Raw genomic sequence first — 136,160 nt, 5'->3', positions numbered from 1 at the left:
AGCCGTCTCTTCTCCAAGCTGAAAAGTCCTAACCTCTTTAGTCTTTCCTCATAGGGGAGCTGTTCCATCCCCTTTATCATTTTGGTTGCCCTTCTCTGTACCTTCTCCATCGCAACTATATCTTTCTTGAAATGCGGTGACCAGAATTGTACACAGTATTCAAGGTGAGGTCTCACCATGGAGCGATACAGAGGCATTATGACATTTTCTGTTTTATTCACCATTCCCTTCCTAATAATTTCTAACATTCTGTTTGCTTTTTTGAATGCTGCAGCACACTGAGCCGAAGATTTTAAAGTATTATCCACTATGATGCCTAGATCTCTTTCTTGGATGGTAGCACCTAATATGGAACCTAACATAGTGTAACTACAGCATGGGTTATTTTTCCCTATATGCATCACCTTGCACTTGTCCACATTAAATTTCATCTGCGATTTGGATGCCCAATCTTCCAGTCCTGCAAGGTCCTCCTGTAATGTAACCTCAATGCCACGCGGTAAGTTTAGCCGCTCCCCGGTACGGCAGTTGGCCTATCAGAGGGCAGCTAGAAACCCTTTAAATCAAACATCTTCACGACGGCGTCGCGCGACCTAAGGGGCTTGCCCCTTAGCGCGCCCCTTGGAGCGTCCCAGAGCCAGGAGATAATACACACCAGTACCAGCACTCTGCACTGCAATCTCCAGCACGCATCCAATCCTTCTTCCAGCAGACACTCACCCAACTTCCTCCCTGCAATCCCTACATCCTCTCGTCATCCAGCAGCCTCTCATCCAATCGTCATCCAGCAGCCTCTCATCCACTCATCATCCAGCAGCCTCTCATCCACTCGTCATACAGCAGCCTCTCATCCAGTCGTCATACAGCATCCACTCGTCATCCACCAGCCTCTCATCCACTCATCATACAGCAGCCTCTCATCCACTCGTCATCCAGGAGCCACTCTTCCAATCACACATTACTATCAAACTACTCTACATCACTACCAGTCTTCAAACCATCATCAAACCCATCCTGCTCTCACCCTACATACCTCTCAAGAAATCAAGACTTAGCACTCTAATACAATACACCCCTACATTTACAAGCTGACCTCAATGACCATGGGCCTCCCAATTCCAATCCTCCAGCACAGGACCTTTCTCACAGGAAACCATTCTTTGATCTCACGCCCACCCACCTACAAATCCCTTATCCCCATCATGATCTCCCCGCTCACCCAAACTTTAGGCCTAGCGCTCTTTTCTTTGATACTATTCAACGCACAATCGCTCTCCAAGAAAACACTAATACTCAATGACATTCTCTTAGACAAAAATCCAGACTTATGCGCCATAACTGAAACATGGCTTAAACACACGGACACTGCACTGATAAACCAACTCCCAACTCAAACCTACGATATCTTCTCTATCCCTAGAAAGAAGAAAAGGGGTGGAGGTATCCTCCTAGCAGCCAAAAAAGAGCTAAAAATTACTCAATTCCCAATTAACTCACCTTCAAAAATAGAAACAGGCCTATTCAAATCTGACAGTCTGCAAATTCTTCTAATCTATGCTCCTCCAGGCCTTCTAGAATCCGATGCATCACCCATACTAGAATTAACAACAACTTACCTAAATCTGGAGCATCCCGCCATAATACTGGGAGATTTTAACATACACGTCGACGACCCCATTCTATCAACCAATTGCGAATCTTTCCTAACCGCCATGTCGGCCATAGGCTTCAAGCAGATCATAAACAAACCCACCCACAGAGCAGGTCACACCCTGGACCTAATATTTGTAAACTCTAGCAGCTCTCAATCAACTTCACCCAAATGCCAACCTGTTCCCTGGTCTGACCATACTTTAATATCTTCCACCTTTTTGCTAGAACAATCAAGCAGAAAACCTGTCCCACAACCGGAATTCATATACAGGAAATCTTGCACTTCCGAGGAATTACACAATCATCTTGGCCCAGAACTCCCACTCATAGACATCTCTTCACCCAACTCAGCCCTCCACTCTTGGTCCAAGATAACAGAAACAGCAGCTAACAATCTCTGTCCGCTGGTAACAAAAAAACTAGAACACACTTGTCTTAAAAAAATTGATGGACTCCTCTCCAACCTCAATCTAATACTAAACTCTTCAAAAAGCGAAATCCTCCTAATTTCATCGGAAAACAGTAACACCGACTCAAATCCCCCACACAATTTACAAACTCAACAAGTAAGAAACTTGGGAGCTATCATTGATAACAGGTTAAACTTAAAAGCATTCATAAATCAAACTACTAAGGACTGCTTCTATAAACTCCAAGTCTTAAAAAGAATAAGACCTCTCTTCCACTTTCATGACTACAGAACCATTCTGCAATCAATAGTATTTTCTAAACTAGATTACTGCAACTCTTTGCTATTAGGTCTCCCTTCATCTCACACGAAACCCCTTCAGATGGTTCAAAACACGGCTGCGAGAATATTAACTAACACACGGAGAAGAGACCATATATCACCAATCCTCAAAGACCTGCACTGGCTGCCAATTCACTACAGAATCATATATAAGTCCATAACCACTATTTTCAAAGCTATTCATCAACATTCTCAGCTCAACCTCCAAATTCCTCTCAAAAAATTTACATCCAACAGACCAATCAGAGAGTCCTATAGAGAAACACTACAAGTACCACACTCCAAATCCATGAGGCACATAACCACCAGAGACAGGGCTTTCTCCACTGCAGGACCAACACTGTGGAACTCTATCCCACCAGATTTGCGACAGGAACCCTGCCTGCCCACATTCAGGAAAAGACTCAAAACGTGGCTATTCCTGAAAGCCTTTCCTGAACTAAACTGATCCTATTCCATTATTAACTAGGCGCTCAGACTTTGCCTTATTCATGGTAATTAATATCTCTACCGCATAATTAATATCCCTACCTCACAAGGACAATTCATTAATGCTTTAAGCACATTGACTGGCATTTACGTTCTCTCTATTTAATCCCCAGCTTCTTTTCTATGCTCCAAGTTGTATTACTCCCTTGTTTTATTGTAACTGCATACCTTAACCTTCTCTTGTTTAATGTTTTTATCATTATTATTACTACAACTATTATTATTATTATTAATAAGATAAATGTTAGTTTTTTACCTTGTTTGTTACCTATCCACTTGTTAATTGTAAACCGACATGATGCGATATCTATTGCGAATGCCGGTATAGAAAAACTTTAAATAAATAAATAAATAAATAAATAATGTATCACAGTCTGCTTGTGATTTAACTACTCTGAATAATTTTGTATCATCCGCAAATTTGATAACCTCACTTGTCGTATTCCTTTCCAGATCATTTATATATATATATTGAAAAGCACCAGTCCCAAGTACAGATCCCTGAGGCACTCCACTGTTTACCCTTTTCCACTGAGAAAATTGACCATTTAATCCTACTCTCTGTTTCCTGTCTTTTAACCATCAAAATGGCAGATGAAATTTAATGTGGACAAGTGCAAGGTGATGCATATAGGGGAAAATAACCCATGCTATAGTTACACAATGTTAGGTTCCATATTAGGTGCTACTACCCAAGAAAGAGATCTAGGCGTCATAGTGGATAACACATTGAAATTGTCGGTTCAGTGTGCTGCGGCAGTCAAAAAAGCAAACAGAATGTTGGGAATTATTAGAAAAGGAATGATGAATAAAACGTAAAATGTCATAATGCCTCTGTATCGCTCCATGGTGAGACCGCACCTTGAATACTGTGTACAATTCTGGTCGCCGCATCTCAAAAAAGATATAATTGCGATGGAGAAGGTACAGAGAAGGGCGACCAAAATGATAAAAGGAATGGAACAGCTCCCCTATGAGGAAAGACTAAAGAGGTTAGGACTTTTCAGTTAAGGACATCGTTCCAGATACTGGTAACATGGAAAGTATGTTATTTTACATATATTCAGATTTTGTTTGATTTATGTCACACCTGATCAAAGTGTCACTGCAATAGATGCTATTACCTCTGCTATTAGTACTTTTCAGTTGCAATATAACAAAATTACTCCTTTTTGGAGGTTTCAATATACATTATGAAAATGTTCAGTCTTGCACTGTAGTAAATTGTTTATCTGTGATGGATGTTCTGGGATTGAAGCAGCTTGTGACTGAGGCTATGCATCCAGAAGGGCACATTTTAGATGAGAAAACTACCATTTTGTTTGTAAATATTAATATTCATCACCTTATGTACTAGTTTAATTCCATATGGACTAGAAATTCTCACTGGATGGATTTTAATACCTACCCACGAAAACCAACCAACTCTATAACCATTCTTTGTAGTTTGTTTGCTGAATCTATAACTATGAATGTCACTTTGAAAACTGTTGTGATCTATACATGGAACAATGGTATATAAAATGTCTAAAAAAATAAAAATGAATCGGTTAGTAGATGAGGGTTTGCTTTCAAATTGATAAAACCTGTTTATGACAAGTTAAAAGGCATTTAAGGGAAAAGGTTGAAAAAGGGGATTTTTAAGAGCTGGAGTTGAGAGTTTCAGTTCAGCAGAGCAGGCATCCCTGAAGCAGTCTTGGTTAAGGAAGTGCAACATGCACCTAAGGCTCCTTGGATTAAGTATGGAGAGACTTCAAAGTCGCCGCATGGCAGATCTCCTGGAAGGAAACGGACTGTACTTCGGCCCAAGAAGCAGCCTGAGAACGGAGCGAATGCGCTTTAATCCCCCGAGGAGGATTAAAGCGCTTACCTACATATGCAGTGACTATGGCTTCCTTAAGCCATCTTGCAATCGTCGTCTTCGAGGCGTGGGACCCCTTCCTTGGTCCTGACCACAAAACAAACAAGTGCTCTGAGACTCAAAAATCATTAGTGACCTCCAAATAACGAAGTAGAACCCGCTTGTTATGTTATGAGTAAAGTCAATAGTGGACCCTTGGGCCGGCTGAGGTGGACAGCGTCCACAGGAGTTAATAAGCCGGGAGGCGGCACTCAGCTGGAGCGGACTGATGGCGTCTTCACCCTGGAAACCCAAGACCCCCCCAGGAGGAGCCCGTAGGGGTCCGAGTCGCTGGGACTTAGGAGAATCGTGAATGAGTCCAAGGTCTGTGGCTGGCTGAAGACAAAGGAGAATCGTGAAGAAGACCAAGGTTCGAGGCTGGCAGAAGACAAAGGAGAATCGTGAAGAAGACCAAGGTTCGTGGCTGGCTGAAGACAAAGGAGAATCGTGAAGAAGACCAAGGTTCGTGGCTGGCTGAAGACAAAGGAGAATCGTGAAGAAGACCAAGGTTCGTGGCTGGCTGAAGACAAGGAGAATCAGGAACCGGAGCTGGAGTCAGGATATGTAGACAGCAAGTAGAGCCCAGAGCTGGAGCCAAGGCACAGCAGGACCAAACAGAACCTGACCTGGAAGCAAGGCACGGCTGGGACAAGCTGGAACCGGAGCTGGAAGCAAGGCACGGCTGGAACAAGCAGGAACCAGGGCTGGAAGCAAGGCACGGCTGGAACAAGCTGGAACCGGAGCTGGAAGCAAGGCACGGCTGGAACAAGCAGGAACCAGGGCTGGAAGCAAGGCACGGCTGGAACAAGCAGGAACCAAGGCTGAAAGCAACGCTGGGAAGCAACTAAGCACACAGTAGAGTGACCTCATTGCAAAGGCAAAGCAAGGAAGTCAGACGCTGGTTTAAATAGCCGGCCAGCGTCTGACGTCAGGAACGGGGCGGTTCAGCACTTCCGGGTGCTGGACCTTTAAGAGCCCCCTGCTCGCGCGCGTTGCCTGGCAGTGGGAGGAGTCTGAGTCGCTCCTCGGCAGCGTCTCCACGTGGAGAGAGACGCTGCCATGCGGCCCTGCAGGCCCCAGGAGCAACGGAACGCGGCGAGACCGGGAGAGGCAGCAGAAAGGTAAGGACCCGGTCGCTAGCCTAGCGACCGGGACCGCAACACCGCTTGACATCTAAGGAACGAAGGTGGGCCGATTCCTCCGCTGAGAAAGACGGAAGCTCGACCGTCTGATTCAGATGAAAAGACGAGACGACTTTGGGTAGAAAGGAGGGCACTGTGCGAAGAGAAAACCCGGAATCCGTGAACCGGAGATAGGGTTCCCTGCAGGAGAGCGCTTGGAGTTCCGAGATGCGGCTTGCGGAACTTATGGCAACGAGGAAAACTGTCTTGAGCGTAATGTCCTAATGGTGGCGTTTCACTGGAGCTCGAAAGGTGGTCCTGCCAGAGCCCGGAGTACCAAATTAAGGGAACAGATCCCTGACTGGGGGTCGTAAGTGTTTTGCCCCCTTGAGGAAGCGGGCGACATCCGGCTGTCCCAAGACAGAGGAATGATCTGCGTGCTGGAGAAGCGAACCCAGGTCAGCGACCTGCACTCAAGGAATTATAGGAGAGACCTTTATCCAAACTGTCTTGCAGGAACTCCAGGATCTGAGGGACGGAGGCCCTCGCGGTATGGGTATCATGTGCTGTGCACCAAGCCTCAAAGACTTTCCAGACCCTCACATAGGTAGCCAACGTCGAGGTTTTTTGGGCCGTGAGGAGAGTTGAAACTACTGCATCAGGGTATCCCTTGTGGCGGAGGCGGCGCCGTTCAAAAGCCAGGCTGCAAGACAGAAGCGTTCTGCCTGGTCAAAAAATACTGATCCCTGATGAAGTAATCGTGGAAGATGACCCAACCGGATTGGGTCATCTCCCGCGTCCACTGCCAGATGGAGCAGATCTGAAAACCAAGGACGCCGTGGCCACTCGGGAGCCACCAGAATGACAGGCCCCCGATGAGACTCTATTCTCCGAAGAACCTTGCCCACTAGGGGCCAGGGGGGAAAGACGTAGAGAAGTATGTGGTCCGGCCAGGGGAGCACTAGGGCATCTACTCCCTCTGCCCCGTGCTCTCGCCGGCGGCTGAAGAACCAAGTTGCTTTGGTGTTGAGGGACATCGCCATGAGGTCCAGTGGTGGTGTCCCCCAGCGATGCTGAAGGAGATGCATGGCCTCGGAGAGAGACCACTCCCCGGGGTCCAGTTGCTGACGACTTAGGTAATCGGCCTGAATGTTGTCGACGCCTGCAATGCGCGACGCTGCCCGGCGCGCTACGTGCTTCTCCGTCCATGCCATTAGGCAGGCGGTCTCTAGCGACACGTGCCGGCTCTTCGTGCCTCCCTGGCGATTGATATATGCTACTGTCGTTGCGTTGTCCGAGAGGATCCTTATCGCTTGATTCCGAACCAAGGGCAAGAACTGGATGAGGGCCAGGTCGCTTGCTCCTTCGTCCACAGCCCCTGTGCAGAGCTCTGGTGGCATACTGCCCCCCAGCCGGAAAGACTGGCATCGGTTGTGACCACCACCCAATCCGGTGTCGCCAGAGAAACGCCTTGGGCCAGATGAGGAGGATGCAGCCACCAGGCCAGGCTGTCCTTGGCAGACTGGGGGAGAGGAAGCACCAGCTGGTAATCCTGCGAAACTGGTTTCCAGCGAGAAAGGAGAGCCGCTTGCAGTGGTCGGAGGTGCGCAAACGCCCAAGGGATGAGATTGATCGTGGAGGCCATGGAACCCAAGAGCTGTAGATAGTCCCAGGACGTGGGACCTGGTAACGCAGAAAAACGCTGTACTTGTTCCCGGAGGGACTGGGCCTTGTCCGGGCGCAGGAAGACCTTGCCCTGAAGCATATCGAAGTGAGCCCCCAAGAAATCCAAGTGCTGTGAGGGTGTGAGAGAACTCTTGGCAAAGTTCACCACCCAGCCCAGGGACCGGAGAAGATGAACGACCCTGGAGACCGCCGACTTCTCCTGGGAAAAAGACTTCGCTCGGATGAGCCAGTCATCCAGGTAGGGGGGGACTAGGATCCCCTCCCATCTCAGAGCGGCCGCAACCACCACCATGATCTTCATGAACGTCCGTGGGGCGGTCGCCAGCCCCAACGGAAGGGCCTGGAACTGAAAGTGTCGATTCAGAATCTTGAAACGCAGGAACCTCTGATGTGCCTTGAGAATGGGGATGTGGAGATAGGCCTCTGTCAGGTTGAGGGAGGTAAGGAACTCCCCTTGATGTACTGCCGCAATCACGGAAAGCAGGGTCTCCATGCGGAAACGGAGGACCCTTAGGGACTTGTTGACCTCCTTGAGATCCAGGATGGGGCAGAAAGAACCGTCCTTTTTGGGTATGACGAAGTAAATTGAATAATGGCCCAAGCCCACCTCTCCGAAGGGGACAGGGGCAATGGCCCCGAGGCTCAGAAGTTTGTCCAAGGTCTGCTGCACTGCCAGTCTCTTGAGGCTCGATCCCAAGGTGAGAAGAGAAACCTTTCTCTTGGGCGGCGGGCAAATTCCAAAGCGTAGCCGTGCTTTAAGATGTCTAGAACCCACTGATCCGAGGTGATGCAAACCCACTCCTCGTAAAAGTGAGAGATTCTTCCGCCGATACGGGGAGTCGAGGAGTGGGTGGGCTCAGCATTATTGGGTGGGCTTGGAGGAGGTCCCCTGGCTCGTCCCCTCCCGAGCGGGCCTGCGTCCGCGAAAGGAACGGAGCCAGGACTGTGACCGGGAAGCCGGAGTCCGGGACCCCTGTTGTTTGTAGCCGTGGGTAGCGACGCTGCGCCCGGGAGCGGGATCTGGAGGGAGTAAAAGGCCAGAAACTGTGCTGACGGTCCTCCGGCAGCTTGTGGACCGAATTCTCCCCCAGAGACTTGATGATCTGGTCGAGATCCTCACTGAAAAGGAACTTGCCTTTGAAAGGTAGAGACCCAAGACTGGACTTAGATGAGGTATCGGCCGAACAATTGCGAAGCCAGAGGAGGCACCGTGCGGACACTACGGAGACCATGGACCTCGCTAGGACGCGGAATAAATCATACAGGGCATCCGCCCCATAGCTATGGCGGACTCTAGCCGGTCCGCCTGTCTCGCTTCCTGGGGTGGTAAGTCCTGTGAGGTCAAAAGCTGTTGTATCCAGCGGAGGCTCGCTCTCTGAGCCAAAGAGCTGCAGATGGTGGCACGAATACCCAGGGCCAAAACCTCAAATACCCGCTAGAGATAGACCTCCAGCTTCGTATCTTGAAGATCCCTCAGAGCAGTGCCACCCGTCACCGGTTTCAGGACTTTGATCAACTCCAAGAAATCCTCTGGGAGAGGGTAAAGTTTTTCCATGGCGCGTCCGACCTTCAGGGACGTCTCGGGAGTATCCCATTCCCTGGCTAACAGTTGGAGAAAGGTGGGATGGGTGGGAAAGGCCCGGGATAGAGGGCACAAGCCGGCTAGGAGCGGATCCCCCTTCCTGGCGGACAAGGCGACAACGGTTCGGGCAGGGGGTCAAGGTCCAACTCCTGGAGAATTTGTGGAATAAGGTCCTCCAGCAACACCTTCCGAAAGATGCGCAGGACCCATGGGTCATCGCACTCTAACTGTGCCTCCGAGATCGGATCGTCCGGATGAGACGGGGGATCCCCCCCGAATCCGGGACAGATCCCGCCCCCCCCCCGGCGAGAGAGGCGCAAAGGGACCCTGGCAGCCCCGTGGGAGGGTCCCGTCCCCCCTCCCGATGAATCTTGGGTCCCCTGCGAGAACTCCGCTAACTTGGGCGCCTTGGTGGGAGGCGGGTCTGGACTGGAGGCCCTAGGGACCTCCAGACACTGCAGATAAGCATTGTGCATTAGCACAATGAACTCAGGGGAAAGAGGGGTCCCTGGGGGGGGGGGGGGGGGAAGAGTGACACATCCAGAGGGTCCTGGGCCCCTGGGGCTCCAATCGGAGCGAGGATCGGCGGTTCTCCCTCATTGGAATCCTCTCTGTCCTCTCCTGATGAATACTGAGACTGCTCGGGAGAATTCAAAATGGCCGCCGTTCCCGCCGATAGAAGCGAAGGGGCTGGCCCCCGAAGCCTGGAGCGCGCCGAGGCGCAGTAAGGAGGAAGGTCCAGCGGCCCAGAGGTGCCCTCCCCACCAGGGAGGCACCTAGCACAGACTCCCTCCCTTGAAATTCTCGACCCCGGCTCGCCGCAGGCAGAGCAGCGGGACGGCTGCGGCATGCCGACAGGCAGCTGGGGGAGGGGGATGGGCAGCCGCAGAGGGGGGCCGGTGAGGAGAAAAACGCCGCGGGAAGCGGGGAAGAAGCCCTGCGCTCTCCCGGGTGCCCCTGAAACGGCAGCAGAGGAAGTCCTCCTCTCTGCTGCGGCGGCCCCGGGGAATGAAGCGTCTCGGGGCCGCGGGGCAACCCGCGGCAATGGGGGGGGGGGGGGGGGGGGGAGGCTGGCACCACCAGCGTTCCCCAGGAGAAGGCAGCTACTGCTGAAAAGTAAAATCAACAAAAATAAGCACTTACCCAAAGGCAGAGCAGAGAGAGAGAGAGAGGGAACTGAAATCAGCCCTGCCTGCAAGCTCTGTGAGAGGAACTTTCCATGCTCCTCCCTCTCTCTATTTTTTTTTTTCAACTACTCAAGAATGAACTTTAATAACTTTGATCCAGCCTGAGAAAAAAGAAAACTAAAGAAAGGAAAAAAATCCTTCATGGAGGAGAAGCACCAGGTTCCCCTGCTCTCATCTGCTGGAGTCAGAGATATACTGAGCTCCTGCAGAGGGTGCACACGTACTTATGTCAGCACCCTCCAAAGCCTTGTCTAACTCCATCTGCTGGACGGGGGACATAACCCACCGTCTGGACTGATCCTGGTATGTACAGGGAAACTGAGCTCCTGCAGAGGGTGCACACGTACTTATGTCAGCACCCTCCGAAGCCTTGTCTGACTCCATCTGCTGGACGGGGGACATAACCCACCGTCTGGACTGATCCTGGTATGTACAGGGAAACTGAGCTCCTGCAGAGGGTGCACACGTACTTATGTCAGCACCCTCCGAAGCCTTGTCTGACTCCATCTGCTGGACGGGGGACATAACCCACCGTCTGGACTGATCCTGGTATGTACAGGGAAACTGAGCTCCTGCAGAGGGTGCACACGTACTTATGTCAGCACCCTCCGAAGCCTTGTCTAACTCCATCTGCTGGACGGGGGACATAACCCACCGTCTGGACTGATCCTGGTACGTACAGGGAAGGCATTTTTAAGCTAAGGGTAGTGACACCTTTACGTGAAACACTACATCTGCCAGAATTTTGCATGGTGGTACAAGCTTTGCTTCATTGTCACTTAAATTATTGCAATTCTTCCTTTATATTCAGGATTACCTAAATATTTACTGCATGTGATGCAATTAGTGCAGAATGCATCAGTCAGGATGGTTTTTAAAATTACTGTGAGGGGTCAGGATTACACCATGTTAGAAGCAATGGCTTCCTAAAGAAAAGAGAACAGAGTTTAAATTGCTGCTATTTATTTTTAAAGCACTGTGAATAGAGAACCATTGCTTGTCTGAAAAACTGCTGTGGTGTGCAGCTCGTCAGTCCCACTGCCTCTGCACGCGAGAGAAGGCTTAATCTGCGTGAGCTCCACAGTTATGGAAGTGTGGGGCGAGATGGATTATTTATTTACTTATTTAGAAGCTTTTATATACCGATGAACGTTAGGAACATCTCATCGGTTCACAATAAACAGAATGCAGCTAAAAGAGCTTTACAGTGAAACAGAGAACAAGATGCATAAAATTACATAAAATTAAAAATACAAGATGCATAAAATTACATAAAATTAAAAATACAAGATGCATAAAATTATTTGAACATTAGGAACAGATTGAGGCTTTTCTTTTTAGTACAGATTTTACCAAATTAATTAAAGATTATGGTTGTGCTTTGCATATTATGAATGTTTTAACTTATTTTGCATTATTTGATTACGTTGGTGACTATTATGCAGTACAAGTATAATTATGTATGTAACTTGTAATCCACAAAGAATCTCCGAGATTTGCAGAATATAAGAGATATATAAATAAATGTGCAGTGCTCTGGTGTGTGCCCCCCCCCTCCCCCCTCCAGTGGATGTGTCAGTGCCCACAGTTACCTAATATGGCAAAGGTTGTAATGGGCAGCACATCCAGGCTCATCCACCACTGCCAACAGCACGGGTGAGAGCCGCAGGGGGCAATGTTCCTGCGTCAGCACCACGACTTGAATTCCTCCAGTGACAAGACAAGGGGCAGCCGAGGCAAAGTCTGGCTATTCTGTACTGCTGGTGTTTTATTTTTTGTTTTTTATTAAATGCACAGCAGCTGTGATGCCCAACAGATTTTATGTTCTCACAGGACCTACTTCCAGAACTGCAGGAGCCATACTTCAGGTGGGTCAGACTTCTCGCTGCCGCAGGAATCCTGTGCCAGAAGCAGAAGGGGAGGAGCAGCACCCATACAGGAGCCAGGAGACAGTGTACCAATGGAGTCCATCCTGTAGTGCTTGTGTATGTGAGAGGGAGAGAATACATGAATGAGCGTGAGAGAGCTTGTGAGGGAGAGTCTGCGCGTGAGAGAGACAGAGATGGGGAGTGAGTGAGAGAGACAGAGATGGGGAGTGTGTTTGTGAGCATGTGAGTGAGAGAATGTGTGGATATGAGAGAGAAGAGAAGGTCTCTCTATCTGCCCTCTCCCCTCCCAATCATGGTTTGAGGGGTGTCAGATTTTTTTTAATTGATTTATAAGGAATTTTTTACAATTGTATTTCAAATGCAATTGAAGAAAAGCCAGCATAATTAAAAAATATTAAAAACAAAAAACCCCCCATGGATACAAATACAAAAAAAAATAAAAAATAGCATTATTCTGATGGAAGGCCCCTGAAGGGGGATCTAGTTGGCATGAAAATACAAGGGAAACAGCACAATGCAGACAATACTGATCCAACAAAGCCAAGTCAGTTTTCAAAGTTTAGATTGCTGGAGGAAACTGGACTTTTTTTGTTGTCGTTTACGAGTCCCAGTATCCCCACATCCCATCTTCTCTGCCTTTGCCCTCTTTTCCTCCATCACCTCCTTTCTACCTCGGGCAAACAATAAGAGGCCTTTCCCTCTACTCTGGCCTCTTACCTCGGGCTTCCGTTTCCAGGCACCAGGGGGAGAGGAGGGGAGAGCATGGAGCAGAGCTGGAAGCGCTCTCCCTCTGTCACTACTGGCACGGTTCTCTTACCTCCGATTGGCTGCTGCCGCCCATGAGGTCATCACTCTGCGACTCCTAGCGCCTTCCTCCTGTCCTGATCTCCCTCTCACCGCTGATTGGCTGCTGCCGCCCATGAGGTCATCACTCTGCGACTCCTAGCGCCTTCCTCCTGCCCTGCCCTTCGATACTGAATGGTGGTTGCTACATATGAACACTTGCAAGTCCCTGAAAATAAACTTCTTCCACGGATAGTTTGTGTTCACTGACTTATTATTCCCAGAAGGGAATTTGTTTGTTTCTTACAGACCCCAGAAAAAGAGCAGCCAGAGAGAGAGAGAGAGAGCGCACGCTTACCCTCCGGGGCTGAGCTTTACTGCAATCGCTTATTTCTCCTTAAGAAAAGGAAAATTGCTGGGTTAGGAGGGGGTGGGAGCTCTGCCTGAACTCGTGCGACTTCCTCTTCCGCAGGCTGCAATCACCGCCCCCTTCTGCCGCCTCTGATGACTCTAAATCTGCGACTGCAGGAAATAATAAAAGGCGCCAGCCCAATACTAACCCAACCCGCACAAATGTTGTTTCCTGCAGACCAGGAATAACCTCCCCGCTGGGTGTGAGGTAGCCCGAGCTGGCACAACGTGTGCCCTACTGTGGGTGCATAAGGGGGATCCCCACCCACTCCGCTCAGTCTCTAGAAGTAGGGCTGCCAACGTTTTCACAGACCAGGACTGGACACCCGACGGGTGGGGGAGGCTGGCACAGGTGTGTGCCCCTCCCCTCATGTTCATAAAGTTCCATAAAACATCAAGAAATATAAAATACTGATATAGGAAGACTATATTAATAAATAATACAGCTCACTAACAGAATATCTAACAATTAAAAACACTTTAAAAAAATATCAAACGCCAATAATGAATTTCAAAAACAGCAGAGATTAACACCCAATAATTAAAACTAAACAATCCATGGTTTAATCAGGGGGTGCAGAGTGTGCACGGACTTTCTCTTCTCTCTCATATACACACACATTTTAAAATAAGGGATCCTCAAGGGCTGCAATCCGGTCAGGTTTTTAGGATTGCCTCCATTGTATGAAATAGGCCTCATGCTGGTCCTTGTGGAAATCCTAAAAACCTGACTGGGTTGTGGCCCCTAAGGGAACCTCTGCTCTAAACCCCACATTGATTCTCACACACAGGCTCACTCGGTGACAGATTAAGAGACAGGAATGCTCGCATGCACAAGCCTGCTGACTCACACACAAGATGTGGGACTATTTACAAGTACTTGGTTCTATGGCAGCTACCCTGCAGTTTGTTCCGTGGGCCTTTGCTCATATGATCCGGGTAAAGTACAGGGAACTACATTTCTAATAATCGAATCACCAACTATGATGGCCGGACAATACATCAGCTGGAGAGCAGATCCTTGCTACAGGATCATTCCTGCTTCACCAGAGTGATGTTCTCCTACTGGGAGACCTTTCTGATCCAAGGCAGCACTGGGGCTGCCAGACTGGATTTGGGACTTGGCTACTATGTCCCTGAAGGTCTTGTCAATAAGAACATAAGAACATGCCATACTGGGTCAGACCAAGGGTCCATCAAGCCCAGCATCCTGTTTCCAACAGTGGCCAATCCAGGCCATAAGAACCTGGCAAGTACCCAAACACTAAGTCTATTCCATGTAACCATTGCTAATGGCAGTGACTATTCTCTAAGTGAACTTTTTTAAATATATCTATATGTTCTGTGATTTTGATGTTTAGAACACTTTCCACTATTTTTCCTGGCACTGAAGTCAGGCTAACCGGTCTGTAGTTTCCCGGATCGCCCCTGGAGCCCTTTTTAAATATTGGGGTTACATTTGCTATCCTCCAGTCTTCAGGTACAATGGATGATTTTAATGATAAGTTACAAATTTTTACTAATAGGTCTGAAATTTCATTTTTTAGTTCCTTCAGAACTCTGGGGTGTATACCATCCGGTCCAGGTGATTTACTACTCTTCAGTTTGTCAATCAGACCTACCACATCTTCTAGGTTCACCGTGATTTGATTCAGTCCATCTGAATCATTACCCATGAAAACCTTCTCCATTACGGGTACCTCCCCAACATCCTCTTCAGTAAACACCGAAGCAAAGAAATCATTTAATCTTTCCACGATGGCCTTATCTTCTCTAAGTGCCCCTTTAACCCCTCGATTATCTAACGGTCCAACTGACTCCCTCACAGGCTTTCTGCTTCGGATATATTTAAAAAAGTTTTTACTGTACCTCTCTGTCTCCCTCAGCTCCTCCAAGTCTGCTACTCTAGCCTCCAGTATCCCCCCAGCTGCTGAGGTATTTACAGCGGCCTATTCTCCAACCCTTTCCAAGGCAGGTTTGGTCCCACCTCCTCCCATTTCTATTATTCCCCACATGCATACTGGGCCCCCAGAGGTGCAGGTCGGAAAGAGGTCACTTTTTCTAACCGTGGGGTTTTCTGCCGTATGGCGTCCGAATCGCTCGCTGTAAGCCAGCCGAGCGCTGCCTTGTGCACTCTGTGTGCATTACAAAGCAGCAGCGGAGGAGCTAACAGGAGTGTTCTTGTCTGTACCTCACCACGTCTGCCTCGTTAATCTCTCTCCTTACCACTTCCAATGTGTCCATGGATTCTTTATGGAACTGACCAAGATCTCCGCTCACTCCTGTCAATAAGACACCGATGGGCAAACCAGCCAAAGATACACATTCATCTATTTACGTTTCTTTAAAATCCTTATCACATATTCAGTGTTTTAGAATCACTCATGATTCATGAACCAACAAGAGGTGCTGCTGACTGAGCAGAAAATCCCATGAAAGAAGTCCTTGATCCATGGCGTTGTAGGAGCAGAAACCGCGCTGCACCACTGAATGGATTTATTCAGTCCATCCCAGAAGAATCACCTCTTCAAGGAATACTTTGCAAGCAAACCCGCAGCTATGTCCCTATAAGGAGTGTCAGAGTCAGATTTAGTCCTCGGTATCCGGCACACGCGGCGAACAGCTGGCGAACGCAGAAGCAGGTTGTGTCCCAGGCCCACACAGCTGGAAGAGAGCCAGTACAGAGCCATGCACTGCAAGAGAAAGAGACAGCGACGTGAGATGCCACCACAGCACAGCAAGGGACATCCCAAAGCATCTCATTAAAATAGGAAAAGTGGTCATTTTGGATCAGACCGAGGGTCCATCAAGCCCAGCATCCTGTTTCCAACAGAGGCCAAAAACCAGGCCACAAGAACCTAGCAATTACCCAAACACTAAGAAGATCCCATGCTACTGATGCAATTAATAGCAGTGGCTATTCCCTAAGTAAAATTGATTAATAGCCATTAATGGACTTCTCCTCCAAGAACTTATCCAAACCTTTTTTGAACCCAGCTACACTAACTGCACTAACCACATCCTCTGGCAACAAATTCCAGAGCTTTATTGTGCGTTGAGTGAAAAAGAATTTTCTCCGATTAGTCTTAAATGTGCTACTTGCTAACTTCATGGAGTGCCCCCTAGTCCTTCTATTATTCGAAAGTGTAAATAACTGATTCACATCTACTCGTTCAAGACCTCTCATGATCTTAAAGACCTCTATCATATCCCCCCCTCAGCCGTCTCTTCTCCAAGCTGAACAGCCCTAACCTCTTCAGCCTTTCCTCATAGGGGAGCTGTTCCATCCCCTTTATCATTTTGGTTGCCCTTCTCTGTACCTTCTCCAGAATCTTTTTTGAGATCTTCTCACTTCTGTGACCACAGTTCAATAGCTAAAACTGAGCTAAAGGCCCAGAACAAGTGTGTGGCACCAGCAGTTAAATTGGATATTTTAGTTGGAGCAGATGGACTCAGATCATTGACAGTGCTAATATGGTCAGAGGGTATTTTGGCAAATGGCTTCCTCAATGTCTGAGTTGTCTTTTTAAATTATTTTAATATTCTGCTTTTGAAAGCAGATTACATCCAGGTAATGTAATTGTTTTGTATATGTTTTTTAGATAATTTTATGTATGTTTTAACATTGTGACCTACCTTAATCTTCTAGAAGATGTGATATTGGAGAAATTACTTACCTGATAAATTCGTTTTCCTTAGTGTAGACAGATGGACTCAGGACCAATGGGTTTATTCTTCCCTGCCAGCAGATGGAGACTTAGCAAGCTGACGTCACAGTATACATAACCCTGCAGTGACCCCAGCCTGCCAGTATTCTCTTCCAAAGCAACTGTGGACATACTGGCAAAAACCTTGATTAAAGACAGGCAACCAAAACTGCACTCACCCAACCATAAACATTGAACTCGCATAAGATTCTAGGTAGCCCAATCTAGGGACTGGATGAACACTTACCAGTAATCCCTTGGGACCCAGAGCCCCACGGGAGGACTACTGACACACTCATGCGGCAACCGAGGGTAGGAAGCTGAGTCCATCTGTCTACATTAAGGAAAACAAAATTATCAGTAAGTAATTTCTCTATTTCCTAGCAGTAGACAGATGGACTCAGGCCCAGTGGGATGTTCCAAAGCTACTTCTCAACAGGATAGGAGGTTGCCCGCGGTCCAGTAAACACCGCACATGCAAAAGCTGCGTCCTCCCGGGCCTGCACATCCAGACGATAAAACCTGGAAAAAGTGTGTAAGGAGGATCAGGTCGCGGCCCGGCAGATATCGACGGGAGACAACAGACTAACCTCCGCCCATGACACTGCCTGAGCCCTAACCTGAGTAGGCAACAGCTTCCCAGCATCCACATATGTGGCCATGACCACCTCCTTAATCCAACGAGCTATGGTAGTGCACGAAGCCTGAGCGCCCTGCTTACTCCCCCCATGGAGAACAAACAGGCGATCCGTCTTTCAAAAAGACTCAGAGACCTCCAGATACCACACGACAAGACGCTTAACATCCAAGGAGCGCAAAAGGCAAGAGTCCTCCGCATCCCTGACCTTATCCAGGGATGGCAAGGACATGGACTGATTCAAATGAAAATCCGAGATTACCTTGGGCAGGAAGGATGAAACTGCGCAGCTGTAATATCCCCAGAGCCACCCGAAGGAAGAGCTCCCAGCAAGGCAAGGCCTGCAGCTCAGAAATCCGACGCGCAGAACATAAAGTCACCAGGATCACAGTCTTCAAAGTCAACAACCATAAGTAAAGCCTACGCAGTGGTTGGAACGCAGGGCCCGCCAAAATGTCCAGCACTAAATTAAGACCCCACAATGGAACCGGTAAACTCAAGGGAGGCCTAAGTTGCTTCCACATCAGGATGAGATAAGAACATAAGAACATAAGAACATGCCATACTGGGTCAGACCAAGGGTCCATCAAGCCCAGCATCCTGTTTCCAACAGTGGCCAATCCAGGCCACAAGAACCTGGCAAGTACCCAAAAACTAAGTCAAACACCATTCACCAGGCCTCAAACAAGCAAGAGCCGCAACCTGCACCTTCAAAGAATTAAGGGCCAATCCTTTATTCAATCCATCCTATAAAAAATCCAGAATAAGAGGGATCTTAAATGAACGAGGAAGAACACCCTGCTCCTCAAACCAGGCCTCAAAAACTCTCCAAACCCGCACAAAAGCCAAGGAAGTGGAGAACTTGCGAACGCGGACCAAGGTGGCAATCACCGCAGAGGAATAACCGTGCTTTAACAGGCAAGTCCTCTCAAGGGCCAACCCTTTCGACAGAATAGAGCCGGATCCTCGTGAAGAACCAATCCCTGCTGAAGCAGATCCATGTGCCGCGGAAGACTAAGGGGGCCCTCCAGCAGGAGCAGTAACAAATCCGCCTACAACAGACACCTGGGCCAGACCGGCGCCACCAAATCACAGCCTCTGTCTGCTGAAAAGGTGGCAGCAGGCTCCATAACCGCTCTGGAATTCCCTGCAAGCTCATCAACCTCCTGAGAGAGAAGCAGACAAGATCTTGCCACTCGGGTGGAACAGGAGGCAATGTGTAAATCCATTGCCACTGCCTCAAAGGATTGCTTAAGACTAGCCTCAATCCTTCAAGGCCGCGCCTCCCTCTACGGGGATAGTCGTCCGCTTAAACACGGCACATACCAGAGCACCCACCATGGGAAACCGCAAACGCTGTCTCACAGCCGGATCCAGGGGGTACAGACCTTCCAAAGTCCTCTGGGGCATCCCATTCCAGATCAATCACTTCCTGGATGGCATCCATCACTGGGGAAAAACAAGAGGCTTTACGTAAGGAAACCAAAATGGGATCCTTCCTCGGCTCTGACATAGCATCCGAACCAGGGACACCCAGATGTTTCACGGTCTGGGAATCAGGGCCGGCAGATCATCGCTGTGAAAGATCTGCAACGTTGATCGATACGGTTCCAGTCCTGGAGGAAGATCCCCATCTTCCATCATCCCCATCATCATCAGTGCCATCCGGACTCCTGACAGGAACACCCGCAGGGAGCCGAGGCGAGCCCCGGCGCTTAAGCATAGGACTGGAAGAGGAAGGAGCCACCGGCTGAGGCAGGGAAGCGGAGGACTGAAAGAGGGAGGAGCCACCGGCTGAGGCAGGGAAGCGGAGGACTGAAAGAGGAAGGAGCCACCGGCTGAGGCAGGGAAGCGGAGGACTGAAAGAGGAAGGAGCCACCGGCTGAGGCAGGGAAGCGGAGGACTGAAAGAGGAAGGAGCCACCGGCTGAGGCAGGGAAGCGGAGGACTGAAAGAGGAAGGAGCCACCGGCTGAGGCAGGGAAGCGGAGGACTGAAAGAGGGAGGAGCCACCGGCTGAGGCAGGGAAGCGGAGGACTGAAAGAGGGAGGAGCCACCGGCTGAGGCAGGGAAGCGGAGGACTGAAAGAGGGAGGAGCCACCGGCTGAGGCAGGGAAGCGGAGGACTGAAAGAGGAAGGAGCCACCGGCTGAGGCAGGGAAGCGGAGGACTGAAAGAGGGAGGAGCCACCGGCTGAGGCAGGGAAGCGGAGGACTGAAAGAGGGAGGAGCCACCGGCTGAGGGGGGGAAGCGGAGGACTGCGCCTGAAGGAAGGCTTGTGAGCCTTGAAAAAAAATCCCACCCAAGAAAAAGCAGCCGGGTCCAGACCAAGCCCAGAAGGAACTGGAGCTGGTCCCACAGAACTGCCCTCACCTGAGCTCAGCGCTCACCGGCTGAGTACAGAGACGGTCTCCGGCTGCGGGGGGAGAGGGCATCTGCCGTCACCGCCACGCTCGGTCTCTTGTACCCGCTGCCTTTCAGCTGAACTAGCAGCTAAGTCCTCGCCGGGAAACCCAGCTACCGGACCAAGGCACAACCTCTGAGGGACCAGGGGAATCGGCTCAGGAATTCTCAGCTGGGAGAGCGACCCTTAGGTATCAGCGCAGGAGAGTGGGGCTTTAGTTTCTTGAATTTAGAATTTCAAATTTCTCCTTTCAAAAAGCTCAGAGAAATCCCCATAGGGAGATGCACGTCCACATCTGCTGGAGACGGAGAATACAGGCAGGCTGGGGTCACTGCAGGGTTACATGTACTGTGACATCAGCTTGCTCCGTCTCCACCTGCTGGCAGGGGAGCATAAACCCACAGGGGTCCTGAGTCCATCTGTCTACACACCAGGAAAACAAAATGATTTTAAATCATTTACATAATATTTAAGATGTTAGCTATATCTATCTCTGGTGTTACTTGCTGTACGGTGGCACCCGACAACTTTCAATACTGGAGAGACTGTATGTGCCACTGTGCAGAGAATGAGAGCATGCGCTAGATAGCACTAATTAGTGGCTGTATGTGCAAAGGACGAGTGCTGCGGGCATAACCCTTTCCTGTGGCCCCTGCTGCCCTGGCAGACTCAAGTCAGGATCCAGCTCCGGGGACTAGGAACAGCTGACAGTGCAAAGCTGTCTTCCAGAGACACAGGCCGCGTGCGTTAACGATGAGACAGAGGGTGCAGCAGTTCTGTCTGGCACTGGTTAATACACGACCACCATTTTCTCAAATGTTATCACCATTTTCGTTAAAAAAAAAAAAAATAAATGCTCACCACAGCGCATTTAGATTTCTTTTTAGAAACTCTTGGAGCAAGCTAAGTGCAGTACATGATGGAGCTGGAATAAATGTCCAGTCAGTCCAGAAACCTTTATGAGGCAGGAGAAGACGAGAGCTGCAAAGCCAACTGCAGTCCAAGTTTCTCAAGTTCTCGGCTCCTGGGAGCGATACTTACAGAGGGAACACTGGCAGCAATGGGGATCATCAGCACAGAGAGCCCTCTAATCACACTGGTCACGTACTTCTGAAACCTGGACAGCTCAACCTTCCGCAGAGCAAATATCTGCAGGAGGAGGAGGAAACACAGCCTGCGTTATGCTCTAACTATGAAGGTTTAAAGACAAAGCTGCAATCTGTCAAAGGTCATCCAGCTACATAGAAACGAGATGGCAAAAAAGGATCACTCGGCCTGTGAAATCCTACACATTCACATCATCTACGCTGCTTTACACACTACCACTCCCTCAGAAAATTCCCCATCCCCACCCCCTCCACAGGGAGCCTCTCCCATGCACCCACCACCCTCTCTGTAAAGAAATATTTCCTAAGATTACTCCTGAGTCTCCCCCCTTCCACCCTCTCCCTCCTACTAATCCTCACTCTCTCTCCACCTCCACCCTCTCTGTATAGAAATATTTCCTAAGATTACTCCTGAGTCTCCCCCCTTCCACCCTCTCCCTCCTACTAATCCTCACTCTCTCTCTTCACCTCCCTCTCTGTAAAGAAATATTTCCTAAGATTACTCCTGAGTCTCTCCCTTCCACCCTCTCCCTCCTACTAATCCTCACTCTCTCTCCACCTCCCTCTCTGTAAAGAAATATTTCCTAAGATTACTCCTGAGTCTCTCCCTTCCACCCTCTCCCTCCTACTAATCCTCACTCTCTCTCCACCACCCTCTCTGTAAAGAAATATTTCCTAAGATTACTCCTGAGTCTCCCCCCTTCCACCCTCTCCCTCCTACTAATCCTCATTCTCTCTCCACCACCCTCTCTGTAAAGAAATATTTCCTAAGATTACTCCTGAGTCTCCCCCTTCCACCCTCTCCCTCCTACTAATCCTCACTCTCTCTCTCTCTCACCACCCTCTCTGTAAAGAAATATTTCCTGAGATTACTCCTAAGTCTCCCCCTTCCACCCTCTCCCTCCTACTAATCCTCACTCTCTCTCTCTCTCACCACCCTCTCTGTAAAGAAATATTTCCTAAGATTACTCCTGAACTTGCCCCCTTCCACCCTCTCCCTCCTACTAATCCTCACTCTCTCTCTCTCCACCACCCTCTCTGTAAAGAAATATTTCGAAAGATTACTCCTGAGTCTCCCCCTTCCACTTTCTCCCTCCTACTAATTCTCTCTCTCTCTCTCTGTAAAGAAATATTTCCTAAGATTACTCCTGAGTCTCCCCCTTCCCTTTATTGTGCGTTGAGTGAAAAAGAACTTTCTCCGATTAGTTTTAAATGTGCCCCATGCTAACTTCATGGAGTGCCCCCTAGTCTTTCTATTATCCGAAAGAGTAAATAACTGATCCACATTTACCCGTTCTAGACCTCTCATGATTTTAAACACCTCTATCATATCCCCCCTCAGTCGTCTCTTCTCCAAGCTGAACAGCCCTAACCTCTTTAGTCTTTCCTCATAGGGGAGCTGTTCCATTCCCCTTATCATTTTGGTAGCCCTTCTCTGTACCTTCTCCATCGCAATTATATCTTTTTTGAGATGCGGCGACCAGAATTGTACACAGTATTCAAGGTGCGGTCTCACCATGGAGCGATACAGAGGCATTATGGCATTTTCCGTTTTATTCACCATTCCCTTCCTAATAATTCCTAACATTGTTTGCTTTTTTGACTGCTGCAGCACACTGAGCCGACGATTTCAATGTGTTATCCACTATGACACCTAGATCTCTTTCCTGGGTGGTAGCACCTAATATGGAACCTAACATCGTGTAACTATAGCATGGGTTATTTTTCTCTGCTGTGGAAGCAAGAATGCATCACCACTATTTTATCGGAAAAAAAAAAAATCACCTCCACTATCAGCAGATTGATGAGCCCCAGTGAGACAGGCAGCATCCACGTCGCGTCCGGCAGCGTGAGGTCAGGAAACCACAGGACTCCGCCATCCACCAGCTGCTTGTGCGCAGCGTTAACCGCTCCCTCTACCCCCCAAAGTAATGCATTAGTTATAGCCTCACATGATAAAATGAGCTGGAATTCCAATCATCATAGCCATAGACAAGAAACTAGGAACCTTTTGTATTCTCATTTCCTATTTTTTGCATGCTAACATTTACAAGCCATTACTTCCCTATTTCTTCCATCTCCAGCATCTGTGCAGGCCAACACCTCACTGTCCCTTACATCCTCTAAAAGAAAATTATTCCTTACCTGCTAATTTTCGTTCCAGTAGTACCACGGATCAGTCCAGACAGTGGGTTATGTCCCCAATCCAGCAGGTGGAGTCAGAGCAAAACTCGAAGGCTGGCCTCTTATAAGCTGGAGCGCCCTCTCTGTCCCTTCAGTATTAAGAATATCAAAGCAAGAGAAAAAACGTTTGGATGGATCAAGGAATCGGTATAAAATACTCAACGTATGAACCGCATCAAAATTTTAGAAGAAACATGCCAACAGGCAAAAAAACTTGCAACGTTAACCAACTGGTAAGAGCAGTAATAACAGCAGAGAGCATATAGGAAAACAGATGCTGGTAAGGAGAGCCGCTATCCCAAACCCATGATTCTGAGGATGGGAGTATTCCCTGTACATACCAGGATCAGTCCAGACGGGGGGTTATGTCCCCCGTCCAGCAGATGGAGTCAGACAAGGCTTCAAAGGGTGTTAGCATATAAGCCAGTGCACCCTCCGGAGGAGCTCAGTATAGAGTATATCAAAGCCAGGAGAAAAAAACTTAAGAAGAATGGATCAAGTGTTCTCAACCATAACAGGTCATAATCAAAAAATCAAGCCAACGCATGGCAGAAACTGCAACTTGCAGAAGAACTGTGATAACAGACTCAGAGAATGAAACGACACAACATCTTTCAGAAAGAACAGAGCAGTTCGAGCAGGAAAGAGTCTAGAACCCAGAGAACCAACGTGGTGGGCATCTGGACTGATCCTTGGTACTACAGGAATGAAAATTAGCAGGTAAGGAATAATTTTCTTTTCCCTGTACGTACTCAGATCAGTCCAGATGGTGGGATGTACCAAAGCTTCCCTACACCGGGTGGGCCCCTGAAAGCCCTGCTCGGAGGACCTGGTCGCCAAAGTGTCCGGAGGCGGAAGACGCCAGGTGTAGACGATAATGTCTCGTGAAGGTGTGCAGCGATTTCCAAGTCGCTGCTCGAAAAATCTCCTGAGAGGATACGGACCGAACCTCTGCCCAGATGGCTGCTTGCGAGCGAAGAGAATGAGCGATGACACCTAGAGGGGGAGTCCGCCCCGCTCCTATGTATGCTGATGTAATGGCGTCCTTTAGCCATCTCGCAATCGTCGTCTTAGAGGCCTGGAACCCTTTTCTCGGCCCCGACCAGAGAACAAACAAATGATCCGAGACCCTGAAGTCATTAGTGACCTCCAAGTAGCGAAGTAATGTTCGTTTGACGTCTAGAAGAAGGACGGGAGCTTGACCGTCTGATTCAAAGCAGACACTACCTTGGGCAAGAAGGAGGGAACAGTTCGGAGAGAGACGCCGGAGTCCATGAAGTGGAGGTAGGGTTCCCTACAGGATAACGCTTGAAGTTCTGAGATGCGACGAGCGGAGCAGATGGCCACTAGAAAGACTGTCTTGAGAGTAAGATCCTCGATGGTGGAGTTGCGCTGAGGCTCAAAGGGAGGACCTGCCAGCGTCCGAAGAACCAAGTTAAGGCTCCAAGAAGGGCACGGGTCCCTCACCAGGGGCCGCAAGTGCTTCACACCCTTGAGGAACCGGGTGATATCCGGCTGTACCAGGAGCGAGGGATGGTCTGCAAACTGGATGAGTGAACCTAGAGCGGCCACTTGAACTCGTAGAGAATTGTAGGCGAGACCTTTGTCCAAGCCGTCTTGAAGGAACTGGAGAATCTGAGGGACCGAGGCCTTCGTGGGACGGGTACCATGCGCGGTGCACCACACCTCGAATACCTTCCAGACCCTCACATAAGCCACTGAAGTGGAAGTCTTTCGGGCCTTTAGTAGGGTTGAAACTACAAGCTCGGGGTATCCTCTGCATCTGAGGCGGTGCTGTTCAAAAGCCAGGCCGCAAGACAAAAGTGTTCTGCCTGCTCGAAAAATACCGGTCCCTGATGGAGTAGTCGAGGAAGATGTCCCAGCCGAAGCGGACCGTCGACTGCTAGCTGTAGCAGATCTGCAAAACAGGGACGACGTGGCCATTCAGGAGCCACCAGAAGTACGGGCCCCTGGTGATGCTCTATTCTCCGGAGGACCTTGCCCACCAGAGGCCAGGGAGGGAAGACGTAGAGTAGGAGGTGACGTGGCCAAGGCAGTACTAGGGCATCTACGCCTTCCGCACCACGCTCCTTTCTGCGGCTGAAGAATCGAGACGCCTTGGTGTTGAGAGACGTCGCCATCAGATCCAGATGAGGTGACCCCCACCGATGAACGAGAAGTTGCATTGTTTCGTCGGAGAGAGACCACTCTCCTGGGTCTAGCTGCTGACGACTCAGGTAGTCTGCCTGAATGTTGTCCACACCCGCAATGTGTGAGGCAGCCAGTCGTGCTAGGTGATTCTCCGCCCATGCAATCAGGCGCGCCGCCTCGAGCAATACATGGTGACTCCTTGTGCCTCCCTGACGATTGATGTACGCGACGATGGTCGCGTTGTCCGATAGGATCCTTACTTCCCGATTCCGCACCAGGGGAAGGAAGTGTATGAGCGCCAAGTGCACCGCTCTGGTTTCCAGGCGATTGATCGGCCAGGACGCCTGTGCCTTCGTTCACGTCCCCTGCGTCAAACTCCATTCGCATACTGCCCCCCATCCGCAGAGGCTGGCATCGGTGGTGACCACCACCCAATTTGGTACATCGAGGGAGACTCCTTGGGCTAGATGTCTCGGATCCAACCACCACCGCAGACTGTCTCTGGCGAACTGTGTTAGAGGGAGCACAATCTGATAGTCCTGCGAGACTGGCTTCCAGCGGGAAAGCAGGGCCGCCTGGAGAGGCCGGAGGTGTGCAAAGGCCCAGGGTACGAGGTCGATGATGGAGCCCAGGAGCTGGAGATAGTCCCAGGAGGTGGGTGCTGGTAATGCAGTAAACCGCTGTATTTGTCCGGACGCAAGAAGACCTTGCCCTGAAGCATATCAAAACACGCTCCCAAGAAGTCCAAGTGTTGCGAAGGAATGAGGGAACTCTTGGCAATATTCACGACCCACCCCAGGGAACGGAGAAGTCGGACTACTCTGGAGACAGTCGACTGTCCCTGTGCAAAGGACTTCGCCCGAATTAGCCAGTCGTCCAAATAGGGATGAACGAGAATCCCCTCGCGCTTCAGGGCTGCCGCCACTACCTGAAAGTCCGAAGGGGAGAGCCTGGAACTGAAAGTGCTGGTCCAGAATCTTGAAGCGAAGGAAACGTCTGTGAGCCGGGAGAATAGGAATGTGGAGATAGGCCTCGATCAGATCCAGTGAGGCAAGAAATTCCCCCTGATGCACTGCCGCGATGACCGAGCGCAGCGTCTCCATGCGGAACTGGAGGACCCAGAGGGACCTATTGACTTCCATGAGATCCAGAATTGGCCGATAGGATCCGTCCTTTTTGGGTACAACGAAGTAAATGGAATAATGGCCCAAGCCCACCTCTCCGGAGGGGACGGGAGAGATGGCCCCTATACCCTGCAACCGATCCACGGTCTGTTGGACCGCCCACCTCTTGAGGTCCGACCCGCAGGGAGAAAAGAGAAACCTGTCCCTCGGGAGGCGGACAAACTCCAAAGCGTAGCCGTTCCTTAGGATATCGAATACCCACTGATCCGAGGTAATGTGAGCCCACTCCTCATAGAAGTGTGAGATTCGTCCGCCGATCCATGGGGTGGAGGAGTGGGTGAGCTTGGCATCATTGAGCGGATTTGGAGGTGGCCCCCTGACTGGACCCCTCCCGAGCAGACCTGCGGCCACGAAAGGACCGGGACCAAGACTGGGGCCTGGAAGAGGGCATCCGGGGCCCCGTCTGCCGGTACCCGCGGTATCGACGCTGGGCCCGGGCCCTGGAGGAAGTAAAGGACCTGAAGGTACGCTGACGATCCTTGGGCAAATGGTGGACCGCGTTCTCTCCCAGAGACTCGATGATCTGGTCAAGATCCTCACCAAAGAGGAACCTGCCCTTGAAGGGGAGGGAGCCCAAGCTGGATTTGGAGGAAGAATCCGCTGCCCAGTTGCGGAGCCAGAGGAGACGCCTCGCCGACACTACTGAGACCATGGATCTCACCAGGACCCGGAACAGGTCATACAGAGCGTCCGCTCTGTATGCTATGGAGGCCTCTAGATGGTCAGCCTGGGCGGCTTCCTCGGGTGGCAAGTCTTGTGATGTAAGTAGCTGCTGAACCCAGCGGAGACTTGCCCTCTGCAGGAGAGAGCTACACATAGCCGCGCGCATACCCAGCGACGAGACCTCAAAGACTCTCTTGAGGTAAATTTTCAACTTCCTGTCCTGGAGGTCCCGTGGAGCCGTGCCGCCCGTAACCGGGATGGTTGTCCTTTTGGTGACCGCCGACACCGTCGAGTCCACCTTTGGGACCTTGATCAGCTCCAGGAAGTCCTCCGGGAGTGGATAAAGCTTTTCCATTGCTCTTCTGACCTTCAAGGAGGATTCGAGAGTATCCCATTCCCTAGCCAAGAGCTGTAGAAAGGTGGAATGCATAGGAAAAGCCCGGGACAGGGGATGCAGGCCGGCCAAGACCGGATCCCCCTTCTTGGTTGACGAGGCGACGACTGGAGCAACAGGCGCCGGGGGTTCTGGTGGAGGATCCAGGTCCAGCTCCTGAAGGATCTGGGGGATGAGATCGTCGAGTTCCTCTCTCTGGAATATGCGGAGTACTCGCGGGTCATCCCCTTCCAGCTGGGCCTCTGAGAGCGTAGCATCCGGAAGACCTGGGGATCCCCCCCTGATCCGGAAGAACGCCCGCCCCTCCCAGCGAGGGCGGTGCAAAATGAACTCTGGGGGCCCCATGGGGGGCTCTCTGTGCCCCCACCACTACGTCTGGGGTCCCATACAGCGCATTCATGACGCGAGGTGCCTTGGCAGGGGGTGGGCCCTGGGTGGGTGCCCTAGGAGCTTCCAGGCGCTGTAGATATGCATTGTTCATGAGTACAATAAACTCTGGAGAGAAAATCGGTGGGCCCAAGGGGGAGGCAATAACGGGATCAGTTGGAGGGACCTGGGCACTGAGAGTCTTTACTGGTGTCAGAATCGGGGAGAACCGCCCCGAGAATCCTGCTCCTCCTCTGATGGCTGCGACTCGTGATCCTGCTGAGTCAAAATGGCCGCCGTTCCCGCCGAAGGGGCTGGCCCACATTGCCCCGGCCACACGGAGGCGCGGAACGAAAAAGTACTCAGCGGCTCTGAGGTGCCTTCCCCAGCGGGGGAGGCACCTCGAACAGATGCCCTCTCGAGATATCCTCGACCCTGGCTCGCCACAGGCTGAGCAACGGGACGGCCGTGGCAGGAGAGAGGCAAGCTGTGGGGGGGGGGGGGCGATGGTTCCGAAAAGTGCCGTGGGGGGGCAGGAAACAAGCCTCCACTACCCGCAAATGCCCCGGACGGCAGCAGGGGAATCTCTCCTCCCTGCTGCAGCGGCCCCGGAGAAAGAGGACGTCTCGGGGCCGCTGGGCAGAGATCAGCAAAACGGGGAGAGGCTGGCACCACCAGCTTCCACCGATCCAGAAAGCTAGAACCAAAACCAAAAACCAAAACCAAAACCGTCCGGAGGGCGACGGCCGACATTAATATACGCTGAGGCAATGGCATCCTTCAACCAGCGCGCGATCGTGGTCTTGGACGCCTGATGGCCGTGCCTGGGACCGCTCCAGAGAACAAACAGGTGGTCCGATAAAGTGAAACTCATTGGTGATCTCCAGATAACGAATAAGAACCCGCTTGAGATCCAGTCTCCGAAGTTCCAGCCAATTCTCGGCGGCGAAGGAAGAAAGTTCCACCGACTGATTCAGATGAAAAGGCGAAACCACCTTAGGCAAGAAGGAGGGCACTGTGGACAGGGACACCCTGGAGTCCATAAAACGGAGAAAAGGTTCTCTGCAGGATAGAGCCTGTCACTCCAAGTTCCGGCGCGCAGAACAAATGGACACAAGAAAGGCTGCCTTGAGGGTGAGCTCCTTGAGAGATGCGCTCCACAAAGGCTCAAATGGCGGGCCAGTGAGCACCCGAAGGACCAAGTTGCGACTCCACGAAGGACAGAGGAGGTGACTTGGTGGTTTGACATGCTTTACACTCCTTTCAAGAATCGGACAATATCCGGATGAGCAGAAAGAGGAGCTGCCTCCTGATGATGAACCAGAGCCCCAAGTGCTGTGACCTGAACCCGCAGGGAATTGTATGCCAAGCCCTTGTCCAGGCAACGCTGTAGGAAAGACAAAACATGTGCAATGGAAGCCTGACATGGAGAGATGTCCATGGAAGCGCACCAAGCCTCAAACACTTTCCAGATCCGGACGAAGGAAATGGAGGTGGATGTCTTTCGCGCCTTGAGGAGCGTGGAGATGACTGCTTCTGGATAGCCACGTCTCCTCAACCTCCACCGTTCAAAAGCCATGCCGCAAGACAGAAGCGATCTGTCCGGTCTAAAAATACTGGCCCTTGGCACAGAAGGTTCGGGAGGTGTCCGAGGCGGAGAGGACCGTTGACCGCTAGGTTGACTAGGTCTGCAAACCATGGTCTTCGAGGCCATTCCGGGGCCACCAGAATGACAGGCCCCTGATGAAGCTCTATTCTGCGCAGCACCTTGCCCACCAGGGGCCATGGCGGGAATACATAGAGGAGGAGATTTTGCAGCCAGGAAAGGACGTGAGTATCCACACCCTTTGCGCCATGTTCTCGTCAGCAGCTGAAGAAGCGGGGAGCCTTCGCATTCCGGAGCGTCGCGCCATCAAGTCCAGGTGAGGGGCTCCCCATCTGCTGAAGAGGAGTGACACCGCTTCCTCGGAGAGCTCCCACTCCCCTGGATCTATGCGTTGTCGGCTTAGGAAATCCGCCTGAATGTTGTCGACCCTGGCTATGTGGGACGCGGCGAGGTAAAAAAGTGCAGCTCCGCCCACGCCATCAGCTTGTTCTCTTCCCGTGCGACATGTTGGCTCCTCATCCCTCCTTGGCGATTGATGTATGCCATCATGGTTGCATTGTCGTAGAGGATCCACACCGCTTGATGATGAACCAAAGGGAGGAATCGCTGCAGGGCGAGACAGTCCGCTCTGGTCTCCAGTCGGTTGATAGGCCATGAGGCCTGGAGTGACGTCCAAAGTCCCTGAGCCGACTGCCGCTGGCATACTGCTCCCCAACCGGAGAGGCTCACATCCACTGTGACGATCACCCACTGTGGGACCTCCAGATCCACTCCCTTCAGCAAGTGGTCGAGCCTGAGCCACCAGCCCAGGCTGCGGCTCGCTATGTCGGGCAGCGGAAGTAGGGCTTGAAAATCCTGAGATATAGGCTTTCAGTGGGAGAGTAACGCCCTCTGTAGGGGGCGCATATGCGCAAAAACCCACAGCACTAAATCTATAGTAGAAGTTGGAGGCTCCGGAAGTGCTGGACCTGCATTACAAGAGGCTGAGCCCGATCCTGGCGCAGGAAGACTTTCCTGGCGTTGGTATCGAAGCGTGCTCCTAAGAAGTCTAGGGTCCTTGAAGGAGTAAGGTTGCTTTTGGGGAAATTTATGACCCAGCCGAGGGAGCGGAGAAGGTGCAAGACTTGTTCCGCCGCTTGAAGACACAGGTCTTTTGACACAGGTCTTTTGACTTCGCCTCAATGAGCCAGTCGTCCAGGTAGGGATGGACTAAGATTCCTTCCTGGCATAGAGCAGCTGCCACCACTACCATGATCTTGGTGAAAGGTGCGGAGAGCCATCGCCAACCCGAACGGTAAGGCCTGAAACTGGAAATGCTGGCCGAGGACCTTGAAATGCAGGAAGCGTTGATGTGCTTTGAAGAAGGGGATGTGGAGATACGCCTCCATCAGGTCCAAGGAGGCCAGGGAACTCCCCGCGGTGCACTGCTGCCACAACTGAACGTAAGGTCTCCATACGAAAGTGAGGCACCTTGAGAGCCTTGTTGACCAGCTTGATGTCCAGGATGGGATGAAAGGAGCCTTCTTTCTTGGGAACCACGAAGTAGACAGTATAATGGCCTAATCGTTGTTCCCTCGGTGGCACCGGGAGGATGGCCCCGAGGGCTATGAGGCGGTCGAGCATCTGTTGGACCATGGCCTGCTTCTGAAGGCTTCCGCAGGGGGAGAAGAGGAACCTGTCCCTTAGGGGTCGAGCAAACTCCAAAGCGTAGCCGTGTTGTAGAATGTCTAAGACCCATTGATCTGAGGTGATCTTGACCCACTCCTCGTAGAAGAAAGACAGGCGGCCGCCTATCCTGTGAATGGAAGAGTGGGTCAGCAAGCCTTCATTGGGAAGACTTGGCAGGAGCCCCGTGAGGGAGGTTGTCTCGAACTGTTCTCCGGCCACTAAAGGGATGAGACCAGGACTGAGAGGTGAGGAAGGTGGCCTTTGTGCTTGAGGTCTGGTCTGACGAAACCGTCGTTGTCCATGGAAGCGAGATCTGGAAGAACTGAAGGCCCGAAAGGTCCTTGGCCGATCTTCTGGCAGCATATGGACTTTGTTCTCCCCGAGTGACTTGATGAGCTGTTCCAAGTCCTCACCGAAAAGCAATGTTCCTTTAAAAGGAAGCGATCCCAATTGTGCCTTGGAAGACGAATCCGCCGATCAGTTGCGAAGCCAAAGGAGCCGCCTGGCTGAGACCACTGAAACCATGGACCTGGGCAAGGACCCGGAGGAGGTCATAAAGAGCATCCGCCCCATATGCCATGACTGCTTCCAGGCGCTCAGCCTGCTGAGCTTCCTCGGGCGGCAAATCCTGAGCACTGAGCAGTTGCTGTAGCCAACGAAGCCCTGCACGCTGCATGAGAGAGCTGTAGACGGCAGCTCGGACTCCCAGAGCAGACACCTCAAAAATCCGTTTGAGGTAGACTTCCAACTTACAGTCCTGCAGATCCTTTAGGGCCATTTCGCTAGTAACCGGAATCGTGGTGCGTTTCGTAACCGCCGACACAGACGCGTCCACTTTAAGGACCCTCAGGAGCTCCAGGTACTCTTCAGGTAGAGGGTAGAGCTTATCCATAGCTCTGCCCACCTTGAGAGAAGACTCTGGCGAATCCCATTCTCTAGTCAACAGTTGCAGTAGCATCGGATGGAAAGTGAACGTTCAAGAAGGAGGGCACAGACCGGTGAGGAGCGGGTCGCCCTTCCGGGATGATGCAGTAGGAGCAGGAGGGTCCGATGGAGTATCTATGTCCAGTTCGGCTAGAACGTGAGGAATTAGAGGGTCCAACTCGTCCCTTTGAAAGAGATGCAGGACCCTTGGGTCATCCCCTTCCACCTGCATGGGAGAAGAAAGGTCATCCTTCTGGATCATCCGGAGCGGATACAGGTGATACTATCCGTATTCCTGGGAGCTGGCTGCTGTCCCCCTGCTCCAGGGGGGGCCGGGGGCTGACTGGCGATTAGCATACCCCCCGGTTGGGAGATCCCCATGTCATCCTGGGATCCAGAAAGCTGACCACAGCCTGGATCTGACCAACGAATTACTTTAGGAGGTAGAGGCCCCGCAGCAGAGCCCTGCTGGTGGCTCATGCTGGCCAAATATGCACTGCGTAACAACAAAATGAAATCAGTGGAAAAAGGGCCAGGGGGAGGGCCTGACGGAGCAAACGCCGGGGGGGTTCCCACGGGCTGAGCTGAAGGAAGCTGCGGCTCCGGGTCCAGGGGAGAGGTCCGGTGGAAAATCGAGGTCCGAGTCAGGGCCTGGCTGCGCGGGAGCTGGTGGCGGGGAATCCAAAATGGCCGCCGTTCCCGCACTGGGTGGGAATGGGGCCGACCTCGCTGTGAGACGTACCTGCGAGTGCGAATGAAGCTGCCCAGCCGCTTGCGAGGAACCCTCCCCGCTGGGGAGACATCTCACGCAAATACCCTCCCTGGAGAGCCGCAAATCCGGATCTCCCCAGGCACCGCAACGAGACGGGCGCGGTATGGCTGTTCGGCAGAGCCTCCAACTGCAGGCTGACTGGAGCGGGAAGCAGGCGTCCGCTAGCAGAGCAACGACAAGGCTTAGAAGCCTGAAAAACCAGAGGAATAACGCTTCTCTGGAAACACTGCCCCGAGGCAGCGACCTCTCAGGGCAGGGCACTATGTTGTTTGGGGGGGGGGGGGGGGGGGGGGGGGAAAGAGACTGGACCACCAGCGTGCACCCCTGAACTCAGTTCAGAAGAAAAAGCTGGACCTGAAAGTAATAAAAAGGAACAGCACTTACCCTCAGAAAGAAAGAAAAGAAAAGAACCACTGGCTCCACTTGTAAGCTGGAGCCTAGAGCTGAGGGAGTGAATCCCTGAAAATTGGCTGGAGTAGTAAAATTTGTTTATAAAGTTTCTCTTTTTTTTTTTTTAATTAAAGAGATCCATCCAAGAAAGAATACTTCAAGAGAAATAAGAAGGAAAAAGAAAAGTTCCCCTTTGTAAGCTGGATGGAGTACCCAAGTGACTGCTACCTTTCACCTGCTGGAGTCAGAGAAATGCTGAAGGGACAGAGAGGGCGCTCCAGCTTATAAGAGGCCAGCCTTTGAATTTTGCTCTGACTCCACCTGCTGGAAGGGGGATATAACCCACTGTCTGGACTGATCCGGGTACGTACAGGGAACCCTGGCTGCCTTCCCCCTTCCAGCATGCACACATCAGTGAGCTGACAGCAGAGCCCCTCCTGGACATACTGCCTTCCCAGGGCAGGGAGTTAAACCCAGATCCCACGTATCTTAGAGTAAATAAGGGCAGCCCTTCAGTATTCATTTCACTTTTCATCTTGAAAATGCAAATCAGATCCAAGTGATATTCAGTGTCGCCAAAACAATTCTATTTTTATGAAATGATTTAAAATAGGCACAATTCACATTCCAGAGTGGGACTCTCCCCAGAATTAGTAACTTGGGTGTGCTTTAAACTAGCAGGGAGCAGGGAGCCCCAAAGCAACACAACCGGTCTGGTTTCCAGGAGCTTCACGCCGAATATTCAGCAGGTATCTCTGCATGCATTTGCTTATCTTGAAATCCTGACCAACCTTCAGCTCTGAAGGTACTGAGATCCCACCAGCTAGGAATGGCGAGAAGACCAGCAGAGGCGGCGGCTCTCTGAATATTTCCCGTTATTACCTGGTCCCGAGTCGAAGGCCGTGACGCTCAGGTTCCGCAGAGCCACGGAGATGAAGACCCACATGGGAATCTGGATCCACATCAGCAGGCTGGCCTTGAACGGGTGGCAGTTGTCTCGCACGTACAAGCCAGAAATGATCCTCTTCAGGTTCTTCCTGAAATGGAATCTAAAGCCAGGGAGGAAAAGCAATTTACACAAGGATAACTCTGCGAAAAGGTAAAGCCGCAGCGCATATAGAGCTTGGACAAGGGCACTGACACCCGGGCTCTCCCCGTATCACCTCAAACTAAGCTCAGTCCAATTTATGTATTGACATTCTGCCTGTGGGCAGTTCCCTGTCCCCAAGGGTAAAATTCAGTGCACGCTTCCTAAATTACAAGCCCATTGGTTTTTTCACTCCTGATGCACTAAGCTAATGAAAATACGCACCAATGCGTGCACAGAAAAACAAGCTCACCTGGAGAAAACATGGTTTATGCGCACAGATCGTGTTTCCATGCATCAAATAAGATTTGTGCATACAAAACATTTTTCTGTGCAAGAAAGCATTTTTGTGCACATAATCATATTTGGGCATGGAAAAAGATGCTTTTGTAAGCAAAACATTTCTACACGTATAAGCCAAAACCGAGGTCAGCGCACTGGAGCGCTCCAGCTTTTAAGACAGTACTAATATTAGCCATGGAAACTTTACTCCACCTCGGACTAGCAGTTACCTTTCTAGTGCTCCTCTCTGCAATAGGGAGTACAACCTAATGCCATCTTTACCATGGAGAAAAGTCTCTCATCAACACACAATTTAAGCTCTGGAATTCATTGCCAGAGGATGTGGTTAGTGCAGTAGTGTGTGCTGGGTTAAAAAAGGTTTGGATAAGTTCCTAGAGGAGAAGTCCATTACCTGCTATTAATCAATAGGATTAGTAGCTTGAGAGCTATTCATTTAATATTTGGGTACTTGCCAGGTACTTGTGATTTAATATTGGAAACTGTTGGACACAGGATGCTGGGCTTGATGGGACCCGTGGGCTGAACCAGTACGGCCTGTTCTTATGTTCTTACTAGGAATTTCCATACGAAAGTGCATTGGTGGTAGAGTTAATACATAAACAAAATGCGTGCACCACTGAAGGTTAAACTGTGTGCTGTGCACAATTTTTTTGCATCATCCCCTGAGTTTCTACCTGAGGCAATGGAGGATAAGGAAAAATTGGTTCTTATCGTCTTATTTTTCTTGCCTCAGGTCCCACCAGACCAGTGGGTGTTTCTCCGCTGCCAGCAGATGGAGACAGAGAAAAAAAGCTTTCTTGTACTGTTGGTACATAGACAGGGTGCCGCCTGCACTCGCTCGGTATAATCTGTAACCAGGCTAAGAAACAATAGTAACCCTTTATCTTCAAAACAGGGAAAAGAGAAAGCTGTTGGTAAAACCCCAAATCCAACTGGAAAACTCTTCCAACAACAAGAATTTAAAACACCAAAGAAAATGCCTTTGAATATATACACACACCAGCCAAGGGTGATCTTCAGAAAACCAGGGCAGGAGTATGGTCTGGTCGGCTGGGAGTCTAGGAAAAGAAATTTAGCAGGGAAGGAATATTGGTCCTTACCTGCTAATGTTTTCGATCAGGTCCAGACTCCTGGGTTTTGCCTCCCCTCCAGCAGATGGGAGACAGAGAAGTTTCAATGGACTGCGTCCTATACCCCCGAGGTGCCACCTGAGTCTGTCAGGATTACACTGTACCCAGCAGAGAAAAGCAACCAGTACAACCAAAATGTCCGTCCCCCTCGTACAGCAGAGGAATGAAAATCTTGGTAACATGGACGAAAGCATGCCCATTCTCCTACCCTCACGTACGTACCCGGATCAGTCCAGACCGCTGGGATGTACCAGAGCTTTCTTGCCTGGATGGGATCTGGAGAGGCCCCCGCTCGAGGCGCTGCTTCTCCAACCCTCCTTCAACCCGGCGCCTGAACATCCAAGTCGTAGTGTCTGGCAAAGGTATGCAAAGACTTGACTTCTTGCGCTGAGACCATTTGCCACTCCCGTCCAAAAAAGCCCAGCGACTTCAAAAATACGTTTCGTATGGGCCTCGAGCTTGCGGTCCTGTCCGTCCTTCAGAGCCGTGGATCCCACCACAGGGACAGGCTTGGGGACTGCAGAAACCGAGGAGTCCCACGGTGGGGGGATCTTCAACACGTCCAAGCATTCCTCCGGGACGAGGGTAGAGCTTATCCACAGCCCGCCCCGCCCGGAGTCCCCCAATCACGCGGGAGCAGCAGCTTGGGATTAGGATGAAAAGGAAACGCGCTTGCCGGGGCCCTGAGTCCCACCGGGACCGGGTCCATATTCCTGGGCAAGGAGGCCCGTAAGGTATCCACAGGGAGCCCCCTCCAGCCCCACCTCCTGGAGGACAAAGGGGATGAGGGGCTCCGACTCCTCCCGCTGAAACATGCAGAGGACCCTAGGATCGTCCCTCTCCAAGGGTGGGAGTGCGCTCGCTAAGTCAGGAGTGGGATCGGGATCCGGAGGAACTGGATCCACCAGGGGGGTCACCCCTGGGACCATCTGCACCCAAACGGACCCCGGAGGTTCCACGGCAGGACACACAGGAAGCGGCGCGGGATGTGGAATTTTCACCGGGGGGGGGCGGCCAGGGGGGAGTCCTAGCCAAATAGGACTTATGGAGGAGGAACAAATTCTGAGGAAAACAGAGTTTTAATTTTCCCGGGAGGGGCCTTGGGCTCAAATTGGGGGAAAATCACTAAAAACCGGCTCCCCAGCCCTGACAGCTCCGATTCAGGAGCTGCAGAAAAACCCAAGATGGCCGCCGTTCCCAGGCCTGGCCGACCCGTACGCTGGGGAACTCGTCCCCGGGCTGGATTTGCCTGCCCTGCCAAAGAGGGACCTTCCTCACCCGGCAGGCAGGCAGGATGAGCAGAGCCCCTCGTGCCACAAGGGCTGGCCACAGGCAAGGCAGGCTGCTGGCCGTGGCATCCCCAATGAAGAGGAGCCGCGCGCTGAGGAAAAAAAAGCTAAAAACAACGATGATTGGCAGCCCTGCCGGCAGGAGCGGAGGCAGGGGAGTGAAGTCTGCTCGCTCCCGCCTGTCTGGCTGCCGGTTCAAATCCCGGGAAAGCTGAAAAAAAAAATTAGCTTAGGATTTGATATTTTATTTATTATCCTCTTTTTTTTTTTTTCACTCAGACTGAGCACAGCAATGGAGCCCTAAGCTCCCCAGACAGGCAGGGGGGGGGGGGGGGGAGATGAAAGACTGGACCAGCAGCCTCGGTCCCCACACCTGGAAGCGAGCCCGGACTCAGGCTATGCAGCGCACAAGGGGCAAAGCCCTCTGAGTCCAGCAAGAGCCAAACAAGATCCCTGAGGAAGAAGTACTTGCTTGATCGCAGAAGAAAGGAAGAAAGAGAAGGCTGACCAGCCTAGACCAGGAGACCGAAGGGAGACCTGCTGCACCTGCTGGAGACAGAGAAATACTGAAGGGCTGCAGGATAGGCTCTGTCCTGATATAGGGCATCCTTTCAGTTTTCTCTGTCTCCCTCTGCTGGACGGGAGGCTCAACCCACGGTCTGGACTGATCTGGGTACGCACAGGGAATCTGAATTAAATCCTCCCCTTCTGAGGGATCCTCTCCTAGAAAAAAAGGATCAGGGCAAGCCGATTTAGAAGCCCCTCCCCCTTGCGGGCGGGCGGGCGCTGAGGCGATAGAGCAGGCGGTAACATGCTGTCCCCCGACGCGGCCGGTGCTGCCACGCCAACATTTTCCAAAATGGCGCCCATTCCCCCGTTCAGCGGGAACGGGGCCAAAGAACTCAGCAGGCAGCTCCCCGAACGCGTGGGAGGACTGACGCAACTCGCACCATGACCCCGGCGGTTGCTGAGGTACCCTCTCCCCCCCCCCGGCAGGCAAGAGGATGACAGACTGTCCCTCGACAAACGCGAGCGGGAGAAAGAAACTTTGAACAAGTACTGGCAGGAGAGAAGGGAGAGCCGACAAAAAACAGAACAGCCAAGGTCCTGCTGCTAGGTCAGTGAGCCGGGCTCCCCGGTGTCAACCCCACAGCTGCACAGACATGGCTGTCGGGTCCTCGACCACAGCTGCAGCTGCCTCACTAACCAGGGGGGGGGGGATGGGCCTTCCTCTGGGAGGCTGAAGAGATCTTCCTTCCTTGCTTTGCTGTCTTTTTTTATTATAATAATTTTAAAGTTCCCTCAAATTGAGAATTAAATCTAAAATATTTTTGGCCACCTGAAGCTAACTAAGAGTTACACTAAGTCACACAGACTGTGGGCTGAGCACTCCTTCCATCTGCCGGAGACAGAGTAATACTGGCAGGCTGTGGGAGGCACTTAGGCATATAGGGCAGAGTCTGTCAGAACTCTCTCTGTCTCCACCTGCTGGTGCGGAGGCAAAGCCCAGGAGTCTGGACTGATCCGGGTACGCACAGGGAACTAAGAGTTACACTAAGTCACACAGACTGTGGGCTGAGCACTCCTTCCATCTGCCGGAGACAGAGTAATACTGGCAGGCTGTGGGAGGCACTTAGGCATATAGGGCAGAGTCTGTCAGAACTCTCTCTGTCTCCACCTGCTGGTGTGGAGGCAAAGCCCAGGAGTCTGCCCTGATCCGGGTACGCACAGGGAACCTGAGTTTTACCTTACATGGAAAAGCTTCATGATTTTGCAGACAGACCTCTGACTGTAAGCTCATCCGGCTGGAAGCCTAAAAAGCAAGCGTTCCCCTGGAAGAAGAAGCCTCGTTCAGAACGAGGGGTGACATTTCCTTTTATCTGCGGATTCCTTAAGCAGCAGCAGCAGCAGGAGGCGCGCACTTACCTGGCAACGCCTTCAGACCACCCTTTCTGCTTGCCATACACAGACACTTCATAACGGAGCCGTTTCGCTAGGCTTTCTATTTCAGGCTGTAAATTCTCCACCTAGCGGAAGAAAGGGAAGAGGTCACACGGTGCAGGCGAGCCGAGGAGGCTGCACGACCACCTGCCCCCGTGTTCAGTCTTCCGAATGGCGTTCCTCGGCCCCCCCGTCCGTCCCCATACCCAGCACCCATGGGCCCACCCCACTGTCTCCCATCCTCCAGCAGACGTTCTGCAGGGCAGCGTATTCTATAAATTCATTATTGTGGATGCCTCTTATCTAATCACCATGGGAAACCACAAGACCTCAGCCATCCTGGGGTCCAGAGACAGGAAACTGGGACCAGTGAAGGTACCATAGCAGGGCACACGGTCATCGCACAGCAAAGGTTTACCCAGTGAACGTCCCCCCCTCAGCAGAGTATCGGGGTCATGGGGGGAAGTGGAGCACCTACCTCCTGGAGCCTGGGAAACCCACCTTGGCTATGATGTACAGCTGATACGCAGCGAGAGGCAAGGTAATGGCTGTTCTCAGTGCTACTGTGGCACAGATAATATTTGCCCACCATGGCAATCCCGAGGCTTCCTGCAGTCCGATCAGCAGGTTCTCTGCCAGATGAACTGGAGCCGAATCGGCGAAGCTCTCGTACCAGCCTGGCCTGCCGCTGCTGTCAGAAACGGACGCTGCCGAGACGCAGGCCAGCATCCCCGTTCTCCCCTGCCAGGGACCTTGCAGGCTTCTGTTAATGGATGTGGCAGCCACGAGCTGCTCCTTTCTCCGAGCTCCGAGAATCTGCTCAGTTCTAACAACAAAGACTGCTAAGGAAGCAGAAGCTTTCCAGAAAGAGTGAGCCTGGAAAAGCAAGCCAAGAGCAGGGGGAGGTCGGCAGGCACTGAGACCTGGAAGGGCGAACATTCTTCTGTATCTGCAGTGCATCCTTGGAAACCTGAGAATCAGATTATAAACCAGTTAAAAATGTAACACAGGAGGAGACAGAGCGAAGATGAACTTAAGTGACTAACCCTTGTCATTCTGATGTAGAAGAAAGCAGGCACTCTAAAGAAAACACCAACAGCTGCACGATTTATACTTCGCCGCTTTGACATAAATCCTATTTTCAATGTTAAATGATTAGCACCGACATTTCAGATCTTGCAAAGCGAGAATACAACACCACCACTGAGGGAGGAACACGGAAAGCTCTGCTAGAAAAGGTTCACACTATATACACCAAGTCCAGGAAGACCGTGCGCCCTCATCCCTCGGCATTGCCACAGGCTCATAAGAACATGTCGTGCTGGGTCAGACCGAGGGTCCGTCAAGCCCAGCATCCTGTTTCCAACAGAGGCCAATCCAGGCCATAAGAACCTGGCAATTACCCAAACACTAAGAAGATCCCATGCTACTGATGCAATTAATAGCAGTGGCTATTCCCTAAGTAAACTTGATTAATAGCAGTTAAGGATGCTTGGCTGCTCTCGGGTCTCTGTACCGCTCACACACATGCCAGACACCATCACCCCGTGGACCAAGAGAGACCCCGGGAAGCAATGTGAGAGTGCGGTGGCTAAGGCCAGAGGGATGCTGGGCTGCACAGAGAGAGAGGAATAACCAACAGGAAAAAAAAGGAGGTGATGATCCCCTTGTACAGGTCCTCGGCGAGGCCTCACCTGGAGCAGCGTTCAGTTCTGGAGAGCGTATCTCAAAGGGGGCAGAAACAGTCCATGGAAAGGCGACCAAAATCAGGGTCTGTATCAAAAGACTTATGAGATGAGACTGAAGGACCTGGAAGAAAGGAGAGACAGGGGAGATATGATACAGACAAATACTTGAAAAGTACTAATCATTTTTATTTATTTATTTATACAATTTTCTATACCGGTGTTTGGAACCAAGACCATCACATCACATGTAATGCATACGAGTGTAACATTTTCCAATAGCAAGAAATCTGCAGAACTAGGGATCATGATAGGAAACCCCAAGGGGATAGACCTGCATTTCCCAACCAGTCTTAGAGGCCTGTTTGCCCCGGTTGGGGCCACTCCATAACACAAAGAGATGATCCGACACTCGAAAGTCATTAGTGACCTCCAGATAACGCATGAGAACGCGTTTCACATCCAGACGGCGTAGGTCATCCCCGCCAGGGCTTGCAATGTCCGCAGAAGAGAACGCGGGGAGCTCGACCGACTGATTGACATGAAAAGAAGACACCACCTTCGGTAAGAATGACGGAACCATCTTGAGAGAGACCCCAGAATCCAAAAAACGTAAGAAAGGCTCGCAGCAAGACAACACTTGGATCTCAGACACCCGTCTGGCAGAGCAAATGGAAACCAGGAATACCGTCTTGAGCGTCAAATCCTTGAGAGTAGAACAGCGAAGGGGCTCAAAGGGAGCCTGACGGAGCGCCCGAAGGACCAAGTTCATACTCCACTCCCTTTGAGAAAACAGATTATATCCAGATGAGACGCAACCGCGTGACCGTCAAGGCTGCCCAAGAGAGAACCGAGGGCAGACACCTGAACACGGAGTAAGCCAAAGGAGAGACCCTTAGAGAGACCTCGCTAGAGGAACGAGAGGACAAGCGAGACCGGGGCCGATCATGTCGTAACGCCCGCTTCCACGCAGGCCAGCTCGAAAACCTTCCAGACCCGGACATAGGCCTGGGAAGTAGAAGTTTTGCGGGCCCGCAAAATGGTGGAGATGACGTCCTCAGCATATCCCCTCCGCCTTAGCCTGCGCCGTTCAAAAGCCAAGCCGCAAGACAGAAGTGATCTGCCTGGTCGAAAGATACAGGACCTTGACTGAGAAGGTGTTGAAGATGGCCCAGGCGAAGAGGACCGTCCGACGCCAGGTTGACTAGATCCGCGAACCACAGTCTGCGAGGCCACTCGGGAGCTACGAGAATGACCGGGCCTCAGTGAAGCTCTATCCGTCTGAGCACTTTCCCTATGAGGAGCCATGGAGGGAACATGTACAGCAGAATGTCTCTCGGCCACGGAAGGGCTAAGGCATCCACCCCTTCCGTGCAGTGTTCCCGCCAGCGGCTGAAGAACCGGGGAGCCTTGGCGTTGTTCAGAGTTGCCATCAAGTCCAGGTGCGGGGGACCCCACCTGTCGACGATGAGAGACATGGCATCATCGGACAGCTCCCACTCGCCTGGGTCCAGGCGCTGACAACTCAAGAAGTCGGCTGGCACGTTCTCGCTGCCCGCTATGTGAGAGGCCACGAGGCAGTCCAGGTGCCGCTCCGCCCACACGAGAAGGCGACTTGCTTCAAGGGCCACCATTCGACTCCTGGTGCCCCCTTGGCGATTGATGTATGCCACGGTGGTAGAATTGTCTGAGAGCACCCGGACTGCCCGTCGCCGAAGTAGGGGGAGAAAATCCTTGAGTGCTAGACGAACCACCCGGGTCTCCAGGCGGTTGATGTGCCAGCGAGACTGAGCTGGGGACCAGTGCCCCTGCGTGGTCTGGGACTGGCAAACCACCCCCCAACCAGACAGGCTGGCATCCGTCGTGACTACTATCCACTGCAGAGTCCGAAGGGACATTCCACGGACAAGGTGCTTGAGAGAAAGCCGCCATTGTAATTCGCTGATGATAGAGTCGGAAAGCGGGAGCTGCATCTGAAACTGCTCCGATACCGGCTGCCACCGAGCCAGCAAGGCTCTCTGTAACGGTCGCATATGTGCAAACGCCCAGGGGACCAGGTCGATTGTGGAAGCCATGGTCCCCAAGACCTGCAGATAATCCCATGCCATAGGGAGAGGCATGGAGGAAAAGCTCTGGAGCTGAACCATCAACTTGAAAGCTCTCGAGTCCGGTAGAAAGACCTTGCCGACGCGGGTATCGAAGTGAGCCCCCAGGACTCCAAGACCTGAGACGGATTGAGATTGCTGTTGGAGAAGTTGACTATCCAACCTAGGGACGAGAGGAGAGCGAGAACGCGGTCCACCGCCTGGCGGCATAGGGTCTCCGACTTGGCCCGGATTAACCAATCGTCCAAGTACGGATGGACCAGGACACCATCCTTCCGAAGGGCTGCCACCACCACCACCATCACCTTGGTAAATGTGCGTGATGCCGTGGCGAGACCGAAGGGCAGGGCCCTGAACTGGAAGTGCTGACCCAAGATGTGAAACCGGAGGAACCGCTGATGTTCGGGATGGATCGGAACATGCAGGTAGGCCTCCGTCAGATCGAGTGAGGCCAAGAATTCCCCAGGATGAACCGCCACTATCACTGCCCGAAGGGTTTCCATCCGGAAATGGGGCACTTTGAGGGCCCGGTTGACCCTCTTGCGATCCAGGATGAAACGGAAGGAGGAGTCCTTCTTCAGGACCACGAAGTAGATTGAGTATTGGCCGGTGCCACGTTCCGCCACCGGAACTGGGCAGATGGCCCCAGCCTCTGGAGTCTGAGAAGAGTCTGGGTGACCGCGGGCCGCCTCTGGTGGCCGCACGGAGAAACCATGTACAAGTCCAGGATGTCGCGAGCAAACTCTAAAGCGTAGCCTTTGTCGATGGTTTCGAGAACTCACTGGTCCGACGTGATCTTGGCCCATTCCTCCATGAACAGGGACAAACAACCACCTAAGTTGGGAACGGAGGGATGGGCCGGCGGATTCTCATTGGGAGGTGGGCTTGGGCACAGGACGGTGGGTAGCTGCATCTCAAAAGGGCCAACGGCCCCGAAAGGACTGGGGTGAAGACTGGGCCCGAGAAGAATTTCCCCTGGGGAAGGCACCCCTTGCTCTAGGGTTATAGCGGCGTTGGCCCTGGAAGCGGGTTCGCGTTGGGAAGAAGGATCTAGCCTGTTTTGGGCGGTCCTCAGGCAACTTATGGACCTTGTTCTCCCCCAAGGATTTAATAAACTGGTCCAGATCTTCACCGAAAAGCAACTTACCCTTAAAGGGGAGGGTTCCCAGTTGTGCCTTAGAAGACGAATCAGCCGCCCAGTGTCGGAGCCAGAGGAGCCATCTGGCCGATACCGCCGAAGCCATCGCCTGCACCCGGAACAAGTTGTATAGGGCATCCGCCCCATACGCAATGGCGCCTTCCAAACTGTCAGCCTGCTCTGCCTCTGCAGACGGGAGGTGTTGGGTGCTGAGTAATTGTTAGACCCACCTAAGGCTTGCCCGCTGCATGAGACTGCTGCAGATGGAGCCCAAACACCCAAGGCCAGGACTTCAAAAATGCGCTTGAGATGGAATTCCAGCTTGCGGTCTTGGACATCCCGTAAGGCCATAGTCCCCATGACCAGTATAGTGGTATGCTTAGTGACCGCGGTCACAGAGGAGTCCACCTTAGGCATTCTTAATAATTCTAAACACTCCTCCGGGAGGGGATAAAGTTTTTCCATGGCCCTCCTGACCCGGGGGCCTGCCATTCCCTTAGAAGCATTAATTTGTGCATTGGATGGAAGGGAAGAGAGCACGGGAGGGCCCTGAGCCCCGCCAGGACCGGGTCCGAGGAAGCTGGCATCGCTGCCGAGAACTCGTCCACTGAGGGACAGTCAATCCCCAATTCCTGTGAGATGAAGGGGAGAAGCGGCTCCAGTTCCTCCCTGCGGAAGGAATGGAGAACCCGGGGGTCATCCCCCTCTGGGGGTGGGGTGGGGGGGAGCGTAAGAAAATTATTACTTACCTGCTAATTTTCGTTCCTGTAGTACCATGGATCAGTCCAGACAGTGGGTTATGTCCCCAATCCAGCAGATGGAGTCAGCACAAGCTTTGAGGGGGCGTCACCATAAGTACTACTACCCCCTCTGCAGGAGTTCAGTATCGAGTATATCAAAGCCCGAGTAGAAACCCCCGAAGGATCAAGTTTGTGGAAACAGATAATGAAAACAATTGTAACCGCAACAAGTAACTGCAAACATCCTACCAACTTGTAGGGAGCTGTGAAAAACAGCGAAAAGAAACGACTGTGAAGACACAGAACACTGCGAGCAAGAAGTAGCGCAGAGCTGAGCAGGATCAAGAACCCAAACGCGGTGGGCGTCTGGACTGATCCATGGTACTACAGGAACGAAAATTAGCAGGTAAATAATAATTTTCTTTTCCCTGTACGTACCTGGATCAGTCCAGACAGTGGGATGTACCCAAGCTTCCCTAAATCGGGTGGGGTCCTGCGAGGCCTGCTCGGAGAACCTGCTCGCCAAAGTGTCCAGAGACTGAAGAGGCGAGGTGCCGCCTGAGAACGTGTAGAATGCGCTACGATTCCGGGTGGGGGAGTCCGACCCGCCCCAATGTAGGAAGCAGCAATGCCGGCCTTCAGCCATCTGGCAATGGTAGTCTTCGAGGCCTGAGACCCCTTCTTAGGACCGGCCCAGAGTACGAAGAGATGGTCAGAGGTCCGGAACTCATTTGTAGCCTCCAGATAGAGGCGCAGAGTGCGCTTGACATTCAAGAGACGGAGAGACTTCGGCTCTGAGGAAGAGAAGGATGGCAACTCCACCGTCTGGTTCACATGGAATGCAGAAACCACCTTCGGAAGGAAGGAGGGAACGGTGCGAAGCGAAACTCCAGAGTCGGAGAAACGGAGATAGGGCTCTCTACACGACAGAGCCTGCAGCTCCGAGATGCGTCGAGCGGAACAGATGGCCACAAGAAATACAGTCTTGAGAGTGAGATCCTTTATCGTTGCGCTGCGCAGCGGCTCAAACGGTGGTCCCGACAGGGAGCGAAGCACAAGGTTAAGACTCCAGGAGGGACAAGGGTCCCGTAACGGAGGACGCATATGCTTGCCACCCTTGAGAAAACGAGCAATGTCAGGATACTGTAGAAGAGAGCCCCCATCGCTCAACAGCGAACCAAGGGCGGCCACCTGAACCCGTAGTGAATTATAGGCGAGCCCTTTTTCCACCCCCGCCTGTAGAAACTGAAGGATCTGAGGTACAGAAGCCTTAGCGGGTCTCGTGGCCTGGCTGGTACACCACAGCTCGAACACCTTCCAGACTCGAACATAGGCCGCCGATGTCGATGTCTTTCGTGCCCGCAATAGCGTGGATACTACCGCCTCCGGGTAGCCCCGACGCTGGAGGTGGCGCCTCTCAAAAGCCAGGCCGCAAGACAGAAGAGTTCTGCCTGCTCGAAAAATACCGGGCCCTGATGTAGGAGCTGGGGGAGGTGCCCCAGCCTGATTGGCCCGTCGATCACCAGCTGTAGCAGGTCCGCAAACCTGGGTCGCCTGGGCCATTCTGGGGCGATGAAAACCACGGTCCCCTGATGGCTTTCTATTCTGCGGAGCATCCTGCCCACCAGGGGCCATGGTGGAAAAGCGTAGAGCAGAAGATGTGGCGGTCACGGGAGGACCAGGGCATCCACTCCCTCCGCGCTGCGCTCTCTCCGGCGACTGAAGAAGCGTGGAGCCTTGGCGTTGAGAGCGGACGCCATCAGATCCAAGTGGGGGGCCCCCCACCGATGGACGAGAAGTTGCATCGCTTTGTCGGAGAGAGACCACTCTCCGGGGTCCAGCAGTTGACAACTGAGGAAGTCCGCCTGGACGTTGTCCACACCGGCGATGTGCGAGGCCGCTAGTCGGACGAGATGACGCTCCGCCCATTGCATCAGCAGCGCCGCCTCGAGCGCGGGCTGCGCGTGCCTCCTTGTCGGTTGATGTAGGCCACGGTGGTAGCGTTGTCCGATAGGATTCTGACTTCCCGGTTCCGAAGAAGCGGGAGGAAATGTCGCAGAGCTAGCCGGACCGCTCTGGTTTCCAGACGGTTGATTGACCACTTCGCCTCCACCGTGGACCACGTCCCCTGCGTGGCGCTTCGATCGCAGACTGCACCCCAGCCTGCTAGACTGGCATCGGTGGTCACCACCACCCAATTTGGCAGATCGAGGGACACGCCACGGGCCAGGTTCGGCGGATCCAACCACCAGCCCAGACTGTCCCTGGCATTCTGCGGGAGTGGGAGAATCATCTGGTAGTCCTGCGATACTGGTTTCCAACGGGAGAGGAGCGCCCACTGTAAGGTCCTGAGGTGCGCGAAAGCCCAAGGTACAAGGTCGATGGTGGACCCCATCACTCCCAGGAGTTGCAGGTAGTCCCAGGAGGTGGGCTCTGGTAACGCAGAGAACCGTCGTGTGTGATCCCGCAAGGATTGAGCTTTGTTCTGGCGCAGAAAAACTTTGCCCAGTAGGGTGTCGAAGGTCGCCCCCCAAAAAAACCCAAGCGTTGCGAGGGCATGAGGGAGCTCTTGGAGAAGTTCACTACCCATCCCAGGGAATGTAGAAACCGTACTACTCGAGTCACCGCTGAGCGTCCATGATCGAATGACTTCGCCCGGAGGAGCCAATCGTCCAGATAAGGATGAACCAGGATGCCCTCCTTCCGGAGAGCTGCCGCCACGACTACCATGATCTTGGTGAAGGTGCGCAGCGCCGTCGCCAATCCGAACGGGAGAGCCGTGAACTGAAAATGCTGGTCCAGAATTTTGAAACGAAGGAAACGGTGGTGGTCCGGGCGGATGGGAATGTGCAGGTAGGCCTCTGTTAAGTCCAGGGAGGCGAGGAACTCCCCCCGATGCACCACCGCAAATCACTGATCGGAGCGTTTCCATGCGGAACCGAACGACTCGAAGGGATTTGTTGACTTCCTTGAGGTCTAGGATAGGCCGGAAGGAACCGTCCTTCTTTGGTACGACGAAATAGATGGAATAGTGGCCCGAGCCCACCTCTCCGAAGGGCACGAGCGCAATAGCGCCTATCTCCCGGAGTCTGTCCAGAGTCAGCTGCACTGCTCCTCTCTTGAGGTCCAAGCCACAGGGGGAAAAGATGAACCTTCCCTGCGGGGGGCGGACAAATTCCAATGCGTAGCCGTGTTTTATGGTATCCAGGACCCACTGGTCCGAGGTGATCCGTGCCCACTCCGCGTAGAAATACGTTAGTCGGTCCCCAATCTTGGGGACAGGGGAGTGGGCGAGACTGGCATCATTGTGAAGACTTGGTATAGGGGTTCCCGGTTCCGGGAGTAGTGCATGCGGGCAGACGCCCGCGAAAGGAGCGCGACCAGGGCTGAGACCTGGGGGCGGATGACCGGGAGCCCGCCTGTCTGTATCCCCTGTAGCGCCGTTGCGCTCTGGCTCTGGTCTGAGAAGAAGAAAATGCTCTGGATGGTCGAAACCTATCCTCCGGCAGCCGATGAACAGCGTTCTCCCCCAGGGACTTGATGATCTGGTCCAAATCCTCCCCGAAGAGGAACTTGCCCCTGAAGGGAAGAGAGCCCAGACTCGACTTAGAGGACGTATCAGCCGCCGAATTGCGTAGCCACAGTAGTCGTCGTGCCGCCACTACCGAAACCATGGATCTTGCGAGGACCCGAAAAAGGTCGTACGAGGCGTCCGCCCCATACGTCACTGCGGCTTCTAGCCGATCTGCCTGGGCAGCCTCATCGGACGGCAGGTTCTGAGACGTGAGGAGTTGTTGCACCCAAAGGAGACTAGCCCGCTGGGCAAGCGAACTGCACATCACCGCCCGCATACCCAGAGCGGAGACCTCGAAAACCCGCTTAAGGAAAACTTCCAACTTACGATCCTGTGTGTCCGCAACGCCGCACCTCCCGTCACTGGGATAGTCGTCCTCTTCGTGACCGCCGACACTGCGGAGTCCACCTTTGGGACCTTGATGAGGTCCAGAAAATCTTCGGGGAGCGGGTACGGCTTTTCCATAGCCCGGCTGCTCTTCAGGGAGGCCTCCGGGGTGTCCCATTCCCTGGTGAGAAGTTGTAAAAACGAGTCATGAATGGGAAAAGCCCGAGCCCTCAGCCGGAGTGCCGCCAGGACAGGATCTCCCTTCCTTGAAGAAGTGACGACAGCGGGAGCTACTGGGGCAGGCGGGTCTGGTGGCGGGTCCAAATCTAATTCTTGGATGATCTGCGGGATGAGGTCGTCCAGCTCTTCCCTCTGGAAGAGGCGTAGGGTACGCGGATCATCCCCCTCCTGCGTGCCGTCCCCTTGTCCCCCGTCCGAGAGGTCAAGTCCATGTCGCGCTGGGTCTGGCACCGCCCCCACTGCTGCGGGCGTGGATCGGACCCGAGTAGGAAGGCTGGAGGCCCCCACTCCCGGAGGGTCGGGGGGGGGCCGGCGTCGAGGGCGACATCCGAGGGATCTTAGGAGGGAGGGGTCCCACAGGTGCTTCCAGCCCCTGCAGATAAACGGTATGCATGAGCAGGATAAACTCCGGAGAGAACCCCGGCCTGCTCGGGTGCGCTTCGGGGGCGGCGTGGTTCCTGCTCCCTGGCTCTGGGTGCTTGGTTCCTGCACCAAAATCGGGGGAACACCCCCGCTGGTAGAGTCCTCCAGGGATCCGTTCTCCCTCGTGGCCTCCAGGGATCCGTTCCCCCTCGTGGCCTGCGCCTCAGGGCGCTCAGAATGTAAAATGGCCGCCGTTCCCGCCAAAAATGGCAGAGTGGCCGGCCCGCGCCGCCCAGGCAAAAAAGAGAAATCAGTCAGGGACTGTGAGGTACCTTCCCCCCCGGGGAGGCATCGTGCACAGATGCCCTCCCGGGAAATCCGGGACCCCGGGTCTCCGCAGGCCGCACAGCGGGACGGCCGCGGCATCGGGATCGCTGTAGGAGAAAAGAAAAAGCCACGGGGGGGGGGGCCACGCGCACAAAAGCGCCGCTGCGGGGGGGCCTGGTCGGCCCGCACTGCCCGCTGTCCGAAAATAGAGGAGGGTGCCGCGGGGGGGGCCTTCCCGGCCACACGACCCGCCCCAGACATCTTTCCCTAAATGGCTCAGCAGCCCATGAGGAGCTGTAAAATGGCCGCGGGTGAGGGAGTAAAGAGCGAAGAGGCCGGCTCCACCGGCTTTCACAGGCACCGGGGGCTGAGCTGTGAAGGAAAAAACTACAAAGGAAAAACAAACTTACCCCTGGCTGCAACGAGAAATAAACAGCAAGGCCGCAGAGAAGAGACAAGGAAGAGAAGCCACTCCCCAGAAGTTGAAAGAACTCTGCCTTTTTTTTTTTTTTAAACTTAATACAAACTTGATCCACAGAAAAAGACAACAACAAGCCATAATCAAGCAAGAAAGTGAAGGAAAAGGAGGGGAAGCCTGATTCCCCTACTCGCATCTGCTGGAGTCAGAAGATACTGAACTCCTGCAGAGGGGGTAGTAGTATATATGGATACGCCCCCTCAAAGCTTGTGCTGACTCCATCTGCTGGATTGGGGACATAACCCACTGTCTGGACTGATCCAGGTACGTACAGGGAACAGCCGAATCTGGGTCCTGTTCCGGATCCTGGGCAGGCAGGGGGGCCGCGAGAGCCAGTGGAGAAGATGGAGGGGAAGGGACCCCCTGCCCGTCAGGAGCCACAGGGGAGAGAGGGACAGAGAGCCGAGGGACCTTAGCTGGAGGGGGGGGCCGCTTCTTCCTGCAAACTCGCTAAATAGGATTTGTGCAGGAAAAGCACAAAATCAGTGGAAAAACGGATCCCAACGCTCCCGGGGAGGTTCAGGGGTCAGGGTCCGGGAGAGTGTGTGGGGCTCAAATCGGGTCAGAGGCTTCAGGGAGCTCCGATAAAGAAACCGGAGAAAAACCCAAAACGGCCACCGTTCCTGCGGTTTGATGGCCCGGGAATGGCGGGGGAAAACGTTTTGGCGGCTGGGTCCGGGTCCCGGAGGGCATCAGGACCTCAGAGGAACCTTCCTCCCCCCAGTAGGCAGCGTGAACAGAGCCCCTCCCGCGAAAGCCTGACCGAGGAATCCCCGCAGGCTGAACACATCTGAGATGGTGGCATGGCTGCTGGGTGGGGGAGGGGCAGCACTAAGATAAGCTGAGCTGCCGGTGCTGAAGGAGCGGAGGCACAGAATGAACTGTGCACGCTCTCAATTCACTCTCTCAAGCTGCAAAAGTAAGTAGGGAAGGCAGGAGCCTTCTGTTAAACTTATCAGGGACTCCTCTGGGTAAAATCACCTTTTATTTAGTCTTTGTAAAAAAACAAAGGTCCCTGTCAGCAGCTACAAAACCATGGATCCCAATGAAGGGAGAGCAGTACAGAAGAGAAGGAGAGAGGGAGCTGAACAGGGGGAGTGACTGGCACCAGCAATTTTCACCCCTGCAGCAGAGGATCACCGGGAAAAGGGAGCCTAGGCTATATAAATAAATAAATAAATATAAAACAAGGGGCCAAGCCCCCCCTGCAAGAGTGAGGGATCCACAGAGTTCACACTTTTTTTTTTTTTTTAAACAATAACTCAGAAATACTTGCTTGATCCAAACACGATAGACACACAGAAGGAAAAAAGGCCCAGAAGGGACGAGCAGAAGTGAACAGGGAACCGCAGGGTGAGCTGTTCCAGCTGCTGGAGACAGACAAATACTGCAGGGCTACAGGGTAGGCTCTGTCCTCATATAGGATACCCTTTCAGTTTTGGTCTGTCTCCCTCTGCTGGAAGGGAGGCTCAACCCACGGTCTGGACTGATCCGGGTACATACAGGGAACAGACAAATACTTGAAAAGTATTAATCATTTTTATTTATTTATACAATTTTCTATACCGGTGTTTGGAACCAAGACCATCACATCACATGTAATGCATACGAGATAAGTGATACGTTTTCTATACCTTACTATCATGGCGTTCACCATGGACATTTTCCTAGTATAAAATCTTACCTTAAAGAGGTTCACACTAATGGCGTTTTGACTATAAATATCTTATACAAAGCAAATAAGCCAAAAGCCAGTACTGGCGTCATATAGAGAATAATTTTACTATTTATTCACACATTGATTAAAATAAAGAAGAAACATAAATAACAAAAGGATTGGAAGGTTGGTAAGCTTATGATTACACTACAAAATTGAAGCAAGGCCGAGGAGGCATGCATTCATATGTATGAAACTTACCTTTTTCCATTCCATATTATTATTTTTTAATTAAAACAAAAAAATTGATACATAAAAAATTGTTGGGTACAGGAGGGTGAGATTAACATTTGAGATACATGCATACGAGTGTAACATTTTCCAATAGCAAGAGATCTGCAGAACTAGGGATCACGATAGGAAACCCCAAGGGGATAGACCTGCGTTTCCCAACCACTGTGCCATGGCATACTGACATGCCTCAAGAGCTGGTCAGATGTTAACACGAAAAAGCCAGCACTGCATGAAGCGCAGATCCGGACCAGCACTTGGGCTTGGCGCTCTGCACCTTGCAGCATGTGACACCAGTGGTGACTCTTAAACCCGTAGGTTCTCCTTTATGACAGCATGCGCAATCATGCACGCCTTTTCTTCCTAGCTGTAGCAGGAGCCCTGGACTGCGGTAATCGATAGGGAACATGCAGGGCATAGAGCGCCTTCTCTGCTTACACCTCCAGCTTCTGAATGACATGGGGAGAGAGTGCCTGTGACTCAGAGTGTTGGGAGCGACAGCAGTGCATGAGCTCCGAGAGCCAAAGTAATTAACCAAACATTCTGACTTCTCCTTTCTCTTGCATTTGTATATAGAGGGGAATGGAACAGCTCCCCTATGAGGAAAGACTAAAGAGGTTAGGACTTTTCAGCTTGGAGAAGAGACGGCTGAGGGGGGGGGATATGATAGAGGTGTTTAAAATCATGAGAGGTCTAGAACGGGTAGATGTGAATCGGTTATTTACTCTTTCAGATAATAGAACTAGGGGGCACTCCATGAAGTTAGCAAGTAGCACATTTAAGATTAATCGGAGAAAATTATTTTTCACTCAACGCACAATAAAGCTCTGGAATTTGTTGCCAGAGGAAGTGGTTAGTGCAGTTAGTGTAGCTGGGTTCAAAAAATCCATTGCCTTTGCATGATAAGGGGAAGAAGAGGCTTAAACGGATAATGAAAGAGAGCTCACCAACTCCCGCGCCCAACCACAGACAGAGAAGCCCGGGACCGCGCTCAGAACGAGGAAAAGGAGAGGGGAGAGCAGAAATGAAACTCGGAAGAACACAAGAAGGAGCGGGGTTACAAACGGGAGCGAGGCTCGGAACGCAGGAAGGGGCGGGGCTAGAAACAGGAGCGAGGCTCGGAACGCAGGAAGGAGCGGGGTTACAAACGGGAGCGAGGCTCGGAACGCAGGACTTGAAGCACAAGAAACGGTGGTTTAGAAGCTCAGAATACAGAAGGGGGGAGAGGCACGAGCGAGAGAGAGGCTCAGACCTAAGAAGGGGCGGGGTTAGTAGCAAGAGCGAGGCTCAGAACGCAGGAAGGGGCAAAGTTAGGAGCAAAAGCGATGCCTAGGAGGTAGGAAGGGACGGAGTTAGTAACAGGAACGAGGCGCGGAACGCGGGAGGGGCGGTGTTAGAGGCGGGCTCAGGACGAAGGAAGGGTGTGCCTTGGGAGAGGGGCTACGGACGCAAAAAAGGGGCGGGGTTAGAAATGGGAGCGAGGTTCGGAACGCAGGGAGGGGTGCTCAGTACGCAAGAGGGAGGCGGAGTTAGGAACAGGAGAGATGCTCTGAACGCAGAAAGTGACAGCGATAGCAACAGCCATGAAGCCAGGAATGTAGGAAGGGGAGGAATTAGGAGCCAGAACGAGGCTCTGAACGCAGTAAGGGGCGAAGTTACTAGCAGGAGTGCGGCTTGGAACGCAAGAAGGAGCGGAAGCGAGGGTCGAAATTCAGGAAGGGGCGGGGTTAGGAGGCCCGGGGCTCGGAACGCAGAAAGGGTTGGAGTTAGCAGCGAGTGTGAGGCTCAGGGCGTGGTTAGGAGTGGGAGTGAGGCTAGGAACGCAGAAAGGGGCGGGGTTAGGAGCAGGGTTCGGGAAGCAGGAAGGGGCGGGGTTAGCCTGAGCGAGGCTCGGGACCGGAGAAGGGGCGGGGTTAGAAGCAGGAGCGAGGCTGGAACCGCAGGAAGAGGGGAGGTTAGTAGCAGGAGCAGGGTTTGGGAGGCAGGAAGCGCCGGGGTTAGTAACAGGAATGAGGCTCGTGACGCTGGAAGGGGCGGGGTTAGTAATAGGAGCGAGGCTGGGCACGCAGGAAGCGCCGGGGTTGGTAGCAGGAGCGAGGCTGGGCACGCAGGAAGCGCCGGGGTTGGTAGCAGGAGCGAGGCTGGGCACGCAGGAAGCGCCGGGGTTGGTAGCAGGAGCGAGGCTCGGCACGCAGGAAGGAAGAGCGGTGGGACTTTATTGTGTAGAGCGCTGATGCATAAGGCCAGGCCACGGCGTGCAGTCTCCGGGAAGCGGAGCCGCGGGAAGCGGCGGCGGTGCCGTCCTCCCGCCGGGCCCGACTACTGGGTCCAGGAGACGGACGAGGACATGTTGCTGGTGGTGCGGAATGGGGTCCCGCAACGCGAGGCTCGGCCCCGGGTCACCAAGACGTTGGGGAAGACCATAGAGCGCTGGGCAACGTCCCGCGGAGATCCGGGGCCCTGGGGAGAGCGGCTGCCGCCCGAGCTCCTGCACCGCGTCCTGAGACTGCTGGCGGCCTCCGAGGGAGCGATACCGGCCCTGTGCAGGTACAGAAACGTGGAAGGCCCACCCAGTCTGCCCAGCAAGCTCCCATAGTTACCAGTTTCCCCTACTTATCAGTTCCCCAGACCGCCGAAGTCAGGGCTCTTGGTTACTGTTTAAGTCCAATTTCCCTGCATCCCCTGCCGTTGCAGCAGAGAGCAATGGTGGAGTTGCAGCAGAAGTGTTGTAGCAGGTTAAGGCTGGTAACGGCCACATCAAGCAACTTACCCCCATGCTTATTTGTTTTCAATGTTGGAAGTTTGTGAATCCAATTTCTCTTCCCCCCCCTTGCCGTTAAAGCAGAGAGCAATTGGTGGAGTTGCATTACAGTTTGAAGGCTTCTTGGTCCAGGGTAGTAACCGCCGCACCAGCAAGTTACCCCCATGCACTCTTACTTAATCTCCCCTGTGCCTTTAGGGGGATCCATAGTGTCTTGACCACCTCCTCCGGAAGGGCATTCCAGGCGTCCAGCACCCTCTCCATGAAGAAATACTTCCTGACATTGGTTCCGAGTTTTCCTCCCTGGCTGTTCCTTTCATGACCCCTAGTTCTATTGGATTCTTTCCAGTGGAAAGGTTTTGTTGTTGATAATTGATCCTTAAAACCTTTCAGGTATCTGAAGGTCTGGTTCACATCTCCCCTGCAACTCCTCTCTTCCAGGGTGTACATATTCACATCCTTCATCCTCTCCTCATAAGTCATTTGATGGAGGTCACCCCCCTAACTGAACACAGTACTCCAGGTGAGGCCTCAGCAAGGAGCTTATCACTTCCCTTTCCTTACTAGATTAGCCTAGTGGTTAGAGCAGAGGGCTATGACCCAGGGAAACCAGAGTTCAGATCTTGGTGTTGCTCCTATCTAGGGATAGGGAAGTATCTATAGTACCTGTAATGTGCTTTGAATATAAAAATCTAAATCTCTCTATACAGCCCAGCATTCTTCTAGCTTTAGCTATCGTTCTAATTGTTCAACACGTAAAAAAAACACATTAACTCTGTCCTAAAAGAAGGCTTCTATAAGCTCAACGTCATAAAAAAACTCAAACCATTACTCCACACTCACGACCTCCGAACAGTCATACAAGCAACCCTTTCGTCCAAACTGGACTACTGCAATTCTCTGTATCTAAGCCTTCCCTACTCCACCATCAAACCTCTCCAAATGCTACAGAACGCCACCGCCAGAACCATCATGAATGTACGCAGATTTGATCACATAACCCCCCCTCCTCAAAGACCTCCACTGGCTTCCCATACCATCTCGCATCCTATTTAAGACCCTCACCATAATGCACAAAGCCATACACAAAAACAATTCCACATGGCCCAGTGAACCTTTCCGACCTACACACTCCTCCCGCCCAACCACAGCAAACCTCAAAGGTACCCTCCTTATCCCTTCCCTCATGAATGCTCGCCTCACTTCAACAAGGGATCGCGCCCTATCTATTGCTGGCCCCTCTCGTTGGAATGCTCTTCCCACAAACCTCCGCCTTGAGCCCTGCCCCTTTAAGTTCGAGAAAATGCTAAAGACCTGGCTATTCCACCAGGCATATCCAGACTATGTACCTCCATACCCCACCTCACCTTTTCCTCACCTCACCGTCAACCTCTTGCCATCTAAAAGTTAGTACGTTAATAAGTTATCTTGTTACCTCTCCAGTTCTCTTTATCAGACTCACCAGTATAGCGGCCCATTGCTGCAATATTTATTGTTTATTTTGTCCCCCGCCCCCCCCCCCCTGTTCATTGTATTTTCTATCTACTGTTTGATGTAAACCGATATGATGTGTCTACTAATGTCTGTATAGAAAAGCTGTTAAATAAAATAAATAAGGTGGCCGTCATGTCACTAACCACTCCTCCTGATGCCGCTTCCTCGAGGAGATATTTCTCCTCCTATAGGAAGCCTTATTAGCAAAGGCGCCCTCCAGGCCTTACTCATCCTACTGGCTTCCTCAGTATACAACAAGGGGCTCGACAATGCCAACAACTTCCTTGGCAGCCTCGTCAGCCTCAGGACTCCCACCCCCCCCTAAGCCCCCTCAGGGTTTTTAGGGCAGGTGAACCCATCTCTACTGCTTCCAGTGGATCACACAACCTTTTACCCATCCTTCTATTGAAAAAACGTATCACCAAAACTTTCCCCGGCTCCCTTAATGTCTTGGGAGGTGTTCTGTACGGGCCCACCAGAACCTGCCTGGGCTCCCTTAATGTCTTGGGAGGCGTTCTGTACGGGCCCACCAGAACCTGCCTGGGCTCCCTTAATGTCTTGGGAGGCGTTCTGTACGGGCCCACCAGAACCTGCCTGGGCTCCCTTAATGTCTTGGGAGGCGTTCTGTACGGGCCCACCAGAACCTGCCTGGGCTCCCTTAATGTCTTGGGAGGCGTTCTGTACGGGCCCACCAGAACCTGCCTGGGCTCCCTTAATGTCTTGGGAGGCGTTCTGTACGGGCCCACCAGAACCTGCCTGGGCTCCCTTAATGTCTTGGGAGGCGTTCTGTACGGGCCCACCAGAACCTGCCTGGGCTCCCTTAATGTCTTGGGAGGCGTTCTGTACGGGCCCACCAGAACCTGCCTGGGCTCCCTTAATGTCTTGGGAGGCGTTCTGTACGGGCCCACCAGAACCTGCCTGGGCTCCCTTAATGTCTTGGGAGGCGTTCTGTACGGGCCCACCAGAACCTGCCTGGGCTCCCTTAATGTCTTGGGAGGCGTTCTGTACGGGCCCACGAGAACCTGCCTGGGTTCCCTTAATGTCTTGGGAGGCGTTCTGTACGGGCCCACCAGAACCTGCCTGGGCTCCCTTAATGTCTTGGGAGGTGTTCTGTACGGGCCCACCAGAACCTGCCTGGGCTCCCTTAATGTCTTGGGAGGCGTTCTGTACGGGCCCACCAGAACCTGCCTGGGCTCCCTTAATGTCTTGGGAGGTGTTCTGTACGGGCCCACGAGAACCTGCCTGGGCTCCCTTAATGTCTTGGGAGGCGTTCTGTACGGGCCCACCAGAACCTGCCTGGGCTCCCTTAATGTCTTGGGAGGCGTTCTGAACGGGCCCACCAGAACCTGCCTGGGCTCCCTTAATGTCTTGGGAGGTGTTCTGTACGGGCCCACCAGAACCTGCCTGGGCTCCCTTAATGTCTTGGGAGGCGTTCTGTACTGGCCCACCAGAACCTGCCTGGGCTCCCTTAATGTCTTGGGAGGTGTTCTGTACGGGCCCACCAGAACCTGCCTGGGCTCCCTTAATGTCTTGGGAGGTGTTCTGTACGGGCCCACGAGAACCTGCCTGGGCTCCCTTAATGTCTTGGGAGGTGTTCTGTACGGGCCCACGAGAACCTGCCTGGGCTCCCTTAATGTCTTGGGAGGTGGTCTGTACGGGCCCACCAGAACCTGCCTGGGCTCCCTTAATGTCTTGGGAGGTGTTCTGTACGGGCCCACCAGAACCTGTCTGGGCTCCTGGGTTTTGCCTTCCCCGCAGCAGATGAGCAGGTAAGGACCATGGAAAAAGGGAGTTCCCTGTACGTACCAGGATCAGTCCAGGACACCTGGGTTGTGACTCCGCACCAGTAGATGGAGACAGACTAAAACTTGTGGGCGGAGCCATATATAAGCCCCTGTGCCAGTCACAGCCCCTCAGTCTTACTCTGTCTCCAGTAGGTGGTGCAGGTCCGGTCACAGCCCTGTCGGGCCTGATTCTGGTTTTTAGTCAGGTTCGCTTTTGGGTTTTGTTTTTCTATTAGACTTCCTTGGTTTTTTCCTGTAAATTGGTTTTTTTGTTTAATTTGGTTAGTTTAGTCCCGGTTGCCCTGCCTCCCTGGGGAGTTGTGAGGTCCTGAGGGGACTACCCTCCCCAGGTTGAGGCCGCTGCTAGGGTTGAGGACCCGGCTGGGCTAGTAGCAGCGTCAGGGGTGACACCGGGGAGCCCGGTTCACTCACCCCTGCAGGACATAGGGCGTTTCAGTATCAGGGACAGCGTTTTTTCTGTAAAAAAAAAAAAAAAAAAAAAAAGTGTTTTACTTTTGTTTTTCTGTTGGCTGTCTGTTCCTTGGCGGTGCGCTCCCTCCCGCTCGGGGGGGGGGGGCGTTGTCGGCAGGGGGGAGGTCGCCGATTTCCGCCGCGTTGATTTTTTTTGTTTTATTCAGCGCCCCTCAGGGTTTTTCGGCGCGGCTTTGGTTTCCTGCGGTTTTTTGCAATGCCGCACGGCTCGCAGTGCAGGGCCTGCGGCTCGGGGCGCGCGCGTCTCTCCCGGGACGGCCTGCGGCTCGGCCTGCGTCCCGGGAGACGAGGGATCGTCGGCGGCTCCTCGGGGGGCCTGTTCCCGGGTCGCATGCTCGCCGTCGCAAGGGGGGGGTCCCCCTGATAGGCCTCCTGACCCGTTCCCGGTCAGCGCGGGAGTGGCGGCCATTTTGTCCACCGGCGGGGTAGTTTCGCGGGAAACGGTGGGGGCCTCGGTTTTACCTCCTACGCTTTCCCCGCAGCGGGGTGCGGCCGGGGAGGTCCCTTCGGAGGGGCCCCAGTCCCGGGGGCATTCGGAAAGCGACGCAACGGATTCGGGCGAGTTTTCTGAAGATTTGGTGCTTTGCTGTGCAAAGTTCTCCGTTATAAGCGCAGCAAGTGCAGACGGGGGGACGCCTCGCGCTCCAGGGTCCACCGGTCCCCGCCGCAGAAGAAGATGGCAAGGAGGGTGGCGAAGATCACCCAGAGCGCGGCCCGGGGCAGGCGGCTTCCCCGAGGGGTGCCGCAGGACTCGGATTCCGAAGATACCTCCGGGTCGGACACAGAGGCCTCCGAGGAGCCCCTGCCGGGGGCCGGGACGGCAGCAGCAGATGGCTCGGCGCAGCCCAGTACAGGTAAAGGAGCGCAGGCCGTCGACGGGGTTGACCCCAAGGTGGTGCGTCTGTTCCGCAGAGAGGAACTGTCGCCACTCATCCCAGCCATTCTCCAGGAGCTGGGGATTGATGCCCCTCCGGTGGTGGTCCGCCAGGAGGCAAATATGGATCCTGTTCTGCTTGGACTCACAGGGCCGGCGGTCGCTTTTCCTTTTCATTTTTCGTCCACGGATATCCTCTTCAAGGAATGGGATACTCCGGAGTTAGGTCTGAAGGTTAGCAAGGCCATGGACAAACTTTACCCTTTGCCGGAGGACGCGCTAGAGCTCCTCCGACTCCCAAAGGTGGATTCGGCGGTGTCCGCTGTCACGAAGAGGTCTACCATCCCGGTCACGGGAGCAACAGCCCTCCGGGGATATTCAAGACCGAAAGTTGGAGGTTCAACTCAAAAAGATTTTTGAGGTTTCTGCCCTAGGGGTGCGTGCCGCCATTTGCACAAATTTTGCTATGCGGGCTAGTCTGCGCTGGGCTCAAGTCCTGCAGGCGAATGCGGGTCTCTCTCCAGAGGAGGCTTCCCAAGCAGACAGATTGGAGGCGGCCATTGCCTATGGCGCTGATGCACTCCATGATCTTTTGCGCACCTCAGCTAGGTCCATGGTGGCAGCGGTGTCGGCAAGTCGTTTCCTTTGGCTGCGCAATTGGGCAGCGGATGGCTCTTCCAAGGCTCACCTTGGGGCTTTGCCTTTTAAGGGGAAATTGCTGTTTGGCAAGGAGTTGGACGATTTGATGGTTTCCCTGGGGGAGAACCGAGCGTTTAAGCTGCCGGAGGATAGGGCCCGGTCGAGATCTTCCTTTTCAGGCAGAGCCCGGTTCAGGGGACCCAGGAAGTCAAGGCCGCAAAGATCCTCTGGACCCTCGTATAGGCCGTCTTCCTCTCGGAACACCCAGTGGCTGCAGTCCTTTCGGGGCAAACGTTTTGGCCGGCAAGGAGGTGCGGGGTCCAAGCCTTCGCAATGAAGTTCGGATCAATGGGTCCTAGACGTGATAAAACACGGCTACGAGTTAGATTTTGCTCGCATCCCAACGGACAAATTCCTGGTCTCACCCTGCAAGGATCCGAAGAAGAAGGCGGCGGTGCTAGTTACCATCCAAAGACTAGAAAGACTGGGAGCCATCTCGCCGGTTCCGGCCGCTCAGTATGGCGAGGGCCGGTACTCCATTTACTTCATAGTCCCCAAGAAAGACGGCACTTTCCGCCCAATTCTGGATCTGAAAGGAGTCCACAGATGCCTTCGGGTCCCTCACTTCAAAATGGAGACCATTCGGTCAGTGATCGCATCAGTGAGTCCCGGCGAATTCCTGGCGTCTCTAGATCTCACAGCAGCATACCTTCATGTGGGAATTCAACCAGCTATTTCAGTGGTTTCTGAGGTTTTGCATTCTGGGCAGGCACTTCCAGTTCCGGGCGCTCCCGTTCAGCCTGGCGACAGCGCCTCGGACATTCACGAAAGTGATGGTGGTCGTGGCGGCGCAGTTGCGGTGGGAAGGCCTACTGGTTCACCCTTACCTCGACGATTGGCTGATCTGGGCGAAGTCTCAGAGTCTGTGTCGGCAGGCGGTGGCCAGGGTGTTACAGCTCTTGCAGTCCCTGGGCTGGGTGGTCAACTTCAACAAGAGTCCTCTCGAACCCTCTCAGTCCTTGGAATATCTTGGAGCCCTTTTCGACACGAAGCGAGGCAAGGTGATTCTCTCGCAGGAACGGATATGCAAACTGCAGTCTCAGGTGCTACGTCTTTTGTCGCTACACCGGCCACGAGTCTGCGATTACCTGACGGTTCTGGGGTCTATGGCATCCACGCTGGCGTTAGTCCCTTGGGCGTTCGCTCATCTACGACCGCTGCAGTTCTCATTGCTTTCCCGCTGGAAACCGGTTTCTGAGGATTTCTATCTACCTCTACCTCTCGAGGGGCAGGCGTGATCCAGCCTGAGCTGGTGGCTGGATTCCAAACATCTCTCCTGTGGAGTGTCCCTTCTGGTACCCAACTGGACGGTGGTGACCACGGATGCCAGCCTTTCCGGTTGGGGGGGCAGTTTGCCAAGGGAAGTCGGTTCCGGGTCTGTGGTCAGTCGCAGACCCGGTGGTCTATCAACCGGCTGGAGACCAGAGCGGTCCGTCTGGCGCTGCAAGCTTTTCTACCCCTCGTGCGCAGACAGGCGGTCCGGGTATTGTCGGACAACGCTACCACCGTGGCTTACATCAATCGCCAGGGAGGGACAAGAAGTCCTCTGGTGGCGGAGGAGGCGCGGCTCTTGATGCTCTGGGCAGAACGGCATCTCAGCCATCTCGCGGCTTCCCACATAGCGGGAGTCGACAACGTCCAGGTGGATTTTCTCAGTCGTCACCGCTTGGATCCCGGAGAGTGGGAGTTGGCGGACGAGGCGTTTCTCTTCATATGCTGGACTTGGGGAACGCCCCACATGGATCTGATGGCCACCTGGCACAACGCGAAGGCTCCGCGATTTTACAGTCGACGTTGCGAAAGGGGAGCAGAGGGAGTCGACGCGTTGGCGCTTCCCTGGCCGGTGGATGTGCTTCTGTATGTGTTTCCACCGTGGCCCATGATCGGCAAGATCCTACGGCGCATAGAATTGCACCCATCCAATGTAATCATGGTGGCGCCAGAGTGGCCACGCCGGCCGTGGTTTGCGGACCTGGTCCAGCTGTCGGTGGCCGCACCCCAGGAATTCGCGGGGCTCCTTCGTCAGGGCCCCGTCTGTTTGGAGGATGCGGCTCACTTTTGTCTCGCGGCATGGTTTTTGAGAGGTATCGGCTGAAGAGAAAAGGCTACTCGGATGCGTTCGTAGCTACGTTGCTGAGATCCAGAAAACAGTCTATGTCCCTAGCTTATGTTCGGGTCTGGGTAGTTTTTTGAGGAATGGTGCATGGAGCGGGGCCTAGACCCCACTTCCGCTTCTATTGCCGATATTCTGGCTTTTCTCCAGGCGGGGCTCGCCAAAGGTTTAGCGTGTACTTCCCTTCGGGTTCAAGTGGCGGCGCTTGGGTGTTTGCGTGGTAAGGTCCGGGGGGGTCTCTCTGGCTCTCCACCCGGATATCTCCCGCTTTCTTAGGGGGGCTAAGCACCTCCGTCCTCCGTTGCGGCCCCCTTGCCCGTCTTGGAACCTCAACTGGGTACTCTCTGCCTTATGCTTAGCGCCGTCTACGCTCAAGGATCTCACCTTGAAGACCGTATTCCTAGTGGCGATGGCATCGGCCCGTCGGGTTTCAGAATTACAGGCGTTGTCCTGTAGGGAGCCCTTCTTGTGCATCTCCGATTCGGGGGTTTCCTTGCGGTCGGTTCCCTCCTTCCTTCCTAAGGTCGTGTCGTCGTTCCATTTGAATCAGTCAATTGAACTTCCCGCTTTCACGGTTGGGGAGTCTTCGGACCCGAAAACAAAAGACTTGCGAAAACTAGATGTGCGGAGGTCCCTTCTTCGCTATCTGGAGGTTACTAATCCGTTTCGGGTGATGGATCATCTGTTTGTGTTGACTTCGGGTCCAAAGAAAGGTGCTGCGGCGTCCCGCACAACAATTGCCCGTTGGCTCAAAGAAGCCATTGGTTCTGCGTACATTCTGTGCGGAAAATCACCGCCTGTGGGTCTTCGGGCTCATTCGACACGGTCTCACGCTGCGTCTTGGGCGGAATCTTCTCAGGTGTCGCCTCAAGAGATTTGCAGGGCGGCTACCTGGAAGTCGTTGCATACCTTCATTACACATTACCGGTTGGATGTTCAGGCTACTGAAGCTGGGGGTTTTGGAGAGAGGGTAATCCGAGCGGGACTCTCTGCTTCCCACCCTCGGTAAGTTAGCTCTGGTACATCCCAGGTGTCCTGGACTGATCCTGGTACGTACAGGGAAAGGAAAATTAGTTTCTTACCTGATAATTTTCGTTCCTGTAGTACCAAGGATCAGTCCAGGATCCCGCCCGCAGTGTTGCGCTATAGTAACGGAGAGTCCGCTCATTATTGTGTTTTTCAGTACGCTGATCCTTGTTTATTCGCTTTCCCGGTTGGGGAGTCTGGTTCCTGTAGGGGTGTTGCTTTTCTTTTCCCTACCAAGTTGTATGGTTAGCTATGGTTGCCTTTTGGCTTTTGTCTACTTTGACATTACGTATGACTGAGGGGCTGTGACTGGCACAGGGGCACATATGCTCCGCCCACAAGTTTTAGTCTGTCTCCATCTACTGGTGCGGAGTCACAACCCAGGTGTCCTGGACTGATCCTTGGTACTACAGGAACGAAAATTATCAGGTAAACTAATTTTCCTTTAAGGATTTGAAAAAGCGGGCCTGGAGCCAGGGAAGGAACAAATCCCTCTCCTCTTTCTCTCTCTGGTTCTCCTCCCACCCAGATTCTAGAAGCCCTCTTCCCCCCCCCCCCCCCCACCTCCATCCCTGATGATCTTCCACCCTCGTCTTCCCCATCCATCCCTGAGATGTCCTCCATTTTTTTTCCTCCATATCAATACCTGAAATTCACCACCCATTAAATCAAATATTCAGACATAAAGCCAGGTCAGTGAACCCTTTACATGATATAAAATACATTTATCTTTATAATTGTTGCTGAGTGTTCAACCTGTTGCCACAGGAGAGTGGGGGCTGTGCTTATCGTGTCTCGGGGGTGTTTCGTGGGAGCTGACCGCTCGCTGCCTGCGTTGCTGTATGACGCAGGCCTGCGAGACTGCTTCCCTCTCTCTGAGTGCTGTGTGTGTTGCAGGGTGTCTCGGGTGTGCAGACTGTGGCGCTTTGCTGCTGCGGACCCGGGCTTGTGGCAGGATGTCTCTCTTGGCTTTTGCTGGGTGGATCCTGGGAAGAAGCAGCTGCTGCACGTGAAGAAGAAAGTCTGCAACACGGTGCAATGGCTTACCGAGAACCGGTAAGGATCCTGTCGCTTTTTAATCCCTTGTGTAAAGTATTGTGAGGCGTGGGTTTATCTTCTCCCCCGGTTCTTGGCAGAGCGTTTGGTGTGGGGTGGCTCCCCTAGTTCTGGTCCTTGTCCTGAAGCTCAGTGCCTGGCAGAGTCCCAGGCGTTGAGCTGGGCCTGCAGAAGTCCACGGATGTAGGTTCATCCCTGGTGGTAGCGGTAGAGGGTATATTGCACAAGGAGGGGAGTAGTTTGGGGGGGCGGACACTGTGACAGGGTTCAACAGGGGAGCACATAGGGTATGTTGAAACGACTCACATTGCTTTTATTTTTAATTTTTTTTCATGGCAGGTTTTCTCTCTTACGGAGGTTTACTCTTAATCACTGGAAGAATAACGTGGCCTTCGTAGTGAAGGTGAGAAGACAGCAGGAAGCTGATTAATAAGGGGTCACTGGAGTTTCAGGGTGGGGGGGAGCAAGGCTTGGCGTGAACCAAAATGAGGAACGAGTGTGAGCCAGCAGTTTAGGAGTGGATGATGAGAGAAGCTTTTGGTTGTAGGAGCAGATGAGTGGTTCAGGGTGGGTTATATCGTGAACGGAGGAGGCTCGGGTACGGAGTGGGTTGCAACAGGAAAAGTTGATTTAAATGGGAAAGAATCCAGTAATAGGCGCAAGGTAGGTTACAGTGGGAAAAGATTGGACTGAATGGTAAATTTTCTATGGACTATGTGCGCATAAAAGGCTCATGTGTAATGTAGTGCACAAATGTGTGCCTAGTGTTCTTTGAAACATAGAAACATAGAAATGACGGCAGAAGAAGACCAAATGGCCCATCAAGTCTGCCCAGCAAGCTACGCACTTTATCCATTTTTTTCCCCCTTTTTCTCTCTCCCACCTGTTACTATTGGCTTCCAGTACCCTCCAGCCCTAATTCCCCTCCACCCAATTTAGAGAGCAGCTTTGAATCTGCATCCAAGTGACATCCAGCTCAATTGGGGGTAGCAACTGCTGCAACAAGCAGGCCACCCCCTTGCCCCATACTCTTACCCACCCCTGTTTTTATTTTTATTTTTTTTTTGGAAATAGCAGCCCTCCATCCTTCCGCTCCGTGAAGGTGGAACACCAACTACTGGCCACTGGCATCCCGTTCCGTGAATGCCTCTGTGGCTACTGCCGCTCCGTGCAGCGTTTTGCTGCCTCCTCTATATTTACGCCCACTAGACTTGATGGATCCACAGTGTTTATCCCACGCCCCTTTGAAGTCCTTCACAGTTCTGGTCTTCACCACTTCCTCCGGAAGGGCATTCCAGGCATCCACCACCCTTTCCGTGAAGAAATACTTCCTGACATTGGTTCTTAGTCTTCCTCCCTGGAGCCTCAGCTCGTGACCTCTGGTTCTGTTGATTTTTTTCTGACGGAAAAGGTTTGTCGTTGCCTTTGGATCATTAAAGTTTTTCAAGTATCTGAAAGTCTGAATCATATCACCCCTGCTCCTCCTTTCCTCCAGGGAGTACATATTTAGATTCTTCAATCTCTCCTCGTATGTCATCCTATGAAGATCCTCCACCTTCCTGGTCGCCCTTCTCTGTACCGCTTCCATCTTGTCCTTGTCTCTTTGTAGATACGGTCTCCAGGACTGAACACAGTACTCCAGGTGTGGCCGCACCAAGGACCTGTACAAGGGAATAATCACTTCCCTTTTCTTACTCGATATTCCTCTATGCAGCCCAGCATTCTTCTGGCTTTTGCTATCGCCTTGTCGCATTGTTTCGCAGACTTCATATTGTTAGACACTATCACCCCCAAGGTCTCTCTCCTGCTCCGTGCACATCAGCCTTTCCCCCCCCATCAAATACCGTTCATTCGGATTTCCACTCCCCATATGCATGACTCTGCACTTCTTGGCATTGAATCTCAGCTGCCATATCTTCGACCACTCTTCCAGCTTCCTTAAATCCCGTCTCATTCTCTCCACTCCTTCCAGCGTGTCCACTCTGTTGCAGATCTTAGTGTCATCCGCAAAAAGACAAACCTTACCTTCTATCCCGTCCGCAATGTCGCTCACAAAGATATTGAACAGGACCGGTCCCAACACCGATCCTTGCGGTACCCTGCTTAAAACCGCTCTCTCTTCAGAGCAGGTTCCATTTACCATCACACATTGTCTTCTGTCCGTCAACCAGTTTTCAATCCAGGTCACCACCTCGGCACTCACTCCTAAGCTTCTCGTTTTATTCACCAGTCTCCTGTGCGGAACCATATCAAAAGCTTTGCTGAAATCCAAGTAGATGACATCGAGCACTCTTCCTCGATCCAATTCCTTGGTTACCCAGTCAGAAAAGTCTTATCAGATTTATCTGACAGGATCTTCCCCTGGTGAATCCGTGCTGCCTCTGGTCCATCAATTCTCCTGACTGTAGATAGTTCACTATTCTCTCTTTCAACAGTGACTCCATTACTTTTCCCACCACTGAGGTGATGTAACCGGTCTGTAGTTTCCAGCCTCCTCTCTGCTCCCACTCTTGTGAAGCGGAACCACCTCCGCTCTTCTCCAATCACTCGGCACCACTCCCGTTTCTAGGGATCTGTTGAACAGGTCACACAGCGGAGCCGCCAGCTCATCTCTGAGCTCCCTCAGTATCCTGGGATGAACCTCATCAGGCCCCATGGCTTTGTCCACTTTCAGTTTCTCCAGCTCTTCCCATACATTATCTACTGTAAATGGATTTTCATCTGTTCCACTTCCCTCTTCATGGGGGAATTGTTCCATCCCCTTTATCATCTTGTCAGCACTGTGAGGAAGCCCAGGAAGAGTTGGGCTCCCCGGACCTTGCTAAGCTCGGCTCCTCCCATTTCGACACCAGGCAGGGCAAGGTCTTCCTTCCGACCACGTGGATAAGGAAGTTGATGTCCCAAGTGCGTCAGTTGATGAGCATGATACGCCTGACGGTGTGGAGCTATCTCCAAGTTTGATGGTGGCAACCCTGGAGGTAGTGCTGTGGGCAAGGGCTCACATGCGACCACTTCAACGCTCACTACTGTCATGTTGGAACCCGCAGTCTCAAGACTATTCAATTTGCCTCCTTTGAGTTTGCTCCAGTGGTGGCTACAGGAAGCTCATCGGAACTGGGGTGTACCCCTGTCCTCTGAACTGGCTGGTCTTCACAACAGACATGAACTTCTGGGACTGGGGAGCTTACTGTCAGGAATTGACGGCCCAGGGACATTGGACCAAGGAAGAGGCCCTCTGGAACATCAAGCGCCTGGAAGCCTAGGCAGGCAGATTGGCGTGTCTACAATTCAGCCACAGACTCCAGGGTCAAGCAGTCCGTGTAATGTAGGACAGCATAATGACTGTAGCCTACATCAACCACCAGGATGGAACCAAAAGCTAGTAGGTGTCACAAGAGGTGGATCTCCTTATGGAATGGGCGGAAATAATTCTATGGATGATCTCAGCCTCCCACATAGCAGGAAAAGACAACATCAGAGCAGACTTCCTAAGCAGGGAGAAGTGGGTGATGGCCAAAGCCTTTCAGCTGATAGTAGATTGCTGGGGTCTCCCGTCCATTTACCTGCTGGCCGCATCTCACAATGTGAAGGTTCCCCAATTCTTCAGTCACAGAATGGATCAGTTGACACTGGGGATCGACGCCGTCATTCAGACCTGGCCAGAAGAGGAGCTGCTTCGCCTAGGCAGGGTCATTCACAGAATGAAGGGCCACAGAGGGATTAGTCCTACTGGTAGCTTCAGATTAGCCCAAGCATCCATGGTATGCGGAGACTCTGGGTGGAGACCCTCCCACCGCCCAGGGACCGGTCCTTAATGAGGATCCACCTGGATTCAGTCTTGTGCTCTGGCCCTTGGGAGGGCTCGTCTGATGAAGCAAGGATATTTGGCAGCAGTAATTTTCCACCTTACTCCATGCGTGGAAATTCTCTACGTCCCTAGCGTATGTGCGGGTCTGGAGAGTATTTGAGGCCTGGTGCGAGGAACATGATGTCCTGTCCCGTTCTCCCCCCCCCCCCCCCCCCCCCCCCCCCATTTCCCCTTTGGTTAAAATCCCACTGTTTATGGAATTTTTTTTTAATGCCTTTTAACACAATACAAGAATCTTCTTGTACAGAAAAAGTAGATATGCAAACACATTCTCAATGACACACACAATAAAGGTAATAATAATCATTGGAACAAGCTATCTCCGCTTAAAGGCAACTGTGGCGCACAAGTGTATAGAGAGTGATTTAGTCCAGAGAAGAAGAAATCTTGAGAGAGTCCAAATAAACTGTAACGACCGAACCTAAAATGAGATCCTTAGGCAAGTGAATCCAGGAACATTTGTAGTTGAGAAGATTCAAAAACACATAATTTGAGTTCTAGTATTTCACCATACCTTTACTGGGATATCTTAGCATTAACTTAGCCCTCCTTTGACAGTGTCTCAGACCGCTTAGTAAGAAACGTCTTCCTGCACTTTTGAGTAATCTGGATACATCCAAACTTTATGACCATGAAATAAGAGCAAATGGTTACGACGAAATAGACGGGATACATAATTTTTATCAGAAATAAAGGCAAACAGAGTTGCTCTTAGAAATGTCTCTTGAGATAATTCAAGAATATTCATAAAATTTAGTGAAGTCAGGTAGTTGATTTTCAGATGAATCACCTTCATTAAAAGATAAATAGTACATTTCCTAGCGTGTAGCAGATGGACTCAGGACCAATGGGTATAGTGTGCTCCTGATAGCAGTTGGAGACGGATCAGATTTCAATCTGATGTCAGCCCTAGTATCGTTTGAGGAGGCCACAACCCAAGGGCTCATATCTGTGACAATGTTGAGGTGTTTGGTGTGAATGAGGAGGCTCTGGGGTAGAGGGAACAGGTTATGTTGGGAGAGTTGATATGAATGGGCAGATTTTGGATAGAGTGGTTGGGGCTTATTGGTGTGGTCGTTATGAATGTAGAGGCTTTGGGATGGAGGGGGTTGGGTATATAGTGGACAATTGGTGTGAATGGGGAGGTTTTGGGATAAGGAGAAGGTTTATTGGAGAGCTGGTGTCTGGCACAGCTTTGGGATGGAGGTGATGGGTTATATTTGGAGGACTGGTATGAATGTATGAAGGCTCGGATAGATGGGTTGTTTTGAGGTGACTGGTATGAATGGGGTTTGCATAGGTAGGGAAGGTTGTGTGTGTTGGGAAGGGGTGATCTGAATTGGGAAGGTTTTGGCATAGGGGCGATGAGTTGGAATAGAAAGGGATGCTTTGGATGGGAGAGATAATGTGAGAGTTTGCATTATGTGTTTCACATTAAGCTTCATGTTTCAGACACTCGGTGAAACCTGTCATCACCTGAATTCACTCAAGCTTTTGTATTGCTCTGTGGTTACCACGGATTGTCTACTTGCGGTTGCCTTGAACTGCCCAGAGCTGGAGAGCCTGAATCTGCAGAACTCCCAGGTACAAGGCCATATCTAGGTATAAGCTGAAAGTTTCTCATACGTCAGTAATACCTGTAGAGCTCAGGAACATTTGGGGATAGGAGGGGAGAGTGGAGAGTACCCAGTGTTGTGCTTCTCAGTTCATGGGGAAGGTCTCTACATGTTTAAGTGAATTCTGTCTTGATTCCTCAGTCGCAGGATCTTTGCTCTAGTCCTTCCCGTGACCAGTCTCTGTGTAAGTTTCTTTTTATTAAGAATATATGAAATTGCCATACTGGTCAGACCAAGGGTCCAGCAAGCCCAGTGTCCTGGTTCCAACAGTGGCCATTCCAAGCTACAAGTACCTGGCAAAATCTCACACAGTGATAAGTAGTGGCTTTGCAAAAGTCTATCTGGTTAATAAATTTATGGTTCCCTGTATGCACCCAGATCAGTCCAGACAGTGGGTTGAGCATCCTGTCCAGCAGATGGAGATATAGGATACCCTTTAGTTTTTTCTCTATCTGGACGGTGCTCACCCTGCATCCCTTCAGTATTTCTCTATTTTTCTATCTCCAGGGCTTTTTTCAGCTGAAATTTGCGGATGATATAAAATTATTCAGAGTAGTTAAATCACAAGCGGATTGTGATACATTACAGGAAGACCTTGCAAGACTGGAAGATTGGGCATCAAAATGGCAGATGAAATTTAATGTGGATAAGTGCAAGGTGATGCATATAGGGAAAAATAACCCATGCTATAATTACACAATGTTGGGTTCCATATTAGGTGCTACAACCCAAGAAAGAGATCTAGGTGTCATAGTGGATAATACTTTAAAATCGTCTGCTCACTGTGCTGTGGCAGTCAAAAAAGCAAACAGAATGTTAGGAATTATTAGAAAGGAATGGTTAATAGAACGGAAAATGTCATAATGCCTCTGTATCGCTCCATGGTGAGACCGCACCTTGAATACGGTGTACAATTCTGGTCGCCGCATCTCAAAAAAAGATATAATTGCGATGGAGAAGGTACATAGAAGTGACAGCAGAAGAAGACCAAATGGCCCATCCAGTCTGCCCAGCAAGCTTTCAGACTTAAGTGTTTTCATACTTATCTGTTACTCTGACCGCTGAAGTCAGGGCCCTTATTGGTAACTTTTTGGTTCCAATTCCCTTCCACCCCCACCATTAATGTAGAGAGCAGTGCTGGAGCTGCATCTAAGTGAAGTATATAGCTAATTGGTTTGGGGTAGTAACCGCCATAATAAGCAAGCTACTCCCACGCTTGTTTACCCTGCCTGAGCAATTCAGTCCTTGTTGGTTGTCTGAATATAAATCCTCTTTACTTCATTCCCCCTGCCGTTGAAGCAGTGAATTGCGCTGGATATGTGTACCAAGTGATGTATCAGGCTTAATTGATTCGGGGTAGTAACCGCTGCAATAAGCAAGCTACACCCATGCTCATTTGTTTACCCAGACTATTTCATTCCTTGTTGGTTATTGTCTGAATATAAATTATTTTCTTCATTCTCCATTCTCCCTGCTGTTGAAGCAGAGAGCTAGGCTGGATATGCATTGGAAGTGAAGTATCAGGCTTATTTAGTTTGGGGTAGTAACCGCCGTAACAAGCCAGCTACTTCCCTGCTTTTTTGAGGATACAAATCCTTTTTTCCACATTTCCTCTTGCCGTTGAAGCATAGAGCAATGTTGGAGTCGCATTAACCGTGTGTATGTTTATTGAATAAGGATAGTAATCTCCATTTCCCTGTACGTACCCGGATCAGTCCAGACACCTGGGTTGTGACTCCGCACCAGCAGATGGAGACAGAGCAAAACTTGATGGGCTCCCTACATATAGTAAGGTACCACCCACAGCCCCTCAGTCTTACTCTGTCTCCAGCAGATGGGGCAGGTCCACCCACAGTCTCTGGGATCCCTGGGGGTTTTAGTCAGTCAGGGATAAGAAAAAAAAAAAAAAAAGATAACAATAGAAGGAAACAGTATTCAATAGAAGAAAGGGCCAATCCTTTTAAAAAAAACAAAAACCAGAAAAAAAAACAGATTTTTTATTTTTACAGAAGAGCTTCCGTCGGAGGTGCCTCCCAGGGGGGTTGGCAGATCCTGAGGGGATCATCCCCCCCCTGGTCGAGGCTGCTGCTGAGGGTCGAGGACCCGGCCGTGCCTGGCAGCAGCGTCGGGGGTGACACCGGGGAGCCCGGTTCACTCACCCCCGGTGGAGCGGAAGCATCAGCACCTGGACAGCGGCTAAGTATTACAAAAAAAAAAAAACAAACATTTGCAGCTTTTGTTTGCCGCGCCGTCTCTCCCTCTTTTCTCCTCGTCGTCAGCTCGTTCGCGTGGGGGGAAGCTTTTTTCGGCTCTTAGGCACGGCGAATTTTTGTTTTCTTTCGGGCCCAGGATGCCGGTCGTCTCGGCCTGCCGCGCACGCGCGTTTTGGCGTATGTTCTTCTTGCCTCACCGGGGGTGAGGGACCATCGGGGGGAGGTCGGGGCGGCTGTTCCCCCTCGTCCCGTTCGCCGCTGCGCGCCGGGGCTGCTGAGATCGAGGACCCTGATCCGTTCCCGCTTAGCGCGGGAACGGCGGCCATCTTGAATTCAGTCCGTGCGGCTACAAGGAGGGCTGTTGAACATGGCGGCCAGCCACCTCCGCTCTCTCCTCAGCCTCGGGCCGTGGGGGGACGACCCCGGGGTGCCCTACAGTCTGGCCAGCTGAGCTCGGGGGAGGGATCCTCGGATTCGGAGGATTCCTTCTCCGAAGATTTTGCTTTTTTATTAAAAAAATTAGCGAAGTATAAAAAATCGAAGCACAAGTCCGGGAGAGTTCCAGGCGGCGGAGAGGGACGCTCACAGCCCCAGAAGAGGGCAGGCCGGCCCAGGGGGTCGTCGGGTCCACCACAGGAGAAAAGACCGGCGCGGGGCGTCCCTCGGGAATTGGCTACGGAGTCTACTTCTTCAGAGGAGGAGCAGTCAGTCTCGGGGACCACGGGAGGGCCTGAGGGGCCCGATGACCCGGGTCCTGCCCAGCCGGGCGCAGGAAAAGGCACGCTGACGGGGGATGGGGATGACCCCAAGGTCGTGCGCCTCTTTAAAAGAGAGGAGCCATCCCCACTTATTCCAGCGATCCTGGAGGAGCTTGGAGTGGAAGCGCCACCGGTAGAAGTCCGTCAGGGCGCCAATATGGACCCGGTACTCCTCGGTCTCGCCGGTCCTTCGGTGGCATTCCCTTTTCATTTTTCGGCCTCAGACATCCTCTTCCGGGAATGGGATACCCCGGAATTGGGCCTTAAAGTGAGCAAGGCCATGGACAAGTTGTATCCTCTGCCTGAGGACGTTCTGGAATTGCTGCGCCTCCCCCGAGTGGACGCGGCGGTGTCGGCGGTAACCAAGCGGTCTACCATCCCTGTCACAGGCGCCACGGCGCTTAGAGACATACAAGATCGGAAACTGGAGGTTCAACTCAAAAAGGTTTTCGAGGTCTCCGCCCTGGGAGTCAGAGCGGCTATCTGCAGTAATTTTGCATTGCGGGCGGACCTTCGCTGGGCCCAGAACTTACAAGCGAATGCTGGTCTCTCAGATGGGGAAGCCTCACAGGCGGATCACTTGGAGGCGGTGATAGCCTACAGTGCAGATGCCATTCACGATTTGTTGAGAACTTCGGCCAGGGCTATGGTGTCAGCGGTCTCCGCTCGCCGTCTCCTCTCGCTTCGTAACTGGGCCGCGGATGGTATGTCTAAGGCGCATCTGGGCTCTTTACCTTTTAAGGGGAAGTTACTTTTTGGAAAGCAACTGGACGATCTCATGCAGTTCCTGAGCGAAAACAAGGCCTTCAAGCTGCCTGAGGACAGGCCTAGGTCGTGGTCTCACTTCTCGGCCAGGAACCGTTTTCGGTCTAACCGGCGCCAGAGACCACAAAGATCGGGGACGGGTCCGTCCTACCACGCAAGTTCTGCCAGATCCTCCTCCTGGTCTCAGTCCTTTCGAGGGAAGAAGTTCAACCGGTCCGGTGGACCCTCGACGGGATCGGGGTCCAAATCGACCCAATGAAACGAGGCTGGTTCATTCCCCGCGGCGGCGGCCGGAAGCCGTACCAAACGTGGGGGCGAGGCTCGCGCAGTTTTACGAGGAATGGACCAAGATCACCTCAGACCAGTGGGTTCTCGGAGTAATAAAACACGGTTACGCGTTAGATTTTGCACGCCTACCGTGGGACAAGTTTCTTGTCTCTCCCTGCAAGGCTATCGTCAAGCGCGCAGCCGTAAGGGCGACCCTTCAGCGACTGGAAGATCTGGGCGCCATTACTCCCGTGCCATCGAGTCAAAGGGGCGTGGGAAGGTACTCCATTTACTTTGTGGTTCCCAAGAAGGATGGCGCGTTCCGGCCCATCCTCGACCTCAAGGGGGTCAACAAGTGCCTTCGTGTTCCCAGTTTCAAGATGGAGACGATCTGCTCGGTAGTGGCCGCGGTTCGTCCCGGCGAGTTTCCTGCGTCGCTGGATCTAACGGAGGCGTATTTGCACATCGGGATTCAGCCGGCCTATCACATGTACTTGAGGTTCTGCATCCTAGGCAGGCATTACCAGTTCCGGGCTCTTCCTTTCGGCCTGGCCACGGCTCCATGCACCTTTACCAAAGTTATGGTGGTGGTGGCTGCCCAGCTCCGGAGGGAAGGGCTCCTGGTTCACCCTTACTTGGACGATTGGCTCATCCGGGCCAAATCAGAGGCAGAGTGCCGAGTGGCGATTGCCAGGGTCCTGTAGCTCTTGCGGTCTCTGGGCTGGGTGGTCAACCTGTCCAAGAGTCAACTGGAGCCTACCCAGAGGTTGGAATACCTGGGGGCCTTGTTCGACACGGAGAGAGCTCGGGTGTCGCTGACTCAGGAGAGAGTGGTCAAGCTCCAGGGGCAGGTGAAACGCCTTTTGTCCATGCAGTGCCCGCTGGTATGCGATTACCTGATGGTGTTGGGTTCCATGGCGTCCACGCTAGCTTTGGTTCCCTGGGCGTTCGCTCACCTGCGACCGTTACAATCAGTGTTACTTTTCCCGCTGGAAGCCGGCATCGGAGGAGTTCCATCGGCCACTACCCCTCATAGGTCGCGCCAGGGCCAGCCTGCAGTGGTGGCTCTGCTCTGGTCATCTGACGTGCGGTGTCTCTCTGCTCATGCCCACTTGGACGGTGGTCACGACGGACGCCAGCCTCTCTGGTTGGGGGGCGGTCTGTGGGGGACACTCGGTGCAAGGCCTGTGGTCCAGCCAGCAGTCACGGTGGTCCATCAACCGGTTAGAGACCCAGGCGGTGTCCTTGGTGTTACGAGCATTTCTGCCGTGGATTCGGGGCTGGGCGGTCCGGATCTTATCGGACAACGTGACCACGGTGGCCTATATCAATCGCCAGGGAGGAACGAGGAGCCAGCAGGTGGCGGTGGAGGCGAGTCACTTGATGAGCTGGGCGGAGCACCACCTCAGCGGTATAGCGGCGTCTCACATCGCCGGAGTGGACAACATACAAGTGGACTTCCTCAGCAGGCATCGCCTGGATCCAGGGGAATGGGAGCTACCGGACGTAGCGTTTCGTCTTCTCTGTGCCAGGTGGGGACAGCCCCACCTGGACCTGATGGCCACCGCTCAAAACGCAAAGGCTCCGCGGTTCTTCAGCCGGCGGAGGGAGCGGGGCGCAGAAGGAGTCGATGCACTAGTCCTTCCCTGGCCCACGGACGTGCTGCTTTGTCTTCCCTCCATGGCCCCTGATCGGCAGGGTACTACGGTGAATCGAGTTACATCCAGCGGAGGTGATCTTGGTGGCGCCGGAGTGGCCCCAGCGCCCGTGGTTCGCAGATCTCATTCAGCTAGCGGCGGAGCCTCCACTTCGATTTCACGGAGACGCGAGCATCCTTCGTCAAGGACCCGTCTGTTTGGAGGATGCGGATCACTTTTGTCTCGCGGCTTGGCTTTTGAAAGGGCGCGCTTGAAGACTAAGGGATACTCCGAGGCAGTGATCACTACTTTGTTGAGAGCTAGAAAGCAGCCTACGTCCTTAACCTATATGCGGGTTTGGACAGTTTTCGAGGACTGGTGTAGATCTCAAGAAGTAGACCGTATACGGCCAGCTGTGCCGGCGGTCCTCGCTTTCCTCCAAGAGGGCCTCTCGAAGGGGCTGTCCTGGAGTACCCTAAAGGTCCAGATAGCTGCGCTTTGTTGTCTGAGGTAAGGTCCAAGGGGTGTCCTTGGCTTGCCATCCAGATGTGACGCGTTTCCTTCGGGGGGCTAAACATTTACGTCCACCGGTACGGAATCCGTGTCCATCCTGGAATTTAAATTGCGTGCTCTCAGCTCTTTGTGGAGCCCCGTTTGAACCAATCAAGCGAGCGACCCTGAAGGATCTTACTTTGAAGACGGTGTTTTTGGTCGCCATTACGTCAGCTCGTCGGGTCTCGGAGTTACAGGCTCTGTCTTGTAGGGAACCTTTTTTGCGGTTTTCGGAGGCGGGAGTCTCTCTGCGGACTGTTCCGTCCTTTTTGCCCAAAGTGGTGTCCTCTTTTCACTTGAATCAGTCTGTGGACCTCCCAGGATTTTCGACCATGGATCAGAGGGATAAGGGGTCGAGAGAGTTACGGAAACTCGACGTTCGTCGGACGCTTCTTCGTTATCTGGAGGTTATGAATCCTTTCCGGGTGTCCGACCACCTGTTTGTTCTCTGCTCTGGGGCTCGCAGGGGGTCTGCTGCGTCGCGGGCCACAATTGCGCGTTGGCTCAAGGAGGCGATTGGTTCGGCGTATCTCCTGCAGGGCAAGTTGGCGCCTCAAGGGCTTCGAGCTCACTCGACGCGGGCGCAAGCCACGTCTTGGGCGGAGGTCTCTCAGGTGTCCACGCAGGAGATCTGTAGGGCAGCGACCTGGAAGTCGTTGCATACTTTTACCAGGCATTATAGACTGGATGTGCAGGCAGCTGAGTCGCGGGGGTTTGGAGCGAGTGTTCTCCGAGCGGGACTCTCTGCTTCCCACCCTTGAGTTTTGGCTCTGGTACATCCCAGGTGTCTGGACTGATCCGGGTACGTACAGGGAAATGAAAATTAGTTCTTACCTGATAATTTTCGTTCCTGTACTACCACGGATCAGTCCAGGCTCCCACCAGTCTGTGTTTTTTGTTGCTGATGAGTAGAGGGAGAGTCCGTTCGGTTGACTTAAGTCTTCTTTAGCTCCATTGGAGATTTTTTGACACTGTTTTTTGCCACTGTTTGCATTTCGGACCAGGCCGTTGTGTTTTCTTACTGGTCCTGATGTTTTCGATTCCAGCCAGGGGTGCTGTTTGAATCGGCTTCCGTTATGTTTTTCATAGTTAGTTAGTCGGACATTTTTTGTCTTGCTTTGACATTACGCAAGACTGAGGGGCTGTGGGTGGCCCCTTACTATATGTAGGGAGCCCGTCAAGTTTTGCTCTGTCTCCATCTACTGGTGCGGAGTCACAACCCAGGTGTCTGGACTGATCCGTGGTACTACAGGAACGAAAATTATCAGGTAAGAACTAATTTTCATTTGCTTACTGTAAACTGTGTTTTCCGTGGATAGGGTGAATTAGCCATGCTAACCCGCCTGCCTCCCCTGACAGTCTCCTAAATGTGCAACCGCAAGCTTGGATATCAGACTGAGGCAGGCTGGGAGCCACATGGTGATATACAGAGGCAGGCACATAGAGCAGAGCTTTGAGGAGCTCCGCCACCTGGAGTACCGGAGGACGTTCCCCAGATATCATGTCTAAGTCATGTTGATCCACTTGTACCCTGGTATAACAGTGTCCCATTGGTTATCCTTCCATCACATCTGTGAGATGCCAGTTATATTTACCTCTTCATTCAGTGCCATACATTCTGACTCTCCCATCTTACTACTTAGACTTCTGGAATTAGCTTGCAGACAATTCAAAGTGTGTTGGTTTTTGTTTTTTTTTTAAATATGCAGCTTCCCTAACAGCTGAAATTTGGACTCTCTCACTCTGTCTCCTCAGGTTGATGCTTCAGCAGTGGGGAGTTTCCTGGAGGTTGCTGGTTCTCGGCTCAGACAAATCTGGTTGACCTACAACAGTCGTATGAATTCCATCCTCAACTTGATATCGGTGAGTCTCTGTTAGCAGGAAGAGGGGAGGGAGAGGAACGTTTAGGTTTGGCTTCTTGCAGAGGCTTTGTTTGTTCTGGGAAAGGTAGGATTCTAGTAGGTACACATTGGCTTGCAAAAGTATTCGACCCCCTAAAAAAGTCGTCATATGTGTGTGCATTACAAATGACAATTACATAGATTGTTCCAGACAGTATGTTTATTGCATGCAAACCACTATGTCCTTAAAGCAAATTTTCAAAGTCACAATTCACTGTTTCTCTGCATTTTTGTAAGATAAAATAAAAACCTGAAACATGCTGCTTGCATAAGTATTCAGCCCCTTCAGGCTAGCACTTGGTGTGACCACCTTTTGCTGCAATAACAGCTTTAAGTCCCTTGGGGTAAGTTTCTACCAGCTTGGGACACTGTCTGGGAGTGATTTCTGTCCATTCTTCCTGGCAGATTTGCTCCAGGCTGTTCAGGTTGGTTTGGATGACGCTTCTGGACTGCAATTTTCAAACAGTGCCACAGATTCCCGATTGGAATGAGATCTGGACTCTGACTTGGCCGTTGCAGAACATTCACCTTTCTGTTCAGCCACTCCTGTGCTGCTTTGTCCTTGTGCTTGGGATCATTGTCCTGCTGAAAGGTGAACTTCCCCCATAGTTTAGTTTTTTAGCAGACTAAAGCAGGTTCTCTTGCAATATCTCCCTTTCCCTGTACGTTCCTGGATCAGTCCAGACACCTGGATTTATTCATCCGTGCCAGCAGGTGGAGACAGAGAAAGTAAAACTGACACTGCTTTATATACACTGGTGCCACCTGCAGTTCCTCAGTATTTCTCTGTCTCCAGCAGTGCAGGACTGATGCATAAACCTGCAGTTTGTTCCAGGATTTTTTGGTCTTGTGTTTGATTTTTGCTCTGAGCCTTCCTCCCAGGGGTCGGGGTTTCTCGTGAGGGACCCTACCCTGTTTGGTCGAGGCGGACGGGCTGGGGGTCAGTGACCCTTTTGTACGCCCGCTCCACAGGTAACAGTGAGGTGCACATCTGGTGGTCCAGATCCCTCCCTTCCACGTGTTGGCTCCTTATTTTTTCCTCACTTTCCTCTCCTATTTTAGTTAACTTGCTGAATTCAGCTGGGCAGCTCTTTTCAGTGTTAGGAGCAGTGAGGCTGCTTTAGAGCAGTAAAGCTTTATAAAAAAACAAACCCGGAAGCGTAGGAGCAGTGGTGTCTGCTCTCCTCCCCCCACCCCCGCTCACGGTTTCGGGGTTCCTTTTCTTCGTTTTTTTAAAAAATCTTTTACTCTTGTGATGGTGAGGGGGGTGGCCTGCCGTGCGTGTGAAGCGACTCCCGCGCGGCAGAATCGCCGCAGTCTGTGCTCAGCCTGCATTTCGGGGTGGGGGGGGGAGGGACCCTCGGAGCTCCCAGCACCTGCCAAACAGAGGAAGGTTGCGTCCTTTCCTCCCCTTGCAGCTCTGAGTGGTTCGGTCCGCGAGGAGGTGTCCTGTGCGGTAACCGCGGGACTGGTGGCCAATTTGGATCCCCCGGCAGTTGAGCCCACGCTTTTGGGGTCTGAGGCGGATTTTGCTCCCTTCCTGCTGATATGGACAGCGGTGTCCTCGCCGGAATTTGTGCTGTTTATGCACAAAGATTTTTTGGCGCAACAAGAGGGCTTTGTTTGCCCGCTTTCTTTGCTCCCGGAGGCCGGTTCATCTGCGTGCAGGTCGCTGCCAGCGTCCGGCTCAGGTCCGGCTCAGGTCAAGGCAGGTTGCAAGAAGGCACAGCGACCGCCAGAGTACTGCGCTTTCCTTCTGCGACGCCACAGGGAAATGCCTCTGGCCTAGGGGCAACTCTTTCCGGCAATCAGGCAGCGGGACCCGGTCGCGGCGGACACAGGACAAGGCGAGGGTCTGCGGCAGAGGGGGATGACCCCAAGATCCTACGGTGGTTCCCAGGGAGGAATCGGCGCCTCTCATTCCCCAGGTTCTGGAGGAACTGGGACTACAGCCTCCGCCTGACGACCCTCGCAGGGAGGGCACCCGGCGCTCCCCTCCCGGGTTCCCGTATCGTGAGTCCGTTAAAAAGTCGGAGGATCAGGAGTGGGATAACCCGGCCGCGGGTTTGAAAGTCCGGTAGGGCCACGGCCAAGCTTTATACCTTGCCGGAGCAGGCCCTGGAGTTTGCGCTCCCTCGGGTGGATGCTGCGGTTTCTGCCGTCACAAAGAAGGATGGTCGCCTCGTGCAGCGGGCGTGCTTACGCTGGGTGTACAGCGTTCCCAGGAGGATGCGACGTCAGGGGGGGTTCGCAAGGTGCTCAGGCAGACTGTGTCGTCCCCCGTGTCCCCCCCCCGCCCCCCGGCACGATCTGTCCTACCTGCTCCTGCTCCTTAACTTTATTATTTCTTTTTTTTTTTTTTAAACTTTACTGCACTAAAAGCAGCCTCACTGAAGGATTCCCCTCCTAGCACTGAAGAGAGCTGACCAGCTCAGTTCAGCAAAGTAATTAAAAAGGAGAGGAAAGTGAGGAAAAAAATCAATTTGGGAGCCAACTCGTGACAGGGAGGGATCCGGACCACCGGATGTGCGCCTCACGGTTACCTTGGAGCGCAGGCCTACAAAAGGGTCACCGACCCCCCCCCAGCCCCTCCTCAACCAAACCGGGTAAGGGCTACACCGGAGCGACCCCGTTCCCCCCCCCCCCCCCCCCCCGAGAGGCAGGTGAACCAAAGCTCCTAAAGTTACCAATTTCCCGATGGAAACCCTGCGCTCATTACTGTAGCTTTCTCACTCTGCTCGCTGGCTCATCTCACCCTGAGCTTCTCTGTCTCCGCAGAGTGGATGCTGCTCTGTGCTGCAGCTCCTAGAAGTGACCACGGACATGAGCCAGGACGCACGCTCTGTCCAACTGCCCATTGAAGCTCTCCAGGCCGGCTGCCCCCAATTACAGGTATCGCATTAAAACCTCCTACAGGGTTAATATCAGAGCAGCAAAGCCCTATCTCCCCCCCCAGCCAGAGGTACCCGCGCAGCCCCCCTCCACTTCCTAGGAACCCTCCCAGATAAACAGTCCTCATAGGCCCCCCATAGACTCCCCCCACCCCCCCGAGCTGGCAGATAACCACAGCCTCAGCTATCAGAGCAAAGCCCTATCCCCAGCCAGAGGTACCGCAGACCCCTCCACTCCTAGCTCCTCCAAAGACAACAAGGTCGCATAGCCCCTCCCCCATATACGTTACTCCCCCCCCCCGAGCTGCAGATAACCATACAGCCTCAGCTATCAGAGCAATGCCCTATCATCCCAGCCCATAGGTACCCGGCAAGCCCCTCCACTCCTAGGTCTCCTCCTCCCAGATACAGGTCTCTAGCCCCCCCCAATTATAAAAAACTACCCCCCCCCCCGAGCTGCGATTACCACAGCCTCAGCTATCAGAGCAATGCCCTACCCCAGCCAGAGGTACCAGCAGCCCGCTCCACTCCTAGCTCCCTCCCAAATACAGGTCTCATAGCGCCCCCATATACTCCCCCCCCCCCCCCCCCGAGCTGCAGATATCACAGTACCCTCCCACCCACACACATTAATGACCCCAGCTACAGCAGCACAGCACCCTCTCACACACACACATTATAATCCCCTCCCTCTCCCCTCCATTACCTCTCTCACACACATTATAATCCCCTCCCTCTCCCCTCCATTACCTCACACACATTATAATCCCCTCCATTACCTCTCACACACACACACACACACACATTATAATCCCCTCCATTACCTCTCACACACACACACACACCACACACACACACACACACACACACACACACACACACACATTATAATCCCCTCCATTACCTCTCTCACACACACACACTATAATCCCCTCCATTACCTCTCACACACACACACACATTATAATCCCCTCCCTCTCCCCTCCATTACCCTCACACACACACATTATAATCCCCTCCCTCTCCCCTCCATTACCTCACACACACATTATAATCCCCTCCCTCTCCCCTCCATTACCTCACACACTCACACCCACATTATAATCCCCTCCCTCTCCCCTCCATTACATCACACACTCACACCCACATTATAATCCCCTCCCTCTCCCCTCCATTACCTCACACACACATTATAAACCCCCTCCCCAGCTACAGGTATCACACCCCATTCCTACAGCCTCGAGTATGAGGAACTCCTCCCTCCCCTCCCCCCCACATACACACCCACCTCCCACCACATGAATCCGAGCACCCTGTCCCTGCAGCCTCAAGCATGAGTAACACACAACCCCCCCCCTCCCCCCAGCCGCAGGCACTGTAGCACCCAGCTCTCTCTCCCATACCTCCAGCCTTCAGCCTCGCGCTGCACTTGCCTCACTGCCCCCTCCCCTTCCCCTACCTCTGGACAGGGGGGAGCACATTTGGGTGTTCTCAGTGTGTTGCTGTATTTCAGGTGCTTCGGCTGCTGAACCTGATTTGGTCCCCGAAGGGCAGTGCAAGGGCCGTGCAGGAGTCCCTCGGCTTTCCGGAACTCGTAGAGCTGTGCCTGGCTACCTCTTCCTTCTCGGTGGTTGATGATGAGCTGTGTTTTCGAATCCTGCGCACTTCCTGCAAGCTCTGCGTCCTGGACCTGCGGGGCTGTTACCGCGTCACGCCGGCTGGCCTGGTGCAGCTGCCTTGCACTGGTGAGCTGGGCCCCTTGCCCTTTCCTGTGCTGTAAGACGTCTGGTTCCCGTCCATGTCGTCATGTCACCTGAACACACAGAACGGGGGTGTGATGAGAGCTTTGAAACTGTCCTCCAAATCCCAATCCACAGGTCACGAGTGGTTCACATGACTTTAGTGAGAGATTCTAACATCGGTTACAGAAGAAATAAGTCCACAAACAGTCCCATGTTTCACCAGCAGGCCACATCGGGGGGGAAGCCTCAACTCTTAAAATAAACACTACAGTTACGAGGGCTAAAATAAGGGCAAATAAGTGCAGCAGTATTGAAACACATTGTTCATGCCCAATAAAATCAAGTTCTCTGTACGTACCCGGATCAGTCCAGACAGTGGGTTATCTCCCCCTTCCAGCAGAGGGAGTCAGAGCAAAAAGCTGAAAGGACGGCCCCCTATAGGATGGAACGCCCTTCAGTATTTTTCTCTGACTCCAGCAGATGGCAGGGGACACCTACGGCTCCCCAGCGTTTCTTACCACATTTTATTTTTCTTTCCTTTTTGGTATGGATCAACTTTAAAAATATTTCAGTTACAAGTCTAAATTTTTTCACTTCTCCCAATCACTCTGGGCTTGCAGGCAGAACTTGATAGGGACATTTTCTTCTTTCCCTGTCTATTTCCGGGGGGTAAGTGTTATATTTCTGTGATTTTCCTTTTTCAGCACTTTGCAGGGTGAATGTTGGTGGCTCCAACCTCTTCCCCCCCCCCCCCCCCCCCCCCCCCCCCCCCTCAGCAGCCCGCCCTGAGAAGTCGTTTCCTCGGGCCATTCCTCTGTCCAGCTCTGTTAGACTGCTGCTGACAATTTCGGGAGAGCGATTTGTTCGCTCTCCCCTGCCACGCTCGGCGCAATGTACAGCCTGCGGGGAGTCGGGTCGACTCTCCCGCGCCAGCCTTTGCTCGGACTGCCTCCCCGGCGGGGAGGGTTCATCCACATCGGAGGGCCATCTGCTTTCGCGCGCCCTCGAAGAGGCCGGCTCCGTCTCCTTCACAAGAAGGAGTGGTGGCCATCTTGGTTTCGGAGCTGCCTGCTCCGGTGTCTCCCGATTTTTACCAGATGACTCGGGTTCCTCGCCCCCTCCACCGATTCCGACGCCGACGAGTCCTGCTAGTCACAATCCCATGGTGGGACAGCTTAATGGGGTCCCTCCCGCGGCCCCCCTGGGGCCGTTTAGGCACAGTTTATTTTGCTTATGCATAGTGCATATTTGGCAAGCCTCTCACAGGATCCCACAGCTCCTCTTCTCCCAAAAATTCCCAGACTTCAAGGCAGTGGAGATGTCCCAGATTTTTCTCAAGTTCCTGATCCTCTGGTCCCATCAGGAACAGGCTCTGCAGGGGGCTTACAACCTTCAGCTTCTCCGGGCATAGGCACCATAGGGGGCTCCCACCCTCCAGATCTCCCTGGTCCCTCTCGAGTGCGGGGGATCTCCCAGCCGGCTAATCCAGACCCTTTCCTCCCCCAACACCCGGACCCAGACTTGGATGACCCACGAGTTTTCATCCCTTTCAGAGGGATGAACTGGACCCGCTTATTCTGCAGGTTCTTGAAGAGCTAGAGATTGAAGCCCCACAGGAACCTACAGGGCCCAATGGGACTGGGAGGAAGGGAGATCCTCTCTTGGGCCTTCGGCCCCCTGCGAAAACTTTTCCTTTTCATCACAGACTCCTCCAATTGTTGACGAGAGTGGGATGTCCCTGATGGCTCACTCCGGGTCGGCAGGGCAATGGATAAGCTCTACCCACTTCCCGAGGTCTCCTTGGATCTCCTTAAGGTGCCTAGTGTTGATTCTTCTGTGTCCGCGGTCACTAAAAGGACAACTATCCTGGTCACGGGTTGCACCGTGCTAAAAGACACCAAAGACCGCAAGCTGGAGGTGTATTTGAAGAGGATCTTTGAAGTTTCGGCTCTGGGGGTCCGTGCGGCGGTCTGCAGCTCTCTCATGCAACGAGCAGGGCTTCGTTGGATGCAACAATTGCTTGGGGCTCAAGAGCTTCCTCCAGATGAAGCAAAACAAGCGGATCGCCTGGAGGCGGCCATAGCATATGGGGCAGATGCTCTCTATGATCTTCCCCAAGTCCTAGCCAGAACTATGGCCTCTGCCGTCTCTGCTCGTTGCCTGCTCTGGCTCTGCAATTGGGTGGCAGATTCTTCTTCCAAAGCTAGACTGGACTCTTTAACTTTTAAAGGAAAGCTGCATTTTGGAGAAGAGCTAGAACAGCTCACAGTCCCTTGGGGGAGAATAAGGTATATAAATTACCTGCAGATCGACCGCGGGGCTCCAGGACTTTCGGTTCCACACGTTACCGCTTCAGGGGTCAGCGTCGTTTTCGTCAGTCCAGACCAGCTCAGCAGAGAAATGTCTCATCCCGGTCACAGTCCTGGTCTCATTCCTTTCGGGGCCGCAGACAGTCCAGGGACTGCTAAGTCCATGCAATGAAATCTTGCTGACCCATTCCTCCAACCCCAGGATCGGTGGACGGCTGTCCCTTTTCTACGAGGAGTGGGTCAAGATCTCCTCAGACCAATGGGTCCTGGATATTGTAAAACACGGCTACGCGTTAGAATTTGCTCGACATCTCAGAGACCGATTCGTCTTCTCCCCCTGCGGTCCGGTTGAAAAAGCAAGAGATAGTGAGGTGCACGCTGACCTGACTCCTGGACTTGGGGGGGGCCATCATCCCGGTACCCTGGTCGGAACAAGGGTCAGGCCACTATTCCATCTACTTCATGGTTCCCAAGAAGGAAGGAGATTTCCGTCCTATCCTCCACCTTAAAGTGGTCAACAAAGCCCTCAAGATTCCACGCTTCAGGATGGAAACTTTACGCTCTGTGATCGCGGCAGTCCACGAAGGAGAGTTTTTAGCTTATCTACATATTCCGATTCTCCACTCACTTCAGAGTTTCCTTCGCTTCAAGATTCTTGGACAGCATTTCCAATTCCAGGCTCTGCAGTTCGGTCTAGCGACGGCTCCACGGATGTTCAACAAGGTGATGGTAGTGGTAGCAGCGGCTCTCCGAAAGGAAGGGATCCTAGTTCATCCTTACCTGGATGACTGGCTCATCAGGGCAAAGTCCCGGAGCCTGTACCAACAAGCCATACAGCGGGCTCTACAGCTCCTACGCTCCTTGGGTTGGCTCATCAACCTTCCCAAGAGTCACCTCTTTCCTTCACAAACTCTAGATTTACTGGGCGCACACTTCAACACCAGACAGGGGAAGGTCTTCCTCCATCGGGATCGAGCACATTCTCTCCTTTCTCAACTGCAACTCTTCAGGACTCTTTCTCCGCCCACTGCCTGGGACTACCTCCAACTACTGGGCTTCATGGCGGCAACCATAGACTTAGTGCCGTGGGCCTTTGCCCATATGCGTCCGCTGCAGCAGGCATTACTCTCTCGCTGGAAACCAGTGTAGCGGGACTTCCAACCTCTCCCCCTCAACCTGCTGCCTGAGAGGTCATTTCCTCGGGTCAGCTAGAGTTTCAGAGATGCGGCATTCCTCTGACTCTTACAAAAAAAAAAAAGGGTCATTTTGGCTGCAGGGCAAGCGCGGCTTTCTTACCTCCGGCAGTCTCCGGAGGTTTTTGGATTTCAGCTTACCTCCATGTCGCGTCCATTGTGATGCAGCGCCTGTGGTGAGCCCGGGTTGAGGGCTCTCACGTGAAGGCCTGTGTGCCAGGTGCCTCCCCGGCGGGGAGGGCACCTCGAGGCCTCAGGGGCGGTCTGTTTCGCGCACAAATGCGTGCCAGGCTCGGCAGAATTGGGGGTTTTTCCTCTCTGCCCCAAGGTGCAGGGAAGAATCTGCACACTCGCAGGCCTCGGGCTGCCCCGGCCCCGGCCAGCTCGGGAACGGCGGCCATTTTGCCTCCACCATGCTACGATCCAGGGCTGGATGCAGGGAGAGGGGAATTCCCTCCGCTTTCCCCACAGAATCTGAGCCCTGTCAGGCACCGGAACTCAGTGCCCGATACCCCCCTGATTCTGATGCCTCCTGGGGGGGGCCTTAAAGAGACAGCACCCATTTTCTTCTAAATTCGTACTGTTGAATCACAAAGCATTTTTAGAGGCTGAGGCTGAATTAGTCATCTGAGCCTACACCAGCAAAGGTTGCCAGGCTTTCTGAGGGTCGAGATTCCTCCAGGGTGCGGACAGGCCATGCAGTTCGGACGAATCGGGGACTCTGGTTTCCAGTCCGCCGAATCCCCCGGTCGCAGGACCCTCTCATCGCAGATACGGACGGGGATGTTGATGGGTCCACACCAGTGGAAGGAGATGATCCGTGGGTACTCAGATTGTTTAGAAGAGAGGAGCTTGATCTTTTGATCCCTCATGCTCTAACAGAAGTAGGGATTGAGGCTCCGCAGCAGAGTTTGGAACCTTCCACTGTTGACCCCGTTTTCTCGGGGCTTTGGGCCCCTCCTAAGACTTTTCCTTTTCACCCGATACTGCTGCAGCTCGTGACCCGGGAGTGGGAGGCTCCAGAGACCAGTCTTCGAGTGGGTCGAGCTATGGAAAAACTCTACCTGCTGCCGGAGGAGTCTTTGGACATCCTTAAGGTTCCTAAGTGGGATGTGGCCGTTTCAGCCATCACTAAGCGGACAACTATTCTGGTGGCAGGTGCTACTGCTCTTAAGGACCTTCAGGATCGAAAACTTGGTCGTTCTTAAACGGATTTTTGAAGTTTCGGTGCTTTGCATTCGGGCGGCGGTATGCCGTATCCTCATGCAGAGGGCGACCCTTAGATGGGTACAGCAGTTGCTCACTGCGCAGGAACTGCCTCCAGCGGAGGAAGAGCAGGCAGATCGAGTGGAAGCTGCTGTTGCATACACTGCAGATGCCTCTTATGATCTTCGTGCTTCTTCGCGCATGATGGCTTTGGCAGTTTTGGCCAGGAGACTTCTGTGGCTCCGCAACTTGTCCGCTGATGTTTCCTCCAAGTTACAGTTGGGCAATCTTCCCTTTAAAGGGAAATTCTTGTTTGGAGATGATCTGGGAGCTCTTACCAAATACCTAGGAGACAACAAGGTGTACAGGTTACCAGAGGATAAGCCTAGACCCTCCAGGGCTTTCAGTTTGGCTCGCCCTCTATTTCGGGGGCAGCGCCATTTTTGACAGGGCAGAGCCCCTTCCTTTACTCCACGGCCTGCCGTCGGCAAGGTCTCAGGCTTAGGCTTATTTCTTTCGTGGCCGCAGGCCTCCCCGCAGCGGAGGCTCTCAGGAATCTTCCAGAATCCAGTCTTCCCAATGAAGGTGTGCTAACCCACTCCTCAGTTCCACTGATCAATTTTCTCAGTGGAAAAGGGTAAACAGTGGAGTGCCTCAGGGATCTGTACTTGGACCGGTGCTTTTCAGTATATTTATAAATGATCTGGAAGAATACGACGAGTGAGGTTATCAAATTTGCGGACGTTACAAAATTATTCACAGTAGTTAAATCACAAGTGGATTGTGATACATTACAGGAGGACCTTGCAAGACTGGAAAATTGGGCATCCAAATGGCAGATTAAATTTAATGTAGACAAGTGCAAGGTGATGCATATAGGGAAAAATAACCCTTGCTGTAGTTACACAATGTTAGGATCCATATTAGGAGCTACCACCCAGGAAAAAGATCTAGGCCTCATAGTGGATAACACATTGACATCGTCGGCTCAGTGTGCTGCGGCAGTCAAAAAAGCAAACAAAATGTTAGGAATTATTAGAAAGGGAATGGTGAATAAAACGGAAAATGTCATAATGCCTCTATCACTCCATGGTGAGACCGCACCTTGAATACTGTGTACAATTCTGGTCGCCGCATCTCAAAAAAGATATAATTGCGATGGAGAAGGTACAGAGAAGGGCTACCAAAATAAGGGGAATGGAACAGCTCCCCTATGAGGAAAGACTAAAGAGTTTAGGACTTTTCAGCTTGGAGAAGAGACGGCTGAGGGGGGGATACGATAGAGGTGTTTAAAATCATGAGAGGTCTAGAACGGGTAAATGTGACTCGGTTATTTACACTTTCGAATAATAGAAGGACTAGGGGGCACTCCATGAAGTTAACAAGTAGCACATTTCCTAGCATGTAGCAGATGGACTCAGGACCAATGGTTATAGTGTACTTCTGATAGCAGATGGGAGGCAGTCCTCCAAGAAGCCAAATTTAGATCCAGCTGATCTCCGCAGGTGTCCCTCCGGCCTCAGCTTCCCCGAGGACAGCCCCAGCAGGCGCCCACCAGGAAGGCAGGAGCCAGGAGAAGGGCAGAAAAGCGCCCCAACAAACACCGGAGAGTGGCTTCTATTTGAATTGATAACTTTGTCTCGTGGATGGTTTCTGGGATGCCAATATTACATCTTGTACCGTGATGGAAAACCCTTGTTCTGAGAAAAGGATCCGTTCAACCTCCAAGCTATTAGATGTAGGGAGGAATGTAGTGCGTGAAGGAGGGTTCCCTCCTCCTGTGACAGAAGATCTTCTCGATTTGGTAATCGAAACTGTGTTTCTGTGGACAGCTGAAGGAGTGTGTACGATGGTTTTGTGGGCGGTAAAGGAGTTTACGTCAACGGTCTTGACGAGTCTGTGCTAGGCGTCTGCAATTGTGTAGTCTGCGTCGTGGTGTTCTGCGATGGAGATACAGTATACGTCGCTGTGCTTCGCTGCATCGGCACCAGGGTTTGGAGCCCCGATGGCATCTGTCTGCGCCGTTGGAGCGTGCATTGGATGGTGTGTTGGCGCCACGGTCAACGCACGGAGTTTTTGCTTTGGCTCAGACAGCTTCGGCCTGTGTTTCGGGTGCAAAGGCTCCGTGGTCGGCGCCAATCTGTGGATGGATTGTTGCGTCGTGCGTTGGGAACTTTGGCGCATGGGATTTTCCATGTGCATGCGCCCCCGCCTTTGGCCATCGTTCCGACGCATCCAACACCACCTGGCTACGGTGCTTGATGCGGGTGGGGTTTTTCAGCCGGCGCTAACCTCCAGGGGGTAGAGGGTTCCACTGAGGATGCTCGATGCGGCAGCATTAGTGCAGTAGGCCTTGGGGAAGAGCGGGTTTCGGATGGCGGGGCATACAATCCTCCTCGCGCCACTTTTAGAGCAAGAATCTTGTTCGCACATTGCCTGCGAGCCCTGGGGGAGATCAGTCCGCACTGCGGTCAGGTTTCTATTGGGTGGTCTTGGCCCAGTCACCGATAACAGCGGTTGTGTCCATCTGTAATGGACATGACCTTTCCGCAGAGGCAGGGTTTGAACCCTGAAGGCCGGGGGACCTCTTTCCTATCATGTTCTTTCATGTTTTTCTATTTTTGAAACCTTTTCTCTTCAGACAGAAGGTAATGCTAAAGAGGTCTGAAGCTTCGTGTGCGGAAAAACAGACTGAGGAGACTCTATTCCAGCACGGGAACCCACGCACAGCCTCAGAGTAAAGCTCTGACATCACTTTGAAGCTCCCCCGGGCCCTGATGGACAGTTCCCATGACAGCATGGCTAATTCAGCCCTGCTATCAATGGGAAACCAATGTTATTACTGGCATCAGTAGCTTGGGATCTTCTTAGTGTTTGGGTACTTGCCAGGTTCTTATGGCCAGGATTGGCCACTGTTGGAAACAGGATGCTGGGCTTGATAGACCCTTGGTCTGACCCAGTATGGCATGTTCTTATAAGATGGTTTTGCATTTTTTCTTAAGCAGATGGTATGTCTCCCTTCATTTCAAAGGGACTTCTGTGGTGAAGTCTACTCCAATTTCATCATGCAAATGCTATTTTTGCTGTAATTAAAGGTCACTAATAGTTTCATAATGTCGGAGAATTATTTCTTCGGTTTAGTGGTTGTAAAAGGGTCGGAACAGCTTCGGAGGTGTCAGTGGTTCACTGGAGTAAGGAAGTGATAGGGAGGATTTCATGTCCAAGTGATTGCTCTTCCCAGGAAATTGAGCGCATCCGCTACTAGGGCACTGGTGGCTTCGCGGGTAGAACTTCATCTGTGTTGCCATTGGAGATTTGCAGCTTAGTCAAAGCACTGTCATCGCGACCTTCGAGCCAGAGACGTTGGTTCAGAAGTCTTAAGAGTGGGCATGGCAGTGACCCTCCCAGTAGAGGAATAGCTTGGGTACATCTCGTGCGTCTGGCTAGATGAAGAGAGAGGAGAAATTTAGTTCTTACCTGATAATTTCCTTTCCTTTCTTGAGTCCAACCAGATCAGTCCAGGAACTGCCCTGATCTACCAAGTGTATGATTCATTTTCAGAATGCCTGCTTGTGTGTGTTAAGGTAATAAATCTTATCAAGGAATGCAGTTTGTTTTCTTTCTTGGAAGCCCTCTGGTTTTTGTTTGAGGGTAAGGGCAACTTTATAGTATTAACAATGTTTATCTTAGCTTGCTGGTAGGCCGAGGTCCGCATGGGAGCCTATAAGGGGGTAATGTCAGCAAACCTGCTAGTCTGACTCCATCTGCTGGTTGGAAGACATAATCCGTGCATCTGTACTGGTCTGGTTGGACTCACGGAAAGAACTAATTTCTCCATATCTAATAGGCAGTCATGCTCGAGTTGCCAGCTGGGATATAACCTTGGCAGCATGGACATAAATAACTGAGCAGACTGGATGGATCAGTTGGTGGTTTTCTGCTTTCGTCTACTATGTTACGATGAGAAGGTGGTGGATAGCTGGGATAGTGGAGCATGCTTGGAATAGTTACAGAGGAAGAGAAGCGGGCATGGAAACTGATTGGCTCATTTACCTGTGGAGGAAGTCAGAAAGCTGCCTTGTAAAGAGCAGTGCTGTGGCCACATCGGGCTCACGGGTTTCTTTGCATGGACAGCAGACTGCCCCCGGTTAGGGAGAAGGCGTGATCTCCTGCAGGCAGTCATGCGTTTGAGGCTGGGAGATACTCTTAGCTAAATCAGTGTAGGTTAGAGCATCAAGGCAGCTTGACTGGGGTGGACAATCCTTCTCTGCCAACACGTATCTGGTTGCTCTTTGCCTTTTGTAGCTGAGAGAATCCCCCCACTGGAGTGATCGTACCACTGCAGGGGAGGTGATTATTAACCGCATTGTGTGAGAGAGTAGATGGAGGAAACCACTCTGCTTGGTAACCTTTTACCTCTGTCATGTTCTCCCTTTTTTTGGCAGAAGTGCGTCAACTTTACCTGGGTCTTTACTGCACCATTCAGGACCTGACACTGTGCAGAGTGGGAAGTTACCTGCTCACCAGAACGTGGCACCATAGTCTGCGGGAACTGGACCTGACTGGGCAGTGCTATGGTGAAGCCGACCTGGAGGTGGCACTAGCAAACTTAGCCCAAGGCGGGGAGAACGTGCTTCTGTGCTCCCTCAATCTGGCAGGAACCAAAGTCACCTTAAACTCTGTCAGGTAAGTACAGAGAGGGGCAGGGAGCACACCCCAGTCAGCTTTTCAGGATAGCCACAATGAACGTGCCTATGAGAGATGTGCCTATGAGAGATGTGCCTAAATGGAGGCAGGCATATTCATTGTGGAAAACCTGAATGGGTTGAGAGATCTTACAGGTAAAAGGGACTTTCTTGGCCTGACAATTTATTCATATCCTGCCAGTAATGCATAAGTACAAAAAGCTGAAGGCAGGTGCTAGTTTTGGTGGTAATCTGCATGCGATGTAACCATGTACCAGGTACACGGCGCATTACCCACATGGTTGGATGAATCTTGAGACTAATTTTTTCCTCCTTTCCTTCTATCTATACCACGTACCCTTTTCCCAGGCCCATGTGCCTTAGGAATGCTGCTGTTGCATTTCCCTTTCCTCCTTAGTCCATGCTCGTCACCCTTCCTATCAGGAGGGAGGAGTGAGGAAGCCCTGACCGTTTCTCATCCTATCTCTTCCAGAAATCTGATCAGAAACTGCACTGCTCTGACCTACCTCAACCTGACTTCTTGCCGTTATCTTCCCCGGGGGATGAAGAGAGTCTACAGAGGTCAGGAGGATATCCAGCAATGTCTGCAGCTGCTGCTACCTAGTCAGGAGGATTCAACAGAACATCAGGATGGGTCAGAGGGCCGCTCCTGATCCCTGGGATTGGTCAGAGAAATGACAGAAGCTGCTGATGTTCCTTCCGGATCAGAATATGAAGGTATCTAGAGAGGTGAGGACCTCGCCCTTCTGCCCTGCTATGATCATTGACCGCAGTGTCTCCATCCTGACCCACTTCAGATCCACCACTGGGTGAAAAGACCGTCCTTGGGAACCACAAAATAAACTGAGTAACATCCTGTTCCTTCTTCATCCTTTGGCACTGGAATCATTGTTTTCAATGCGAGCAGTCATTGGAGTGTGGACTGCAGGACTGCATTTTCTTTTTTTTGGCAGAGTGACAGAGAAACCATAAAAGCGTCTGAAACTGAATGCACCATTGCCAATGTCTAACACCCACTGATTGGATGTAATCTGCGTGCACCTCTGAAAGAACTGAGGACAAAGACTGCACCAGAGATATTCCCAAATCCTCATTGTGAGGCTCTAGAGGCCCTGGCACTGAGGCGCCATCTTTTCCCGGCTTCTTTGACTGAAAAATCTGATACTGGATAAAAGAGCAAAGTCTCTTTCCCTGCCTAGGGCCTTCTCTTGGTTGAAACTTTCCGGAGTTTCAAATACTGAGCCCTAGAGAAAAGAAGCTGTGAAGATGCCCTTCAATCTTCAAATGTCCCCAAGCCTTTCCAGCCATCTTCAACGACCCTTCTAAGGTAGCTTTGTCAAATTGTACTTCGAAATGGCATCAGCCGACCAGTTGCACAACCAAGAAAGGAGGAGTACCATTACGGAGGCCACTCGTCAAGCCGTGGTGTGCGACAAATCATAGCTCGCGTCCACTAGGGTCAAAGGACGGACCATCGTCCCCCCCAACTGCTCTTATACATTCTGTGACAAAAGCAAACCTGAACGTGCCACAGTACGACAGCCAATCAAGATCTGAAGATTCATGACCATAGCTTTAAAGGTCTACTTCAGTACTGCTTCTACTTTCCTATCCTGGGAATCCTTGAGGGCAGTGCCTCCTCCCACTGGAATAGTGCTCTTTTTAGACTCTGAACCCACCAGCACGTCCACTCTTGGGGAAATAAATCGGCTCGTTCGCCTGCAGATTCAGAGGATGCATGCCCGCTAAAAATCTGCCTCCTTTGAAATTCACCTTAGGGGAACTCTAGTTCAAATCAGTCAACTCATGCAGGGGGAACATCGAGACGCCTTCTGCAGACGTGACATTTTATAGAGTCCCCTTTAGGAGCCTTCGGGGTGTCTGTCGTCACCGCTGCCTCCTGCTGCAACCTCTGGGCAATCAAGGCAGGGACCTAGTCTCTGTGAAACATCCTCAACATAGACCTGTGTGCTGCTCCTTCCCTCTTCCACCTCCACCTGTGGGAAAGGACTTGAACTCATCCAGGGAGTCCTCGGACACTCTGGGATCTTCCACTCCTCCTTCTGACTCCGTCACCCGTACCCTGCTGTTTACCCTGGGATGCTGGGGAATCTGGGAGAATCCAAGTGGGGGCATCAGGGGGGCTGGCAGTCCCACCCTAGGGGTCAGTTCTGTGGGGTCTGGAGGATCATCAGCTTCCCTATTCTGTCCTCCCCTTTCTAAAGAAGCTTCCAATGGCTCCCCTTCTCCACGGGACAGGGCTGCCCATGGGAGTCCCCCACCCCTGCTGGCGCAAAAGAGGCAGGCACACTAAAGCAGATGTCCCCGAATGGCTGCTCTCCATGGGGAGGGAGAAGAGGAGAAGTGGTTCTCTCTCTCTCTAAAGTGCCTAGGGCAGATGGGTGTAAGAGGTTGATTGCTGCCTTACCCTCCTGGAAGTGATCACAGGTCTCCTCAGAGGGCTTGGGCTCCCCTGCTGCTGGGTTTAGCTTGGCTGAGGGGAGGAAGTGTCACCTCAGGAGCCACCCAAGCCTTAGCTAATCGTGAGCAGTATGCATGCACACTCTCTGCTGGAGGTGGACGATCCTGGCTGCATGTATAACCCATTCGTATGGACTGATCTGAGTAGAGGAAGAGATGACATTTCAACCAGCAGCACTTTGAGACTGAATATACCCAGATCAGTCCAAGCCAAGGGGTTTTATGCCTCCCTCCCAGCAGGTGGAGTCAGAGAACAAAACTTTGAGGCTCTGCTACATAACCGAGCTCGCCGCCTGCACTCCCTCAGTATATCTCTGACTCCAGCAGATGGCAGAGGTGCAAACCTGCAGTCCCTCAGTATTTCTCTGACTCCAGCAGAGGTGCAGACCTGCAGTCTGATCAGAAGTTTAGATTGAGAGAGAGAATTGGTTCTAAGAAGTAGTCGAAGGCTCCTTGGTGGAGCAGGGTGACCAGGGAGCTGGAAATGCCTGGCTGGTGTTCGTCTTCGTCCGGCCGGAGGCCCTGATAGCCAGGGGACTGCCTCCCTCCGGGTCTTTGTTGCCTTCTCCTGAGTACCCTGTTGTCTTTGTTTTACTTTAAGAGGCCTTTGCCTTTATTGTCAGGTGGTGAGGGCGCCTGTGGCAGGGGCTGAGGTCGGCACTTCAGGAGGGGAAGGTTGGGGGGGTGGAGGTTTCTTCTTTCTCCCTCGCTCCGGGGGTGGTAAGGGAAGTAGCGGCTGGGCTGACGGGGACCATGGGTGCTCTTTGTTTTGCCCTTGTTCGCCGGTTGGGTTGTTGGGCTGGTGCCACCACACATCTCTTTGAGCGGGAACAACCGCCATGGCGTTGGGGTTTCCCATGTGCCGCTTAAGCCGCTTTTTTGGGACTTGCCAACGCGAGTCATTGCAGCCGCGTGTGTGGCCTGCTGGGCCTGTTTGTGTGTGCTGCATATGTGCACGCAGCGGGGCGGTTACAGCTGCGTGTATGGCCTGCTGGGCCTGTTTGTGTGCGCTGCGTATGTGTGCGCAGTGGGGCGGTTACAGCTGCGTGTATGGCCTGCTGGGCCTGTTTGTGTGCGCTGCGTATGTGTGCGCAGTGGGGCGGTTACAGCTGCGTGTGTGGCCTGCTGGGCCTGTTTGTGTGCGCTGCGTATGTGTGCGCAGTGGGGCGGTTACAGCTGCGTGTGTGGCCTGCTGGGCCTGTTTGTGTGCGCTGCGTATGTGTGCGCAGTGAGGCGGTTACAGCTGCATGTGTGGCCTGCTGGGCCTGTTTGTGTGTGCTGCATATGTGCACGCAGCGGGGCGGTTACAGCTGCGTGTGTGGCCTGCTGGGCCTGTTTGTGTGCGCTGCATATGTGTGCGCAGCGGGGCGGTTACAGCTGCGTGTGTGGCCTGCTGGGCCTGTTTGTGTGTGCTGCATATGTGTGCGCAGCGGGGCGGTTACAGCTGCGTGTGTGGCCTGCTGGGCCTGTTTGTGTGCGCTGCGTATGTGTGCGCAGCGGGGCGGTTACAGCTGCGTGTGTGGCCTGCTGGGCCTGTTTGTGTGCGCTGCGTATGTGTGCGCAGCGGGGCGGTTACAGCTGCGTGTGTGGCCTGCTGGGCCTGTTTGTGTGCGCTGCGTATGTGTGCGCAGCGGGGCGGTTACAGCTGCGTGTGTGGCCTGCTGGGCCTGTTTGTGTGCGCTGCGTATGTGCGCGCAGCGGGGCGGTTACAGCTGCGTGTGTGGCCTGCTGGGCCTGTTTGTGTGCGCTGCATATGTGTGCGCAGCGGGGCGGTTACAGCTGCGTGTGTGGCCTGTGGTGCCAAAACCACGCGTAGTGGCCTGCAGTGTCTGGTCTGCTCAGCTGAGCAGTAAATCCCTGTGTTTCACCTGTAAGGGGGGGGATGAAGGGACCTCGTCAGGGGGGTCCTTGGAGCAGAGGGCTCTTCAGTCATTGGGGACCCCAGCTGTGGCCCCGAGGAGGTCTTGGGGTACAGACACGGGGGGATCGTGGCCAGGCTTCTGCAGTCAATGGAGATGCCCATGATTCCCCCCCACCCCCTGCTGTCACCTGTGGTACAGAAAGATATGGAAGGGGGTGGAGATTCGGAGGGCAACCTTCCTGAACAGGGGGCTGTAAGCTTTGCATGGCTCCTCTGGGGATTGACGGGAGGGGTCATGGGCAGGGAGTGGGAGTTGTTCTGTTAATGAACAGATGTGGATATATAAATAGGGCCTGCATCAATGTTCTGCATGACTTGGCTGATAAATCAAGCCACCCTACAAGGTTTTGGTTAATCTTTCTCTCTCGTCGTGTGGCGTTGCACTGCATTCCGCTCTCCTGCTCCTCTCCACACACAAATAAAAAGGACTCTTAAGTGCCTGACATGAAAATATTACAAAATAATATATCAGAAACAGTAACAATTCCATTGCATATCCTCGCCCGCCTCTCACAGGGGGGGGGGGGTAGGGAAGGATGAAGCCCATTCTCCCGCCCCTCACAGTAAAGTGCAGCACTCCCGTTAGGAGCTTTGCTATGCCCTGCTAGCGGGGGCTTCTCCCCTCCTGTGATACGATGGCAGTGGCCAGACAGGAGCGGGACCTCCGCCAGCAGCAACCTTTTGCTTTCCGTCTCCCTCCCAAATACTGACGGGCGTTGGTGGCAACCCGGTGCCCCGATAAGCTGGGCTCTCTCTGCTCACGGGATTGAGACTTGCAGCCTGGCCTGCTGGGGCTTCTGTTAAAACATTTGTTGGATTTTGGTGCATGACAATTGCACCGAATGGGATGTGGTTTAATTTTACTCGTTGCATTTTAGTTGTGTGGTCTGGATTTATCTGTAAGGGGATCCTCAGGCATGTTTAATTAAGCAGCTGCTCGTTTTAATTGGGGACTGCTTTCTTTTGGACGTTTTGTATGTTCACTACTTTTTCATTAAAGTTTTTAAAATAATTAAAAAAAAAAAAAAAAGTATTCCCAAACGAAGTAGAATTGCCTGACTTCTGAAGTTTTGTTCCTTTCAAAATCGTCGTCCAACGTTTCCTCTTGCAAGGAGCAGCTGCTGTGCCAGTCTCCGGCGAGCATGGTGGGTTTTTCCTGCTGATCGCGCCGGGATGAGGGATGATGTATCTGGGCCTCTGGGCAGGTTTCTGAGGACAGGCTGACGGGATCCCTGCCCTCACGCAACGGAAGCGGGGGGATAGAGTATTGAAAGTCATTGGTGGGTGAGTGCACACGTCCGCCAATCGAAGAAGAGAAAGCAGCTGCTTAATCAGGGGCCTAGAGCGGGCAATCCAAACCAAGTGTCCCATTTGTAGCTTCAGATGGTCAGAAAGAGCCAACGCTTTCTAGAACCTTAGATTCTACTCTTTCTTTTTTTAAAGCGATTTGTATTAAATGTATTTTTATATTACAGCACAGCAAGCTCCTGCTCAGCCGTACCCAGCATAGTTAGCACAATTCCAACACACAGCAATAGCCAGTTTTACATCATATTCATCACCTTTTGTCTTTGTACTAAAACATTAAACATACATTTCATCAACAATAGGAAAAAACCTTTTTACGGAATGTTTTATAAAGTCAATATACCTGCATTACAATTGACCTTTCTTCAAACGATAAATAACCTCTCTCAAACACCAGCAAACATGCACCTCTTATTCTAAAAAACATTGTAAAGACATTGTAAAACATATTCTAGAGGCATTTTAGCACATTAGATGTATCACATCTTTAATGAAGAGAACAAAACATTTGAAAAAAAACACTTTTTTTTTAAGATCCACCCATGTATTAAAGCATCACAGAATACAAGTATCCTAAACATATTCATATAATTTTGATCGGCCCAGTGTACTGCAGCGATCAAAAAAGCAAACAATGTTGGAATTATTATGAAGGGAATGGAAAATAGAACAGAGGGATCTCATAATCCCTCTGTAATGCTGCATGGTGAGACCGCACCTTGAATACTGTGTACAATTCTGATCACCGCATCTCAAAAAAGATATAATTGCGATGGAGAAGGTACAGAGAAGGGCAACCAAAATGATAAGGGGAATGGAACAACTCCCCTATGAGGAAAGACTAAAGAGGTTAGGACTTTTCAGCTTGGAGAAGAGACGACTGAGGGGGGATATGATGGAGGTGTTTAAGATCATGAGAGGTCTAGAACGGGTAGATGTGAATTGGTTATTTACTCTTTCAGATAATAGAAGGACCAGGGTCCAGTCAGTGAAGTTAGCAAGTAGCACATTTAAAACAAATCGAAGAATATTGTTTTTCACTCAGCACATAGTTAAGCTCTGGAATTCATTGCCAGAGGATGTGGTTTCAGCAGTTAGTGTAACAGGGTTTAAAAAAGGTTTGGATAAGTTCCTAGAGGAAAAATCCATAAACTGCTATTATGGTAATTAATTGCATCAGTAGCATGGGATCTTCTTGGTGTTTGGGTAATTGCCAGGTTCTTGTGGCCTGGATTGGCCTCTGTTGGAAACAGGATGCTGGGCTTGATGGACCCTTGGTCTGACCCAGCATGGCAATTTCTTATGTTCTTATGATATATTCATTATATTTCAAAAACCACATCTTCTAATTTTTCTAATAATCCCATACTATTTTTTCTTGTCCATATTTTTGAATCTCTCCTTACATTCTATCAGAATTCTTTAAATCCTCTCTTCCCTGTACGTACCAGGATCAGTCCAGGACACCTGGGTTGTGACTCCGCACCAGTAGATGGAGACAGAGTAAAACTTGTGGGCGGAGCCATATATGCCCCTGTGCCAGTCACAGCCCCTCAGTCTTACTCTGTCTCCAGTAGATGGTGCAGGTCCAGTCACAGCCCTGCCTGACCTGATTCTGGTGGTTAGTCAGGTTTGCCTTTTGGGTTCGTTTTTTCTTAGGCCTAGTTGGTTTTTCTTCCAAATTGGGTTTTGTTTTAATTCTTTAGTCCCAGTTGCCCTGCCTCCCAAGGGGGTTGAGAGGTCCTGAGGGGACTACCCTCCCCGGTTGAGGCCGCTGCTAGGGTCGAGGACCCGGCTGGGCTAGTGGCAGCGTCAGGGGTGACACCGGGGAGCCCGGTTCACTCACCCCTGCAGAAAATAGGGCTTCAGAACCATGGACAGCGTTTGTTTTTGTAAAAAAAAAAAAAAGTGTTTGCAGTTTTATTCTGTCAGCTCTCCGTTGCCTGGCATCGCGCTCCGTTCCGCGCGGTGGGGGGGCGCCGTCGGCAGGGGGGAGGTCGCCGGATTGCGCCCGTGGTAATTATTTTAATTATTTTATTTATTTTGAGTCCCTTCTTGGGGTTTTTTTCGGCGCGTCTTGATTTTCCCGCGGTTGCCGGCATGCCGCGTGGTGTGCAGTGCAGGGCCTGCGGCTCCGCGCGCCTATCCCGGGACGGCCTTTGCTCGGCCTGCGTCCCGGGCGACGAGGGTTCATCGGGGGCGCCTCGGGGGGCCCGTTCCCGGGTCACGCGATCGCCGTCGCGAGGGGGGGGGCCCTTCTGACAGGCCTCAAGACCTGTTCCCGATTAGCGCGGGGGTGGCGGCCATTTTGTCCACCGGCCGGGAAATTTCGCGGGAAACGGTGGGGGCTTCGTCCTTGCCTCCCGCGCTTTTCCCGCAGCGGGACACGGCAGGGGGAGGTCCCTTCGGAGGGGCTGCGGTCCCGGGGGGATTCTGAGAGCGATTCGGCGGATTCAGGTGAATTTTCTGAGGATTTTGCGCTGCTGCTGCGCAAAGTCCTCAGATACAAGCGCAGATGGGGGGACGTCTCGCGTGCGACGGTCCACCGGTCCCCACCAAAGAAGAAGAAGGCCAGGAAGGGTGCGGAAATCGCCCAGGGCTCGTCCTGGGGGAAGCGGCTTCCCCGGGGGGGTGCTGCAGGAGTCTAATTCAGAGGATTCCCCCGGGGCGGATACGGAGGCCTCCGAGGAGCCCCTGCCGGGGGCCGGGACGACAGCAGCAGATGGTGCTGCGCAGCCCAGTGCAGGAAAAGGAGCACAGGCCATAGATGGGGATGACCCCAAGGTGGTACGGCTATTCCGCAGGGAGGAACTATTGCCTCTCATCCCGGCCATTCTCCAGGAGCTGGGGATTGAGGCTCCCCCGGTGGTGGTCCGCCAGGAGGCAAATATGGATCCCGTTCTGCTAGGCCTCACAGGGCCGGCGGTCGCTTTTCCATTTCATTTTTCATCCACGGATATCCTCTTCCGGGAATGGGATACTCCGGAGTTAGGTTTGAAGGTCAGCAAGGCCATGGATAAACTCTACCCTTTACCGGAGGAGGCACTGGAGCTTCTCAGGCTCCCAAAGGTGGATTCGGCGGTGTCCGCTGTCACGAAGAGGTCTACCAATCCCGGTCACGGGAGCGACGGCCCTCCGGGATATTCAGGACCGGAAGTTGGAGGTACAACTCAAAAAGATTTTTGAGGTTTCCGCCCTCGGGGTGCGGGCCGCCATTTGCACGAACTTTGCTATGCGAGCTAGTCTGCGCTGGGCCCAGGTTCTACAGGCGAATGCGGGTCTCTCTCCGGAGGAGGCTTCCCAAGCAGACAGGTTGGAGGCGGCTATCGCATATGGGGCTGATGCACTCCATGATCTTTTGCGCACCTCAGCTAGGTCCATGGTGGCAGCGGTGTCGGCACGCCGTCTCCTTTGGCTGCGCAACTGGGCAGCGGATGGCTCGTCCAAGGCTCACCTCGGGGCATTGCCCTTCAAGGGGAAATTGCTGTTTGGAAAGGAGTTAGATGACTTGATGGTTTCCCTGGGTGAGAACCGAGCTGCCAGAGGATAGGGCCCGGACGCGGTCTTCGTTTTCCGGCAGAGCCCGTTACCGGGGGCCCAGGAAGTCTAGGCCGCAAAGATCCACCGGGCCCTCGTATAGGCCGTCCTCCTCTCGAAACACTCAGTGGCAGCAGTCCTTTCGGGGCAAACGCTTTGGCAGACAAGGAGGGGCCCCGTCGGGTGCGGGGTCCAAGCCTTCGCAATGAAGTTCGGCCGGCCCATCCCTCGTCGCATCCTCGGCACATCGTTCCAAACGTGGGGGCGTGTCTAACCTTATTCCTCGAGGAATGGGCCATCATGACGTCGGATCAGTGGGTCCTCGACGTGATAAGACACGGCTACGAGTTAGATTTTGCTCGCATCCCAGCGGACAAATTCCTGGTCTCGCCCTGCAAGGATCCCAAGTAGAAGGCGGCGGTGCTAGACACCATCCGAAGACTAGAAAGCTTGGGAGCCATTTCTCCGGTTCCGGTCGATCAGTACGGCAAGGGCCGTTACTCCATTTACTTCATAGTCCCCAAGAAAGACGGCACTTTCCGACCAATACTAGATCTGAAAGGAGTCAACAGATGCCTTCGGGTCCCTCACTTCAAGATGGAGACCATTCGTTCGGTGATCGCGTCAGTGCGTCCAGGCGAATTCCTGGCGTCCCTAGATCTCACAGAAGCATACCTTCATGTGGGCATCCAACCAGTGTGCCAGCGGTTCCTGCGGTTTTGCATCCTGGGAAGGCACTTCCAGTTCCGGGCTCTCCCGTTCGGCCTGGCGACAGCTCCTCGGACATTCACGAAAGTGATGGTGATCGTGGCGGCGCAGTTGCGTCGGGAAGGCCTTCTGGTTCACCCTTACCTCGACGATTGGCTGATTCGGGCGAAGTCAGAGAGTTTGTGTCGGCAGGCGGTGGCCAGGGTACTACAGCTCTTGCAGTCCCTGGGCTGGGTGGTCAACTACAACAAGAGTCATCTGGAACCCACTCAGTCCTTGGAGTATCTTGGAGCCGTTTTCGACACGAAACGGGGCAAGGTGGTTCTATCTCAGGAACGGATATGCAAACTGCAGTCTCAGGTGCGGCGTCTTTTGTGTCTACACCGTCCACGAGTCTGCGATTACCTGACGGTTCTGGGGTCTATGGCCTCCACGCTTGCGTTAGTCCCTTGGGCGTTCGCTCACCTGCGGCCGCTGCAGTCCTCATTGCTTTCCCGCTGGCAGCCGGTTTCAGAGGATTTCTACCTACCGCTCCCTCTCGCGGGTCAGGCGCAATCCAGCCTGAGCTGGTGGCTGGATTCCAAACATCTCTCCTGTGGAGTGTCCCTTCTGGTGCCCAACTGGACGGTGGTGACCACGGATGCCAGTCTCTCCGGCTGGGGTGCAGTTTGCCAAGGGAAGTCGGTTCAGGGTCTGTGGTCAGAGTCGCAGACCCGGTGGTCTATCAACCGGCTGGAGACCAGAGCGGTCCGTCTGGCACTGCAAGCTTTTCTGCCCCTAGTACGAGGAAAGGCGGTCCGGGTATTGTCGGACAACACCACCACGGTGGCTTACATCAATCGCCAGGGCGGGACAAGAAGCCCTGTAGTCGCGGAGGAGGCGCGGCTCTTGATGTTCTGGGCAGAGCGGCATCTCAGCAATCTCGCTGCGTCTCACATAGCAGGAGTCGACAACGTCCAGGCAGACTTTCTCAGCCATCACCACCTGGATCCCGGAGAGTGGGAGCTGGCGGACGAGGCGTTTCTCTTCATTTGCAGGAATTGGGGAACGCCCCACATGGATCTGATGGCCACGTGGCACAACGCAAAGGCTCCGAGATTTTACAGTCGACGTCGAGAAGGGGGAGCAGAGGGAGTCGACGCGTTGGTGCTTCCCTGGCCGGCGGATGTGCTCCTGTATGTGTTCCTGCCGTGGCCCATGATCGGCAAGATCCTGCGGCGCATAGAATTGCACCCGTCCAACGTGATCATGGTAGCACCGGAGTGGCCGCGCCGTCCGTGGTTTGCGGACCTAGTCCAGTTATCAGTGGCGGCACCCTTTCGTCTACAGGGGTTCGCGGGGCTCCTTCATCAGGGCCCCGTCTGTTTGGAGGATGCGGATCACTTCTGTCTCGCGGCATGGCTTTTGAGAGGTATCGGTTGAAGAGAAAAGGCTACTCGGATGCGGTAATTGCTACGTTGCTAAGATCCAGGAAGCAGTCTACGTCCCTAGCTTATGTTCGGGTCTGGGTAGTCTTTGAGGAATGGTGCATGGAGCGGGGTCTGGATCCCACTTCCGCTAATATTTCCGATATTTTGGCTTTTCTCCAGGCCGGGCTGGCCAAAGGCTTAGCGTGCAGTTCCCTACGGGTCCAAGTGGCGGCGCTTGGTTGTTTGCATAGTAAGGTCCGGGGAGTCTCGCTGGCTCTCCACCCGGATATCTCCCGTTTTCTTCGGGGGGCTAAACACCTCCGTCCTCCTTTGCGGCTCCCGTGTCCGTCTTGGAACCTCAACTGGGTGCTCTCAGCCTTATGCTCAGCACCGTTTGAGCCCCTGAAGCGTTCTATGATCAAAGATCTCACGTTGAAGACCGTATTCCTGGTGGCGATTGCGTCGGCTCGCCGTGTGTAGGAATTGCAGGCACTGTCCTGTAGGGAGCCCTTCTTGCGCATTTCCGATTTGGGGGTTTCCTTGCGGACGGTTCCTTCCTTCCTGCCTAAAGTCGTGTCAGCTTTTCATTTGAATCAATCGGTTGAGCTTCCTGCTTTCGCGGTTGGGGAGGCTTCGGACCCGAAATCGAGAGAATTGAGAACTAGATGTGCGAAGGTCCCTTCTTCGCTATCTAGAGGTCACTAATTCTTTTCGGGTGACGGATCATCTGTTTGTGTTGACGTCGGGTCCAAAGAAAGGTTCTGCGGCGTCCCGCGCGACGATCGCCCGTTGGCTCAAGGAGGCCATTGGTTCCGCGTATATTGTGCGGGGTAAATCACCGCCTGTGGGTCTTCGGGCTCATTCGACGCGGTCTCATGCTGCGTCTTGGGCGGAATCTTCTCAGGTGTCGCCTCGAGATTTGCAGGGCGGCTACCTGGAAATAGTTGCATACCTTCATTAAACATTACCGGTTGGATGTTCAGGCTGCTGACACTGGGGGTTTTGGAGAGAGGGTACTCCAAGCGGGACTCTCTGCTTCCCACCCTCGGTAAGTTAGCTCTGGTACATCCCAGGTGTCCTGGACTGATCCTGGTACGTACAGGGAAAGGAAAATTAGTTTCTTACCTGATAATTTTCGTTCCTGTAGTACCAAGGATCAGTCCAGGATCCCGCCCGCAGCGCTACGCTACAGTAACGGAGAGTCCGCTCATTGTTGTTTTCAGTACGCTGACCCTTGTTTCTTCGCTCTCCTGGTTGGGGAGTCTGGTTCCTGTAGGGGTGTTGGAATTGTTTCCGTTTAAATAGCAAGTTTGTATAGTTGGCTATGGTTGCCTTATGGAATTTTTCTACTTTGACATTACGTATGACTGAGGGGCTGTGACTGGCACAGGGGCATATATGGCTCCGCCCACAAGTTTTACTCTGTCTCCATCTACTGGTGCGGAGTCACAGCCCAGGTGTCCTGGACTGATCCTTGGTACTACAGGAACGAAAATTATCAGGTAAGAAACTAATTTTCCTTTCATTTTTTACTTTGTGTTAAACTCTGCCGCTTTTCTCTCTGTCCCAACACTGCAGTGTTTCAGGGGACCGGACAATCTCCCAATTCATAAGTTGTACGCCCTCATTCCTTAGCTTTGGACAAGCTTTTCAGAGACTTGAACCTCGTCGTGGAGTTGAGCCATTGCCATCCCCTTCGGGTACAACTTATGAATTGAGATTGTCCGGTGTCCTGACGCAGGCACTTGGAGTTTAACAAAGACAAAAACGAAGAGAGGATTTAAAGAATTCTGATGGGGAGATCACAAGACACGCTGAGGGCCCCCTAAACATGAAATTTGCCTGCTAAGACGAACAGATGAGCAGTGCTGGCACATTAACTGCACTGGGTGCGCCGATGGCCTAGAGAGCCACCAGAAGAAGACTCTCTGGCGCGGCGGACGCTGGATCGCCGCAATTGGCAGGCACAGCTGAAATGACCGCGGCAGTTATCACAGCACTCATGCCTGACCTTAAAAAAAAAATTTCTCACCAACTTATAGAGCTGACGACAGGTATGGCGGGGTTGGAAAAAAGATTCCTTGATGTGGAAGCGCGGGTCTCCACGAATCAAGATGGCCTCCACGCGGCTCAGGCCGAAATCGTAGCACTGAAACTGGCGGTGGAAAAACAGTCCTCCAAGTTCGAGGACTTAGAGAACCACTCGCGACATTCTCTCAAGATTTGTCAGCTTGTCAGAGGAGCTGGAGGAGAATAACCCGGCTCATTTTTTTGGAGCGATGGCTGACTGATTCCCTTCGATCAAAAGCTACTGACAAAAATCCTAGTGGAACGGCTGGCGGTGATTCTACCAACCCTAATCTTACTGGGACAGTAATGCCCATACGAACGTCCGAATGGTAACAGCCATGGCGCTTTGTCGACGCATAGCAGACTCATTCCTGGTGGTCAGTCTGGATGCCGAAAAAGCGTTCGACCGGGTTGACTGGCAATATATGATTACACTTCTGCGGCACTGGGGTTTCGGGGGATTTTTTCTACAGAGCATTCAATTGCTTTACAAGGACCCTACCGCGGCTATAATTTCAAATTCTGCCCAATCCCAAATGTTCTCGGTCGCTAGAGGGATGCGTCAGGGGTACCCCCTTTCCCCGCTGCTATTTCTTCTGACATTGGAGCCTTTGTTGCGCATAATCCAGGCTACACCGGACATTAGACAGATCCGGTTCCAGAAACAAATTTTAAAATAACCTCCTTTTGCGGATGACATTTTGTTGTTTCTCACTACGCCTAGGAGGTCACTCCCAGCTCTCTTGGAGCTATTTAGTATCTATAGTGCCTCTTCGGACTAAAGATCAATTGGGACAAATCCGAAGCCCATAGTTACCCCCGCACAGTTAAAGATCAATGGGAGGGAGCCCTTCCCCTTGCGATGGGCAAATGTCCATATTTGATATCTGGGGATACTGATATCGGCTGATCCCCATGCGTTATACTCTCTTAATATTCCCTCGTTGTTGCAGTGCACGAGGGATAGGCTCCATCCATGGCGTGACATGCCACTTTTGCTGGGAGGTCGTGTAAATCTTTTTAAGATGGTGGTTCTTCCGCAGTGGCCATACATTCCTCAGAATCTACCACTTGTTATCCTTCGGCGGGATTTGAGGACGCTGGACTCTGTCCTTCGTAAATGTCTTTGGTGGGGTAGGAAGGCCCGGATCGCTCTCACCACACTCCCGGGGGTGCTGGGAATCCCAGACTTTGCTCTCCGCATTGTGCAGGATCGGTTGTTGGGCACTTCACAATACACTCATAGGCTGACCAGACCTTGGTGGCGCCATTAGATCTCCGATTCACAATGCAAACCGCCACTCGACACCTCCCTGAATCCCTACGAACCCACGATTTATTGGAACCGATGCGGGTGGCGTAGAAACGGTTATGTCACTGCTTAAACATCCCCTCCCTCTGTGCTTATCTGCTCCCCATACAAGGTAACGTACAGTTTACCCAGGCTCACAGTCGGCCGGCTTTCAGACCTGGGCACAGAAAGGTAGGACACAGCTCGGGCATGTTTTGGATGGTGAGGGGGGTCCTTTCCCAAACTTAGTGCAATATATAAGCTTAGACCCACGCAGGTTTTCCCATCCCTACAGCAGCAGCAGCAGCATTATGTAGGGTCATTGCCAGTAGCATGCGAGGCAGTAAATAGGGTGTTGAGGCCAAATTAATGCGAAATCCAGAAACTGCAGGGCGGCTGGCAGAGAGGTGGAGCAGCGACGGGGTGTTCCAAGGTCACCTCAGAGGTGATTCAAACCAGTTTTAAACAGATTTCCCGTGTCACCAGCAACTCCTATTACAGGGAAATGCAGTACAAATTCCTGTGGAGGGCCTATCTGTCCCCCGACACTTTTGCATAGGGTGCATTTACGAGAGACACGAGTTAATGGGTGAAATGCTTCACTGAGTCATGTACTCTGTCTCGTTCCTTTCGGGTTGCCCTCGAATGTGGCAATTTTGAACCACTCTTACAGTCCATTTGGAGAAGTTGTTTGATATCTCTGTTCCCCTCTCACCTGCCATCCTCTTATTTGGTTGTATGAGCCCTGTTGTGGTTACAGGGGCCGATGCCCGAATGTTAATTCAAAAGGCCTGTTATGTGGGGGGAAAAAGCTGATCCTGCTGCATTGGAAAACTACAGTGCTGCCCACTTACTGGATGGGGAGGAATGCGTTTCACAGGTTACTGCAGAATTTGGCCAGAATGCCCACCTGCAATCGCTCCCACCTCGGGGTCACAGCCCGAGGCTTGATTGATGGAGCCAGGTCTCCTCCGGGACTGTCATGTAAGATCCGCTCTGATTTTGGTTCCATTCCTTGGGGGGGGGGGGGGGGGGGATGAAACTGTATATGAGCCAGCTCTATTCTGCAAGCCCGTTAACCAGGGGGGTGCAAGAGTGTAGGCCCCCTGGATGTTTGCCTGACGATGTTTTTGTGTTTATGCTCAATAAAAAAAAACCTGTTCAAACTAAAGAATTCTGATAGAATGGAAGGAGAGATTCAAAAAAAATATGGACAAAAGAAATTAGAAAAATCAGATGAAACGTGACTATATCAAAACAATCTGAATGTGTTTTAGGATAATTGTATTCTGGGATGCTTTAATGATTAGGATGATCTTTAAAAAAGGTTTTCTCGAAGTTTAGTTTTCTTCATTTAAGATGTGATATCTCTAATGTGCTAAAATGCCTCTAGAATATGTTTTAAAATGTGTTTAGTATGTTTTTAGAATGAGTTGCACCTGTTTGGTGTTTGAGAGAGGTTATTTAGCATAAGAACATAACATGCCATACTGAGTCAGACCAAGGGTCCATCAAGCCCAGCATCCTGTTTCCAACAGTGGCCAATCCAGGCCATAAGAACCTGGCAAGTACCCAAAAACTAAGTCTATTCCATGTAACCATTGCTAATGGCAGTGGCTATTCTCTAAGTGACCTTAATAGCAGGTAATGGACTTCTCCTCCAAGAACTTATCCAATCCTTTTTTAAACCCAGCTACACTAACCGCACTAACCACCTCCTCTGGCAACAAATTCCAGAGTTTAATTGTGCGTTGAGTAAAAAAGAACTTTCTCCGATTAGTTTTAAATGTGCCCCATGCTAACTTCATGGAGTGCCCCCTAGTCTTTCTACTATCCGAAAGAGTAAACAACCGATTCACATCTACCCGTTCTAGACCTCTCATGATCTTAAACACCTCTATCATATCCCCCCTCAGCCGTCTCTTCTCCAAGCTGAAAAGTCCTAACCTCTTTAGTCTTTCGTCATAGGGGAGCTGTTCCATCCCCTTTATCATTTTGGTTGCCCTTCTCTGTACCTTCTCCATCGCAATTATATCTTTTTTGAGATGCGGCGACCAGAACTGTACACAGTATTCAAGGTGCGGTCTCACCATGGAGCGATACAGAGGCATTATGACATTTTCCGTTTTATTCACCATTCCCTTTCTAATAGTTCCCAACATTCTGTTTGCTTTTTTGACTGCCGCAGCCACACTGAACCGACGATTTCAATGTGTTATCCACTATGACACCTAGATCTCTTTCTTGGGTTGTAGCACCTAATATGGAACCCAACATCGTGTAATTATAGCATGGGTTATTTTTCCCTATATGCAGCACCTTGCACTTATCCACATTAAATTTCATCTGCCATTTGGATGCCCAATCTTCCAGTCTTGCAAGGTCCTCCTGTAATGTATCACAATCTGCTTGTGATTTAACTACTCTGAACAATTTTGGATCATCTGCAAATTTGATTACCTCACTTGTCATATTTCTTTCCAGATCATTTATAAATATATTGAACAGTAAGGGTCCCAGTACAGATCCCTGAGGCACTTGTTGACATCTGTAAGGCTGCTACCTGGAGCGCTCTCCACACCTTCACAGCCCATTGTTGTTTAGACAAGGCTGGCAGACAAGATTCCAACTTTGGCCAGTCTGTGCTACACAACTTATTTGCGAACTGGGCCCAGTAGGTGCCAGTCAAAGTTCTAGAAACTTTGACAAAAGTGTTCCATGATTGGCTCCATCCTGATGATGTCACCCATATGTGAGGACTAACATCCTGCTGTCCTGTGAGAACACCTGTTACAGGTAAGCAACTCTGCTGTACTGAAGGTATTTCCCTGTCCCCAGAGGACTCACAATCAGGTTTTGTACCTGAGGCAATGGAAGGCGAAGTGACCTACCCAAGGTCACAAGAAGCAGTGGTGGGATTTGAATCCCGGTTTCCTTGATTCAGAGCCCACTGTTCTGATCATTAGGCTACTCCTCCACTCCCTCTGACCCCACCTAACGTTTCCTGTTTTTCCCACTCCAAAGGGGCTGGGTAAGGCATTCTGAATGGGTGATTGTTCTCCCTCAGACTCTGAACCCTCCTCCCCAGCTGCCTCCAGATTAGCAGCATAGGTGTATTTGACCTGTTGGCGTTGCGTCTTGGACTTGAGTCTTACAGTCTTTAAGAAAAAGATCAGGGTCCTCCAATGGAAAGAGTTCTGGAAACTCCAATTCTTCCTGGTTGTATCTGGCTGAACCTGTTATAAGCTGGTTGCAAATGCATTTTTTTTTAAACTTTGGACAGTCCCGTCCAGTGTCCACAGATTAGGTTAGGCAAGGGACTACTCCCACCTCAACCATATCTTGGCTGGCCAGGTCTTCACTCATACCCAGCTTGTTGGATATTGTCAGAGGTCCCCATGAATGCATAGTCAATTTGGACACACTTCACCAAATGTCTCTGAATCAGTGTTTTCACACTCCCCTAGTCCACTAAGGCTTGTGTTGGAATGTCATCTAGCTCCACCGAAATCACAAACATAGAAACCCCCTTGCTGGAGATATTAAAAAAAGTTTCAAAAGTGTGGGGGTCATAGCATTAATGTCCTTTGGCTCCTCTCCCTCCCCCAACTATGGTCTCTGGCATAATTGTCCCTTTTGCCACAGTTGAAACATGGTGACCTGATGAGGGGGGGGGGGGGGGGGGGGGGATTTGCTTGAAATGTAAAGTCCAACCTGGTTGTCGGGGCCTCTGGTTCTTAGAACTTTGTCAACTCCCTCGGCCGGATGGTGTCTCTGGGAACCTCTGTGCCTCTGGCATGGTCTGGGCCTGGTAATGGGGCCTTCACCACTTCTAGGGCCTTTCCTAGTGTAAGGTATGGGTGGCAGCAGATCCACTATTGCATCAGCAGTGTTCTAGGGTATCCTCCATCCCAGTCTTTCCTTCCAGGCGCAGCCACTTTCAGGTGCCATCTTTTAGACTTTGGAAGAGGTTCCTAGGGTTTTCACCAGCCTGAAGAATTCCCCGCCAAAACCGGTGTCAGGAGGCTTCCGGGGTGAGGCCCGCTCGCTCGAGAATGGCTGCCTTGACTTCCTGTTAGATGCCCTCTCTTCCCCGGTCAGTAGATTCCCCAAATAGGTTCCCCCTGTCCTCTGGCCAGCTTGCTAGTCATGCTGGATTTTTCAAGAACCCATCTGGATCTTCTCCAGGAGTCATCTTAAAAGTGTCTGTGACAGTGAAGGTGGACCGGTTTGGTTGTTTGTACAGCTTGGGATATCTGCATTAGGAACCGTAAGCTGCTGCATCACCTGCTCTTGCAATGCCTACTGCTGATTAATTTGCATTTGCAGAGTGATTTGTAATTGCTGCTGGCCAGTACCAAGGACCTGGATCACCTGTTCCATCTTCCCTCTTTACTGAGCAGCCTCTCAGAAAAAATCTTCTGGCCTATCCGGCCTTTTCTCACTGTTTGACCCCTGACTATACAGGCAGGGATAGCCCCTTGGCCAGCTGGGGGAGTTGAACTGGAAGGCCCCAGAAAAAAAAACACAACCCCCCCCCCCCCCCCCTTTTTCTCATAAGAACTTGCCATACTGGGTCAGACCAAGGGTCCATCAAGCCCAGCATCCTGTTTCCAACAGTGGCCAATCCAGGCCATAAGAACCTGGCAAGTACCCAAACACTAAGTCTATTCCATGTAACCATTGCTAATGGCAGTGGCTATTCTCTGAGTGAACTTAATAGCAGGTAATGGACTTCTCCTCCAAGAACTGATCCAATCCTTTTTTAAACACAGCTACACTAACTGCACTAACCACATCCTCTGGCAACAAATTCCAGAGTTTAATTGTGCGTTGAGTAAAAAAGAACTTTCTCCGATTAGTTTTAAATGTGCCCCATGCTAACTTCATGGAGTGCCCCCTAGTCTTTCTATTATCCGAAAGAGTAAATAACTGAGTCACATCTACCCGTTCTAGACCTCTCATGATTTTAAACACCTCTATCATATCCCCCCTCAGGTGTCTCTTCTCCAAGCTGAAAAGTCCTAACCTCTTCAGCCTTTCCTCATAGGGGAGCTGTTCCATTCCCCTTATCATTTTGGTAGCCCTTCTCTGTACCTTCTCCATCGCAATTATATCTTTTTTGAGATGCAGTGAACAGAATTGTACACAGTATTCAAGGTGCGGTCTCACCATGGAGCGATACAGAGGCATTATGACATTTTCTGTTTTATTCACCATTCCTTTTCTAATAATTCCCAACATCCTGTTTGCTGTTTTGACTGCTGCAGCACACTGAACAGACGATTTCAATGTGTTATCCACTATGATGCCTAGATCTTTTTCTTGGGTTGTAGCACCTAATATGGAACCTAACATTGTGTAACTATAGCAAGGGTTATTTTTCCCTATATGCATCACCTTGCACTTATCCACATAAAATTTCATCTGCCATTTTGATGCCCAATTTTCCAGTCTCACAAGGTCTTCCTGCAATTTATCACAAACTGCTTGTGATTTAACTACTCTGAACAATTTTGTATCATCTGCAAATTTGATTCTCACTCGTATTTCTTTCCAGATCATTTATAAATATATTGAAAAGTAATACAGATCCCTGAGGCACTCCACTGTCCACTCCCTTCCACTGAGAAAATTGCCCATTTAATCCTACTCCTTGTTTCCTGTCTTTTAGCCAGTTTGTAATCCATGAAAGGACATTGCCACCTATCCCATGACTTTTTACTTTTCCTAGAAGCCTCTCATGAGGAACTTTGTAAAACGCCTTCTGAAAATCCAAGTATACTACATCTACCGGTTCACCTTTATCCACATGTTTATTAACTCCTTCAAAAAAGTGAAGCAGATTTGTGAGGCAAGACTTGCCTTGGGTAAAGCCATGCTGACTTTGTTTCATTAAACCATGTCTTTCTATATGTTCTGTGATTTTGATGTTTAGAACACTTTCCACTATTTTTCCTGGCACTGAAGTCAGGCTAACTGGTCTGTAGTTTCCCGGATCGCCCCTGGAGCCCTTTTTAAATATTGGGGTTACATTAACCACCCTCCAGTCTTCAGGTACAATGGATGATTTTAATGATAAGTTACAAATTTTTACTAATAGGTCTGAAATTTCATTTTTTAGTTCCTTCAAAACTCTGGGGTGTATACCATCCGGTCCAGGTGATTTACTACTCTTCAGTTTGTCAATCAGGCCTACCACATCTTCTAGGTTCACCGTGATTTGATTCAGTCCATCTGAATCATTACCCATGAAAACCTTCTCCATTACGGGTACCTCCCCAACATCCTCTTCAGTAAACACTGAAGCAAAGAAATCATTTAATCTTTCCGCGATGGCCTTATTCTCTAAGTGCCCCTTTCACCCCTCGATCATCTAACGGTCCAACTGACTCCCTCTCAGGCTTTCTGCTTCAGATATATTTTTAAGTTTTTACTGTGAGTTTTTGCCTCTACGGCCAACTTGTTTTCAAATTCTCTCTTAGCCTGTCTTATGTTCTACATTTAACTTGCCAACGTTTATGCAGCTGTGGGCTCATTTGTGCTTCCCGCTTAGGCAAGATATCCCACTGCTTCCACCATGTGTGTGAACTTGAGTGGAAGGGGCTTGGGAGCTGCCAGAGGGAAAAAGGAGGAAGACTCTGGCTGTTCCTTAAGTGCAGTTGATTTACAGTGAAAAGGAAAGTGCACAGCAAAACAACTTAGGAAACTCACCTTGACTTCAGGCAAGTCCCGAACTTTAAACCTAACATGTCTTAACAAATGTCACTCATAAAAACGTAAATGTATCAGGACTTCTCATACAGTGGGACTTTCTCTCCTCCCTGGGGCCCACTTAACCCCTCGAGGCCCTGAGTTCCTATACTCTGGTGAAGGACTCATCCCTTCACCCAGGATTCCCTGTGGGTCTCAATCTTGAGAAGGACCGGGCGAAACAGCAGTGCTTGGTCCTTTAATGTAGTCTGAGGGAGTTTTCTATACTGTCCCTCACAAGCACCTTCAAAAGGATTGAAGCAGGATGGAGTCACTCCAGAGGGAGGCTGCTAAAATGGTCAGTGGTCTTCCTTCTCAAGCACAAGGGATAGACTTAAAGATCTAAACATGGACACCCTAGAGCAGAGGCTTCCAAAGCTATCCTGTGGGATCCCCAGCCAGTCAAGTTTGCAGGATATCTGCAATGAATATGCATGAAAAAATGCATGCTATGGAGGCAATACATGCAAATTTATTTTATTTATTTATTTAAAGTGTTTTCTATACCACTGTATAGCTATCAGCCTTCACCCCGGTTCACAGTTATAACATGTTACATTTAACAGTGAACTGATAAGAAAAACAGAGGTTACATCAGAAAATTAAATAATTGAAATTAACAATATTATAAAATCAACAATTAAAGCTTTACAATTAACTTCAGGTGAAAAAAAAATAACATTTAACACTAGGTGTGTTTATGATCAAACCATGTAGTCCTTAGTTTATAAGCGTTCTGATAAACGATTGTAAATTAGATATGTTGTGTGAAATTAGCCAATACCATCTTTGAATGCTTAACAGAATAACCAAGTTTTAAGTTCTTTTTTGAATGGCTTGATGTTGGTTTGAGCGGATCAGTGAACGGGTAGAGAGTTCCATAATTTTGTGCCAGCTATGGATATGGCTCTTCTCCTTGTGTTGGATAGTTTGGCTGATGGGAGTGATGGTATTTCTAGTTGTAATTTACTTGTTCTGGTTGTTCGGTGCGATCTATGTACATGTATAACATTGTCGAAAGCTGTGTTGTCTGTTTTGTGAATTGCTTTGTGCAGGATTGTAAGTATTTTGAAATCGATTCTTTTTTCGACTGGAAGCCAATGTAGGCTATTGAGCACGAGTGTAATGTGGTCTGATTTCTTTTTGCTAGTTAGGACTCTTGCTGCGACATTCTGTAAAAGTTGAAGTGGTTTTAAGGTCGCTTTGGGTAGACCAAGCAAGAGTGTGTTGCAGTAGTCTCTGCTGGTGAAGATGAGAGATTGTAAGACTGTTCGGAAATCTTGGTGGTGAAGCATTGGTTTTAGGTGTTTGAGTATTTGGAGTTTGTAGAAACCTTCTCTTGTTTTGGTTGAGATGTGTTTCTTGTAGGATAATTCACTGTCAATCCAGAATCCGAGGTCTTTTACGTTGTCTTTAAGTTGTATGTAGATGTTGTCTATATGGAAGGATGGGGTGGTTTTGGGTCCTGATTTTTTTCGTTCGATTAGGATGCATTCAGTTTTGCTCATGTTTAGACATAGTTTTAGGTGGATTAGTATCTATCTTTATAGCTTCCAGGTGAGAGGTGGCGAGTGTCAGTGCCTCTTCTATGGTTGATGTAATTGGAATGAGGAGTTGTATGTCATCAGCATACATGTAATAAGATACTCCTAGACTAGAAAGGAGATGGCATAAAGGGAGTAGATAAATATTAGAGTGTGGCTGAAAGGGCAGACCCTTGTGGTACACCTGTCTCAAGGGGGATGGCTTGAGATGTTTCATTGTTGATGGCAACTTTGAAGTATCTGTTTTTTAGATAAGAAGTGAACCAGTCAAGAGTTTTGCTAGAGAGACCTATGTTTGCTAGACTAGATATTAGCTTTTTGTGGTCGACCGTGTCAAATGCCGCTGAGAGGTCGACAAGGATTAGAATGTGACCTAAATTGTTATCAAGGCCTCTTAGTATATTGTTGGATAGGTTGAGCAGTAGAGTTTCCGTGCTGAGGTTTTTCCTAAAACCGTGTTGGGTGGGATATAGTATTTTGTGGTTCTCGAGGTGTTTCTCTGTCATTTTTGCGAGTAGGGGTAGATTTGAAATTGGGGGAAATTGTCGTTTGGGTTAAGGTTCTTTTTTTCTTTAGTATTGGCCTGATTGTAGCTGTTTTTAATTTCATTGGAAGCTCCCCTTCGAGAGATTTATTGATGATTGCTGCTACTGTAGGAGCTATTGAATGAGCAATTTCCTTTAGATCTCTTGTGGGGATGGTGTCTGTCATGTCGAGCTGGGTTAATTTTTCTAAGCATTTTTTTCAGTTTCTGTTGATGAGATAGGTTTGAAATTAGACCAGGGTGTTGTTGCTGAAGTGTGTGTTTGGATTTCTTCAGCCGGGGAGTTAAGGACATCCGTTATTTTGGTTATTTTGTTCTTGAAGAATGTTGCTAAATCTTGGCATAAATTTTTGGAATCTGTTGTGTTGGGGTTTGTTTTCAGAGATGAGGTTGTTAACTATGTTGTAAAGGGATTTGGCATTGTTGGAGGAGTTTCTGATCTTTTTGCTGTAGTAGTCACGTTTCGTATCCATTATTTTTTTATAGGCAGCTAGTTGCGTGCGATATCTCTGCAAAGTCATGGGACACTTGTCTTTTTACCATTCTTTTTCATAGTTCCTAAGGGTGGATTTCATTTTTCTTAGTTGAGTGTTGAACCATGGGTTCTGTTCCCTCTGATTTTTTTAGCTGTTTAAATTTCTCAGGGTTTATATTTGCGGTGTCTTCTGTAATTTGAAACCATGAGTTGATGGTGTTGTTTATATTTGAGAGGTCGAGATTTGCTAGTTGTTTCCCAAGTTCTTGTTTGAGAAGGTTTGTTTGGAAGGTTGGTCTGTATTTGAAGGCTAGTTGTGGTTCATTAGTTTTAGTCATGTTGTTGATCTTAGCTTTCGTCCTGCATTGTAAGAGGTAGTGGTCAGACCAGGGGACTAGTTTATATGAAATAGAAGTGTCTGAGAAATAGTTGTTGGTGAAAATCAGGTCCAGTGTATGCCTAGCTTTGTATGTGGGGTTGTTCACTTGCAGATTGCAATTTAGACTTGACAGCATGTCTAGTAGGGTTTGACAGTTTTGAGATCTGGGATTTGCATCTGTGTGCAGATTGAAATCGCTGAGAATTATAGTAGGTTTCTTCAAATTGATATTTGTTATAAGGAATTCTATTAGCGTAGAGATATCATTGTCTAGCAGCTTGGGCGGGCAGTATACTAGGCATATTAGTAGGTTCTGTGAGTCAAACAGATATTTCAGATTGTTTTGGGAGATTGTGTGAGGTCACTTTCATTGAGAAATGCTTCTTTATAATGAGGAGCAGTCCACCACCTCTTTGGTTCTTGCGAGGGATTGAGAAGGTGTCATATGTATTGCTGTCAATTTGGTTTATTAAGACTTGATCGGTCTTTTTGAACCATGTTTCAGTTATAGCTATGAAGTCGGGGGTTTTTTTCTTCTAGTATATCATTTATTATCATGTATTTTTTGGTTAAGGATTGAGCATTTATGAGAAATTTGAGAAGTGAAGATTACTAGGAGGGAGAGGGTGGAAGGGGAGACTCAGGAGTAATCTTAGGAAATATTTCTTTACAGAGAGGGTGGTGGAGAGAGGATTAGTAGGAGGGAGAGGGTGGAAGGGGAGACTTGGGAAATATTTCTTTAGAGAGGATGGGGAGAGAGTGAGGATTAGTAGGAGGGAGAGGGTGGAAGGGGGGGGGAGACTCAGGAGTAATCTTAGGAAATATTTCTTTACAGAGAAGGTGGTGGAGAAAGAGAGAGAGTGAGGATTAGTAGGAAGGAGAGGGTGGAAGGGGGTAGACTCAGGAGTAATCTTAGGTGAATAAAACAGAAAATATCATAATACCTCTATATCGCTCCATAGTGAGTCCACACCTTGAATACTGTGTACAATTCTGGTCGGCCCATCTCAAAAAAGATATAATTGCAATGGAGAAGGTACAGAGAAGGGCAACCAAAATGATAAAGGGAATGGAACAGCTCCCCTATGAGGAAAGGCTGAAGAGGTTAGGATTTTTCAGCTTGGAGAAGAGACGGCTGAGGGAGGATATGATAGAGGACTATAAAATATAATGAGGCATGGAATGAGTAAACAATCAGTTTCTCTTTCAAAAAGTAGACCGAGCAGGGGACACAGCATGAAGTTATTCAGTGTAATACCAGCAGCTTGTGAGCAGAGCTCTCCAGTCCCTCCCTTCCCCACGTGGTGGAGCTCATTTCTCACACTTCCTCTCTGTGGTCTTCCTAGGAGTCCCCAGCACAGGGCTGGAAACTCTCTGTACCTAATGCTGCCTCGCAATGGGAGTCCTGTCATTGCCTATCTGACTTTATACTGTGAAGACGACAAACTGACTCTCAAAACTATAATGACAAACTGCTTCTGTGACCCAGCCAGTGCTGGGATATTACCTTCCTGAAATAAAGACCTAGAAACCTGTGCGAAGAAAGTGCAAGCATACAAGATGCACCCGAAGGGACTGCAGCTACCCTCTTAGTGAATTAAGATGAGTAAATGGACTCCTACTCTGTGTGCAGCTCATGCCCCAGCTTCAAGACACTCTGCCCTTGCTACAGAATATTCAGCTGTCTCACCCTAAAACAACTTAATTCCAATATTTATATCATTACTGCCACTCTCCAATCACAAAATATCCCCAGTAAAACTATTACTAATCCTATACCAGCATTTACCCTTTCCCCTGCTACCCCCCCCCCCCCCCCCCCCCCCAATCACCTAAGGATCCTCTGTGCTTATCCCAGGCTTTACCCCTCACTCCCTCACAGCTAAGGATCCTCTGTGCTTATCCCAGGCTTTACCTCTCACTCCCTCACAACTAAGGATCCTCTGTGCTTATCCCAGGCTTTACCCCTCACTCCCTCACAGCTAAGGATCCTCTGTGCTTATCCCAGGCTTTACCTCTCACTCCCCCACAGCTAAGTATCCTCTGTGCTTATCCCAGGCTTTACCTCTCACTCCCTCACAGCTAAGGATCCTCTGTGCTTATCCCAGGCTTTACCTCTCACTCCCCCACAGCTAAGGATCCTCTGTGCTTATCCCAGGCTTTACCTCTCACTCCCCCACAGCTAAGGATCCTCTGTGCTTATCCCGGGCTTTACCTCTCACTCCCTCACAGCTAAGGATCCTCTGTGCTTATCCCAGGCTTTACCCCTCACTCCCCCACAGCTAAGGATCCTTTGTGCTTATCCCAGGCTTTACCTCTCACTCCCTCACAGCTAAGGATCCTCTGTGCTTATCCCAGGCTTTACCTCTCACTCCCTCACAGCTAAGGATCCTCTGTGCTTATCCCAGGCTTTACCCCTCACTCCCCCACAGCTAAGGATCCTCTGTGCTTATCCCTGGCTTTACCTCTCACTCCCTCACAGATAAGGATCCTCTGTGCTTATCCCTGGCTTTACCTCTCACTCCCTCACAGCTAAGGATCCTCTGTGCTTATCCCAGGCTTTACCCCTCACTCCCTCACAGCTAAGGATCCTCTGTGCTTATCCCAGGCTTTACCTCTCACTTCCCCACAGCTAAGGATCCTCTGTGCTTATCCCAGGCTTTACCCCTCACAGCTAAGGATCCTCTGTGCTTATCCTAGGCTTTACCCCTCACTCCCCCACAGCTAAGGATCCTCTGTGCTTATCCCAGGCTTTACCTCTCACTCCCTCACAGCTAAGGATCCTCTGTGCTTATCCCAGGCTTTACCCCTCACTCCCCCACAGCTAAGGATCCTCTGTGCTTATCCCAGGCTTTACCCCTCACTCTCCCACAGCTAAGGATCCTCTGTGCTTATCCCAGGCTTTACCTCTCACTTCCCCACAGCTAAGGATCCTCTGTGCTTATCCCAGGCTTTACCCCTCACAGCTAAGGATCCTCTGTGCTTATCCTAGGCTTTACCTCTCACTCCCCCACAGCTAAGGATCCTCTGTGCTTATTCCGGGCTTTACCCCTCACTCCCTCACAGCTAAGGATCCTCTGTGCTTATCCTAGGCTTTACCTCTCACTCCCCCACAGCTAAGGATCCTCTGTGCTTATCCCAGGCTTTACCCCTCACTCCCTCACAGCTAAGGATCCTCTGTGCTTATCCCAGGCTTTACCTCTCACTCCCTCACAGCTAAGGATCCTCTGTGCTTATTCCGGGCTTTACCCCTCACTCCCTCACAGCTAAGGATCCTCTGTGCTTATCCTAGGCTTTACCTCTCACTCCCCCACAGCTAAGGATCCTCTGTGCTTATCCCAGGCTTTACCTCTCACTCCCTCACAGCTAAGGATCCTCTGTGCTTATCCCGGGCTTTACCTCTCACTCCCCCACATCTAAGGATCCTCTGTGCTTATCCCGGGCTTTACCTCTCACTCCCCCACATCTAAGGATCCTCTGTGCTTATCCCGGGCTTTACCCCTCACTCCCTCACATCTAAGGATCCTCTGTGCTTATCCCAGGATTTACCTCTCACTCCCTCACAGCTAAGGATCCTCTGTGCTTATCCCAGGCCTTATGTATTTTTTCTTTTTCCTGTATACCTCATATTTCTAAGCAAGGTGTTCTTGTAACTTTTGTTAAAATTGCATAAAAATAAAATTTTTTTAAAAAAAGGCTAAACTTGCTACCTCCTTCTGAAGGCGCGGTGTCCAGAATTGTAAGCAAATGAGGTCTCGCCAGGGACCTATACAGGGACAGTATCGCCTCCCTCTCAGGTTCAGGTGAAAACAGAGGCCCAGGAACCACAGCCAAAACAGTGGCGAGAGAGCACAGGTATGCAAACAATTATGATCAAAAATAAAATTATAAATATTGAATCAATAAAACCAAGACAGACTTTGCACTTTTCCACACTAAATTTCATCTGCCATTCAGTCGCCAATTCACTCATTTTCCCAAGGTCCTGCTGCAGTTCCTCACTCCTCATCTGTTTTCCAGATCATTTATGGATGTTAAACAGCACAGATCCCAGCACCGATCTCTGTGCTATTCCACCAACGACCTTTCTCCATTTGGAAAACTGACTACTCCTACCTTCCTCTGTTTCCGGCATTTTAATCCGTCCCCAATCCACAGTAGGGCAGTGCCTCTTATTCCTGAGGAGTCTCTCATGTGGGACTTTTCCAAATGCCTTCTGAAAATCCAAATATACCATATCCACCGGCTCCTTTTTATCTGTTTGTTTACACCTTCAAAAAATTCGAAATGATTGATAAAACTAGACTTCCCTTATTTACAGCCATTAAGCCATGGCTACGTATATGGCCAGTGATTTTGTTTTCAAGAATGGCTTCCACCGTTTTGCGCAGCACTGACTTCCCTCTCGCCAGTCTGAGGTTTCTTTGATCACCCCAGAGCCCTTTTTAAACATTGGCATCATATTGGCCACCTTCAGGTCATCAGGAATCATAGATGTTTTAAATTAAAGGTGACAGATTAATAGTAAGAGGTTAGCAATTTTATGTTCCAGTTCTTTTAGAACTCTGGGGTGGATGCCATCTGGTCCCGGTGATTTGTTACATTTTAGATTGTCAGTCTGGTCTATTACATCCTCCGTTGTCACAGAGATTTGTTTTAGTTTCTCAGAATCTCCACCATTAATGAATGTTTCAGGTATGGGTTTGCTCCCAATATCCTCCACCCTAAAGGCTGAGGCAAAGAATTCATTCATTTTTTTTCTGCTGACTCCTCATCCTGAGCACTCCTCAGCCATCTAGGATTTTTTGCTTTAAATGTGTTTCAAAAAGTATTTATTTATTATTGGTTTTTATTTTACCAATAAGCTTTTTCTGACAGTCTCTCTGGCCTTTCTAACTACTGTTAGATATCTAACTTGACAGGGCTTATGCTCTTGCCTGTTTTCATCATTTGGGACTGCTTTCCTTTTTTTTAACCATGTCCTTTTAGCTTTATCTGCCTCTTTACCTCACACTGGCAATCATTTGGTCTTCCTTTGACCTTTTTAATACATGGAATACATTTTACATGTGCTTCTAAAGTAATATTTTTAAATATCTCTGCCTCATTCAAACTTTGAATCCTTTTCGTTTTTTCCTAATTTCCTCCTTCTGTCATGGTCTCCAGTTTTTGAATTATGTGCTATTGTAGAAGTTTTACTTAATGGCCTTCTTCCAGTGATTGCGAAGGCTCTTAAAATGCTCTTCTTTGCGAAGGCGTTGGATGCATTTTTATAATTGCTGGATCACTTTATCTCGGTGGCCATTCATGATCTTGTATTATGTATTAGCAAGCTCAGTTAATGATGTGAGGTAATGCAGTTGTATATTAAATGTGTATTTATTTACTTATGATGATTTATGAATAGTTTTGATAAGCTGCTTAGAATAGTGAGATAATGTGGCATACAAATGTGATAAATAAGATTGTCAAATTTAATTGCATTATGATCGCGATTGCACAGCGGCTCCACCACAGTAACCCATCGCACCAGGTCATGCGTTCCACCGAGAACTTGATCTAAGGTATAACGGACCCTTCGGTCACATTACCAGTCGGCCCTGGGTGAATCCCGATTCTAAACAAAGCAGTCTAGGTTATTGAAGGGGGAGGGTACAATGCAAATGCAGCCCCTCCCTGGGAAGGTTATTTAAGCAGCTCTCTACAGAGAGTCTGTGGGCGGTCCCTTTTGGTTTGCTTCGGGTTAGGAGGTTGTAAGGAGCTGGGTTTTTTTCCCCATTGGGTTTTTCAGGCCCAGTCAGAGGAACCAGGCTCACTCAGCCTGGGAATCTCGATCAAGGTCGGGAGGTGATTCCTTCGCGTCCACTCTCTGGCTGGTTGGGATTTTCCTCTGGGTGGTTTTCCTGGGTTTTGAATTTTCTGATTTGCAGAAAAGCTGGTGGGAGCCCTGGACCCTGCTTGGGGAGAAGGAATGGGGAACTCTCTCCCTGGGAGTCCCAGGTGTGGGAGGACCCTGCAGATATCTACGAGGACGCATGAACTTGCCAGGACCTTCCAGTGGTACGTTCACTTACGTGGGAAGAGACTTTGCTTTGACCATGAAGAGTTTTGGTGTCCCCTTCCAACCTGAGAGGATCAGCAAGATCCTGAGGGTAAGGAAAACCACGAGGGAGCTAATCAAACTGTGGGTAAGAAGTTTTCCGACATCCTTGAATGCCCACCTGGAGTCTTCGCCTCTGGGGAAAGAGAGGGGATTTGAACTCTGTGCCAGACTGTTTGCCCCCCTTGGGTGCAGGTGTTGAGGAGTGTCCCTGCCACACTAAGGAAGTCTTCATTATTCCACAGCATGGAGGATGGAGATACCACGGGTCCCTGCAGACCGAGCGGGGAAACTGCCCCTTAGGACTAAGTTGCTTGTGCCATCAGGAAACCTTTGGTTTGGACACGATGCAGAGTCTGCAGTGGGGTTTTTTTTTTGGCATGAAAATGTTTGCTTCTATCCCAGGAAGATAAAGAATTTCCAACCACCCTTAGCCCTGAAAGGAAGGCCTATTTCTGCACCCAGCAAAGAACTCATACCAGGGGAAAAAAGACAGTGCTCCAGCCCTGAAGAGCCCCACCGGAGCGCACTTCCCCACCACAGTAACCCCTTGCACCAGGTTGTGCGTTCCACTGAGGATTACATCCAAAGCCGCTTCCCCTCTTGACACTTTCAGGACCTGCTGATCCCTCTAGCATGTCCTGATGAATCGTTGACCCAATCAATACTAGGGACCTGCTGATCCCTCTAGCATGTCCTGATGACTCATTGACCCAATCAATACTGGGGACCTGCTGATCCCTCTAGCATGTCCTGATGACTCATTGACCCAATCAATACTGGGGACCTGCTGATCCCTCTAGCATGTCCTGATGACTCATTGACCCAATCAATACTGGGGACCTGCTGATCCCTCTAGCATGTCCTGATGACTCATTGACCCAATCAATACTGGGGACCTGCTGATCCCTCTAGCATGTCCTGATGACTCATCGACCCAATCAAAACTAGGGACCTGCTGATCCCTCTAGCATGTCCTGATGACTCATCGACCCAATCAATAGTGGGGACCTGCTGATTCCTCTAGCATGTCCTGATGACTCATTGACTCAATCAATATTGGGGGAACCGAAATCTCCCATTCTTGTGTTGCCAAATTGATTTGCTTTCTTTATAAGAACATAACATAAGAAATTGCCATGCTGGGTCAGACCAAGGGTCCATCAAGCCCAGCATACTGTTTCCAACAGTGGCCAAACCAGGCCACAAGAACCTGGCAATTATCCAAACACTTAGAAGATCCCATGCTACTGATGCAATTAATAGCAGTGGCTATTCCCTAAGTAAACTTGATTAATAGCCGTTAATGGACTTCTCCTCCAAGAACTTATCCAAACCTTTTTTGAACCCAGCTACACTAACTGCACTAACCACATCCTCTGGCAACAAATTCCAGAGCTTTATTGTGTGTTGAGTGAAAAAGAATTTTCTCCGATTAGTCTTAAATGTGCTACTTGCTAACTTCATGGAATGCACCCTAGTCTTTCTATTATTCGAAAGTGTAAAAACCAAGTTACATCTACTCGTTCAAGACCTCTCATGCTCTTAAATACCTCGATCATATCCCCCCTCAGCTGAATCTTCTCCAAGCTGAACAGCCCTAACCTCTTCATCCTTTCCTCATAGGGGAGCTGTTCCATCCCCTTTATCATTTTGGTTGCCCTTCTCTGTACCTTCTCCATCTCAACTATATCTTTTTTGATATGCGGCAACAAGAATTTATTTATGTATTTAAAAGTTTTTATATACCGCATAAATGGATAAAGTATATCTGTCTAGGCGGTTTACAAATGTTCAAAACACTTGCATAATTTTAAAAACAAAGATGCAAACATTTATAAACAAGACAAAAAATTAAGTACAGTGCATATAAAGTGGATTGTAAAAATTATTATTGTAATTGAAAAGCTTGAATAAATGAGTTTTCAATGATTTTTTAAATTCTCTGCGATTAGAAGAATTGTTCCCAGTATTCAAGGTGTGGTCTCACCATGGAGCAATATAGAGGCATTATGACATTTTCCATTTTATTAACCATACCCTTCCTAATAATTCCTAACATTTTGTTTGCTTTTTTGACTGCTGCAGCACACTGAGCTGACGATTTTAAAGTATTATCCACTATGATGCCTAGATCTTTTTCCTGGGTGGTAGCTCCTAATATGGAACCTAACATCGTGTAACTACAGCAAGGGTTATTTTTCCCTATATGCAACACCTTGCACTTGTCCACATTAAATTTCATCTGCCATTTGGATGCCCAATCTTCCAGTCTCACAAGGTTCTCCTGTAATGTATCACAGTCTGCTTGTGATTTAACTACTCTGAATAATTTTGTGTTATCCGCAAATTTGATAACCTCACTCGTATTCCTTTCCAGATCCATTTATATATACATTGAAAAGCACCGGTCCAAGTACAGATCCCTGAGGCACTCCACTGTTTACACTTTTCCATGGAGAAAATTGACCATTTAATCCTACTCTCTGTTTCCTGTCTTTTAACCAGCTTGTAATCCACGAAAGGACATCGCCACCTATCCCATGACTTTTAGTTTTCGTAGAAGCCTCTCATGAGGGACTTTGTCAAACACCTTCTGAAAATCCAAATACACTATATCTACCGGTTCACCTTTATCCACATGTTTATTAACCCCTTCAAAAAAGTGAAGCAGATTTGTGAGGCAAGACTTCCCTTGGGTAAATCCGTGTTGACTGTGTTCCATTAAACCATGTCTTTCTATATGTTCTGTGATTTTGATCTTGAGAATAGTTTCCACTATTTTTCCCGGCACTGAAGATAGGCTTACTGGCCTATAGTTACCCGGATCGCCCCTGGAGCCTTTTTTAAATATTGGGGTTACATTGGCCACCCTCCAGTCTTCAGTACAATGGATGATTTTAATGATAGGTTACAAATTTTAGCTAATAGATCAGAAATTTCATTTTTGAGTTCCTTTAGTACCTTAGGATGCAAACCATCCGGTCCAGGTGATTTGCTACTCTTTAGTTTGTCAATCTGGCCTACTACGTCTTCCAGGTTCACAGTTATTTCGTTCAGTTCGTCTGACTCATCACCCCTGAAACCCATCTCTGGAACTGGTATCTCCCCAACATTCTCATTAGTAAACACGGAAGCAAAGAATTCATTTAGTCTTTCTGCAATGGCCTTATCTTCCCTAAGAGCCCCTTTAAACCCTCTGTCATCTAATGGTCCAACCAACTCCCTCACAGGTTTCTTGCTTTGGATATATTTTAAAAAGTTTTTATTATGAGTTTTTGCCTCTATGGCCAACTTCATTTCAAATTCTCTCTTTGCCTGTCTTATCAATGCTTTACACTTAACTTGACAATGCTTATGTTTTATCCTATATTCTTCAGATGGATCCTTCTTCCAATTTTTGAAGGATGATTTTTTGGCTAAAATAGCCTCTTTCACCTCACCTTTTAACCATGACGGTAATCGTTTTGCCTTCTTTCCACCTTTCTTAATGCGTGGAATACATATGGACTGTGCCTCTAGGATTGTATTTTTAAACAATGTCCAAGCCTGTTGAACACTTTTAACCTTTGCAGCTGCACCTTTCAGCTTTTTTCTAACTATTTTCCTCATTTTTCAAAGTTTCCCTTTTGAAAGTTTAGTGTTAGAGCTGCAGATTTACTTATTGTCCCCCTTCCAGTTATTAGTTTAAATTTGATTGTACTCAAAAGCTAACTGTGACAACTACATAAGTTATCATATATTTAATAATTCTGTTAAGAACAAACTTTATTGAAAGTGGTGAATCCCAATTATTTTTATTTAAGAGACAAAGACCTCAGAACTGGCAAAAAAAAGTCTGATTGACCATAAATTTTATGACCAGTAAGTTCAATCATAGGTCTGGAGTATGTCTCTTTTTTTTTTTTTTTCTTTTTTTATAAAAACGTCTAACTTTTTGAGTGAACAATTTTTCAATTCCCGTTGTATATAAACAATTGGTATCGTATATTTTGTTGCAACAAACTATATCAACAACATCAACAAAACCACCAGAGACTGCTTTTATAAGCTCCAAGTGCTGAAAAGAATACGACCTCTCTTCCACACACATGACTTTAGAACGATTCTACAATCAATCATTTTCGCAAAGCTGGACTATTGTAACTCCATCATGCTAGGTCTCCCCTCATCACACACCAAACCATTGCAAATGGTCCAAAATGCCTCCGCCCGTATACTCACTAACACCAGGAGAAGAGAACACATAACCCCTATCCTGATGGACCTTCATTGGCTGCCCATCCACTTCAGAATAATCTACAAGGCCATTCTCACCATTTTCAAAAACATCCATCAATTAGCTCCAATCGATCTCCATATCCCCCTCCGATTACACCATTCTACAAGACCGACAAGAGATGCTTACAAAGGTTCACTTCAAGTACCTCCAGCCAAAACTACCAGACACATCACGCTTAGAGATCGGGCATTCTCCACAGCCGGTCCAACTTTATGGAACTCCATTCCCCCGGATCTTAGAATGGAACCCAGCATCTCAACATTCAAGAAAAAACTCAAGACGTGGCTGTTCACGCAGGCATTTCCTAACTCCAACATTATTTCCCTGTACGTACCAGGATCAGTCCAGGACACCTGGGTTGTGACTCTGCACCAGTAGATGGAGACAGACTAAAACTTGTGGGCGGAGCCATATATGCCCCTGTGCCAGTCACAGCCCCTCAGTCTTACTCTGTCTCCAGTAGATGGTGCAGGTCCAGTCACAGCCCTGCCTGACCTGATTTTGGTGGTTAGTCTGTTTTGGTTTTTTGGGGCAAATTTTGTTAGGCCTGATTGTTTTTGAGAGGTATTCGTGGCAAATTGGGTTTTGTTTTTAATTTTAGTCCCGGGTGCCCTGCCTCCCGGGGGGGTTGAGAGGTCCTGAGGGGACTACCCTCCCCCGGTTGAGGCCGCTGCCAGGGTTGAGGACCCGGCTGAGCTAGTGGCAGCGTCAGGGGTGACACCGGGGAGCCCGGTTCACTCACCCCTGCAGGAAAAGGGCTCCAGAACCAAGGACAGCTGCAAGCTTTGTTAAAAAAAAAAAAAAAAAAAAAAAAAAAAAAAATTTGTTTTCGTTGTGCGGCTCTCCGTTTCCTCGCATCTCCGCTCCGTTTTTAGGGGGGGGGGGGGGCGCCGGTAGCAGGAGGGAGGTCGCCGATTTTGAATTCTTAATTTTAGTTTGCATTTCGCCGCGTTTCCCGCCCGTTTTTTCGTCGCGCTCGCCGGCACGCCACGAGGGTCGGCCTGCGGCTCGGCTCCGCCGCGCGGGGGGGCTCGACTGATAGGCCCCAAGATGTTTGTTTTTTTCCTGCACTGTGCGCACGCGGTGGCCATTTTAATTCCGGCCGCGAAATCGCTCGGTTCACAACAGGGGATACAGCCCTGCCCCCCGCGCTTTCCCCACAGCGGGATCCGGCGGGGGGGGGGGGGGTGTCCCCACGGAGGGGCCTCGTTCCCCGTTGGCTCCCGCGGATGGTTCTTCAGATTTTATCTGTTTTTGCGCTTCTGTTGCGCGGGGGTTTTTCAAATATAAGCGTATTTAACGCTGCCGGAGGGGCGTCGTGCGGGGGGGGGGGGGCCACCCGCAGGTCTGTTCCGAAGGCTAGAAGACTATGGATGTTGCAGGGGGCTCTCGGGAGCCCTCGCGGGGGAAGCGTCCGCCGCATGGCGTACCTCAGGAGTCTGAGACAGATTCTTCATCGGCAGTTGACTCAGCGTCTCCAGAGGAGTCCCTGATGGGGGCCGGGGAGGCGGCTGCGGACGGTCCTGTCCAGCCCAGCGCAGGCAAAGGGGCACTAGCCGTGGAAGGGGATGACCCCCAGGTGGTACGGCTATTTTCGCAGGGAGGAACTGTACCTACTAACTCCAGCAATTCTTCAGGAACTGGCAATGGAGGCTCCGCTTGGGGGGGGCCCGTCGAGAGACAAACATGGATCTGCCAAGAGGCAATCATGGATCCGATGCTCTCCGAGGAAGAGGAGCATAGGTCTCTCGGGGCCGACAGTAGGATTTCCTTTTCAATTTTCATCTACAGATTTCCTGTTCAATGAATGGGATACGCCTTTAAGGTCGGTACGGCCATAGACAAGTTTTACCCGCTACCGGAGGATGTGCTGGCACTCCTTCGCCTGCCGAAGGTGGATTCCGCAGTCTCTGCGGTGACGAAGAGGTCGGCCATTCCGGTTACGGGAGCCACGGCTCTCCGGGATATACAGGATAGGAAGCTGGACGTGTAACTCAAGATTTTGAGGTGTCTGCCCTGGGTGTGCGGGCTGCTTTCTGTACCAACTTCGCTATGTGAGCGAGTCTGCGCTGGGCCCAAATTCTTCAGGCGAATGCAGGTCTGTCGGCGGAACAGGCATCACAGGCAGATAGGTTGGAGGCAGCAATAGCGTATGGGGCAGATATTCTCCACGATTTGCTGCGTACGTCCGCTAGGTCCGGGGTGGTGGCTGTTTCGGCACGTCGCCTGCTGTGGCTGCGCAACCTGGTTGCAGATGGTTCGTTCAAAGCAGCTGCCCGAGGACAGATTCAGGGCGCGCTCCGTCTGTTCGGCCAGATCCCGGTTCCGAGGGCCCAGGAAGTCGCGTCATCACAGGTCTACCGGTTCTTATAGGTCGGCTTCCTCCCGTAACCATCAATGGCAGCAGTCCTTTCGGGGTACACGCTCCGGTAGACGGGGTGGAGCCCCGTCAGCTAGGGGGCCAGGATACCATCGGCCCAGTGGGTCCGCAACGTGATAACGCACGGCTACGCATTAAATTTTGTTCGTTCCCCGGCACACTAATTCCTGGTCTCGCCGTGCAAGGCTCCCGAAGCGAAGGCAGCAGTGCTAATCACCATCCGGCGCATGGAACATTTGGGAGCCATTTCCTCCGTTCCGATCAGTCCGCACGGCAAAGGACGTCACTCTATTTGCTTCATTGTTCCAAAGAACGACGGCACTTCAAGACCAATCCTGGATCTAACAGGGGTGAACAGATGCCTGCGTGTGCCTCACTTCCAAATGGAGACTATTTGGTCGGTGATCGCCTCGGTGCGTCCAGGAGGGTTCCTGGCCTCACTAGGTTCCACGGAGGCGTACCTTCAAGTAGGCATTCCACCGTCTCTTCAGCGATACCTAAGGATCAATTCACGGCTCTCCCGTTTGGGGCTCGCAACGGCGCCTCGTACTTTCACGAAGGTGATGGTCGTGGTGGTGGCGCAACTTCGCCGGGAGGGTTTCTGGTTCATCCTTACCTGGGCGATTGGTTGATTCGGGCGAAGTCCGAGGATCAGTGTCGACTGTCAGTGGCCAGGGGCCTACAACTCTTGCAGTCTCTAGGCTGGCTAGTCGAGTTCAACAAGAAGTCCATTGGTACCCACGTCGGTATCCACGCAGACCCTGGAATGCCTTGGAGCTGTATTCGACGAAACGGGGCAGGGCGTTCCTATCGCAGGAAGGAAGGTGCAAACTACAGGCTCAAGTGAGGCGCTTGCTGTCGCTCCGGCTACCGCGGGTCGGTGATTACTTCATGGTCCTGGGTACTATGGCCTCCACTCTCGTGTTGGTCCATTGGGCGTTTGCTCATCTACGGCCATTGCGGGCGTCCTTACCATCCCGCTGGCAGCCAGTTTCGGAAGCATTCTACCGTCCATTTCCACTCGTGGGCCGGGCGAGATCCGGCCAGTCCTGGTGGCTCGATTCCAGTCTTTTGACCTCTCCAGGGTCACTCCTATTGCCCAACCGGACAGTGGTGCCCACGGATGCCAGTCTCTCCGGATGGGGAGCAGTCTGCCTAGGGACGTCAGTTCAAGGCCTACGGTCAGCGTCTCAAGCCCGATGGGCTACCAACCGACTGGAGACCAGAGCGGTCCGTCTGGCGCTGCAATCGTTCCTACCTCTGCTGAGGGACAGGCAGTCTGTGTTTTGTTGGACAACGCAACCGCAGTGGCCTACATCACTCACCAAGGAGGGACAAGAAGTCCACAGGTGGCAGACGAGGCGCGGCTCTTGATGGCTTGGTCGGAGCAAAATCTCGACACCATTGCAGCCTCTCACGTCCATTGCAGCTTCACATACATTGCAGCCTCTCACATCGTCGGGGTCGACAACGTCCAGGCGGATTTTCTGCCGTCATCATCTGGATCCCGTGGCATGGGAGCTGGCGGTCGAAGTTTTCGCCTCATCTGCAAGACGTGGAGTATTCCCCACATGGACTGGAGGGCCACAGGCCACGGGGACTGGTTGGCCACAGGCCACAATGCGAAGGCTCCACGATTCTTCAGTCGGCACCGAGGAAGAGGAGCAGAAGGAGTCGACGCCTTGGTGCTTCCCTGGTAGACGGATATCCGGCTTTCCTCCGTGGCCGATGTTCGGCACGATTATGCGCCACATAGATTTGCACCCGTTCAACGTGTTCATGATCATGGGGGCTCCGGCATGGTCTCACCGTCCGTGGTTCGCGGACCTTGTTCAGTTTGTCGGTGGCGGCTCCCATGCATCCCATCCATCTCCAGGGATTCGCGGGGCTCCTCCGTCAGGGCCCCGTCTGTTAGGAGGATGCGAATCCCTTCTGTCTCGCGGCCTGGCGTTTGAGAGGAATCGGCTAAACGGGGAAGGTTACTCTGCCGCGCTGGTGGCTATGCTGCTGAGGTTCCAGGCAGCAGTCTCCATCCTTGGCGTACGTCCGGGCCTGGGTAGTCTTTGCGGTAAGGTGCGTGCAGCGGGGTGTGGATTCCACTGCCGCTTCGGTATCTGATGTTCTGGCTTCTCCAGGCTGGTCTGGCCAAAGGATTGGCATGCAGTTCCCGGCGGGTCCGCGCTTGGTTGCTTGCGGGTCCGGATGTTTTCCCGTTTTCTCTGGGGGGCTAAGCTTCTCCATCCGCCATTGCGTTTTCCCCTGCCCGTCCTGGACCCTTAATTCGGTTCTTTCCACCTGGTGCTCGGCACCGTTTGCACCCGTGAAGCGCACAACTCTTACGGATCTCTCTTTGACGATGGTATTTTTGGTGACGCTTGCCTCGGCGCGGCGCTTTTCTGAGTTGCAGGCTCTCTCCTGTAGAGTTCCGTTTTGTGTCTTTCTGATTCGGGGGTATTCTTGTGTCCGATCCCTACCTTTCTCCTTCAGGTCGTTTCGTCTTTTCATCGGCATCAGTCAGTGGGGCTGCCTGCTTTGCGGACGGGAGCTCCTCTGATCCTCCAGCGAGGGACTTCAAGGGACTTGTTGTGCGGAGTTCCCTTCCACGCTACCGATGACAGATCTTTTGTTTTCCTTTTCGGGTCCAAAGAAAGGGGCAGCGGCATCCCGCAAGACGATTGTCCATTGGCAAAAAGGAACCATTGGTTCGGCATACCTTGTGCGGGAGGAAAACCTATTCCTGGGGGCCTCAGGGCTCACTCGACACGGTCTCAAGCGGCGTCTTGGGCGGAATTTTCACAGGTGTCGCCTCAAGCAATTTGCAGGGCTGCTACCTGGAAGTCGTTACATACCTTCATTACACATTGCCGATCGGATGTTCGGGCTACTGATTTCGGGGGTTTTGGAGAGAGGGTACTCCGAGCGGGACTCTCTGCTTCCCACCCTCGATAATTTAGCTCTGGTACATCCCAGGTGTCCTGGACTGATCCTGGTACGTACAGGGAAAGGAAAATTAGTTTCTTACCTGATAATTTTCGTTCCTGTAGTACCAAGGATCAGTCCAGGATCCCGCCCGCAGTGCTGCGCTGTTGTAACGGAGAGTCCGCTCATTGTTGTCTTCAGTACACTGACCCCTTGTTCTTCGCTCTCCCGGTTTGGAGAGTCTGGTTCCTGTGGGGTTGTTGGGGTTATTTTCGTTTACCTGACGAGTTTGTATGGTTAGCTCTGGTTGTTTTATGGATTTTCTACTTTGACATTACGTATGACTGAGGGGCTGTGACTGGCACAGGGGCATATATGGCTCCGCCCACAAGTTTTAGTCTGTCTCCATCTACTGGTGCGGAGTCACAACCCAGGTGTCCTGGACTGATCCTTGGTACTACAGGAACGAAAATTATCAGGTAAGAAACTAATTTTCCTTTAATCTCCCATCAATCAACACGCTTCGCTAGTAATAACGTTAATAAATGTTATTTATTCAATGCTATTTATACATATATATAATTATCTGATCTTCATTTTCCTTCTCACTCCAAGTTATTGATTTCCTTGTTATATGTAACTGCTTTTCTGCACTATTGTTCAAATTGTAAAGTTTTATTATTATTGCACCCCTGTTTCTTGTGAACCAGCATGATGGGACTATCGTCCTGAATGTTGGTATATAAAAAAACTTAAATAAATAAATAAAAATATCAATGTTGCAACATGCTCAATAGCACAATGTGTTGGCTAATATCTCAGCAATCCAAAATTCTTAAATGCTGACTGCTGTCAACGGCATGTTTTCTTCTCGCTGTTTATTGCCACACTGACAGCATATGTATTTTTTCGCCGTTTATAACCACAATAACTTATGTTTACTGGAAGCCCATAAATTCAGTATCTTTCACTTCTAAGACAAGATTAATTTATTACGTCCAGGAACTTTATATCTTTAGCAAGTCCTGATGTTACATTTACCCAGTCAATATTGGGGTAATTGAAATCTGAATTAGTCGATGGTATACCACACAAATATAATCACCAAAGAATTAGTGGAAACCAAATTGATTAAATATTATAGCCTAAAAGGTGTCAGCAAGCCTGTCGTTGTGACACTTAAACAGTGACCAACTGGTCTACACATCACCCACCTTATAAAGTCCTTTTTAATGAAATCTATATTTTTTGGATTTTTGAATTTTTGTAAAACTTCTTATGGTGTGTACTAGTGAAAGACTCTTCGTATTCAATTTTAACCAGACCCAACACGGCCCGTGTTTCGCTGTGAAGCTTCTTCAGGGGCATGCAATGATATTTATGAATAGCGAGTCATATCACATTCACCTTTACGAAAAGGACACAGCGTCTCGATAAATTCACCTAAAGACATCAATGACAAAATTAATTCTGAATTCTTAAACAAGAATAAAAGGAGCAGTACTTATCTGTACATAAACTTGGCTACCATTTTGAAAAGGACACAGCGTCTCAATGTCTCTTCGCCTGGAAGCAAAGGAAATGAAGCCGAGGCTTTTACTTGTTTAAATATTCAGTCATCAGATGATGTCATAACCACGCGGAACTTGGGACCTGTTCACCAGCTGATATATAATTAGAAAGGTTCTGTCAGCCAGAAAAAGTATTAACAAAAGCAGTATGTTAATGTAGCATTAGCCGAGAAAAACATATATAAATCAAGTTCAGTGTTTAGCCCGGTTGGGGTAACAGTGTTAAGTTTGTAGATCCAACTTTGTTCTTTTTGCAGCAGTAGTGACTCTCGGTCACCACCGCACCAATTTTGAGGAACATGATCAATCGCGCAAAACTGAAGGTCAGCAAAATTATGTCCAGAATCCAAACAATGCATCACCAATGGTTCATCTATTTTAGAGTGCTTGATGTTGGATTTATGTTCAATCATCCTAATTTTCAAGAGACGTTTAGTTTTACCAACATATGACAGTCCACATGGGCAACAGATCAAATAGACAGCCATGGTGGATAAACAGGTAGTATGATGTTTCAAAAAAAATTTTTGTCCAGTGCCGATGGTCAATGAATTATGAATAGTCATAGAGGAAGCACAGATGATATACAGCTGTTACATGGAATATGTGATCCTTGTGAAGTATCATTCATGTCTAAAGACACAGAACAATCTGATCTCACTAATAAGTCTTTTAAATTAGTGGCCCTTGAAAAAGTGATCCGTGGCGGAACTTGAAATATCTGAGTTTGTAAAACATGCCAGTTCTGAAGTATTGATTGCCGTATTTTATGGGCATCAGAAGAATAGGACAAAACGCAGGTGTGACGAGTTGTTTCTTCTTCTCGTTTTGGTAAAAATAGCCATTCTCTATGCGAAAATTTGGCTCTTAAGTAGGCTTTGCAGATGCTTGACACAGGATATCCACGGGCCACAAAACGTTCACGGAGCGATTTTGATTGTATTTCAAAATCAGCTGTAGTGGTGCAAAGACGTCTTAATTGAATGAACTGACTTATGGGTAAATTTAATTTAAAATTTTTAGGATGGGCACTTTCAAAATGTAGGAACGTATTAGAACATACTGATTTGCGATACAAGGATGTAACAAATTTGTTCTCTGTCATAGTAATTTTGATGTCAAGGAAGGATATAGATGTTTGTTGTATATCTGCTGTAAAATGCAAATGTAAATTCAATGAGTTCAACCACTGTACAAAAGACAAACTGTCATTATCACCCCTCCATAGGACGAACACATCGTCAATGTAGCGCTTCCAAAAGATTACATTTTTGTCAAATGGATGATGTCAACCAACGTTCTTCAAAGATGTTCATATATAAATTTGCGAGGTCCGGTGCCATGGTTGCACCCATGGCAGTGCCACATATTTGTTGATATTCATGATTGAAAGCAAAGTAATTCTGTTTGAGGGCAATCTCAAGTAAATCCCGTAAAAAGGTACTTGGAACACAATGTGGTCTAGGACATCTCTCAAAATAGGTGAATGCTATTTCCAAGGTTTCATCCTGGGGAATGGAGGTGTATAAAGCCTCGACATCCAAAGTAGCCATTCGAAGTCCATTGGTGTTTGATGGTAAGTTGTTCAAGGAAAATAATCATGTCTGAATCTTTGACATAGGAGGACATTAAAGGCCCAAATGGTGCAAGAAAATGATCGATGAACCGTGAAAGTGGTTCTAACTGATCCACAACCGGAAATAATTGGTCGTCCGGGGGGGGGGGGGGGGATATACAGTTTTTATGAATTTTGGGTAAAGTGTAGAATACAGGTGTTCGAGGATGAGTGTTTACCAAAAATTTTGATTCTTTTTTGGTGAGAGAACCTGCCTTTGTACCACTTTCAACTATGTCTTTAATTGTTTTTTGTATTGTGGTGGTTGGATCTGAACTCAAATATCGATAAAATTTGTCATTCAACTGACGTGAAATTTCTGCTTCATAAGTACACTGATCCTGGAGGACGATTTTTCCACCTTTGTCAGCCGACTTTATGATCAGATCTTTTGTAGAACGCAATTCCTGGACTACCGCTTTTTCTTTTCGTGAAAAATTGAAAAATACTTGCTTCGATGGAGAAGTATCCAGCAAAGAAATATCTTTAGATACTAGCTGGTAAAATACTTTTAGAGCTGGGTCTTCAGGACCAGGAGGAACCCATGTTGATGGATTAGCAATAACAGAAGGATCATATGATGGTGGATTCATTTCAAAAAAAGTTTTTATTTTCAAATTTCTCACAAAGCGATATAATGCCACTTGTAAAGAGAATTTATTTGCTCTAG

The 136,160-nt window shown here is 51.0% G+C and overlaps 2 protein-coding genes across 3 annotated transcripts; one reads left to right on the top strand and one right to left on the bottom strand.

Annotated features, from left to right (window-relative positions):
- Positions 1 to 15,767: 15,767 nt before the first annotated feature.
- On the bottom strand, positions 15,768 to 53,648 carry LOC115085831 (cytochrome c oxidase assembly protein COX18, mitochondrial). 2 transcript variants are annotated; one of them, XM_029592299.1, is made up of 8 exons: positions 53,228 to 53,648; positions 41,050 to 41,164; positions 39,857 to 40,325; positions 39,341 to 39,441; positions 34,488 to 34,654; positions 23,089 to 23,219; positions 21,239 to 21,346; positions 15,768 to 16,145 (listed from the first exon to the last, which is right to left on the bottom strand). In XM_029592299.1, the coding sequence occupies exons 3-8, from the start codon at positions 40,313 to 40,315 to the stop codon at positions 15,972 to 15,974; spliced, it is 1,140 nt and encodes a 379-aa protein (XP_029448159.1). In that variant the 5' UTR covers positions 40,316 to 40,325; positions 41,050 to 41,164; positions 53,228 to 53,648; the 3' UTR covers positions 15,768 to 15,971. The 2 variants fall into 2 exon arrangements, with proteins under 2 accessions (XP_029448159.1, XP_029448160.1); XM_029592300.1 differs by lacking the exon at positions 53,228 to 53,648 and adding an exon at positions 52,251 to 52,903.
- Positions 53,649 to 54,254: 606 nt separating this feature from the next.
- Positions 54,255 to 98,522, top strand: FBXL6 (F-box and leucine rich repeat protein 6). The gene is made up of 9 exons (XM_029592298.1): positions 54,255 to 54,827; positions 64,421 to 64,579; positions 64,919 to 64,982; positions 69,900 to 70,031; positions 78,011 to 78,118; positions 80,935 to 81,048; positions 82,561 to 82,792; positions 91,943 to 92,183; positions 92,676 to 98,522. Exons 1-9 carry the CDS (start codon positions 54,514 to 54,516, stop codon positions 92,854 to 92,856), a joined length of 1,545 nt encoding a protein of 514 aa, XP_029448158.1. The 5' UTR covers positions 54,255 to 54,513; the 3' UTR covers positions 92,857 to 98,522.
- The last annotated feature ends 37,638 nt before the right edge of the window (positions 98,523 to 136,160 follow it).

This window comes from Rhinatrema bivittatum, chromosome 2 (genome assembly GCF_901001135.1).
Source record: "Rhinatrema bivittatum chromosome 2, aRhiBiv1.1, whole genome shotgun sequence".
NCBI classification, from domain to species: domain Eukaryota; kingdom Metazoa; phylum Chordata; class Amphibia; order Gymnophiona; family Rhinatrematidae; genus Rhinatrema; species Rhinatrema bivittatum.
This window is presented reverse-complemented; position numbering and strand designations above follow the sequence as displayed.

Excerpts from the sequence above, each read along its gene's own strand:
- LOC115085831 (XM_029592299.1), bottom strand. The coding sequence starts at position 40,315 with ATGCACTGCAGATACAGAAGAATGTTCGCCCTTCCAGGTCTCAGTGCC. Across the intron at positions 34,655-39,340 it reads TGGTCTGAAGGCGTTGCCAG|ATTCCATTTCAGGAAGAACC; the intron begins GTAAGTGCGCGC and ends CCCTGGCTTTAG. Across the intron at positions 21,347-23,088 it reads TCAATCTGCTGATAGTGGAG|ATATTTGCTCTGCGGAAGGT; the intron begins GTGATTTTTTTT and ends CTCCTCCTGCAG.
- FBXL6 (XM_029592298.1), top strand. The coding sequence starts at position 54,514 with ATGCATAAGGCCAGGCCACGGCGTGCAGTCTCCGGGAAGCGGAGCCGC. Across the intron at positions 64,580-64,918 it reads CAATGGCTTACCGAGAACCG|GTTTTCTCTCTTACGGAGGT; the intron begins GTAAGGATCCTG and ends TTTTCATGGCAG. Across the intron at positions 78,119-80,934 it reads CCATCCTCAACTTGATATCG|AGTGGATGCTGCTCTGTGCT; the intron begins GTGAGTCTCTGT and ends CTGTCTCCGCAG.